This window comes from Zonotrichia leucophrys, chromosome 12, assembly GCF_028769735.1.
Source record: "Zonotrichia leucophrys gambelii isolate GWCS_2022_RI chromosome 12, RI_Zleu_2.0, whole genome shotgun sequence".
Lineage (NCBI taxonomy): Eukaryota > Metazoa > Chordata > Aves > Passeriformes > Passerellidae > Zonotrichia > Zonotrichia leucophrys.
The window spans coordinates 10,979,390-11,123,199 of NC_088182.1; the positions used below are offsets into that span (position 1 = coordinate 10,979,390).

General features: G+C 43.2%; 3 protein-coding genes across 5 annotated transcripts in view; 2 read left to right on the plus strand and 1 right to left on the minus strand.

The window, feature by feature from the left end:
• Positions 1–1,668: 1,668 nt before the first annotated feature.
• MGLL (monoglyceride lipase) lies at positions 1,669–63,780 on the minus strand. 2 transcript variants are annotated; one of them, XM_064723762.1, is made up of 8 exons: positions 63,324–63,780; positions 62,134–62,272; positions 42,664–42,770; positions 18,347–18,483; positions 16,767–16,877; positions 12,733–12,822; positions 6,752–6,967; positions 1,669–5,406 (listed from the first exon to the last, which is right to left on the minus strand). In XM_064723762.1, exons 2-8 carry the CDS (start codon positions 62,256–62,258, stop codon positions 5,281–5,283), a joined length of 912 nt encoding a protein of 303 aa, XP_064579832.1. In that variant the 5' UTR covers positions 62,259–62,272; positions 63,324–63,780; the 3' UTR covers positions 1,669–5,280. The 2 variants fall into 2 exon arrangements, with proteins under 2 accessions (XP_064579832.1, XP_064579833.1); XM_064723763.1 differs by lacking the exon at positions 63,324–63,780 and adding an exon at positions 62,859–63,309.
• A 24,041-nt stretch (positions 63,781–87,821) lies between these two features.
• KBTBD12 (kelch repeat and BTB domain containing 12) lies at positions 87,822–117,608 on the plus strand. Of its 2 annotated transcripts, XM_064724408.1 has the most exons (5): positions 87,822–88,891; positions 89,797–90,067; positions 93,282–93,432; positions 103,887–104,084; positions 116,384–117,608. In XM_064724408.1, exons 1-5 carry the CDS (start codon positions 87,822–87,824, stop codon positions 116,551–116,553), a joined length of 1,860 nt encoding a protein of 619 aa, XP_064580478.1. In that variant the 3' UTR covers positions 116,554–117,608. The 2 variants fall into 2 exon arrangements, 1 of the variants encoding a protein (XP_064580478.1); XR_010441854.1 differs by lacking the exons at positions 87,822–88,891; positions 89,797–90,067; positions 93,282–93,432; positions 116,384–117,608 and adding exons at positions 97,349–97,432; positions 97,764–97,900; positions 110,990–112,648 and having other exon boundaries at positions 103,887–104,150.
• Positions 117,609–132,750: 15,142 nt separating this feature from the next.
• SEC61A1 (SEC61 translocon subunit alpha 1) overlaps positions 132,751–143,810 on the plus strand; it is a 12,031-nt gene continuing 971 nt past the window's right edge. Inside the window, exons 1-12 of the mRNA XM_064724066.1 lie at positions 132,751–132,885; positions 134,120–134,187; positions 134,847–134,912; positions 135,001–135,079; positions 136,018–136,149; positions 137,469–137,578; positions 137,781–137,934; positions 138,650–138,810; positions 139,326–139,523; positions 139,834–140,025; positions 141,605–141,681; positions 142,449–143,810. The exon at positions 142,449–143,810 is cut by the window's right edge and continues 971 nt beyond it. Of these exons, the coding sequence (XP_064580136.1) occupies positions 132,879–132,885; positions 134,120–134,187; positions 134,847–134,912; positions 135,001–135,079; positions 136,018–136,149; positions 137,469–137,578; positions 137,781–137,934; positions 138,650–138,810; positions 139,326–139,523; positions 139,834–140,025; positions 141,605–141,681; positions 142,449–142,635 (1,431 nt within the window). The 5' untranslated portion in view covers positions 132,751–132,878 and the 3' untranslated portion in view covers positions 142,636–143,810. The remainder of the gene's footprint in view (positions 132,886–134,119; positions 134,188–134,846; positions 134,913–135,000; positions 135,080–136,017; positions 136,150–137,468; positions 137,579–137,780; positions 137,935–138,649; positions 138,811–139,325; positions 139,524–139,833; positions 140,026–141,604; positions 141,682–142,448) is intronic.

Below are 143,810 nucleotides of genomic sequence, written 5' to 3' on the forward strand. Positions count from 1 at the left end.
TCTGTGTGCAAAGGAGTGTAGCAGGTGCCAGGCTGCAGCGTGTGTGTGGCACCCCTGGTCTCTGGTGGTGTGCTGGCACCTGCACAGCCCTTCAGCTCCATCTCCCTTTTCCTGTGCTGGAATTCTGCCTGAAGCCAGGCAGGGTGGAGAAGTCCCTGCTCACCCCCAGCAGCAGCTCTGCAGTGGGTGCAGCCTCACTGCTCCCTCCTGTGATGCTCAACCAGCAGCAAATGGAGGTGAAGCACTGTGGGTTGTGTGCTGAGCAGATCTGAATTGAAATTCTTCACCACTCCCTGGAGCTGCAGCCTTTGCCTGCTCAGTGCCTGAGCCTGGCCTGGGTGGTGCCAGAGGCATGGTCCCTGCTGCTCTGTGACAGAGTATGGCATCTCTTGTCTTATGTGCCAGTGGTGGTGCAGGCTGTCTGTCCTTGCTGGAAAGGACTCCTGAGGAGCTCTCCCCACACCCTGACCCTGCTCTGGCTCCTGCTTTACCATTCCCTGGCTGATCCCCAGCTGGGAGCTACCCCCAGAGCCAGCCCTGGGTAACACCAGGCTGAGGGAAGAGAAAAAGGCAAAAGCTTCAGGGTTCCTGCAGGATCACAGTAGAAGCACAGGCTAAAAACAGGAAGGCCACCTATGGCTGTGACAGCTCAGCAGCCATCAGCTGGTCACACTGGGAGAAGTGCACACTTCCAAAAGAGCTCCTTTGGGCTGCCGCTGCTCCCAGCCTTGTGCAGGACTGTCCCCTCCCTCCTGTGCTCAGTCCCTGTCCCAGCACCACGGTGAGCACCCTCCAGTGACCCTCAAAACTGTGCTGAGCTTAACAAACCACCAAAATATCAGAAGAAAGACCTGTGCAGTTGCCAGAATTGAAGCAAATGTTGTTACTAATGATGCTCCTTACTAGCATGGTGTGCCTGCTGGCTTGGTGAAAAGCCTCTGTTGTCTGTGTTGATGGGCATCAAAGCCCTTGGCCAGAGCTGGTGTGTGATCAGACACAGAGCCTGCACAGGACTGCAGAAGGCAAATACTCTTCTCTTGATTTAGGGACTGGAGGCATAAGGAAGATGAAATGAGTTGATGAAGGTTGCAGGTTGGGTCTGGTGCTGCTGATGGCTCTGGCCAGAGGGCTGGCATGGGAGCAGCCTGTCCTGTGCCCTGCTGCAGCAGCTGTCACAGGGTTTGGAGTGTGAGTGGCTGGGGAGCCTTACAAAGTGAATTGTCCTGAAATGTGAATAGAGGGGAGAGCAGGAGGGGACCTTGAGGCTGCTCTTTGGCCCAGCCTCACTCTCTGGGCAGGGGGGCACTCTGACAGCACCAACCCTGCCTCTGCATGGACCGGTAACTCTTACAGCATCTGGGCACTGCCTGGGAGCTGAGAGCATCAGAACCACTCCCCAGCCTGATCTGCAGCACAGCTGGGGTCAAAATGTAGGATTTAATCAGCAGTTACTCCTGGCCACAGTGCAGATGCTTCCTGTTGGAATTGGGTTTAGTTCAGGACCAACATCACATTTTAATGGGTTTCTAAAAGCATGGGAGCCAGCTGCTGAAGCAGGCGGAGTTTGCTGGATACTGCCTATCCTCCAACAGCTCCACACTGTTGTTTAGTCTGGGCTGTGGGAAACACTTTGGAGTGGTCACCAATGACACCCTCAGACACACTCTGTTCAGAAAACATAACTTTATTATTAGTTGCAATATACATTGTATTCCTTTAAGAATCCTAAACTTGTATATGGTTTTTCCACTGAAAATACATGTGTATGTATATATGTTTTTATATATGTATATATATATATATATATATAATGTATTTTATTGAACTGGAACACAACAGAACGAGAGAGACAACCTCAGGAATTACTTGTAAAAGGAAACGTGATCCCAAGGGGTTTGTGCTGGCAGTGTGCTAAGGTGAGTGGTATAAAAAGGACAGGCTAAATAGAAAACAGGGTGGGTTAGGCAGTGGGAAATGGCCTCTCAGTGCTACAGGTGGTGAGATAGACAGTAGTTACACGTTGCTATTGCTCAGTCACGGGTGCCACCTGTTCTCCAAGGCAGAGCAGTCTCTGGTGCAGCTCTGCACAGCAACTTTCTTAAGGCTGGCTGTGCTCCCTGCAAGTGGTACCTGCCAGCTGGAAACAGAGTGTAATTACATTTCCCTCAGCAGCTGCTCTGCTCATTGCTAATCTGGTCAGCCAAGGAAGAATTCCTCCGGGGCTTGGTGAAACCTAACTAGGTCAGTATAAAGGAGCTTACAGGCAGGGAAAGGGATCAGCAACAGCAGAGAGAGCTGGAATGTGCAGATCGCTGTCTCACCTGGCCCAGGCTGGTTTGTTCCTGGCTCCTTCCCTCTGCACTCATTTCCCCACCTGCCAAGGGGCTGTGGCCCCTCTGCTCAGCAGCCAGCCCGGGGTCTGTGGGGTCAGCGCAGGCAGTGTCAGCTTCTTTTGGATAGGTTTCCCTGTGTTAATTGCTCAGAAGGTAACTCTTCAGAAAACTGGCTGAGGGTGGCAATACCTGCTGCTGTGCCATGGCTTTAGGGTCATTTGGCTTTTTTTTGTTGTTGTTCTTTGTAGGTTTTGTGTGTAAACCTTTTTTTCAAACAGCCTCCCCAGGCTGTGTGCCACTGCTGAGTTGAGCTATAGACTGAAAGACAAGTCTTCCCCAGACCAATGTAATTGGTTTCCTTTTATTTTTGTTCAGCTGCAGATGTTTCTTGGGTGAAAGGACACGTTTTAGCAAAGGCACTGACAATGAAAGTTCCTCTGCCTGAAGCCAGGTTGGAGGGAGCAGAGGGGCTCTGACCCTTCTGCTGAAGGGTCACTTCCCTCTCCCCTCCTGCAAAGTGCTTGTCACTTTGGAAGGGATGTAAAAATTGTGGGCATTGATTTACTCCTCCTGACTTCCTCAAGAAAAGTGCTTTCAAAAATCCTATCCTTAAATCATCATCTTGCTACTACCCCCGCAACGTCTGTCACCTCTGGATCACACCCACTTGTTTCCCCTTCCAGCTGAAGGAGCAGGTGAGATTTATCACTGCTGGAGTGTTTCTCTTCTTGCAGTCTTTCTCCAGCAGCATCTGGCCAGGAGGGAGCTTGCCCAGGCAGCAGAAGTTGCCTCAAGCCAGGCTGCTGGAAGAGGGAAAGCAGGTGCCCTGCTCATTGCTCTTTCCCAGAGTAAGTGTCACCAGAGGTTTTGCAGGGGCTGCTGGGAACAGCCGATTGCACTGGAATAATATTTCAATTAAAAGCTAACCTTGCTGGGAGAACTACAGCTCTTTCCTCTCTTTAGAGGCAAGAAAATACAAATGCCAAAGTGCCTGGATCAACCTGTATAAAAGAGCTTCCCTGACTTGGGCCCCTTAGGGCAACTACAAGGATACAACCTGCATCCACACGTCTTTCATCCATCCGTGCTGCTGGGACTGAATGGGACTGAGCCCTGATTCTGACTGTTATTGCACCGAGGTCCTTTCCTGAACCTTGCTAGAACTGCTTCCAAAGGGAGAAGAGGTGGGTGCCCCCCTGACTGTCAAAGGAGGGATCCAGCCCTGGGGCAGCAGCTCAAGGCACAGTGCTTGGTGCTTCTTGCTGCTGCCAGGGAAGGCAGTAAGGGCTGGTGTGTCCCTGGGGGAGATGCCCCACTCTCTCATAGTGCAACATTTGCATTCTCTTCTGCAAAAGCAGAGGGAGAGGTGCAGGTTAAACCCCTTCCCTTTGGATAGTGCCAAGAAGTATATTCATGCTGCGGCCATCACACTGGATAAATCGGCCTGCACAGCCACTCTGCCATCACTGTGCAGCTTTCACTGTGCCGCTACAATGGCTCTGCTCTCATCCAGGGTCTAAACTCTCTCCTCTCACCCTGCTGCTAGCAGAGACTCAGGCACCTCAAGAATTTGCCTTACCTGTCCACAGGCTCCTCCAGAGCAGCTCGTTCAGCAGGGTCTGTGGATGCCCAGTGCACAAGGTACAGGTGGGATGGATGGATGGATGATCACAGTCCTCATTCTGCCTTCAGTCCCCACATGTCCTGAGGGGCTGAGCTCAGTGATCCACCCCAGTGCTGACTGGCAGGAGGCTGGGATGGCCTTGGACAGGATCTCTGCTCATGCTGTGGGGGCTCCTGCTAAACCAGTGGACCATGAGGACACCCACTGCTACTCCCCAGCCACCAGATGCTCTGCACTTCTCTCTAGCATTATTTTCAGGACATTTTCCAACTGATGAAGGAAAACAACAGATTATGACTGTAAAGTTATGGTGAAAGGACCGGATCCTGGTAGGACAACATTGTTCCTTGCCAAGAGAAGGAATGATTAACTCCTCCTTTGCTCTCCTCCCATTTCTTTCCCAGCTTCCAGCCACCTCTATATCATATATTATATTACTATATTCTCTTATAACTTTGACTTTGCTTTTTCATTTTCAGTAGCACAAGTGGTTAATTCCAAAAGGAAAAAAGAAAGGAGAGTTAAAAAAAAAAAAAAAGAAGAGAGAAGGAAAAAACCCCTGACCCTAGGGATATTTACAGAATAGTTAATCTTGCAGAGGAGATGGGGTTTGACATGGGGAAAAGCAGGGGAATTGAATGTGCTAAGTGGGTTTGATTCCACATTCCTGCTCTTCCCTCTGGGATCCTGCCTGGATGATGAAAATCAAAGCACTGTTCAACATGCTTTCCCCAAGTGCAAACTCGCAGAGGATGTGCAGGGTGGTGGGGGAGGCATTTCCATCCCCTGGCCTGGTCTGATTAAAAAGGTAGTATCCAAAGGGGTCTGATCTTGAAAATCAGCCTTTCACCTTCAGGGAGCTGTCAGCTCCATCTTCAGCCTCTCCTCATCACCCAGCACCTTTGTTAGTGCTCTCCTCTCAAGGACCAGGGTTTTTAAGGTGCTGGATGGTGGGGACAAGGGACGCACCTGGCATCAAAACCATGAAGTGGAAGATACTGATTTCTTTTACATACCAATAATTATTGCAGTATAAACACACCCCAGTCACCACAGCGAAAGCAGAGAAGGGGAAGCTGTGGAGAAAGTTTGATGGGTGAGGGGCATCTCACAGCTATCAACTCTTCTCCAAGTTAGGGCAGTGGCCATTTACATCAGCAAATAATGCCCCACCCAGTGCCTCTCCCCCCCACCCTCCCTTAAGCTGTGTGTGATAAAATATTCCAAGAATCCCTCCATGTTAGATCTTTTCCCAAGAGATTTCTAGTAAGAAAAACATCTATTCCTAGAAAACTCCAGTAAGAGCTGCAAATGCGATTGCTCTTAGGTATGGCTGGTTTCCCCAGCTGCTGAGACCTTCTGGCCAATCCATGTCAGTATTTCTGTGAAGACAGAGGTAGAGACCTCAGGCAGCTCTTTGTGGAGGGCATGATAGGCTTCCTCATACACCTGCAACCAGGGAGAAGTACAGATCAGCACAGAAAAAAATAAATCTGCATGAACAAAACAGCCTTCAGTCCCCTCTCATCAACACCCACAGGTCCAACACCTCCTGCCCACAACTTGTCAGTTTTTTTCCAAGATGTAGCAGGTTATGAAATCAAGGAGATGCCACTGGTAGTGCTGGCCCTCTACAAGCAGGAAGGTGTTGACATTGCTGCCTGCCTGACATCTGTGGGTACCAGAGCACCCTGCTGCCCTTTAGGAACATAATGCATGTCCCAGCCCCATTCCACTAAGGAGGAGGAAATACTTATCATGCCCTTGGAATGTAAAGGACAATGGGGGATGTTCCCATCATGCCTTGTGCAATTTTACTCCTTTTATGCTCAGACTATCCAGTTATTTTTCCTATGACAAAAGCTTTCCCTTGGTCTCCCTCCCTTTTCTTTCAGGTTTATTCATGTGCTAACAATTGGTTAATCAGCTGTGGTTCTCTTGAAATGAGCAGATGTGAAGTGGCTTTTGTTGTCCAGCATTTTGGAAAGACCTTCCTGCACCTTTACACGCTGGGACATGAGGTAAGGCTGGTGCTCACACAGTTGGCATTGTTCAGAAGAGCTTTTTGGGTCAACGCTTTACCTGCTCAGACACTTGCTCTACTTCTACACCAAGAGGGAAGGCTAGAGCCAGGTTTGTAGATAGTTGGGTGGTTGGGGTGAATGTGTAGGGTAGCAGCCCTAGAAGGTTAATGAGTAGGAGGAAGATTATGAGGGATGTTAAAATTAGGGCTCATTTGTGTCCTTTTTTGTCCAGGGGCATTATTAGTTGTTTTGTAACTAGATTAATAAATCATAGTTGAAGGGTTGAGAGTCGATTAGCAATTCATTGATTGTCTAGGGATGGTAGTAGGAGAGCTGGGAATGTTATTGAGATCAGGATTAGTAGGATTCCTAGGAAGGATGGGCTGAAAATTGGTCAAAGAAGCTTAAGTTCATGGTCAGGTTCAGGGGGTAGTGCTTGGAGTGACGGGTGGCTTGCTAGCGGGGGGATTTATTGATACGAATGACAGAAGTTTGGGTTGGATAATTAAATGCTTCATGTCCAAGACACCCTTTAGTCATGCAGCCACCATCCTCTACCCCCAGGCAGGCTGTAGCTGGTGAAAGGCCACCACACTGAGCCCAGGGAGGGCTGAGCTTGGGCTGGTGAAAGGGGCTGTCACCTGCCCAGCCTCCCCCATGCACCAGCTCTGTTTGCCTCCATCTCTCTGGAGGCCAGCAGCTCCCACCCCTCACAGCCACTCATGCTCACTGACAGCACAATCTCCCAACCACCAAGAAAGCAGGATGACCTTGAGTGTTTTGTCCTGGCTCTGCACGGTGTCCATGAGCAGGTAGGAGCCCCTGATGTCGCAGAGCTTGTCGGAGGAGCCGTGTAGCACCAGGATGGGCAGGGTCAGCTTGGGCAGTGCGCGCTCGATTCTGGCGATGGCGTTCATCAGCTGGATGACAAAGGACACCTTCATGCCGCCGTGGTGCACCAGGGGATCAGATGTGTATGACTCCATCTGGCAGGGAGAAAGAGGTGGTTTGAGATTAGCAGTATTTCATGCATAAGAGAAAAAGCAGGTCAGGCTGGCAGTGACGAGTCTTCCCTTGGCTTGCCAGTCATTCCCCACTCTCTCAGGACATCCGGCCATCAGAGTCAAGGCTGAGGTACTGTGGTTTACCAGCATCACTCACACTACCTGACATGATCTTTGCTGCATGTTTCCCTCTTACATCACTAGAAAATATTCAAGCCAGAGCTCTTTGACAGGAGCTCCTGCAGGGAAACAACCAGTGTTGGACAAAGACCATTCCCACAGGGGCTCCTGCCTGCATTCTTCTCTTCTGCTGTGCCCTTCTGTCATTCCAATGTGATATCTCTTCTACAGAGATATCTCTTCTTCAAAGTGTTTTATTTGAAAGCTAATGTTCTCCAGGCCAATTGAGTCTGCTGAGGGCTCAAATGTTCTATTTCCCTGTCTGGGGGTGGTGACCACGACCTACACCTCCAGACAGCTGACAGAGGTGACTGCAAAGCCAAAGGCTCATCTCTGGCTGCAAAGCGTGACAGACAAGGCAGCAAATGATGGCATTAGGTGGTAGGCAAAAAAAAGTAGTCAACAACTTGCTCAGCCAGATTGTGAGGGGATAAAAATGCTCAAGAGCTGGTACAGAAAGTTGCTAGGATGGAGTAGTTACTGCAGCAGGCAAATCTACAGTAAATATTTGTATACTGTATGTAGAGACGGCCCACACAGACCCCACTATTGCAATATTTGCCAGAATGCTTTGATTATGGGCTGGTCTCTGGCACAGCCTCCACTTTCTCCCAACCCTGGCAGATGTTTATAGAAATGATGGTTATTTATAGGTTAGCTGAAAACAGTCTCCTCCTCTCCTCACAGGCACTGGGGTCTGTTCAAATTCTACCTTGAAGGCTTTAACTTGAGGTGCTTTTGCTTCTGCCTGTGCCTGCCCTGAGGGGACCATGGGTGGGAGGTGACCCAAGAGGCCACCCAAGGACACTTAGCCATTTGTAGGGGCTAAGGTAGGGGTAGCACAGGCAGGCACTGTAGGACAGAAAGGTTTTGGGGTGGATTCTGTCTTCAGTTCCCTGTGAGATGAGATTCTCAGGGTGGCAGAACATGGTGGGGATGGTGGGAATGCATGGTGGGAATGCATCCACCTGGATGCATTCATTTGCCAGAGGGTTTGAAGCCACTTTCTCCTGTTGTCATCTCAAATGTGCTGGAGCACAAAACGCTGGAAATGGAGGTGGCAGTGAGGCACCCTGATGCTCACAAGTCTTTCCCCATAATTTTCTTCCTTCCAGTCCCCCCACCTCCAACTGCTTGAATCCATGGTTCCTATCCCAACATGCAGCAAGAGAAAGATGTGGGGGGAAATTTGGGACTATCAGTGGCTGACACCACTCAAAGCCAGCCCACAGTACTGAGGATGGTCCAGGGAAGGTCAGCTGTACAGCCACTCCACTTTGTGTTGGACTGAAAAATTCAAGTCAGAGAACTCACTTAGGGATCCTTGGAAGTGGTGGATGCTTCTAGGATTTGATTAAGGCTATTGTTGTATTTTGGTCTCTGCAAGATTATGTCTGCTCTGAAGTGAGGGGTAATTTTTGGCAGGGAGACAAAGATAATCATCACAGCTCATCATATTAGGATATTACACACAGCATCTCCCTTTCAAAAAAGTATGTGCTTGCTGAAGGTCTGGAAAACTGCTTGTAAGAGGCAACTGCAAAGATGAGACTGTGGTTAAGACACGGGGACATGGTAAGCATCCTCTGCTCTTGCTAATGGCCCTGGGAAGCAGAGACTGAGCAGCTCACAGCCCTTTTGGCTCTGCATGGACCATCCCAGTGCCCAACCAGCTTGTTGGTACAGAAATCTCCATCTGCATCTTTTATCCCCTGCACTCTTCAGCTGCACCTTCCCTGCTCTCCAAAGTCTTCAAAACAGGGCAAGAAGCTGCCTGTGTTTAGAAGAAATTGTTCCCTTGTGAATGTGCTCATGGAAGAAGTTCAGCTTTGACTTTCAGAACACCAAGGGCCTGGTGGGGTGCAGCTCACTCTCCTGTTGGCAGCTGGGTCCACCCTGGTATGCTCAGGCAAACATGGGGACCCTCATCAGCTTTTTGAGCAAAAAAAGTGTGCATTGGCTACTTAGCAACTGGCTTCAACCTAATCTGGACCTATGTCATAGTGCTGTGCTAAAGCAACAGAGTTTTGAAATGGTTTTAGTATTTTTTAGTTTGGTGGGTTTGTTTGGTTGGGTTTTTTTAATTGAGTGTAATAAATAAGAGATTTTGCAGCAGGGATTCAGGAGGGATAGGTGGATGGACTGACAGAAGGTCCCTTCCCATGGAGTAAAAGAGTGTTGATGAATTCATGTGAGCTGACCTCGTCCCCAGCCCCATAAATGCTACAAGAATGACCTGAAGGGTTTCTTTCTCTTGTTGTCTGAAAGAATGGGGATTTTTTAGCTACTGAGCAGCCAACAAATATTTTTGTGTAGTGGATGGCAGGAGAAAAAAAAAAAAGACCAAATCCAGTCCCAGCCCAAAATGATCAGGAGTGCAGGGGCAGTATCCTGTTCATAGTCAGTGAACAGGAATCCTTGTCAGACTAATGCTCAGTGATGGGGTGAGTGCCAAGCAGCAGCTCTCTGGGGAAGGAGGAAAGAAGGGAATGGGCTTCATGTTTTGCAGGCTACAATCTGCAAACCCTGCAAGCCCAGAACTGTTGTTGCTGCACCAAGCTCTGAGATAGGGGCAAGAACAGAAGGTGATCCCAGGAGAGCCTGAGACTGCTCCAGACACCGCCAGGCAAAGGCTCTCCAGGGTCCCTCACAACAGCTGTTTTTATCTTTATGTAATTCCAATACAGAAGCAACCATCAGGTTGCTGCATTGCATTGACCTGTTTTGAGGTCTGCATCTCCTCTTGCAGCCCCATCCCATGTGGGCTTGGCAGGAACAAGGCTTGAATCAGAGGGACCATTCCACTAAATCAACAGCAGCTAACAAAGATTACAGGGGTAAAGAGGCTCCTGTCACTGTGATGTCATTCCTCTTTGGAATATCAGGACTGGTTTTTAAGGTTGCTTCTTGCTCTCTTTTTTCTCTCTTGTGTTTGGTACAGCAAACATCAAACAAACATCTCTGCATCATTCCATATTTCAGTCCCCATAGCCTGAAGACAGCTTTCTGGGAACACAAACTCATTAGGAAATTCTTGGATGTTGTCCCAAAAATATTTCTAGTGAATAGAAAGCTGGTCTGGCAGGAGAGTATGTGTAAGATATAAATAATGGATGTTTCCAGCACATTGTGTGCTTTAAATTTGAATGTCTTGAATCCAAAAGGAGGGTGGGGTGTGCTTAGAGGCAGGCACAGGACCAAAATGCTGTCTTGTCTTCAGTAAGTGCCTGGGCCCTCAAATCCTGGTGTCTGAAGGGGGTCAGGAAAGTGCTTTACATCACTACCCCCAGCTGCTATGTCAGCTGTGTGCTCAGGTGCAGGTGAGAAGGCAGCACAGCACACAGGGTGTCTCATTTGGAAAACATCTCCATTATGGGCAGGCTCTGATGAAGCAGAGCTACACCTTTATCCACTGCAAAAGGCTCTCCCTTGCTCCATGGAGAGGGAGAGGGCAGAGCAAAACAACGCTCCAAGGAACCTTTAGAGACTTGAAGCATCACAGAACAGACCAAGCAGCAGCAAATACATGGTTAGAAAGACAACACAATTGCAATTATGATAAACTATGTCCAGTGGTTGCTGTGGTGACTCCTACCATCACCACAGCACGGAAGTGCTCAGTCAATACTGTGTGCCAATTTCAGGAGCTCTCTGACACTTCCCTAAATGCATTATTATTATTCAGGATGTCCCTACATCATCACTTTTCTCCTACAAAGCTATCGAGTGCAGCAGTTGCATCTTCTGGCTCTTGGAGGTGTATTTAAAATATCTTTAAATGTTTTAAATTGAAAACATCCTTTAAATGCAGCTGCAGCAGAGTTCTGGAGTCACATAACAAATCAGAGCAGAGGCAGGTAAAGACCCACAAGTCACAGACATGCTCACTCTTCAGGTAGGGAATAAAGCTCTCCAATCCCTCTCCCCTCCAAAGCACTGATTGCTTTTATCCTCTAAATACAAATGTAGATGTGAAAACTTTGCTCTGTGCCATTTTAGGGAATCGATTGTCTAGTTTAAACCTTTTCTCTGAATTATATGCAACGAGTTATGGCAGCTGAATGCAATTAGGAACAGGTTTCTACAGCTAGATTGGAGTTCAGCCTTCTTCCCAGGCATAGATTTTGTGCAGCCTCATCTGGTGCTTTGGAGCATATGTCACATGGTGCATCAGCGGATGCACATGATCTCACTCCACACTGGTCCTGTCTTCTTTTCCTCAGCTCCTTGGATCTTTCCACCTCCAACACAGTGAAATCTTATGCTCTATTCAAGGATAAGTGAACTGAAAGTCATTGGAACAAAAACCCCTCTGGCAGTGCCAAGAAACAACCCTGAGCCTTGAGGCTATTCTGGGAAACTCTTTGCTTTCCAGTTTTCTGAATAGGTGAGCCAAAGATGTGGGAGGTGCTGAGGCCAAATGCACTCACACAGGTGCTGGCACTGTCTTTGCCCCTGATCCTTTCAGCTTCAATTCTAATGCTAGTCAAGCTGCCCTCCCAGAGAAAGGCAATTTATTAATTCCTAGTTAAAGTATGAACCATTGCATGAACAGCAGGGAAAATTACAGCATCTGCCAGTGAGATGTGAGCATGGGAGCACAGGAACAAGTGACCACTTTGCACCAGCAAAACTCTTGAGACACCCTTGAGTGCCATTTTCTATGATTCAAGAAAAAATGGTGCTTTCTGAAATGCACCAAGTACCCTAAGCACCTTCATTCACTTTTAATAATGACATGGTTTGTGATTATCTCCTTTCTCTCCTCCCACAGTGGTGAGAAGGAAAAACCCTCATTTGCAGCTACACCTGTTTGTGCAGGGATGGCACGGACAGGCTGGCACAGTTATCACCAGCAGTGGGTGGGAGTGAGACAGTCCCAGGCTGTTGTGACACTGTAAAAACTCAACCCAGGACAGTTCCATGCACATTCACAGTGGTGAGGCTGGAGCTGTGTTGTTACAACAGTTGCTTCAGTTCCCTAAAGTATCATTCTTGGGTGCAGCATGGAGATATAATTTGTTTGGAAAGGCTGTAGCAGAGTCAGAGTATGATCCAGGAGACCTTGGAACAAGTTCTTTGGTTCAAGCATGCTCTTGTCCTCTGCTTGAATGCATCTGGCATGATATGATCCTGGTTTGGAAGCAGGAAAACGAATCCCCAGGACTGTGGGGTTTTGCATGATTTCACTGCAAGGACCAGGGGTGGAAAAGTTGACTTTAGCAGTGTGTTTGCTACCTGAGCTGGGGTTTGCTGCTGTCATGAGTGGTGGTGGTGCAGCAGAGACAAAGATGTGGCTCCCACATGCTTCCCCTGCAGCTGTAGCTCTCTGCCATGTCTGGTACCCAGAGCTGTGGGTGCAAGGCAGGGGGGAGCAGCTGGTTCCCCACAGCCTTCTGTGAGCAGCCAGTTCCACTGGCTTCAGAGATATGTCACCTTTCTGCACCAGCACAGATTCTGCCCTCCTGATTTAGCTAAACACTTGTGGGTTTTTCTGAAAGAAAAATGGCAAGACTGGCACAAGATACCAACTATGCAGTGAGTTAAAATGGCATTAAGGTTCTCACCTCTTTCTTGTTCCGGGAAATTGCACTTGGATCTATGGACCCCAGTGAGAGGTTTGGGAGCACAAAGTTGAGCACTTTTGCTGCAAAAACCTGTGGGAGAGAAAAGGAAGCAAAGAGCCAGTTAGAGGAAGAGAGGGAACATAGAATCTCAAATCCTGAGATGATGAAAATCAGCACAGGAGTTAAACAGTTGAGAATTGTCAACTAACTCTGGAGAAAGATCTGTCCTATATTTAAACCATTTCTCTTAACGAGGAAAGTGTTTAAACTGCTCCTGGGAGCAGGGAGTGGGTGTGCTAGACTGAAATGCCGTCAGCTGTCCGTCCACATGCAGCAGCACAACTTCATTGTGCTGGGGCTTTTCCTCATTCTTCAGTTAATTTCTGAAAGGCCTCAGTTAAGTACTTTGATAGGAAGAGGTTGTTTCCAGCTCTTAGAGGGCTGGGTTTTGGTGTTTTCCTGCCCTTTCCTTGCTGCCACAGCTCTGCTCTCAGGCTGCAGTGCATAAGTGATGCTGGGTGCCATTTGCAACAGTTGCCTAGGCTGCACTCATTTTGATAAGCATATTCTCCAGGGAACCTGTAAATAAACAACAGCCAAGCGTGCATGCATTGGCTAAGGGAATCCATTGCTCACACGTCTCCTGGGAACCACACACAAAAGCACTGAGCAGCCTGGGCTGGAAACTGCTGCTAGAAGAAAGGGTAACATCTTTTATTTCAATAGCACTACAAGCACATTGATATCAGAGTTCTCTGATCTTTGATAGCTGCCTTTAATTAAGTGATCACTGCTTAAGTGAGAAAATACACAGTGAGTGTTCATTGGTCTGGTTTGTGGAGCTGTGGTGTTCACAGCTAACACTTGGAGGTAGGCTGTCCCCTATGCCCTCTGTTTCTGCAGATACCTAACAATTTCTGAAGCACTCCCTGGCACTTCAGATCACAGATGACACATGACAGATTAATTATGGTATTAGGGGAATAACACAAGGTTGAAGTCAAAGTCATTGAGGAGGGAAAAGCAGTAAAGACTACAGCAGGTTTGGGAACACGTGTGTACCTTGGGGTAGACACGAGCAGGAGCCAGTGTCACTGCCAGTACCCTGAGCTCCTCACTGGCTATGACATTGTTCCAGCAAAGTTAAGTTTTACTACACAACAATGCAGGTATGAGCTTATGATTATCCAAGAAGGAATGGGGTTTTCCTCATTTCATGTTAACTCCAGGCAGTGGTGATTTAAGCTATGCACCTTCAGATATCCTAGGCAGGATTATGACTCTGAACCTGATGATTATCATCTCTGCTAAACTGAACAGAATAAAGGAATAAAGCAACAACAACAACAATAAAAATCAATATAGCATTTTCTTTCCGTTTGGTTACACCTTAGGAAAAGTCCTTTGCAGTATTACTGGGTGCAGATTCAGACTGGAAGACTGAGCAACGTGATGTCCAGTCAGGTTAGAAAGCAAAAGATCAGCAAGAGGTGAAAACACAAAAGCTAAAGAGACAATATTGTGTAGTGAGTCCTTAAACAATGGGCTGAGGGTCAGTACAGGATTAAACACCAGGGAATATTTCCTAAGGGGATGTCCTGCCCACCTGATTTCAAAGCATTCAATAGCAGAAATGTAGAGGGAGATGCTCTTTCACCCCTGCTCTGCCCTTTGCCAGCATATGTGACTCCTGTCTCTGCAGCCTTTGAAACGGCAAAGACTCAGAGCTGAATTTTGTCCAGGTCAGTTGAGAAGAAAAGGGGGAAGGCAGCAAGATCCCTCTCACAAAACTGGATTTGCAACTGGATGCTTCCATCAGGACACAGGATTTATAGGGCACTGATGAAATAGTTTCTGCAAAGAGCAGCATTTGATCTTCCTGCACAGAGCCTGCACAGTGCTGTGCCTCTGCTGCTGCCAGGGCTGGCTCAGCAGCCAGGGAAGGTATTTCTGAGAGGGTCTGAAGGACCCAGTGTGTCATCTGGCTCGCTGTTATTGTTGTCTTGAGCCCTCATTTGTTCAGGCCAAGGTAAATTCTTGCTCAGCTGGAAACTTCCCCAGCAAAGGGATGAATGCAGTGGTCCTTGGGAAATGGCCCAGGGCTCAGAAGTCGTACCAGTTCCAAGGGAAAAATAAGCCTTTGTTCCTCAGAGGCACAATCACCATGAAATGTTTTTTGACTCTCAGAGGAAAAAAAACCCACACAGCTTTATGGGAAAATGTGGTTTATGCAGGAATACTCAGCTTGTTTTCAATCCTTCCTCTTGCAAATACCTTTTCAACTCCCAAAATGATTTCAACTGAGTGTGACAGAACAGAGCTATTTCAGGCATAATTAATTTTTTATCAGTGTTGAGATGCAATAGATTTGAAAGAGAATGAAACTGACTGTGCTTTTGTAATACTGCATGTGAGAGACTTTCTAGGAAAGAGACAAAATAAAAACCTCCAAAATGCACCAGTTAGAGAACAGGATTTCCTACCTAAGTAATGCATCATTGCATTTTTTTCTTACACAGAAATAAAGCAACACCTGGTATAGATCTGCAACAAAGCAGACTACAGTAATGCTAGTTCCCACAGACCTGGTGAGTCCTTGTTTCAGAAAGGGTTAAGCATCCAGCAAAAGGTAAAGCTACAGCAATTGTTCTCTATTTCTCTTGATTAGAAAGTAAAGGATAACAGTCTCTCTCATATTCAGACTGTTTATTATTTTTTCTTAATAGTTATTCTTTTTTGCTTTCCCAGATAAGAAAAAGCAAGGCCACTGGTGCTCACAGGCCACTTATGCCAGATGTAGCCTCATTTGAAGAATCAGTAACCAGCCTCCTAAAATCAGACTTTGGTATTCTGCCTCCTATTTAAATAAATTTACTTGGGCTGGATTACTTCAGGATTCACTTCTACTCTTAAAATTAGGTAGGACTATGGGAAAGCACTCAGAAGGAAAATATTGACTGGCATCCAGGTGGTGCAGATCTCAGCAGGGTTCTGATTCTTAAGGCTAGAGGTCTTAATGCATTTTTTTCAGTGGAAAAGAGGTAATTAGAAAGCACCCTTTGGTGCTTGTAATGATTTGTGAGGTCTATAGATGGCTTTGGCTACAGCAGAAAGTGGGACAGGATTATACTGAAAGTTGAGGCAATCTGTCTGCTTCCTCACAGAGGAAAAAAAAAAAAGGAGAAATAGCTTAGAAGTAAATTAAAACAAGAAGCTAGCCCTAGGAGAAGTGTCTAAGGAGAGAGGATAAAAGAAGGAGTCCTGTGGGAATGAGAGGCTCTGTCCTTCGTGCTGGTTTAGCTGCTCCTTCCCTTTGCTTGCAGCTTCTTTTAGGATTGCTGTTTATTCTTTTTAGAATGCAAAAAGGAGGAGAGAACTGAGGCTCAGTTGCTTTGCAGAGCTTCCCTGGGGAAGGGCAAACTGGGCAATGCAACTGTGGATCAGAAACAGCTCTGGAGGGCAGATGGAGATGGGAGGGGGATAAAGCCTAAATGCAAACCAAAAGAGATGGTCTGGACAAGAACCAGTCATGGTACCAGGCCAAATGGGATGCAGCTGGGGCACTGATGCTTCAGCTGGGAGCCTCTTTTGAGGCTCATAAAGGATTTCTGGGACTGAGGAGCTCTAGTTCTGTTCAGAAATTGGTCATCCCCCAAATGCCAAAAATAACCCTGGCCTGACTTAGCCAGCAGCCTGTGTTGCAACCATACCAGACTCTGCATGAGTCAGGAAGAAAGCTGTAGGAGAGGAAGGGAAAGGACAGCATTGTGTGGGCTGCCACGGGGTGAGGTGAAGAAAGCACAGTCTGCTACCACCAGTACCCAACTCTTGCTTAAACAGGTTTTTCTGGACAGGTTCAGGATTCACTTCCCCTATGAAAAGTAGATGGAAATATGGGGGAGGCACTTAAAAGTATTGACTGGCATCAAGATGGCACAGATCTCAAGAGGTTTTGCATTTCAAGGCCAGAGGTGTTAACTCTTTTCCTGGTGCAGAAGAGCAAGGTGACCATGTGCAAAGGGGTTTGCTCTTACCTTGATGGGAGTGGCGACTTCTGGGCTGGCTACCACTAAAGGAGAGATCAACAGCATGCCTGAAAACTCACTGGGCCGCTCACTGGCTGTCAGAATGGAGATGGCTCCCCCCTGCAATGCAAAATAACAGCCCACAGCTTAATACAGGTGCCAACATCTTGTTTGCATTGTAATCCTGTTACTGGAAGGGGTTTAGTCCAAGCAAGCCATTACTTCTGCCCCACTGAGAGTGCAGTGGGGTCAGCAAGGGAGGCTGCAAGAGTGGAAGTACTGGAAGTGTCTGGCTTTGTGGGGGAGAAGAGATCTGGTTTCTGTTCTCAGGCTACAAACCCTCTCGTCACGCAACTCAACTCTCCATGCAACGTCCATCAGCTCCCCAGGATGACTTGTGTCCTTCTTACTTTAAAGGACTGAGAAGAAGAAAATATCTGAAGTGGTAGTTCAGGAGGGACTTGAAAAATAAGTTGAGTTTTATCAGCCTGACAGACTGGTGCTGCATGGGGAAGGTGCCCTGAAGCCGGGCTTGCTCCGTGCTGTGCCACTGGTAACCTGGGCAACAGCAGTGCTGCCACTGGCATGTGAAAATCTTCACTAATTAATGGGAATTCAATATTCTCCTCTTCAGTGTCCCCCAGCCCCACAAGGGCCTGGCAGCAAACACCCAGCCATGGTCTGGAGCTAAATGAGAGCCAGGCTGAGCCGTCCCGCACGAGGACGGGCTGATGGCGAGGGGTGCTGCTGGAAGGGATCCTTTGGGCTTGCTTGGGAAAGGATTAGTTGCCAAGGGAAATATTTGGTGAACTTCCACACTTCTGGAGAACCAGGGGCTTGTTAAATGGAGCAGCAGCAAGAAGCATCTCAAAGGCTTCAGTGGGAAATTGCTCCTTGTTACACGGTGGCTTTGGAGCACGAGAGCCCTTCAGAGCATGCCATGCCTTCTTATGCCAGAACACTTCTTTATCTGAGCATGGGCTGAATCCCAAAGTACTCATTCATTTTCCTCTCCTCTGGGAAGGCAGAGAGGGCAGATCAATGACATCAGTGGGAATACTGTTAGCTTGAATAAAGGGATTTGGCCCGTGCTGTCAGAATCAGGCTTCAGATCTGTTCACCAAATCAGTGCCTTTGTTTTTGCAGCCTTAATCCTTGGTACATTTTCCTGTTAGGTTGTTCAACAGAATAAGGCTACAGGGTATTTTTATGCTTCATCCCCATGCTCCTCACAAAGCCTTGGAGGGCTTAACCTCCTGGTTACTGGTTAAAATGAAAGGGGAAACCCGATGCTGCAGGGAGCTGGTGAGCCTTACCACACAGCCACGGGAGTGAATGGTCATGTTAAAAAGCAGGCTCCTCCTTGCAAATGGCTAATTAGGGCCATGGTGGGGGTGGAAAGTTAAGGACTGTCTTTACTCAAGGCAGATCTCAGGGCTGTAGCTTGCTGGCAAATCAATCAGTGAATGAAGTGGAATGGAAGGTTCTTTGCAGTTTTGTTTTCCTGCTGTGGAGTTATTTCCTGCCATCTCCATGAGTGCCACCAGGCTGTGACACATGTCCTGGGAGGGGTAGGGGGTGGTGCTTACCATGGAGTGCCCCAGGATGAGAATAGGCAGTTTGGGGTGCTCCTTCTTCATGAGATCAATGTGCTGCAAGCTGTCCCTGATGAAGACGTGGAAATCTGAGACAACCATCCGATCACCCTCGCTCTGCCCGTGGCCAACTGCAGGGGAGAAGCAGAGCACACAGAGCACACAGATAAGTCACTGGAAGCACTGGGTACAGTCAAGAAAGGACCTGGCAGAAATAAACCTGTTGGACTGTTCCTGTCCTAACTTGACCTTCTCCTGCAGTCATCTCTCAACAGAAAAAGTGCTGCAGAAATGCAAAGGAAACTGCACAGAGCTGTCAAGGGCCATATTGTCCATGACCTGACTTAAAAAAATAATCATAGAATGTTAAAGGATTGCAAGGGGCCTCTAAATTGGGACTTCTGTTCCCTCATGTTTCTATCTGCTCTTCAAGACTAAGACTACCAATTTACTTCTGGTAACCTCCACCATCAGGGTGGGGAAGGGCTGTCTTGCCTTGCTGATCCCAGGGTCACTGCATCCTGTGAAACAGGGATTTGCCTCAGGGATCATGGGTCTGGTGGCTCATTGTACAGCTGTAACTGCTGTGTTGCATCTTGGCCAACAACAGAAAGATTCTGGACTAGACAGAGTTGCTATAAATTAAATAGACCATGGACACTGGCTTTTCAGGGCTTGAGTGTGCATAAACTTCACAGTCCTGCTTTTTCTCATGATACTCTGCAGTGCTGGGTGGGCTGGAAACCTTCTCTGTGTAAGGTAAGGGGTCAAGTGATGGAGGTTGCAGCAGCCTGCAGTGGGCAAGTATCCAGTGGCATCCTCCTCCTAAACAAGTGTTAATGCCAGCTGTACCACACCTGGACACTGTTTCCTCGCTCTGTGTCTGGGAATTATCTTGCCTCACGGAAGGGAAGGGGAAGATTAAAATGGGAGCTGGTGAGTTGCCATGGGAACAGTGGCATCCCTGGCAGAGGTGGAGCCAGCATCACCACCAACACAGCCCCAGGCAATTTTGAGCTTGCAAAGGCTTGAAATTAATGCCACCTTGGGGAAGCAGTTTGCGTGCTTACCTGACCACACATGCATGTTACTGCCTATCACAAATAGGGTTTGTCCTTAGAAACAGCCCTTTGCTTGTTTCTGTTCCATGCAGGTTGTTAAGGAAAATTGTGAAGGGGAAAACACATCCCACTCATGTAGGTCAGGGCATAGGGGGTGTTAAACATCTCCCTCCTGCTGGGTGTCTCCTTAGGCCTTCTCCAGTGGGCGCTGAGGCACATTTATAGACACAAAGGGACAATGGCTTGTTAAAGGAGGTGAAGCTGATAATTGTTGACATGCTGGATGGTTCCCCTTGCAGTGATCAGCAAAGAAAAGCACCACTGACACAGCCACAAAGGTAGTCAGTCACATCTGCTGGCAGTGGTCATACCAGTGGGAATCAGTAGGTCTCAACTTTCTTGTAAGCCACCCAAAAAAATCACCTTGCAAATTAGGAAGAACTTCTAATAAAAATCTGGACTAAATTCACTCCATCTAGGAGAAACTGAGCCCCAAACTTGTTTTTTTGTCAGGTGGTCTCCATGGCTGGGTCTTTTGGAAGTGCAGGCTGCAATCAGCCACCCTGGCTGCCATAAAAACACATACACACCATGCTGATCAATTATAAGTAACATTTTACCAGTTCTGCTTTCCATGCACACACTCCAATTCCTGCCAAAATATGGTGCAGCAAGCATCCTCCATGGATCAGTGACCAGAAACAAATCGAAGAGCAAATTAAAATACAAGTCATGATAATCTCCAGAAGTGAAACCATGTGTGTGGCTAGAGGAACTATTGACTTTAAACTGGTTATTATTACAGATGGAAAATGAGGTTATTACAATTTTTATACACATTCAGTCCACTCACTTTATGGTCCACAAATGTGTTATCTGCCTACTATTTAACTCCAAATGTAGCAGCTTAATGTGAGTTGAACAGTCCAGAGAGAGGAACATTTTCCCTAACAGAGCTCTGCACTTCAGTTTTTTATTTTCTCTGGTGCTGCCTCACTTGATTCTAGTTTCTCCTTCTCTGCAGTCTCAGGCAGCTGTGCAAGCAGAGACAGCAAACCCCTGAGGCCAAGGCCTGTCAGTGGGCCATGACTCCTTGCTCTGGAACTGGGAGCCCTTGGCCTATTTTTGGATGAGACTGAGGGAGGTCTGGAAAGCCTCCTTGGCTCTAGTGTGAAGAATTTCCCCACATAACAGTGACACTGCTTGTAGCAGTCAGAGCAATGATTGTGCAATCCAAGGAATACCTGTGCAATGCTGTGACAAATTCCTCTTCAAATTTTTCCTTTTTTTTTTGTTAATAACATAATGAACCCCCCTTTTTAACCCTGGTTTTAAATACCAAACTCCTGTTCCCCACTCAGATGGCACAAAGCCTGAGCAGCAGTTTGTCTGCACATGTGGGACAGGAAAGCCATGCAAGCCTTTGCTTTGATACTCTCCCTGCCCCTTGCACAAGGTTAGCCAGGGGGCATTGCTAGCTCATGGTCTTTTATTTTACTATTTTCTGTTCTTCCCCTCCAAGAAACCAAACTCATCCTCCAGTGAATGAGTATATTGCAAGTTTGAATTCCCCAGCTGACCAACTTCAGGGTGAGGAACCAAGACCCCTTCCATTAGAGGAAAGATATTTGCACAACCAAACATCAATACAATCAAGAGTATTGACGTGTTTTTCTCTGATCTTTTGCCTTTAGAGCTATTAAGAGTGAAAGGTCATGTTCATCCTTGATGTAAAGTTATTATCTTTGGGTTTTGCTGGGAATGAAGCTGCTGTGGTGATTCCACAGTGCCAGTGGGTGCAAAAGGAGTGAATCCACCTTCCCCTAGCAACTGGAACTAATCAGAGACTGCTCCACACCCAAGTGACACAACACCAAGGGTGACAACAGAGAATTGTCCAAGAATCCCAGCTCCTTGAGCTCCTCATCTCAGCATTCCCACAGGTTTCAGCAAGGCAGTGTGAGGTGCAGTGCACAGCGCTGTGACTGCTGGTGCACGTCCCCACAGCACCCAAAACTTTTAAATTATTTCTCATCTATCTATCTTCACACCCAGCTGTGTGGTTCCCTGCTAGTGCTGTGTGTGTGCAGTGGCTCAGTGATCATTTCAGGTTGTGTGTACTGACCTAACTGCAGGCACCCTTTCCACAGGCCTTTAAAAGTGAGAATCCAAACCACATATTTTCAAGTTGCAAATCTAGAGTCAGGAGGTTTAAGCACCCATTTCCAACCAAACACACCTCTGCAAATTAACGTACTTTGCCCAAACAAAATCCAAATAAAGGCTTGATCATCTGGCCCAATATATCACACAGTTTTTTAATTCTTCCCTCTATTTTTCAGCATGAGCATGCTCAGACTGTGGCTCTGGCCCTGGAGTCAAGAACAAGAAACAACTCAGTCAGTCCTGTCAGAGAGCATGACTTCAGAGTGTGGTTCTACCTATGATTATAGATCCTCCAGAACTGCACATCTCTCTGGATAAAATAACACTGACTGCCTGCACAGGGAGACAAAGCTGAGAGTTCAGGGATGGAGTACTTGAGGGTGTGAAGTCTCAGGGTAGTCACTTATAACCATGTAAATATGACTCTGCCAGCAAAACAGATCCTGTGACCTCTACATCTACAAGTCCCTTCATTCCTCAAATCCCACATTCTCTCATGCTGTGGGGCTTGCTTTTGAAAACCACTCCAAAGCAGCCAGGCTCTTCAGCTGACATTGGCTCACACGCCTCAAAGAAAGGTTACGTCCTGTTCAGATTGGAGATATCCTGAAAAACATGTAAATAAAATCCAGTCCAACTTGACACTCCTTTCCCTTCATTGAAAGCCAGATGGGAACTGCCTGAAAGAATGAGCTCTGGGCTTGTTGGGCAGACTCAGTCTGATGAGGGTAACTAGGCTGGATCTCCACCAGCAGGATGCTTTTTTGCTGGGGCCGTGGGACAAGCTGAATAAATCCATCAGAGCTGAAGAAATCCATCCTTAAATGCAGTAAAGCAGAATATTAGGCAGAGAGGAGGGCTTGGCAGTACCAGTCCCTGCTCAGTGTGGGGTGCCTCAGCCCTCAGAGGCACCCTGGGCATGGTGAGTGTCCCCACACCCTGCTCACCCTCAGATACCTGCTCTGGTTTTGTTCTAAACACTGACTTTTACAGAAGCCACACACCATGCATATTTATTTCTCTTTCCAAGTGCTCAACCCTCCTGACAACACTGGAGCCTGGCCCTGGGTGCTCAGCTAAGGACTGAATTGACCCTCTGACCTTCAGCAGGAACATTTTGCTATGGAAAATGAGGTGATGGGAATGCAGGTCAAATGTTGAGCTCGGCTATGGTGCTGTAAATTCACCAATTTCAGGGCTGTGCCTTAAAGCTTACAGTCATGGGAAAGCAGAAATTATGCACCATGTTGTTTTTTCAGCCTTTGCCCCCTATCTATTATGGAAAAGCCATAAAACAAAGAGGACAGGAGAAATCTGCCTAGGGAACAGTAATTTTTCAGGAAGAATTTGTATCTTGGCCTTTCACATATTTTGGTGTTTCCAGCTTTGGGGGAAGGGCATGGTTTGGATCCATTTTTATTGCAGTGAGAACAACATCACTGTAGGATGAGATGTTCTCCTCTGCCAGCTGATGGTAGAAACAATCAGGAGGAATGCAGGGCTCGACTCCTGCCTCAGGATTCATCAATACTGTCTGTTTTCCTCTCTAGAGGTGTAACTCCAAGATTTTATAGTGGGAGAGTCAGGAACAGGCAGAGCCAGGGGTTAGGTCAGGAATTCAGGGCTAACCATTCTCTCAGCACAGACACATTTTGAATTGCAGTGGTATTAACAGAGGAGTGTCAGGAGTTTTCAGTGAGAATTACTACCACTGTGAATTCAGTGATTCCCAGAAACAGCTGAGGAGCAGCTCTGGTACCTCAGAGTCCCACACTGGAAAGAAATGTCTTAGTGATGGCTGAAGGACCATTGTTGGCAAGGCTTGGTGCTGGAGTGTTTGATTTAATAAGCTGGAGCATGATGTGAGTCAGTTCCCAAAGGGCTGTTGAAGGCCAGAAAAGGTGAATTTGCTGCTTTGGCACTGGCACTGCCACAGCAGTGGGCAGCAGTTCATTACAATACAGACATGGTGTGCAGAAAAGGATTTGTGTTAGAGCCCACAGCCAAGCTCAGGCTGAAGATACTCTTCTTTCACTGCCTTGTTCATCAATAAGCTTGTTGGAATCTGATAGGTACATTTGAAGCAAATGCCCAAATGGCTTTTGGAAAATAAGCTATTATGTGTTTATTAGCTTTCTGAAACATTTGTTTTATTCCTGAAGTCCTCTGCTTCTATTTTCTGCCCAAATTTGAGATGGAATGGACCTCTCACTGGTGTTGGACACTGTCACATGTGGGAAGGGGAGCCTACCTCACCCTTTTTTGTTCTCACCCCACCAAAGGTCATGCTGCTGGTAGGAGCACATATTAGCACATTTGCGTCCTGCTTGCTGTCTGGTCTAGGGAATAAAACACATAATTAAAAATGCTCATGGATGCTTTCCCTCTGCAGGTGACCCACACAGAGGAATGATGCTGGGTCTGGAGCCCACAGCAGGGAGATGCCATTGACAGAAATGTGGATGTTTCCTCTGGAGCACAAGGTGCGATGTGCCAGCCTAAACCCTCACCCAGGATCTCCCTGAGCCTGCGGCTGCTTGCTCAGGTGGGCACCTCACTGTGATGGCCCCAACCTATCCTGAGACCCCAGTCCATGGGAAAGCACCACTTCAGCAGCTCATTTTGTATCCAAACCCCACAGACTGGGAGACAGCCCTTGCCTGCCTCTGCTTTCCTCTCTGCCCTTTACAAAATGCATTCAGACTTGGAGATAAAACTTAAGAGCACAAGATGCAGCAGATACAATAGCAGATACAATTTTCCAGTGTTTCAGCTTTAGCAGCCAGTGCAGCAGTTAATGAAGTGTGTCACAAGGCATTGCAGCTGATGCCTGTATTTATAATCTCTACTGAAACTCTTCTGCTTCTTTTTATTTCTTTTTATTTTTTTTTTTCAGCACTTGTACAGCACCAGCACCACAGGGCATCACCACAGACCTTGGTCCAAGGTACGGCAAGATTTAAAAGTAATAATTAACTCTAATCCCAGGCTATAAGGCAGCATGGTTTTGCAGAGGAGGAGTTTGGAGAAAGCACATAGATGGAGAATTTGGGGGACACAATACACAAGGCACCACAGCAAATGTTCTGTGAAGCCTTGATTTTCTGCTTGGTGACTTTTTAAGGTTTAATGAAAAAATTATCAATGAAATAGTAAACACTTCAAATTGTCATAACAGTTCACTACTTAAAAAACTATACTTGTTTTGTTATGATTTAAGTACACATCTTTTTCATCAAGTGAGCAAAGCTCATTAATTAAACATACTGGATTTCAAAGCTCTGAATGTTTAATTATTTGTTTAACAAGCAGTACATCTAATCCACCATTCAGACACATAAACAACTAAAACAACAGGAAGGATCTTCAAAGCAGGACAATCAACATCTGGAAAAGTCAACAGACTGTGCCTGCATTGTCAGTAACACATAAAGCAAATGTTCCGCTGGCAGAACAAATACACAGAGGAAGCACCTCAGAGATCATCCTGCTGATTCCTGCTCAACAAAGCATCTTTCTTGCCCTCAGAACAGACTTATCACAGTAAGGGAGCTTGTTCCTGTTTGATTTCCCCAATCTTCAACCAAACCAAGCCTAATGCACCGAGGGCACGATGAAATTTCTGCCCTCCATCTGTACCTACTCTTCATTTCGCTGCACGTGGAGAGCTTTGGCACCAGGACAGAGCCACATGAGCCAGGAGAGAGCAGGGTAAGCTGTCCTGGGATTTAGAACACAGGTCATGCTCCCTTGACTCTGATCAAGCTGCTGTGCTTATTTTACCTTGGAGCTGAGTCTCAGTGTGCACCTGACTGAGCCTCAGCTGCGCCCTCATCCCCTCCCACAGCTCTGGTTTCCACTCAACAAAGACCAGTTTGACACAAGCCTGTGACCTTTCCCAGCAAGATTTCTTTCACATCAGATGGGAACCATTAGGAGCTAAAAGGAGAAGATTCTCTCTCACCATTGCTTCCACTTTCATGTTCTTTGAGAACCTGAAATACAGCTCATTTAATGCTTATCCTCACCAACATCTGGGCAACCCCTTCTTGAGCACCTCCAGCAGAGATGCAGTGAAAACACTGGGTTTTCCCACATTACACAACCACTTAATATGGCACCCAACAGAATTACCTCTTCCCCTGGGTGTTTTATGCATGAAGCATGTAACTTAGAACTACAGGTGGATTCTGCCTCACTCTGACCAAAAAAGAGCCTTGTCCTGAAGGCACAAGTCCATCTGCTTCCCTCTTCCCTTCCAAGGTTAGCAAAATAATTTTCCTTTCAGCATTTGCTGGGTAGTTTTTATTCACTTGCCTCACACAAAGAGTGCAGCAAACTGAAAGCATTCTCCTCCCACATCAGAGACACATTTGCAGAGATGAGATATTTTTAGAATAGTGCACACAGAGATATATTGTTTGTTGTCTTGGTTAGGGAAAAAAAAAGTAACAGTCAATTTTCTATACTAAAATTATTTGTGCCTTATTGCTAGGGGGCAGACAACCAGTCATCTTGCTAAAGCCATTTGAGATCTTTTCAGTACTCCAGAGATGACAAACAAAATGACCTGGTATGTATCAGAGCAGTCGTTAATTCTGGCTAACAAGGCAAACTGTTTCTGTCAATGTTGAGAGCCAATTCTGCTCTAATGGATACAAACATGGTTCTTTTGGCCTTACAAGACTTGCCCATTTCTAATGCAGTTGCTGAATTTGGCTCTGAACTGCAGTTCCTTAAAAGTCTTCCTGGAACATTATGTTGCTCATGCAAACATGCTGAAAAAACCCATCTGAGTGCTTGTGTTGCAAAATAAGGAGCTGCATTTACAAAGAGCAGTCACTGTGGCCAGCCTAGGAACCTGAGTGTCTCCTGCATCATGAGACGAAGGGGCCAAGGCAGTGTGAGACCCTGCACATGCCATGGCCACCTCCCACACTGCCTGCAGAGGGGCAGCTTTGTCAGCCCTGTCACAAAATCAGGAAGCTGCTGTGGCGTGCCTGGGGAAGCCAAGGTCCATGAAAGAGGAATATGGAGCCCACTTCCTCCTCCACAAAGCACACAACAGTGTTCCACTTTCTTCCTCAGGCCCTTCTGCAGTGCCACCTCCCAAGCCAGCCCTTAAGAACATAAAAGCAGAGGACAGCTGACAGAAAAATCCTTTTCCACCAGGCTGCTGGGATCAATGGTTTGAAAACATTGCACAAAGCCAGTGTGGATGGCTGAGTAGCTGTTGAGCTCCTCTGCAAAAGAGTTTATTTTGCTGATGAATGAAATTATTCCTGTCGAATCTCTTCTCCTATGGGATGAAGATCACAACACAATATAAGATACATAATCAGCAAAGCACAACTTACAGTGGCTCTAAGGAGTCAGAGACACCAACTAATCAAGCACTAAGGGATTTTATTTAGGGCCTATAATAACTTTTGTAAGGCACTATATTTTTTAACAGTTATTCTTGCAGTTTTGCACTGAGATTTGCTCTCTTTCATGAGGAGCACATAATTTCCTGAAGAATCAGTGAGGTGACTTTATTTAGTATTGGAATTGGTCTTCAAAGACTTATTCTGGCATGACACAGAACCAGTATCAATGCCCAGATACTGCAGGAAAAATGCTTGGACTTTGCTGGAGCTAATCCAGGGTCTCACAAGCTCATTTGATCTATTTGCTACTGATCTAAGAGCAGAGAAGAGCTTTTATTCTGCTCTCCACATATGACTTGAGATATCACTAATGGTAGCTAGAGTTTCACCTTCAGTGGAAGAGGAAAGCAGCCAAGGGATATCTCCCTTGGCATTTTATTTTAGCTTTAAAAACATATATAATTTTCTTCTCTTGTTTCAATCCCAAAAATTAAAAAAAGAAGTGCAAGTTGTACTTTTTCCTAGCTGAAAACAAGGATGAAAATCTAATTGCACTAACTTTCTGTTATGCAATTTTAAAACAGCTGGGACACCAATTCAAAATGTCAGGATTTTCAATGAAAACAAATATTTTTGGAGTGCTGGAGTGGAGCTGCACACTCCCCTTCCCCTTCCCTTTCCCTGCCCATTTATTCCAGAGCACGTGTGCTGCCTCTCCAACACACACACGCTGTTAACTCCTAAATGACAGCTTGATCAACTAGAAAACATTTCCATTTCTTCCCTTAACAAACTGCACAATCCAGATGTGAGGCTTGGGTATCTCTGTGCTCGAGCAAACAATCAAATCAATTAATTTTGGGAAAGACAGACCCAATTCTTCCCTGCCTACAGTAGCTTGGGCATCACAAAGAAAAGAAGATGAAAGCTGGATCATGTAAGAACTCCCTTCATGCTGCTGAGGAATGTCTTGGGAGATGGACACAGCTTCCTTTCAAGCTCTCTTCAAAAGGTTCCTCTCCATGCAGACCACCCATTGGGGACCCACATCAATAACAACAACAAAAAAATGAATTTGAAAGACTCATTTTTCATCCAATTTATTTACATGTTAAAATAAACACGAGTTCCCATCTAGAGCAAGGGCTCCCAGTGGGTTCTGTTTAGTCTGTGAGATTCTTGGCACCAGAGTACAGCATTTCTCTATTCCAAAGCAATCTTGGCACAGAATTGCTGGTTATATAATTTTTTTAAGCAACTGGCAAATGAATAATGATGTTTCTAAAAAGAGTGACTCGTGTTCTAGGATACCAGTAAGGTGTTTTACCAATTAATCTGCCAAAAGGTCATTAACAAACCTGAGATCTCAAGACCCTTCATTCAGGGTCAGCTCTCTCCATGGGTTGCACTTCCAGTTCTCAATCACCCTGTCCAAAGGGAGCTTTCTCACAGAGTTAAAAAGATTTTCCCTTTTTGCTTCGCTCCTTCCTATTTCCACATGGCAGTGCCACCCTCATTAGATGGGATTTGTCCCTGCTCCTGACAAGGCACGAAGGAAATACCACTCTCCCAGAACCAATAGCTTTTTATACCCACTTTGCACAAGCTCAATGGGTGAGCAGCAGGTGCATTATTTGAAATAAGGGCAGGCTTTTTAAATTATTTTTTTAAGCAGGGTATATCCGCCCAGAAATGTAGCTCACTCATACCCTAACAGATCTGGGAGCAGCACAATTAAGGAAAAAAGCTCCTGATGAAGCTGGCCTGGCAGGGAGCATTCCTGGGTGGGTCAGGCCTGCCCAGTGTGCACAAATGGTGCCAGTTGGCTCATGGCTGGGTGGCATTTAGATGGTGCACAGAAAAGTCACGGGGAGGTGGCAGGGCAGAAAATAGCTACCCTAAATCTGTCCTGCAGCAAAGCTGTTGTCCTTTCCTGGTAGAGGTTGATTTCAAAGTTAGTGTTGTGGTCGTTTTTTTACCACTTCATACCCTTTTCTCTGTATGTTTCCTCACTGCAACTCTGAAATTCTCCTCACTATATATATATATTTCCCAAAAAACCAGGATCAAACAGGCAGGTTATTGCTTTCTGTGCTCTATTACTCATTTCAAGCCATGCCTGGGTGACAGTAGGCAATGAATCCTGGCTGGCAGGTCTACAGTTCAGTAAACAATGCACAGATGCAAGTGTTGAGCTATTGAAGGTTACAGACCCAAATGCTGTTTTTGGGCTGTGAGAGCTCCTTCACCACCAGCCAGCAAGGGCGTATTTTCAGCTCAGGGAGAGATCTCTACAAAATCTGGTCAGGAGAGTGCAAGGTGCATGAGAAGGCACAGGGCTGCAGCCAAAAGTGCAGGTGGCACCAGGCAGGGTCAGCTCACCAGTGTCCCCTGCCTCCTCTCCCTCCCCCAGCCCTCTGCTGAGCTGAGCATGGACTTGGCACCACCGTGGGTCAGGCAGCCTGCTCTGAGCGTTAGAAAAACTGCCAGGATCTGTCAGCAGCCTTTGTCTTGGATAAATTCAGAACCAGAAAATAAATGTAGCATGGAGAATGTCAATTTTAAGAGATCTGGGTTGAGAGCATTAGTCTTTGTGCCATCTACAATTCAGCACTTTTTTTTTTAAAACTTTATTTTGGTAGCTAAGCAAGAATTCTCAGATTAGAGAGTACTGCCAAGCCCTGAATAAATCCCAGCATTAGAGATGCTGTGGGTATAACAGCTCTCCCCATGAACTGAATCTGCAGACAGCATCCTCAGAGAAATTAACCCTCGAGTGCCACAGGACAGGCTCTGCAGCATCAGTTCTGATGCTCTGGGAAATCTCACCCTGTGGTTAGAACAGGTTTCTCCCATTCATGGAGCAACACTGATGAAGGGTGGAGTAAAGCACAGGCTTAGAATAACTTAGAATGGCTGACACAGTAACTTTCCTGCATTGCTGGTGTAGTGGTCAAGTTTCCAGGTGGAATCCTGAATTCAACCAAAGTATGTGTAATTACCAAACTAGTCAAGCAGCTTGTAATTACCTGACATCTGATTGTTTATTTTCCATCCACAGCCCATTCCTTAGCAGCTCTGAAAGCACCTGCTTAGAATTTGGATAAAAGGAAAAGCTATACAGGTGCAATTTAACCTTTCTTATTTTTCTGCCTCATCCCTTTCAGTCTTGGTGAGATGTTTTATTATAACTGCTCTATTCACTGGCTGAATCTTCCTCTCAGCCTGTGAAGAACCATTCACAGTGATGGTTTTGCATTCTTGGAGCTCAGGGCTCCTCAGCTGCAAGCTCCCTGGAACTGGGTCAGCATCACATTTAGGTGTTTCCATGCATAACCTGAGATACACTGAGGTGAAGTGTCACTCCTGAGAGCCAAGCCAAACCTGTGGCACAGCCAAGGGACAGTTTCCAAATCCCTTCTTGCACAGCCTCCTACTGTGCTACAGAATGAGCCCCATCCTGATCTGAGTCACACAGGACTGATCAATGGGAAGGGAACCTGCAAGAGACACCCACAGCCGAAACTGCAGCATTGCTGGAACATAACACAGGCCAGATTGAAGTGATGTGAAACCCAGGGGAGTCTTCAGAAATATATAAAAAAAAGAGCTTTTCTAGTGTAGGTCACTAAAATTTGGCCACAGCTGGCACAGACAGGACATGCTCCCATCTGAGGACTGGCTGTTAGAGAAATGGGCTGATGAGTCCTTATTTGATGTCTTAGTACATTATGGAACCAAAATCCCCCCATGGCACTTGGCTCCCTCACTGCCTGAATGCACAGAAGACTTCCAAGTGAGCTCCACACACATCTTCAGGTAAGACTTCCAGATGGCCTTAGGTTCTGTAAGAGCTTTTGCAATCCTCATTTTGTTATTCTGGAGAAGGCTCAAGGCCAAAAGGAGTGTCCCTGGGATGCTGGAGAATCTCAGCTGGGTTGGAGAAGGAACCAGAGGTTAACCAGATGTTTTGCTTTGCTTTACCAATGGCCTCAGAAGTGAAGAGGATTACACTGCCAGAGGCTTTCAATTATCAAGGTTAACTTCCTAAAATTCTGAAATAATTTTCCCAAAGCACCAACTATGATTGTATAGCTCCCTGTACACTTTAAATGCTAAAATGATATTTTATTCTCTAAAATAATAGTTCAAGATATGCAAGTTTTTTGCTAAAATAGGAAAAAAAGCCTTAAAACCTATGAGTCAAATCCTAGTCCTACTGAAGTTAGTGGCATTTAGCTACTGCCTTCAGAGGATGCAAGCATGTATTCTGTGTGCAGCAGCACAGAAGCAATTAAGGCTCAAGCAACTAAGAAATAAATCCCCAAACTACACAAGAATCACATGATAAACTTGGCTGTAAGTTAGAGGCACTCTGGAAGAAAAGAGAGGCTGCAGGGCAGAGCTGGGCACACAGGGACTGGCACACCCCTGAAGGAGAAGGGGGCAAAGCTGATGGAATCTGATCCCTCAGCTGATGTCTCAAAGAGGAAAGGAGAGGTAGAACCAGGAGGGGGCCATGGGATGTGTGGCACAGAAGTGACAGACATCAGCAAATGACAGCAGTTTATGTTATTAATGTTCTGCCAGGCTCCCCAGACAACCAAAGGAGAAATGCTCTGAACTAACATGTTGTGGGTAACTATAGAAGGAGAAGAGAAAAACATTGGCATCCAGCCCTAATGTGGGCAGGAATACACTGGGACAAAAAATGAGGATCTTCAAAGAGTCAGAGGGGCAACAGCCTGGAACCGCCTGCTCAGCAGCCACAGTGTGTGCTGGCAACCAAACTTGGCTAAAAACTGATCTTTGACCACTTGTGAAGAAGACAGAGGGTGCTGTTTGCAGGAACAAATGCCTAGATAATGCAGGGAGTGTCTTTCTGCCCCTGCTGCTAACAGGAGTATGTTTTAATAATAAAATAAATGCCCTCTTTTAACATTCAAAATGAAAGTGCAATAGGAGAAGCACTATTAAATTAAATCCACCAGACTCTGCAGAACCAAATCTGTTTCTCTGCAACACTTGGACTTATTCAAGAGGGAAGAACCTGAATATGTTAATCAACAAAGGATTAATTTTCCTATTGTTCACTAATTACTTTTCTTCTGGGGCTTGTTGCTGCAATATGCACTCATTTGGAGGCACTGACAGAGAACATTCTGTTTTTTAAAAAAACCTCTACATATTTTGTTATTTAAAAAATTACTATTAGTTTTAGGACTTCTGAGAGTCCCTTAAAAGTTCTGCACACAGTCTGTAACAAATAGAGCTACTACAAGGGAAATCAGCAGGGAGAAAATCCACCAGCTGGAATCAGAAATTCCAGCTCTGGAAAAATATGCTACACTTTATGAATGAACAAATAAACAAACAATGCACACTAGAACTACAAATTATGAAAAGCAGTGTATGGGCTGCTTCTGCATCTTTATTTTGACGAGCGGAGCTCTGGAACTTGGGCCATGAAGGAGCAGGAAGCTGATGCCTAGAAGGACCCTGGAGATGGTTTAGACCCTGCCCCAGCTCCTGGCATTTCACATTGTGCCAACACACACTGTGGGGTAGGTTTGCCTGGAGTAGGCAAGGGAGTCTGTTAATAGCAAGTTTTGGTGAAAAATAGGCTGAGTGCCACAGTTTTGATCAAAACACACAAATGCATGCAACTTAAGTGAGCCTTCCCATGACTTCAGAAGGAGGTTATAAGGAAAAACCATTCTCTTATTGGAAGTTTTGGAAAGTTTTGCTGCTTTAGTGAATTATTTCCCCTGATACTGTGACTGTTCAGTTCTGCAAGAAGGATTTTATTCTCAGTTTCCAATGTAGGCAGGGCACAAAAAGCATTAAAAAAGAAGACAAAATTAATATTGCAGGTTCAGGCTGTTTATTGACTGGATATGTGGTTTACTTCTCTTTGTAAATCTGCCTGTCCTTTGCCTTTGTTTGTGCAAGTAAGAGCTCTCTTTGCACACCACACCCCTTAACAGGGCTCTTCTCCAGGTTATTGCTGAAACAGGCACTAATCTGAGCTGGACTAATCTGAGCTGGACTAATCTGAACTGGACTAATCTGATCTGGACTAATCTGAGCTGGGCTGGGCTCCTGTGACTCCTGTTATCTATCTAAAAAGGTACTGAAGGAATCCAAATAATGTTTTAATCCAACTGGAGTTATATAAACAAAGTATGTTTTTTCCCTTTAATTTTCAAAGGGTGTTCAGTAACTTGGAACAGTCATTTGTAACTCAATTGGATGACAAAGTCCACACCTGTATAAAGATACTCTTGTAGGTGAGGAATCATCAGTAATTAGCTTCTGAAACTTCATCCAAATATCACATCTGAAAAACAATAGGCAAGCTAAGCACATTAATGAAATGCTGTTGCTATGGGAAAATTGTTCCTGTAAAGGTGGAAATAAACACACTTTCTTTTTCTCACAGTGCAAAAATGTCAAAAAGCCTCTCCTTGAGGATGAGGCTGGTATTAACCATAGGTACTATTAAAGTCTGCTTTTAAGAAGGTAGTTTCTTTCACCCATTTCAAAACCCTCTATGTTTTATTTTTAGAAGCAAAACATCCCAAATACTAGCAGCTAGAATGCTCTTTAATTCATAAAAAGTAATTGATGTTGGGACATACGGGGATTATCTAGTTCAAAGTGTTTCCCATTTAACCAGGTTACCCAGGGCCTTATTGAGCTGGGTTTATAATATCTCCCTGGGTCCTGCTCCAACATTTGAGTGCCCTCAGGGTGAAGAAATTTTTCCTTGTACATAATTGGGATTTCTTCTGCTGTAACTTGTGTCACCTCCCTCTCATTCCATCACTGGGCACCTCCAAGAGTCTGGCCCTGCTGTCACCTCATGCTCCCACTTGTAGACTTGTAGACAGCAACAAGACCCCCTCTTCTAAGCCTAAATAAGGCTTCTTAAAGCTTCCTTCTCTTCTAAGGCTAAACAAGCCCAGTTTTATCAGCCTCTCCTCGCACATCTTGTCCTCCAGTACCCTAATTGTTTTGACAGCCCTCCTCTGGCCTTGGTCCAGCATGTCAATGTTTTCATTTTACTGGGGAGCAAATTGGACCCAGTGTGTCAGATGTAGTCCCAAAAACGCTGAATGGAAGAGAACAATCACTTCTCTTTAGTTGCTGGCTATAATCTTTCAATACAGCTCAGTATGGGGTGGCCTTCTCCACCACAAGGTCACACTGCTGACCTATGTCCAGCTTGTCTGTGAGGATCCCCAGGTCCTTTTCTGCAAAGCTGCTTTCCATTCATTCAGTGCCCAGCCTTTAGTGCTGAACGGGGTTACTCCAACACAGATGCAGAACCCCCCAAGCGCCTTTGTTGAAACTTCACAAGGTCCCTGCCAGTCCCTTTCTTCTGCACGTTAGCCTTCCATGCTCAATTTCCACCCTGAAAACTGGCTGAAAGTGCTCTCCATCCCATCATCCACACCACTAATGGAAAAGGTCCACTGATATTATAAGCAACACTGATTTGTTATTCTTTCTCTTGAAGAAGACAGTTTCCTCTGATGCTTCTTGAGGTCAAAGTCCCTGATGATATGAACTAATGTCCTACCACAGAAGTCAGTCAAGAAGCAAAGTTTGAAGCAAGTTTGACATCTGCCCAGTAGCCCCAGATAACAGACACAGCTGGGAACATGAAAGGATCTGTTCTCTCAGCCTTAGCTCTAATAACCATCTGGTCCTTGTCCTTCCACCCTGGAGCATCTTGCATGCAGACAGACATACACCCACAGCCTGCAGGGCTGGTTATGGAGAGCAGGGAAGCTGTTGAAAACATTACAGGAGGTTGCCAGCCCTTCTGCACTAACACAAAATGCAATTACAAGTTGCAGCTTGAACCTGCTTTCTGACATTGTGACAGGGTTATGGTGGATTTATATGAGCAGCTGTGAAAGCAGAATTTGACCCTTGATTTGGGGATTGATTTATACAGGTAAACACTGAGTACAGATGACAACAGCACAGAATCTTGAAACAGCAAGAGTGAAACAACAGATGAAATTAGGATGATTGTAAGATGAAATGAGCTGAGTTCAGTCAGGGCTATTTCCCCTTTAGTTTCTCAAATTCACCAAAGTGAAACCTTTGTCCAAAAAGGACAAATTTTTTTATTCCTAATTATTGGAATAACTCATTCAAAATATCTGTTGCTTAGGCCTAACATTTTCAGCACCACATGAAAAGCAAATTCAATGTTCCACTCCCCTCACAGAGTGTATCTCTCACCTGAGAGGCAGAACTGTGGAAGAGAAGCCAGAAGGACCCAACCCTCATGGTAAGGAAAAGCCTTTTTAAGTTTCTCCAATGAATGACCCATCTTTCTCCTGTCATGCTGTCTGTCTGTCTGTCAACAGTTAACAGCCAGCAGTGACAGCTGAGGAGCATGGCCTGGGCAGTGGGCAGAGCTGACACTGTGGCAGAGGGAGCTCAGCCATTGTGTCAAAGGGAGCTCTCTGTTCCTGCTGCTGCTGTGTCCACGCTCACTGGGACTGTTGTTCCAGCCTCACGCCAACAGCGTGTGTGAGGGCCAACAGCGAGGCTTTGTTCGAGAAGCAGCTGCTGAGAAGATGTCCTGTCTCATGGAATGACCAACTGATGTTTCTCCCCCTGCTCTTCAGTAAGCAGGGAATTATCAGGAGAGCTGGGGTGGGCTGCCTGGCCCATTTAGTTCAGAGTAAAAAGCCAGGCCGTCAGACCCCAGTGTGCCCCAAAAGGGATTCCCTCATAAAGTGGGCCTGAAACAAAGCCAGGGGAGCTGGCTCCCCCAGCACCTTCTTCTCATCACCTGGTGGAGTGAGGAAAGAGACTGGCTCATGCCAGAGGGCGGATGGGGCATGCCTGGATTGAGATGTGACCCAGGTCTGCTTCCCTCAGAGCTCACAGCACATCTCTGCTGGCTGACGAGTGAGCTCAGTTCAGCCAGGGCCTGAGCCAAAGATCCTGTTCAGCTGGATGACATCTTGTTTATTCAATAACCTTTTGTTACGGGGTGGATACAAAGCAGTGAGGAAATGGTTGAGCAGTTGGGAGGAGCAGAGTAACTGAGGAAACCACAACCATTCTCTTGCAATCTTTGCTGCAGCCCACCATGGTCATCCAGTGATGTCCACATAGAGGGGCAGTGATGAAGGAACATCTGCATTGCCTTTCCCCCTATCCCCACAGTGCCTGCATCCAGCTCTGGGTTATAGCATGGTGCTAACCTGTCTTACCTCACTGACTGTACCACAATTAAATCTGACTTAAAAAATAATAATTGGTCAGGGTCAGATAAACAAATAGATTGCTTTGAGCAGCCTGGGTGTGGTTGGCAAGTTTTCATAGCTCACAGTAGATGACACTACGTGCCTGATTTCAGGCGTCCTTTCTTCTATGCATCTGTGCTAAAGGTGTAGCCAGTCCTCACAATTTCCAAACTCCCTTGCCTAAAAGACTGGTGCAAGACTATGTTTTCCCCACTTTTACATCAGCAGGGAAGTTCATGAAACAAATAAAGTCTCATACCCCTGAGTGGAGTAGAGAGGAAACACCTCTGAGTATTCCCTGCACCTTTCCTAACCCAAATATTTAAAACAAAATACTACACTGCTGCATATGTGTGCTCCATCAGACACATCAGCTCTATGGAGCCTTACTGTTTATTTATTTTTAGTTTGCTGTGGTCTAGCTGCTTCCTGGCCCCACAGTGCTGTTTCATCTGCCTTCACATGACAAAAAAAACCCCAAAGGCTGCATTTGCCTTTCTAAGTCCTGGCTTCCTCCAGAGCAAGAGACACTGCAAGGATGTGCTTTCATGATTCACCCAGAGTTTTCTTTCTGTTGTGTAGTTGTTCCTCTCAAATGGAAACAACTCTGACTGCCCTGAAAGATGCCATGTGGTGCATGCAGAGATTTGGGAGCGTGTGATCCCAGTGTGAATGAAAGGTGAGGGCTAAAGCAGCAGAGATCACTTCACCAGGGCAAGATGGGCTGCAGAAACCTGTAATGATCTTCTCAAAAATAACAAGAATAATGTGGAAACCACCATTTAATAAAGCCCATCTCAAAGTGCTTACAACTGCCTGTTGTGCCACAGGATACTCCCCTAGGGCTACACTGTGTTATGATACAATTATGGGCACATTTCAGCACCATTATGTTATAGGAGTTGTATCAGAGGACTTTTTCCTGCATGAGCTGTGGTCCCTCTGGGATCTACCATCTCACAACCACCAAAAGAACCCAGGCTCATGCAGCAACTTGGGAAAAAGCAGAGAAATAGACTGCCCAGTTGAAAGATTGTGTTCAAGAGCTTGTTCAGTGCATGGGAAAAGTTGCATCTTAGCCATAGCATTAATTTTATAATTTCTATAATTTCAAAGAGGTTAAACAGCATGACCCAGTTACCTCAGCAAGCTGTGACTGCTATTCTGAAATCCAGAGTTACAAGATCAGTGATTCTGGAAGAGTTGAAGGTTAGAAACAACTGATTTCACTTTGCCTGGAGCTCCTTGGTGGCTGCAGGGTGGGATCTCAGCTCATCTCCTTCCTTGAGAATTCCCACAACCAAAACAGAGAGAAGGAAGGCAGAACTAATTTTACTCACTAGCCATTTGTTTATACGATGACTTTTCTCCAGGTTCTCAGAGTTGTCTCACTGCCTAAGGAATTCCATGGTGTGGTGCAGTATCTGAACCCTCACCCTGCATTTGCAATCTGTGGTTTCAGCTCCTGTGTGCCCCACACAGGGGTAGCATTCCTCACCACTGCCTGGAAGGCAGATAAACCTGTCTGCTACCTTCATTCAATATCTGGAGAAGGAAAGGCAGGGAAAGGTTTGGGATTATACTGAGCAGGGAGTCAAAACAGGGATAAAACAGCACTGGCAGTGCTGTACCAGCAGAGCAAAGAGCCTTCTCCTCTGGGGTCCCCTGTCAGAGGAACCCAGAGCTCTCAGCTGGAGAAAAGTGACAATGCCCACAACCCACTGTAAGCCTCCTGTCAAAGGAAAGGAAACAGTGAGTGCCATTCTTCCCCACAGCTCTGCAGAAAAGTCTTCAAACCTTCCCTGCCCTGGTGCAATGGGTTCATCCAGAACATTCCTGCGTGCTAATGTACATGAGCTGTTACTTCACACTTACAGTGCCACCCTAACTCTTGTTCTTATGAATTCTGACATCCTTCCTGGTCATTTCCCCCTCCCATTTTGACCATGTTTAGTTCTTTTTAATCTTTCTGTGTAGACCAATCCTTCCCAGTGCTATGAATAAATAAAAGCCTTCTGTTCTCATCAACAAAATGGTCTTTTAACAATTGCAAGAACAACATAGCAATCACTTAGAAAAAAAAAACAAAACAAAAGCAGCTAATATTTGGTGCATTTAAAAATATCTGCTTAAGCTATTTTCTACATTTTAGAAATAAATCTTTCATTAAACAGAGAAAGCAGTGAAAAAATTAATGGAGAGAAGAAGCACCAGTGGGTGTCTGAGAGGGACCTGCTAACCCATCAGAAATGCTCCCCACACACAAAGCAGCAGCAGCAGGGCTGCCAGAGCAAGCTGAACTTCAGTTAGAAACATCTAAGGAATGTGAATAAGCTGTTAGAGCTGCAACCTTCCCCTCTGCTTTGATCTGACATTAAACATAACTCGAGAGTGGGAAACTCAACAGCTTCAAAAAGGGTGAAAGGTTCAAAGGTCCTCATGTACCAGGACAGGTAGAGGGTTTATTCCTCCTGAAGAAAGTAGAATGAAAGTGAATCTGGTGGCTAGGAACTGCCACCAGGTTAGGGCTGAGAATTTCATCCTCCTCATCCTTATGTAAAACAGACACAAAACCCATAAGTAGCATGAGCAAGTACAAGTGAAAAAGAGGCTTAAGTTCAACTATGATTAAAAAGTGTAAGAAAAAAGTAAACACATTTTTGTGGTCCCTGTATCTTGCAAATGTGTTTCTGACTGCTATTAGTTGACATGTACTTTTGAAGGTGAAATTGTGGTTTTTCTGGGCTCTGGCCACGTAATGCAACCATAGAGCATTAGATCTCAGCAAATGAGATGTTACAGGAAGAGAGACAAGGATAGCTGGAACATCATGTGCTTTACCAGCTCAAAATGCTTGGTATGAGGAAACAAAGCCACATTCTCCAGCCTTTATTCTTGTTTTCCTTGGCTCTCAGCTTTACAGATCCCTAAAATTACTGTGTTAAAACTAAAGGAGCTGGAATCTGCAGCTGACTGAAGAACTGCAATATCACTCCACTTTGATGAATCCCCCACAGTTATTCATTCTGAGAGCTTTCCTAAATTGGTTGCCAATAACCTGTTTGTATCTTTCTTCTCTCATCAGAATCTTGCCATAATAAAACAATATTAGCACAGAAATTAAGTTGAAAAGGTGATATTTTGTTTCAAAATAGCTAAATTTGAAGAAATAGCAAGGTCATCCCAGCAGCCTTAATTCTGCCATCATGAAGCTGCATGCCAAGCAAATCCAGAAAACATGGGAAGCAGTTACCTGCCTGTTAAAAACTCCTTGTAAGAGACCACAGGAAAAAAAAATTGCTGTATTACACAGAAATTCCATTTTCCTCTTTCACAGGGCTGATATAAACCAAAGCCATTTAATAATATTAGATGTAAGCTAAGGTTAAGAGGTCTTCTGGAATTCAATTTCCACCGTCACCATGGAAAATTTCTAATACATATCTATGAGGTCCAGCAGTCTTGTGATTACAATGAAATATCCCAAAGAGTGAATGCTCAAATCTTCACATACTGAGAAAAGTGAGCCAGAGGTACCTTACACTAAGGGGCAATGCTAAGACCCAAATTGGAGTGCACAGTGTTTGTTACTGTGTGAAGCACCTTTTTGGTCAAGCCTTGCATAAGAGGAAACACTGATTCAGAGCAGCCTTTGGCAAGATTTAGGGCCCATGTGTGAGCTCCTACAGAGTCAGCAATAAAAATGGAAATTATTTTTCCTTCTTTTGACTGAAGGATAGACACAACATAAATCAATCAATTCACACATACTCCGACCATGGTAACTTCCCGAGTCATTTGGGAAATCTCGCTTGCCACGCTGTGGAACTGCATTAATGATCTCATGGATAATGCACCTGTATTGGGAATTTTATCCATGAGAATACCAGAACCTGAACAAATATCCAGGTCAGGAAGTCTACACTGAGCTCACACGACCAAGAGCCATGGTATGAGGTAGGGAGCAGACAGCTATTATGGTGCTAACACAATTGAATAATTGATATTACCCAAAGGTATCCAAAGGAAAGGACACAAAAGGGAACACACTGCTGAAGTGATTTGGAATAGATAAAATATTGGAGGAAAATTTTAAACCTCCCAGTCTGACCAGAGCAGTTTTAGCAATGGAGGCATTTATGTCCTTCAGCTTTCACTGGCATTTAGCTCAAGATGTAACTTGTATTTCATCAAAGTTCATCCTTCGTGGTTGTCTCTTTAAGTGCAAAGATTATTATACAGAGCCTAAAAGATGTTAATTGTCTTACAGTGAATCAAGGCTCAGTTACATCAGCTCTTTGTGTAACACAACTGTGTTTCCATTGTTCTGCTTTCAGGTTCCTTTTCACCCTCTCCTCTTTACTGATCAGGAAAACAGAACTTACAAACAAAACTCTAAGTCTGACAGGGAGAACAAAGTTGCTAACTGACCTGAGAAATCAGATTTGTACTAATTGCACTGTTTAATCCAGCAATATTAGGTATAAAAAAAAAAAAAAAGCCAAAACCTAAAACACCAAGAAATATTTATGTTTATCTAGTGAAAAAGATATTCAAAGAAAAAGAGAGCAAATAGTCACACAGCACCAAACATGTCTGACAGGAACACACACCTCAAAGACCCTTCTCCATCAACAGAGGAGGCATTCTCTGTATCAAATCCATGCAATAAATAAATGTTTTATAATTTCTTCTTGATTTGCTGCTCCAATTAATGCTATTTTAACTCTGCTTCTTAGAACCTTTATCAAGTTCTATGGGAATGAGGAGCTAAGGCATGGTGTTAAACATGCACAGAGAGCAACTGCAATCCTGGAGCTCAGTGCCTTTTTGTATGGACTGGCTGTGGTCTGCTAGCAGCAGCTGCAGGGGGAGCAGCATGTGGCCTCTTCCATCCCCCTTCCCATGAACTTTATGCCATGCAGACAAACAGAGGGGGATGGAGACACTTCCTACTGGGATTGCTTGCCTGCCTCCTGCTCAGAAGGAAGTGCATCAAAATGAATGAATCAACACTCAGAAACACTCTGCCTACACAGGGAGAGAGAGACCTAGGTGCTGAGTTAGGATGTTTCTCCACAGGTCAACTCTCTGTGCAAAGCCAGCCTCAAAAATGGCATGTGATCAATTGTTCCAAAATAAAATGTCACATGGGTTTTATTTATTTTCCTTGCAAGCTGTCTTGAGGGCTAGATATTCTCTTTTTCAGAGAAAATATAGAGATCATTTCTGCATATCAAGTGCAGGGCTGTGATCAAAAGTGAGTCACAAACAAGAGCAAGGGAAAGCCTTGGTACCAAGATTAAGTAAGGTTTTGCCTTTCCTCTCATGGGTAAATGTTGCAATGACTAATGTAGATTCAGGATCTTCAAACTCAAGTTAAACAGTCCTGTCTTTGAGGAGACCTTGGGGGCAGGTTTGAGTCTTGGCTTCAGCCAAGTCAATTGCAGTATACTTCCTAATGTCAGTGGATAATCTGCCCAAAGGACATCATATTTACACCAAGATCCATCTCATTTCAACCTGTCAGCTCAGAATCTGGCCTTGCATTTTGCCCGCTGCCATCATCAACCCCATTGATTCATTTTGCTGATTCTAATGGAGTGGCTGTCACAGGGAGCAGTAGTCTGCAATGATAAAATCAAAGCAAAGATCTCCAAGCATAAGTTATGAAGTTGCAAGGGTTTATGTGTGACAGGAGGCTACCAGAGAGCCAGGATGGGTGGCTCAAATATGTTGCTGGGATGTCCCCATCCATGCACTGCAAGAGACCTGGTGACACCCAGCACATCTCCATCACAGCGTGGGGCACAGAGCACAGCCCTTCAAGCAAGAAGAGGCAGGAACACCTGCCCAGCACTGTGTACCTGGCCCAGCAGTGCCCCACCGTGCTGGCTGAGGGCCAAAGGGATGCTGCTGTGCTGTCACAGCCTTGCACTCTCCTCAGAGGGTTTCTCTCAGAGCTGAGGCGCGCACAGCCAGCTCCAGTCTCTCTGCTGGAGTTGAGCTCAAAGGTGTCAGTGATGCCTCCTTGCCTCTCCATGTCTCAAGGGTGCAGCTGTCTCATTGTATCAGTATATGAAAGCTGTGGTGACGTTTCAGTCTCCCCTCTGGGATCACTTAGGACATTGACCATGAATTCAGCACAAATGACTCCTGGTCCCACTTCCACAGTGGGCATTACCACTTCACCCCCAAGAGACAGGTGGAAAAGAAATAATCCCTTACAGTGAGGTCAAAAGGCTGAGGAAAACTTCAAGCAAACAGGGATAGCTTTTACAGATTCAATATGCAGATCTCGACAAAGCAATCCTTTTTTCATTTATGTCTGGTTGTAAATATTTTATTGGCTCTTCTCTCACTGCTGAGTAGCTGTAATGGCATTTACTTCAACAAAGGCCTGAGCTGCTGTTAATTAAGCAGAGTTTTTTACTCACCATGGTCATGGGCAAACACAAACAAGTTGAGTCCTGTCAGCTTCTGGGCCAGGTCATCGTAGCGGCCGCAGTGCTCCCCAGCACCGTGCGCGATGAACACCAGGGCCCTGAAAGGAGCATCAATGTACAATCAGTAACGTGGCAACCACCCTGCAATCACTGCAGAGCGGCAAGGGAAACCATCCAATTCAGCAACAGCATTTCAGACATCAGCAAACACCAGGCAGGTATAGAATTTGCAGAGTTTGAGTACAAATTGTCACCCTGGCCTGCCATCGACCTGGCCTTCAACAGGTTGTTGTAGGATGGGTTCCAGGGAAGGCACCTGCTCATGGGCCAGAGCCACCACGGTCTGCTGCAAGTTCTAGATGCAGGTGGGCATCAGCATCAGTCCCTGAGCTGGATATCTCCATGGGCTTGAGGCTCTACATGGCTCCTCCAGTGAAAGTGATGCCATCTGTTTCTTTTGGGACTGGTATCTCTCTGTGAATATACCAACAATGGTATATTCAAATACCAACACTTGTCCTTAACTTTAGAACTTCAAACATTGCCTGATGCCCCAGAACAATCTAAGGTGGGATTTCAGCCAAAGAATGGGTTTCCAGCACTTTGCTTGGAGTTTGGAATTTTATCTTTTGACCCAATTATGGTGATTTTACCATTCCAGTTTCTCCCCCAAAACAGTTGCTTCACTTCTATGATTAAAGTGAATCCTACATAGCCACTGTGCAGACCAAGATAATAAAAACTACTCTAATAGACACTTATCTTTGCAAATACTTATATTTGAATACTCCAGTTTTATGAATAACACCTTACTTTTACTGGAATGTCATCAAATCAAAGTGACAGAACTTGAAACTCCCCAGTGTTTCTGCTAGATAAAATTAGTATAGACTTGGGCTAGAACTATAGCAGAAGTAACTATGAGATTACAGAAGTTCTGCTGGATTTGACAGGTGACTATTTAAAATCCAGTTTTAGCAACATAAGCATAACTTGTTTGTTTAAAAGGACCATTTGTCCTTGCAACATCAGCAACAACCAAACCATTTGAAGGCTACAAGTTTGACATTTTCAGTACATGAACAGTGAAATATTACAAGAACTGACAACATAAAACAATGACAGCAGTTAACAGCTAGGAAATTCTCCAACTTTATCTTAATTGAGGTTTTGAATACCTTTTTAGACAGTGTATTCACAGCAATGAACTGCTTAGGTCTTAAATATATTTAAACTTAAAAACCATGTTGGATGATGTAGAAACTCCTGTCCTAGCTCTTTAATTAGCACTTGCTTTAAAGCATTTGCCCAGCTGGGCAATTTAAAAGAGCATCTATCCAGACCAGAAGGACTGCACAGAGTCCACTGCAAACACAAAAGCAACAAGGCAAAGATGCTCTGGTATCTGTCTAACACCAATTAGCAAGGGTGACATTAGGTCATGTACCATATTTAACTTGCTGTGCCTTACAAATCCTCTTTAGTGTCACTGAAGGTTGCAAAACAATCCATGTGGAGCAGCCATTCCTTCCTTTGTCATTGTCCCTGATCAATTGATTTGTCAAGTCATCAATGCACCTGGCACACAGACTGATTTTTGGAGTGCAGGATCTATTATTGTACCTCCAAATACTGAAGAAAGTGAGACATTGCTTACTCAGTGGAGAATATTAACTTTCTTCCTGAGGGCCCACTGGCCTGATATTCAACAGACTCAGCCAGGCTAGGTCTCTCTGCCACACCTCCTACTCCCACACCTCCCACTACCTTCAAGCTTGACAGCTTCCTTGCTCAATGTCTTACTTAAGCTCTTTAGGAGGCCTATATTTGTTTCTGCTGACTAGGCACAGAGATAAAGGTGCACCTTGGCTGACTGAATAAAGCCCTTCATTTCTCAGAGAAATATTATTTGAATTAATGCACTAAATGGCACTAAGTGAATGAAACCTAATGGGAAGCTGGCAAAGAGATCCCTTCCAGGAAATTCTACGTTCTTCATCCCTGTGACAGCAAAGCCCTTGTTTTGCTTTTATTCACACTGATACAGCATCCTTCAAGATGCTGAGAGCCCTCATTTTATGTGAAACCAAGTGAGAAAAGATAAAAACCCAAAGCTTGAGAGGGGCAAGGTGTTCCTGTGACCTTTCCTTCCACCTGGAACACAATTTCCAGGTGTCACAGAACTGAGCCTTTGCACACCACAGGGAACAGACCTGGTTATTATTTGTCTGCAAAATGCTGAACAAAACCCCTGAGCCTGTTTTGTGCCTTAAGAGCTCTAATGACAGTAGCTGCTGAAAGGACTTAGATACTTTTGAAAATTTTGTCCTAGCAAGTATCATAAACAAAGCTTAAAATTTCCAATTTGTTACACTGAAACAAAGTCAGCCTGTCCTGTTGTTCAATAAAAAGTGAGAGTGGCTTTACTGACTAAAAACTAGGTCACATCTACACAGCTCTTTAGCTCCAGCTTTCAGGTCTAAGCACAAGGGCCACATATTCAACACAACCTTCAAAAATTGAAATTAGTATAAGTATCATCTGAACAAGGATTGAAGGATTTGGCTCTTTCACTTAATCTCCAATTTTCCATGACAAAGTAAGTTTAGATTTGGCAAATAATACCTGAAGGCAGTGTAACAAATACGATTTAACATATTTTCACTAGCAAGCTGCCAGGAAAATACAACAAACTATTAGATTGACTGACAGCAATTCTTTCCTGTATGTAAACATTTTTTGCAGATATCCCTGCTCTTAAGTCACAGTCTTCTTTTTCCTTACCACAATGGCTGGAATAAGAGATTATCAGAGATTGCTTCCAACAGAGTCATTTAAAATTAATATGGATCCTGCAGTGTTTGTGGTTTTGCAGGGCTGCAGTGCCTCTCTGGGCAGTCTCAATGAGAATTTTGTTCAAAAGAGGTTGAGAACGAGAATTTTGTTTAAAAAAGGGGAGAAATGTCTTCACCTCTAGCTCTTGCAGTTGTGCTGCTGAAATCCTTGCAAGTTTGCAGGTAGAAAACATTGTGCACAGCTGCAAAGCTCTCTGCAAAGTGCCCTGTGCCTGGATCCCTGCTGGTTCTAATGTCTCTGAGCACAGCACAGACAGCTCCTGTACCTCTGGTGCTTCAGCTGGTTTTGGCTGGTGGAACCGTGGTTGCTGAACAGCCCGGATCAGCAGGGCTTTGGCACCTGCTCAGGGCAGCAGCTCCTCCCAGGGCAGCCCCGAGCTGGGCTGGCTCTGAGCACAAGGCCAAGGTGTGAGCAGGGTGGGACTGGGTCCCACGCTCCTGCTCTCACCCGGCTCTGCAACAGCAATTACGGGCTTTTAGAGGAAACCACTTTATTGACTGCTGCTTGCAAAAGCAACAGATGGTTTTTGCAGATTCCTGCCCTTGCCGTGGCCTTTATCACCTCCTCCTCCTGCCCCCTCCCCACTGCAGGTTTCTGCCTCCTGGTACTGCACAGCTTGGCAAACAGATGAACTTGCTTATTGCAACAAGAAGGAAGAAAAATATTTGTCTTTAATATTCAAATCAGCTACTGGCTGTGTTTAGTTCTCTTCCTTGATGAGGTTACATGCACCCATGACCTGTCCCTGCTCCCTCATCTCACCTGACTGCTATCAGTCCCTCCTATATTGCAGCTGCAGCCTGTCAAGCTTTATAAAACACAGGAATGCCACACCTGCAGTTAATACAAAGCACCTGCAAACACACCCTGTCCTTTATTAGGGAGTGTGGAAACTCTGGAGGCCAGGCTGCAACACAGTCAGTGTGCACAAATCCATGTGAACATGTTGTTCTCTTCTGTCCTGCCTCTTGGAGAGGTCACCACCTGATCCAAGCTTTAGCTGTGTCCTAGCCATCCCTATTTCTCACTGTAGCTTCACAGCCACCAATATTTCTCTTCTTGTGTAGGCAGCAGGTTTGCAGGGCAGGGTCATGCTTTAGGCTGCAGCTCTAGGTAGAATGGCAATTCCAGGTTTAAAGGTTCTCACTTTTTGTTTTCCTGTCTTTTTGACAATTGCTCAGAGAGGCAATTCCACAGTCAACTGGAGGAGAACAATTCTAGGCAAAATAAATTGCAGCACTGGACTTACACACATGAGCAAAAGCCCTCTCAAACCAAGCCTGTTAGAAGAAAAACACACTGAAAGCACAGCCAGAAAGCTGCTGTGCTGTGGCACTTGGCAGGCCTGAAACACCACTCAGGGCTTGGGTCCTGCTGGGCATAGGACCCACGGTTCCTGCTTTGCTTTGAACAAAATTCATGTTGAAACGGAGCTAGACAGAGATGGTTGCAAGCAGGATAGTGTGACTTTAACATCTTGTGTCCTCTGGGGACAAAGCCACTTCTCTGGGACTCCAGGCTTGTTCTTTTATTGCCAGAAAATAACACAAAACATTAGGGCTGAACCAAAGAAGGGAAGACAAGCTTCCTATGACTGCATGTATGAAAAATGCAATCTTTTCCACCCCATTCTAAAGCATTCCTCTTCAGAATAATATTTAAGTACTTGCCTTAACCTCAGGAAACTTTCTTCAACACATGAAAGTCAACAGGACTCTCCAAGTACTGGATGAAAGCTAAAAACGGATTTATAAATGCTGTCTGGAACAAGGACTGATTTAATCACACACACAAGTGATTTCCTGAATCAAGCCCTCACAACCTAAGCTAATACCATGTTATTCTATGGTAGGCAACTGTGCTTTTCATTTGGTCTTATGGATGTTGTTACCAGAACCAGATCAACTTTAACAAAGAACATCTGACGTGCACAGTTTTGAATTGCAGACACTAAATTCCTAAAGTAATTTTTAAAAACAAACTGACAGGAAAGCTCTGAGCCAGCTGAGCTGCCAGAAAAATGACTGGCTTAAGTACTACATTTTGTTGTGTTGTTTGAGCTGATTTATCAGTTCCTTTGTAGCTGAACAATTAACTTTTATTTACCAAAAACTGGTGACATTTTTAGACAAGCAAGTGGATAGTCACTCACAGATCTTTCAGTGTGTTAAAAATGGTATGTGTGTATTTTGCTTACAAAATATATTGTAATGGAAAGTCACTGGAAGGTGTTCATTCTTGTGTTAGCTGGGTGAATGGGCCTCACTGTGAGGAATAGTTATCTATAATATTATAAGATTTGTTGAGGTTTAAGTGTCAATCTAATTTTCTAGCCTTGGTATTTGCTTAAAGGTTACAAAAAAAAAATCCAGCTAATAATTTACAAGAACATGTAATGAAGAATAAAATTTTTGTTCACTATTGGTGATATTTTCCTTTTCTGGAGGGTTCTTCAGGCCCTTGCTTTGGGTGTAAGACCTGAAGTTTGGAAAGGGGGTTGTCTCTGTCTCTGCTCTTTGAGTCAGTTTTTGCATTCTTTTTTCTGGAGTTATTTGGGCCCCAAGACAACACTGAAAAAACTTGGGCCATGTGTAGGGGTTACAAAAAGCTATAGCAATCCCACTCATGTTATGAATGCTTGTGACCTACACACTTAGCCATGAGTTCAGCCTGGTGTCTCCAGATGGACAGGAATATTTATGGAGTCAGGTGTTCCCTCCATGGCATCCTTCTGCCTCTAGGAGACATCTGAGCTATGTCCCCCAAAGGGGCAAGAGGGAGTGACTTTTCTCCCAGTTCCAATCCATGTTTCAAGGAGGCATCACACCCCAGGGCGTTTCTGGCTCTCTTGCTCAGGTTTTTGCATTCTCAGCCTCTGCCCTCCTGCCCCACAGCTTTGCCATGTGGGCCCATGTTGTACTGCACAGGCTGTGGGGAGCCACCTCTCTCCAGCAGCTCTATCACTGCTTTTCCCACTTCAGGGAATAAAGCAAATCAGAATGTCAATAGCCTGGAGCTGAGTCTCTATCAACCCTCTCTCCAAATCAGAGACCATCCAGCATTAGCATGGATACCTCACAGAGCTCTGAATCTGGAGGAGTTTATCTATCTCTGGGGTTTAACTTTGGAAAACCTTTATGCATGAAAGAGCCTGTCAGAGGAACCTGCATTGTGCTCACAATACACAATTTCTGTGTGACTATACAGAGCTTGTGGGGCTCGAGGGTTCTGTACATTTGTGTTTGATGTGGTTTGATCTAGACTAGTAGAATCAGTAGCTTTATTCCTGTCCAGATCTTAAATTGGCATTCAAAAAACAAGCCTCTTCAGCAAGCTCTGTGTCCTGCTTTCTTTCCTCATTTCCTCAGGCTTGGAAATTCCCATGCAAGCCCTTCCAAAGGGGCTGCTGTTAGTTTAAGCCCCATCTTGCTGTCTTACACCATAGAGATTTAGGGCTCAGTCTTAAAACCTGTGCCTGCTCCTGTAAGCAACCCTCTTGCAACAAGCCTGGTCTCATCAGACATCTCAAAATCACAACTCCTCACAAAAACACAGTTAGGAGGACATTTAAGAACTAGCCATGTTCTGAAACTGTGCAGAAGGAGTAACATGGCTAAGTTTTCCAACCCCCTCACAAAGCACAGACATCATAAATCAGCAGAGCAGAGACAGATCCGGTTAGTACAAATATATTTCATAACAAAAGGTTCAACAGGATCCAGCTAGAGCCAGCACAAAACAATGTGCAGAAATAGTTTAAGCTGATTTATTGTGGGTTTTCAAAAAGCAAGCCCTCACTGAGAATAACTCATGAGAGGTCTAATACCAGGAGAAGAGAGGAAGGAAATTTCAGGTGGGGGTGGGAGAGAAAGAATTATTGGGTCCTTGCAACTGCATAGCTCTGGCTAAATCTCTGCAAAGTTAGCACTTAAGATCAGCTGTATTTAGTTTCAAGGAGGCTTTGCAGCAATATTTTAGGGGACATGAAGCTGAGATCAGAGGTGAAATGCCTAGTGTGTAGCTTAACATTCATGGGTTGGATCTTCCCATCCTGTTCTTGAATAAAACTGAGGATGAGGAGGGATTCCATGGACTGCTCTGAGGGGACACTCCTCCACTTTGATATCAGAGATGGGATTTGCCTTGGCAGAACTGCCTGCCAGACCTGCTGCTCTGAACCTGCAAGATCCCTGGAGACCTGGGCAACCCAGGGCTGGATCTGAGCTTTCCTGTGGCTGCTGCCCTTGTACAGCACACAGGAAGCCTGGAAAGGAGGATTATGACTTCTGCTTCCAACAAGAAAAGGGGTAGGCATTGTCACACACACAGGGCCAAGGAAGGGATGATGTGGGGGGACAGAACTGCCCCAGGACCTGACTGGGAGGAATTCTGGAACTGGACATCCCAGCACTGTGCTTTGTCTGCTTCAGCCCTTGCTCAGTACAAGGGAGATAAAATGGAGGTCATATCTCCCAAGGGGAGCTACAGGGAGAGATGCACAAAATAGTCAGTGTCTGTCTGAAAAAACTGTGCAAAACATTGCTTAAATAGAAGACATCAGCTGCAAAATTCAAGTCAGCCTGAAACCACCCCCAAATTTTTTAGATTAGCTTTAGGGTGTGGAGGGAGAATATGACAAGAAACGAAAGAGTTTCTGGCACAGATCCCTTTGGAAATCAGGAAAAATAAAGTACTTCTGGTTAGTTTGATTAAAAATTCATTTTGACTTGGAAGCACAGCCACTGCAGGGCCACCACTCTCAATGGAGCCCCAACAGACAGGGAGTAAGAGCAAGAACAGTTTTCACAGACTCTCCCTCCTCTTCACTTGCACTGAATGTTTAATGATTTCCAAAGGGACAAAAATGACTGTTTAGCCAGTCGTGTAGCAGTTTCTTCTTGAAATCAAAATGCAGACACTGCCTAGTGAGCTAAAGCCTTGGAAATAGGAAGGCCTGTGTGGTGAGATGGACTGTCCTTTCCAAGCACGAGAAAGCTGCAGTTGAAGGGCAAGAAGCTTCTGCACTGTCACTATCACTGAAACTCAGCATTACTCACTAGTTCAGTACTACACCTGCTCTCTGAACAAAAAAGGGTTTTTTTATATATAAAAGTATGTCTCTGTTTCAAAGTAGCTGTGCCAAACCAGTTCCTTTTTACTGAACTCCCTTGAAGTCTTGGCATATTCAGAGCACTAGAACCTGTTCCAGTGACAAGTCATTATTGCTGCTGTTTGTTCATAGCCTGAAATCCAACTCAACCCTAATAGAGGGGAAGCTTCCTAGAAAGGAACAAGGTGTGATTCATTAAGGGATGAGCTCAAGCCATGCAAGAATGCTCCTTACATGGCATCCTAGCCACATTTTTACAATTTAATCTCACTTTTTGGCATAGCACAGAAGATGGAAATAGACAGCAGTATTCAGTTATTGAGGTGAGGAGTTTTAGATATGCCTCTGTATCTTCCAAATGATGGAAATTATTTTATTGAGTAAAGCCATCCCCCTGGTTAGATCCACACAAGTACATGGTAATCTTTAAGTCCTTAGGAACATGCTGCTTGCTTGGTTATTTTCAAATATTTGTTAAGAAGGGTTTGTGGTGTGAGACAAATAATCAAGTGGTCCAGAGAATATCACATCTAAGTGGTGCCACTTATGGCACCTGCTGGAGTCCTGTAAGACAAGTCTGCAGCCTTCTTCTGACCTCAATTCTTTTGCAAGGAATTTTTATGCAGGACATCACTCATACTCTGAACCCAGGTGCACCAGAGGTTCTTCAGAGTCAATCCTCCCCCAAGACCAATGGGTCTCAAAAATGGGCTTTTCCATGGTTCAGACTCTAGCATGGCTCTGATCAGCTCCAGTCTCAAGCTGCTGTTTCAGGGAGTAGTGGTACAGACAGCTCATGACCAGCAGTACTGAAAACATTGTTTCAAGGAGAATTCAGCTCAGCACCCCAGCACCTGTGCAGGGAAGGGGCTTTTCAAAGCACGCACCTGGCACGAGAGGGTCAGAACATTTCTGAGCTATTCCTGCATATTCCTGAAAGTACTTTGATCAGGCATTTGAGGCTTATGTGGGCAAACCTTCGCTAGCTTGGAATCACAGAATGGTTTGGGTTGAAAGGGACCTTAAAGATCACCTGGTTCTAACCCCCCTGTCATGGTCAGGGACCCCGAGCTGTGAATAAAGAAGGAGCAAGAAAGGAGATGGCACTTTACCCATTCTGTGAAGTCAAGATACTATGTTATTATAACTTTTTAATTCCTAGTTGTATGGCAATGGTTTAAAGAAAGACTTCAATTCCCTGAAATACTTAGACCCAATAATACTGTTTGTGGTCAGGCAATTCCACTCCTAATATGGAAGTCCTGATTACTTCCTGCACTGAGTCAATTGCCCATCCTCACTTTTACCTTCCTGACCCAATTTTGTCAGCAGTTCTCTGTGTTGGCAGAGATCTTAATTGGTTTTCCTTAACTAACTGACAAACTCGTTATAAGTTCAGATGTCAGAGGTAGCATGGGTCTCTAAATTGCCAAGTTTTTCCACATGATTTTCCAAAATCTAGGGTGGAATTATCCCACAAACTTAGAAGCTCAAGGATTTATTTCTTAATCATAAAGGGCTTATGTATATTTTAACATATTTTGAGATTAAACACATTAATTTCCAATGAAATCTTGGCACATCCCAGTGCTGTACTTCAGCCTTGCCCAGCTATGAGAGGAATCTTTGCAGCAAGAGGCTTTACAGGCTCTGTCAAAATCAATATCAGCAGCTACTCCTCTGGGAAATTAGGAATGTCACAGGCAAAGCGTTTGCCAAGGCTTTCAGCATGTTCCAATTAATTTACTATTCCATGTTTGCTGTAGACCAGAGGTAGGAAGGAAAGTTGAATGTAAGCAGTTCTACATGAGACATGGAATGCTGCTAAGACAATGATCACTGCAACAGGAGCTTTACAGGCCGAAATGTTTATTCATGTTTTGGAACAAAGTGAATTTTGGCCACAGATGAGGTGCCATGGTTTACCCTACAGATGACTTAAGAGTGGGATACAGACTTCAGCCTATGGCTACCAAATCAATATGTGTTGTTTCTTGGCTGCACTGACCTAATCTGGGTGTCCAAAGGCTTTAGCTGCTGCAGGCTTGGTTCCTAAAATGTTATTTTATTTCTAACACCCAGGCAGCTTCACCTCTCTCAGTGAGGGCTGCCATGCTAACACAAATAAGGAACCTACCTGCCTTGAGTTTTAATCACTGCCTTGTTGATTTGCTCTCAAAAAGGGCTGGATGTAATAGCTTTAAGTTCCAAAATGTGAATGGGGACCTGTCCAACTGGTGGTGCAACTACTAGAATAAAGATGGGTGGTAACAACAACAAAAAAAGAGTATCTAGTTAGATGAGTCCTTGGCTGCAATCATTTTAGATACAGGCAAAGAAAGCCAAAGGCATGTGGGATGTCTTTTCTGCAGAAAAGCTTAAAATAGAAAAGGAAATCAATACTCATTTACAGTATCTGGCAGTCACTGAACCAAAACATACATGTACACCTACAGCTGAGCAGAAATAACAACATTTATTTAAACCACAAGCTGTTATTCTGCTGCAGGAATGCTGTGTTTCATGTGGAACACTTCACCAGAGACTGTACCACATATTTCTGACCATTTTAAAAAAGCCTCAACAATATCCAGAGCAAATGCTTTCAATACCACAGTTATTAACCCCACAGCTTCCACTCCTTCCGTTCCTGGCAAAGAAAGAGTGAGAGCTGGTGTGGAGGAGAATGTGACCAGCAGGAAGCAAACCTCTGATGGGCAGGACCCTCAAATAATGCTTCAGAACAGAAATGTAAACCTGTGTGTAAAAATGAGGCAATGTTTCCACTATGCAAAATTACAGGCTTCAAAGGAAGGAATAGAGTTTAACAAATCAGCATTCCCCAACCACCGAAAGTGAAATGAAATGTAAACAAAGTGAATCTGCTGATTGCTTGTTTTTTTCCCATTCCCCAGCTCTGAGAAATGTGACCAGTAAATAAACAGGATAAATAATAACAGCAGCTGGCTTTTGTACAACACTCCTCATACAGAAAACCCAAAATGCTTTACAAATGGTGCAACCAGGGCACTTGCACAAGGCAGGGATGAGTGGCACCTCAAGAGATTCTCTGATCCATTGCCCCACCCAAGCAAGGATCAACCCTCCTTCCCACTGCCACATAGACTGAGCACAGAGGTAAAAACCCTTTCCTGTGGCAGCACAGCATGCCAGGGGCAAGGATGGACACACAGTGTGAGTAAAAACCTGACTCTAAAGCAGCCAGCAGGAGCCCAACAGCAGAGTTCAGACATCACCATGGGCTCCCTGTGCTACAGAGAAGGGGGTCACAGTGAACCTGGAAGGAATAAAGTCAATTAAAAAAAACCTTTCTGTCCTAATGACTTTGTGGGCATCTAAAAATGTCAGAAAGATGCTCTGTGCATTTTCAGGACAAGCTGGGTTGAGATGTTCCACATCTCTTTTTTGGGGACAGACAGAGGCTGACAATGCTGGTTGCTTGATGTCTTTTTAATAACATGAGGTTATGAATGCTGCTCAGAATACAGATTTTAATGCTCCAGATATTGTAGACTAGCTCTCACATAAAATTGAAAAAATGAAGAAAAAGCTTAACCATTAAGTCAGCTGGATGTTATCTCACAGAAATTTAATTACTTACTGCTTCCTTGTCACTCCTAATGCCTTTCACCCAGCAAATTAAACCGTTGCAGATTTCTGGAATTGACAATTGAATTTGAAAGCCCACTGAGATAGTTTTGAAAATAGAAGTTAAAACTATGTTGAAAAATTATAAAAATAAGCTCATCTTGTCTGTTGGTGAACCAACAGACCTGCTGATCTACTGCAAATTAAACCAAATTCTGTTTTAAAGAAAGGCCAATGATTTAGGTCTTATTCCCTCACTCTGCAACCTTCAAGCTTGAGCAAGGAAGAAAGAAAACATACAGAGCAAGACGTTTATCACAGGTCAGAGAGACATCTGAAAAAGATCAGCAATCTTTCTTGTACACCAAATCTATAGTAGTTTGTACATTTTCTCCTTACCTATCTGTACACAACACCAGAGCAAATGATAACCACCCTGTTACTGCTGAATGTTTGACTTAAGCCCAGTTGTCAATATTTTGTCTCCCTTTTTATCCCCTGTTCTTTCTTTTCAATGACTGCCACTGAGACAATTTACTTGCAGCAGAAGTAAACTAATTTAGCAGAGAACAACTAATTCATCACTTAGAAGATTTTATTTAAAATCTCTCTTCAAACATCAAGCATTCTTCAACCACCAGCTGCTCAAGAAATAACTTACTTTCTCTGGCAACTTTCATCTGGAGACTCCAGCCCCAGTTTGCATCACTTGGCTGGATGACTACACACAGTTGTAGACAAGGAAATAAAAGTATGGATAAATTGTAAGTCTGATTCTGTAAATCACTGGTCATTGTGTGTAATGACTGTCTTGACCATCTTCTGCCTGTTCTCTGTTCCTCATTGCCTCCTTTTTTCTGTTTTTTGACACTAAATTCTCCAGGTCTAGCAAGTTGCCTTTGCCACCACTCAGTATGGGAGGATTCAGAGGCTTCCATCATCAAGTGAGTGCCTGCCAAGCAGAAACAAAGATAGTTCCTGGCTGCAGAGCCAGTGTCTGACACAGAAGGAGGGACTCTTTCATGCCAGTAGAAGTCTGGTGTTACTCAAACTTCGTGCCTCATGAAGTTTGGTGTTACTCAAGGCTCCCTTCAGACACAAACATACTGCATGTGCCTGAGAGGAACAAGCACATTCCCAGGCAGAAAAAGACCAAGAACAAGACCTATCCCCTCTCCTACTGATGGGGATATCCCATAGGAGAACAAGCTTGGAGGCAGGTAGATCTGACTGCAGTGATCACCAGGACAGCTGCCACCAGCTGTTCCCCTCCTGGCTCCAAGGCCACACCTTGGTACCACTGTGTGGGCAGTGACTCTGGTCAGCTTGGGGATGCCTTCCTGCCACCACCACCCAGTGACTCACCCAAGCCTGGCTGCTTCAGAAGACTGTGGTTGGGACTAGCCCAAGGTTGGTATTTGGGATTGCTGCACCAGTATTTTTCTTTCAGTTAACATAAGTGGAAGAGGAAACCCTAGAGGAGATATAATTTTAATGATGTCTAAAAACTTTACTTACCCTGATGTTTGCTGATTTCCTTCTTTCCTGTTATGGACAATAAGTCATACTGACACAGGGTCAGAATGTCTGTGCTGTGGAGGACAGGACAGGGATGGCTGGGTGCAGTTAAGGATGTGACTGGTGTGGGATGAGGTAAAGGACCTACCTAAACACATCTTTAGGGATCTCATGGGCCAGATGCAACACTATCTCCTTGGCTACCTGGAATAATCAGCCATTTGCTATCAGGGTTGGGTCACATCTCTTGCATAAGGGACAATAGGAGGGTTCAAACTCTGGTGGCTTCCATTCAAGTGGGAACACATTAGGACAATGACACGCCTGAACCTAGGGAAGGCAGCTCAGCCAAATCTGTCTGCAGGGACAGCTCTTAGAACAATGCAATTTCCCTAGAAGAACACAGAGGTCAGATGTTCCCCCTGACTTTAAAAAGGACAAAGTCACAGCAGTCTGAAGGGAACTTCCAAGGCCAACTCCTCTGCTATAGACATCTAGAAAAAATAGCCTCTTCCAGCCAGAACAGCTGTACAGCCAGTTCTTATAGATGTATTCACAGTGATCTAAAAGAGCTGCTGTGTGTTCCCAAGGGATGTTCCAGGAGTGCTAGAGAAATTGAAGGAAGGAACTGTGTGCAGCTCTTTTATTATTTTCACTAAATCTATATATTCCTTGTAGCAGTGAAGTAAAGTGCTCTTGCATCTGGAGCCCTGCTATGATCACTGAGTTGTCTGCTTCAGCTATTGTGTCACCACCAACAAATATCTGGTTCAGAGCATTCCCAGTTTGATGAGATGAAGAAGAGATCAGTGGAGGGTCTGCCCAGGTTAAAGATCTCTAAATGCTGAGTGACCAACTTGGGCATCCATTGGAGTCATGGCACAAAGCCAGTACTGATCATCACACTTGTATTCCAATTAAAAGCAAATGAACTGTTTGTTTCACAGATGCCAGGTTTGCTTATCCTTCAGTCTCTGGCAGAATAATGAGCAGAAAAATTATCTTTATAACACTATCTTTAGACCATTTTTCTTCTTTTCTCCTGTTTCTACCTCTGCTTCTTATATTCACCATGCTGAACAGCATTGTTTCCAATTCATCAGGTGGCACACAGAGCCAACACTGATTTTGCTTCTTCTTGCTGCTCTCAGGATCAGGATGAAATATTGCTGCTTTGAGACTCACAACAGGGAACTCCAAAAGTCACCTTATTCCCAGATACTGATGCCACAAAATTGTACACCTGTGCTCTGAAGCAGATCCTAACAGGGCAATGAGCAAAAGGGACAGTTTAATTACAATTGTTATTCCATTTGCTATTAACCTTTTCCCTTGGTTTCTGGGGAATACAAGGCAGATTTGCTCGTGGTGGGCATTCCTGTGGGGACTGAAAAAAAATTATGATACTGAAGAAGCCTGTTGGAAGTATCTGCAGTGAGAAGCAAAGCAGCTCCCCTGTCTGTCAGAGTCCCTCTCACACAAAGCTGGTTTGCTAATTTGCCCATCCTCTGGAACCACATAAGGAATCATAAAAGGATGCCCCCATTCACAGTGAACAAGACAGTCACATGGAGCAGAGATAACAGAGGCATTAAAGGAACACACACAGCTGATGAGAAGAAGGGATGCTTTAGAAACTCAGGCAGTAGCAGTACAGCAAGCAAAGCCTGGAATGTTGATTTGACAATGATCATTGTCATTTCCCTTTGCAGTGTGATCAGAAAAACAGAGGGAGCTGAATTCATCCTACAGCAAACTGTGCTGACATAAGTCACTCTGCATCCTACAGATTTGGCTTTAATTTTGAGTTGACCTCATTGGTACAAACAAAGTGTCCTTCAAGAATGATGCTGAATTAGAAACTGCTTGAAATATTTCTAGAGACTAACACAATACACTATAATTAAAGACATTATAATCAGTGACTTGATTTCTTTTGCTCTGACTTCACTTTGCCTTACTTATTTATTTATTCATTCACTTTGGAAAGGTCTGAAAGTCAAATTCAATTTTGTCATTTGCTCATGCTGGGAGCTGCGCTGTTCTTCTGGAAATGGCATGGAAGTGCTGGTAATGAGATGCCAAAACCATCAAGCAATATTTACAATTTAAGGGCCAGTTCAAATACAAAAGCAATTTGTATTTCTGCACCACAGGCACATCTGCAAAATCTTTGGGGAACAGAGAAATCTGTTTTCTCCTTATTGGCTTGGCCTTGCATTACCAACAAGTCAGAAAGAATGGCAGGCGTTCTTCAAAGAGTAAAAGAAATGTAAAAAGTAAATAGAGAAGTGGGTGCCTTTTGTTTGTTTAATTTTGTATTTTTAAACACATCTCAGGTGTAGAACTGAAAGACCTCTTAGAAAGGCACTGTTTACCCAGACAATTGCAGCTCTGTTTACTTAAACTGTGCTCACCGTGTCTGAAGTTGAGCCAACCCGTTCCAGTGTAAGTTAACAATGGCCCAGGAATGCCTCTGTGACCCATGGACAGAGAGCCACAGGGGATCCAGGCAACCCTCTAAGCCCGCCTAGAGACCACTGAGAGATACTCAAGCACCATGCTAACTATCCAGGTAATGGTTTCTCTTTGGTGACTGAGGAAGCTCACATTCATATATGTCTGGAAATCACATTTTCAAGTGCATCCTCTAACTTCAAGGGTCTCAGCTTAAAGTGACTGATCTGCCAGGAGAGACTTGGGCATCATTCTGTCTGAAGTTAGTGGCAGGTACAGCTATGAGCACCTTTGAAAAAATTACTCTGAGTCAATAAATCTCACAGGATTTACTTGAGGTCAAGAAGAGGGGCTAAAAGCACCCCACAAAAAGCTATTTGTGCTTATCTAGGTAATGACAAGAATGGAGGAAGCATCTAGAAAAGGCTACAGGAAAAGACCACAGAGGAAGAAGGTCACCTCTGAAGTTCCCCAGGCCCTTTAGGAGCCTCAAAGGAAATGTCTTGACTTCTCCTCCCAACTTTCCTTCCCCTTCCTCACCAGCATCTATTCTTAGCAGCTTTGTCTGAGAGCTGGGAATAAGAGGTTTCTTAATTCCTCACCTCCTGTTACCTCATATTTTGTCTCAGAGTGCTCAGGGTGGTGACAGAGGTTTAAGCCTTGCTTATGTTTACACAGTGACTGCTTTCCCATTAAATAGGGTTTCTTTGGCTACTGGGACATGCTATAGGCATGAGATCAGCCCTGTTTGGTTCTAATGATTTAATTCCTTCAAACAACATTACAGAGACCTGAAAGTGCCATGCTTTGCCCAGATCCTAAGCATTGCATTCAGCAGTGAGCACTTGGTGCCAAAGAGTTACCCATTTTCATGGTCCACAAGTTCTGCTGTTGGCACAAAACATGAAAACAACACCAGAACACACTGCTTTTTCTTCCCTGCTACATTCAGCAAGGGGAGACCACTTAATTACACTTTAAGATGGAACTGGCACAACAAGTTGGGCAGCCTGCAGGGCTGCTGGCCAGGGAAGCTGCACCTGCACTGCTGCCAGCAGGCAGCAAGAGAAGACGACACCCAGGGCCCAGCTCTGCTGTTGGGAGTGACTTCCCACGCCAAAAACAAGTGGAAAACACTGTCTTTCTTCTTCCTTAGCCCCATTACTCCTTACTCCATCTACCCCATCTAATCATTATGACATCTGAGTGCCTTTGTGTGTCAGCTTCCTGTGAAGTAATCACCTAAATCCCTCTCTGAAACAAAGCAGACCCTGCTGAGGAACTCACAATAGGTGCCTTTCACTGGCAGGACAACCTTGGCCTCAGTGGCACTTATAACAAAGCTTCCATATGTGCACCAGTATGGGCTGATCAGTCAGATCAACACCACACAGGATCAGAGCCTGAGTATTTGTGAGCATGAAGCAGTAATGCCTCTCAAAATTTCTCCATCTTCCTGAAAAAAATAGTTTTTTGGTGGTTGTTCTTTTGGTTTGTTTAAAATATGCCATAACACATTAATCTGCTACAGAATTTTATCCACATTTATGAGTCTGTTCGAGGAGATAAAAAAGAAGCACCAGCTCCAAGGGGTGGTGTCTGTCAGTCATCCCCACTTTCAGAGACTGCCTGGCCATTGTTTGCTCTTCAAGCCCAGGCTAGGGCTACTTTTTAATATTTCCTTTGGCAGACATCCTGGGTTTTCCCCCTCCCTGGGGGAGGGATCAAGGGCGATAAGTTCTATTCTAATAGAAGACAAGTCAATGATAATCTTTGGGCATCTGCAGTGAAGAGGTATTTCCACAGCTCTAGCTGGGATTAGGCACATAATGGATCAATGAAAGATCTCACCATTTGACGGTTATAGCATCATTCATTAGCGTTAAGATTTGAACCTGAATCAACAATTGAGCTAGAAGATTGAAAGAATTGCTTTCAGTATTTGAAATAAATTGTAACAGGCCTGTAAAAGTCCCCTGAGGTGTCTCTCTTTCTCTCCCTATACATATATATAGAGAGATCGGTTCTGCTGAATGCTTAAAATTAGATGAAAGTTGCTGAGCTTCTACACAGGAAGAAGAAAAAGCAGAGCTTCTTATGTAAAGTGAAAGGGGGCAAAATAATGTATTTTTGGTTTGCCTATCAAAGCACTTCAAGAGCAGTCTTGATCACAGGATCCAGGCACTGACTTGTTATTCAGTCACTTACCATGTCTCATATATAACAATTCACGAAGAGCTAATAATAAACAATACGCCCCCTCCTTATACACAAACATGCAAACACACACACAGGAGCTCCTTGTAAATGAGCAACACTGATCCCATCCACTTTTCTTGTCACAAAACTAGGACAAGTTCACTCTTAATTAACTGCTTGGTGCACAGACCACTAAAAAATTAACTACCCAGAGGACTTAGACACCAAGTTTTCACTCTCAGCTACTTATCATTTCTGGAACAAAGATCCATCCACCCACCACTAATTTGGTAAAAAATTAAAAGTGATAAAAAAGCAGTTCCACAACTGGGTGACAAATGTTATGGGTAGTTAATGATTAATTACCTCTATAACACAAAACAGCCTGGTTTTACTGTAGTACCTTAATTTCATAGCATTATTTTTTATATAAAGGCAATTTTCAGGTTGGTGCAAAGACTATGTAATGCATCAGTACCAAAAACCTTCCTCCTGGTTTCTGAAAGTCAGTGAGTAGAGACAACTATGAAATGCTCTGTAGACCAGGAGATCTTGACCCAGACCCCTGTCCTACAGCCCAGCCTGGGCCATGGAGCTGTGGTGGGGTGGCTGCACTGTCCTCCCCTCTGGGGCCAGTATATTTTGGTGCTTGCCCACCCTCTGTACTACCTGAGTGCTAACCCAGCCCTATGTTATTCCCACTGTCCCTTAGTTTTGTAGGCATAAACCCCAAGGCCAGCTAACTTGGACCTGTATCCCTCTCTCAGAGCAGTTGCCAGGCTGGTTTGGGCAGAGGATGGTGTCTAACCTGTTGGGTCACCAATAAATAAGGATAAAGTTTAACTCCCTACTACAGATTGAACAACTTGTTCCTGTGACTGTTCTCTAGCTATATAAAATCAACACAGCTCTTCCTGTTGGCTTGCAGAAAAAGTAAACAATTAAGCAATATCCAGATTTTTATGAAGTAGATACCTACATAACTAGTGGCAGCACAAATACATGCCAAGCCAGCAGATACTGGAAGAAGAAAGATCGTAACTACGGGAGCCACATCAGATCATAATTAGTACAGAAAACTATTAAAGAGATTATTTAAATTATGACAAAATGTTAGAAAAAAATTCTCTATCTGATTCTTTGTCTGCATTTATTACACAGGTCAGTTTTGAAATTGCAATTGCCAGTGAGAGAGCTCCCTGAATCCTTTACTAAGTATAAATAATTTAACACCAGTCCAAAAGCAATGCAGTCAAACCTTCTGCCTGTTGCCCTGCTACTACTATTGAAACTGAACTCAGATGCTGCTGTTAAGTTTGTTGACAGTGAGAAAATCAGCAAGAGTGAACATTCCAAAGCCTGTATCCGTGCCCTCCCTGACTGCCTGTGCTATTAGTTTGGGGATAGCTGTTTACTGCTGATAGGCATCAGCCACCTGCCAGAGCAGAATATTGAACTGCCAACCAAGCCAGCTGTGCATGGAATGACAGCAGCTCCACGTTTATACCTGCAAGGCTGACTCGAGCAAGTTAGGGTTTGGAGAATGCAATTTTTACAGAAGAGACTTTCTCAGCTGAGAGAAAACTCTCTTAGGGGCTCTATAAAGCTCCATGTACTCAGCCCAGTAATGCCAGTCAAGCTATAAACAATATTCGCATTACCAGAGTTGTATCTAATGATAGTAGAAAGGACATTTGCTTGAAACTGCTCACCTGGGAGATGCTTCTGGCTTCCAATACCTGCAGAAGAGGTACTGCCCATCAGCATTGATGATATGGGGCAGATCCTTGTATGGGATGTTCTGAGGACTCCGCTTTGGCGAACTTTCCTCTGGCATTCTGGAAGAATGACCTGCAAGGTGTTAGAAGAAAAAAGACACACTTTAAAACAGGTGGAAACAAGATAAAAGCTGATGGGCTTGGCAGCCACAGACACTCAAGAAAGTCAATCAGTAAGGCAAGTACCACTGATGGGAGGCTGCTCCCAAAACAACAGCCAAAGAGCCCCCAAAATCACTGCTTTAAACAGAAATGTAGCAAATGTTTTTGTTCAGAAAAGCCTCACATTTAGAGGTAGAGCATTAAGCGGAAGAGGGAACAAGAAGAGGGGAAGAGCAATCCACCATCAGTACTTCATTTACGGCTTTCTATTCCACACTTCTCCCATCTGAGTTTATTTTGCATCATTTTGTGAAGCGGATCCTAAAGAGAATATTTTAACTGCAATCAAGAGCAAATTATGCAGCAATCGCTACAGATATGAAAAGACAGCTGCATAAAAGATTTATCTCTGACGGAACATCTCCAAAGAACAGTGGTGGGTACACAGCAGAGGTATCTGCCACCGTGTCATCATTAAGATCTTCTCTGACATCTCAGACAGGAAGGTGGCGGCGGCGGCGGGGAGCGAAACATCTCCAAGAGAATTCGCCACGAACCTGTTTTCATCCTGTGCAAGGGTTTGCATTCTAGAGAGGAGCCGGCATCGCAAGTCAAACGCAAGCAGAGGAGGCTTTTTGCATCTCGCTGCGGAGCCGCGCTCGCAGCCCGGCAGCCCCGCGGGTCCCTCCCGGCGCTGCGGGCGCGGGGCTCGCCCCGGCTCCTCTCCCGGCTCGCTCGCTCTCGGAGGAAAGTCGCTTGGGTAATTCACCACTTCTCGTTCATCACTTTTGTTTTTTTTCTTCTCAAACAAATTGCGTGTGCGGGCTGAAGTGGCGGTGGTGGGAGGGGAGGCTGGGAAGGGTTGGGGAGAGGGAGGGCCGGCGGGTGGGAAAGCTGCAGTCCACTTTCCAGAAGCTGCTGCACGCACATCAAAGGCACCTTGAGCACATGCAGCTGGAGCAGCTCACAAAGTTCCTGCCGCGGCAGGTTGTTTGCAACTTTACTTCCTTCCTGCCACTTACAGTTCGGAGGCCGCGGCGCCGGGGGGAGGCGAGGGAGGGGGAGACCTTTCCTCAAAGCGATCCCCGCTGCGAAGCCATCTCTCGTGTCAGCGCAACTTCCCCAGCCCCGCGCTGCCAGGCGGCGAGCGGGAGGGAGGGGAGCAGCAGGAGGAGGAGGAGGAGGAGAGGGAGGAGGGAGGATCCAAGCACCGACGCGATGCCAGGTCGCCAGCCCCGCACACGCATCCTCCAGCCGCGGCCGGGCGCGGCGGCCCCGCGGAGCCGAAGCGCGGTGGCTCCACCGCACGGTGCGCACGGGCTGCTCCCCGAGAGAGGGAGCGCGGCGGAAGGGCGGTGGGCGGGTGGATACAGGGATGGATGGAGGATGCGTGGATGGATGGATGAAAGGAAGGATGGATGGATGCACAGATGCGTGGATGGATGAAAGGATGGATGGAGGGGCGGGCGGTGCTGCCGCACCCTCGGCTGTACTGGGCCGGGCTGGGCGGGCAGCGGGGCAGCCCCGCGGTGCCCCCGGGCGGAGGCTCGGCCGCTCCTTGCCCGGTGCCCTCCCGCGGGGGCTCCGCTCCGGCTCCGGCTCCGGCACCCAGCTGGGCTGGAGCGGCCACAGCGCTCCCGCAGCCCCGGCACCGGGATCGGGCACAGGAGCGGCCGCTCAGCTGCTGCGGGCTGGGGGACAGCGGAGACAGCCCGGGGCCGGGGGCGGCTGCTCGCGCAGATTTTCAGAGACAGGAAACCGTGGAGCCGTGCTGTCTCCTGGGCATCCCGGTACGGACAGCTCCTTGGCATCCCAACACCAAACTTCGCTGTTTAATGTGCACCTCTTCAGGCTTTGAAGCCATACTGGGGAGATCACTCCGATACCATCAGAGAAGTGCCCAAGCTTTGCAGCCTCATTCAGGGTAAAGGCCATTTATAAACACAGCATATGATTTAAACTCACATAAATCATTATGTCACTATAGACTATATGCAATACATGTGCTGCTACTCTGTAATGTGAGATCTATTTGGTGGTATGTGATACTTGCTTATAAAAATTGCCACAGCAAGGTTCCCTGAAGCCAAAATAGCTCCCCAGCTTTAAGGGGAGCTATCCCAATAGAGAATTTTGTCATTTAATACTGCTAAGTGGTTAGCATTGATTGAGCACAGATTCATGCTTTTTACATTTCATCAGCTCCTTTCATTTTTACATGCCTACATATGCTTAGAGGTTTCAAGCCTTTCTAAGAAGAGGCAGCTATTAACCTTATTTTTGAAGTGAAGCAACATGCTCATCAAGTGTAAATCTGTGAACAAAGGTTGAAGAAAGGAAAGAAATGCATGCTAACACTAATAACAATAAATGCAAAACCTCAGAAATGGCCCATATAAAAATAAAAAGGAAATCAAAACCATATTTTATTTTACTCATCTTTCAGTGTCATTTATATTAAATGCCTAGGGGGGTGTTAGTTATAAATGGAAAAAGCAAAATTACATATTCCTGTAACTGCTGTTGTTTGGGGGAAAAAAGTGAACAAAACCAACATTTATGGTTGTTTATAATGAGTGAGATTTAGGTCAGATGGCTCTTAAGCACAGCCCTGGGAGCTGTACCTGGAGCTGTACCATTTGCTAGGCCAGTTACTGCCTAAGTATGAATGGGTGGAATTAAAGAGCTATCACAAGCCAGCTCCATAGTTGGTAGAAGCAAGAACATATATAATTATTTAAATGATACAGATCAGATAATAACTGGATTAAGAAGAAAAGAAAGAAGGAAAGAAGCCTCTTCCCCCGCTCAGGGTTTATCTGCCAGGAACACTTTACTGCTTCCCTACAGCCATCCATGAAATCTGATGCCAGGAACAGGCTCCTCTCCTGCTGTGGTGCTGGGAATATCAGAGTTCCCAAGGCCACAGAAGGGTGGAGGGAGTTGAGGAGAAAACCTCTTTTTAAACTTCTGGATAAAAATAGCATCTCAAGGAAAACGACCTTTGTTGGGACACAAGGGCGAGACCCTGACTTTGAGAGCCTGCCCTGGTCAGCCCAGATATATGATTCCCTCGGTGCCCTGTTAACCTCGGTGTAGCTAAAATTGGAGACAGCATCACTGTGGTGCAGCCTGCCCTCCCTGCAGGCCCAGGCCCTCACCACAGCACTGGAATGAAGAATCAACCAGCAGCTCCTTCCCTTCTCACCAGCTTCCCTAAGTCCCCAGGAGTTGGAGGACATTTCTTCCCATGGGTGATAAACACTTCCCCATCTCAGTGTCAGCAACATGAAAATGATTGAGGAGCAACTGCTGATTTGTTGTCCTACCATTTTGCAGAGTTTAAGCTGTGAATGAAAGGCCACTGGAGAAAACTGGATTGTGTGTGGGGAATTCATGTACCTGATACCCAGACTATGCACCAGGCTTCAGCAGAGCAATTGCTGCACACTGCCTCCCTGTGAGAAATCAAAGGGATGCCTGAGCATGCAGTATTTATGAGATTGTAACATCTTGTCTTGGTAGAGTGAAATACATTTCAGAAGCAGAGCTTAGGCTAAATCAACTTCTAATAAAAAATAAATTCACATTTGGTGAATCTTTACACTAACTCAGCAATTACTCAATCCTTGTAGGAAAGGGTGTTTAGTTTATTAAAGGCCAAGCCCTGATTAATTAAATGTCTCCATTGATCCCCAAGGTATGCACAGGAATATAGAGAAAAGGGGTATTTGCTTTCAGATGAATAAATTTTAGGGAAATGATCAATTGCTGGAATGACAGAATAAATACCTGTAATGAAATTTGATATCACAGCAAGTGGAGGAGAGAAGAGAGAAGAGAGAAGAGAGAAGAGAGAAGAGAAGAGAAGAGAAGAGAAGAGAAGAGAAGAGAAGAGAAGAGAAGAGAAGAGAAGAGAAGAGAAGAGAAGAGAAGAGAAGAGAAGAGAAGAGAAGAGAAGAGAAGAGAAGAGAAGAGAAGAGAAGAGAAGAGAAGAGAAGAGAAGAGAAGAGAAGAGAAGAGAAGAGAAGAGAAGAGAAGAGAGCAGGCTGGTGTGTAGCTCTGATAGCAGGGTAAGGGAACAAGGAACAAGGACTTTCTTTGCAGTTAGGCTTTTGTTCCCAAAATGAATTTTTAATGGATCCTGTCCTGTTGGCATGCAAAGGCAAATAGACTGTATGAGATCCTCCTGCTCTTGTTGACAGCACCATGTTCCTAAGTTTTAAAGCAGTGGTTTTGTTTGAGGAGTAGATTTGATCGGCTGTGTGTGCTAAACCACTTGGGATTCTGCTCACCAGGATCACAAAGTGAACTTTTGCTGACAAGAAGGAGAAAAAAATATCAGAGGAGGAGGACAGAATAATAAAATATATTAGTAGTATGTGGTTATGGAAGAATCTGCTGCAAAACCAGAAAAATGCTGGAAGTTACAGTAGTCAGGGAGCAGCTGGAGAGAGCAACAGACAGCACAAGCAATAGAACATCTGGGAAATGATGGGAAATGAAGCATGAAGAGGAAGAATTGAAATCAAGTGAAAATCAAAGAAGCCAATGCCACTAAAGTTGTCAGTTTAGAGTAACTAATTTGAATTTTCCCTTCTCTTGGCTGTTTTAAAAATTATTATTATTAATCCTTAGATGGAGTCCAGGCATTCACCTTTACTTATTTCTGTAATCTGCCTTTGCTTTTCTGTTGGTTTTCTTGAACAAGACATGTATGGGGATGAGGCAGAAGTGGGGGCTGGGATGAACTGTTCTCACTTGCCTGTGAAATATCTCTTTTAATGTCTTGCAGCCAAAAAAGAAGCTTGGTGTCAGGCAAACCAGACTAAGAAAATACTAGAGGAAAATATTGTATTGATCAGTTTAATCTTAACAATGCCAGGAGGAATTATAAGTAGCTCAAGATTGTTCGGCAAAATTCTACAGCCTCATGGACCACCTCACAAATTGGTGTGACAGGAGAAACGCTGAAGGCTAAGCACAGGGAATACATGAGTATCACAGAAATTGTTTGCAGGCTTCCACTCATTTGTGACCCCTCAGTAATCTCACCTTCCCTAATCAGTAGGAGTAAAACTATTAGATTAAGCTACAAGTGGGTTAATACTCCTAGATGTAAACTACAGTCAAATAATAAAGCAATTTTACCATGTAAATAAAAATAATTACTGGTAAAAATATTCCTAATTTTTTGTAGGTAATAAAAACTTGCAAATCATGCTGTAATGAAAAGTCATAAATCTGTGACTTGCAAACAGCAGCTGTATGAGTGGAGTGATTATTATCTTGCCTGTGCTGCTTATTTGACAGGGCAAAAAAAAATACACACTTAAAAATACAGTAATTGAATATCAGTTTCAGCCTTTTAAACTGATGTATAGAAGATTACCTATCCTACACAGATGCTAATTTGAGAACTGGTTGTTTTTCATTACAGAAGCAATGCATATTTTGTTGGGTGGTTCATTTGGTTTTTTGTTTGGCTTTTTTTTGTTTTACTAAAACCCCCACAAGATTATTAGTACCAGATTCTGAGACATTTTTAGTATTAAGAGGAAGGCATCTTCCAAAGGCAGGAAATTCAAAATGAGAGTGGAAATTCTGCCCTAGAGCTTTTTTCCATAGGAGGGAGGTTGATGGAGTTATTTTGGCAGCCTTTTGGTTTGAGAACAGCTCTGCCTTGGGAATGAAGAGGTTTTTCAGAGGTCTGGAAGAGCACAGGCTCAGCTGTGCCAGCACTAGAGGGCACAGCCTCAGCTCTGCTGGGCAAGGGCTGCACGTGGGCATTGCAGCCCTACCAAAAAACCCTCAGCTGGGTTGGTTTAGGTTCTTTTTATTCATTCTACCCCTTTATCTAGAGGATTTCTTTAGACATTTGTCCCTTTTTATCTTCGCAATGTCTAAATAAAAGTTTCCTGTCCTGGCGTATAATTAGTCCAATTTTCCCTCTGGATTTGTACTCATTTCTAGAATGAACTTCAGTGGTGTAAGGAGAAAGGGAAATCCTGCCCTTGTCAGTGTGAGCACAGACAGCTTAAAGGATGTTTTCACAGAATGGCATTTCCTTGCACATGACCATAGTAATGCTCATAAAATGCTGGTCACCTTGGCAGAAAAGGGTTTTGGGGGCAGAAAACATAATCAAAAGGAACCTGAAGGAGAAGGTCCAAACCTTGGAATTTTAATATGGATAAAAATCAGAGTAAGATGACACTATGAATTTTCTCTAACAGGAATAATGGTCTCAATTCTGAGGAGTACCTGACCATTTCTTTTTCTCATTTTTATTCCTAAGGTTGAGTGCATAATCCACTCTTGCAAACCCAGCATTGTTGCACCAGGGCTAAATGCTACAGCCAAAAGGCAGCCCTACCCTGCCATGCTGAGAGTGGTGCTTTATTTTGGTAGCTGAACTGGAAGCATTGACTGGAGAAGGGCTGTTATTGTGCTGCCTGCTTTTCTTGCTGCTTTGCAATTGACAAAGCATCATTTATCACGCTTTGCATTCCAATTTTTCTTTGCACGTTTTCCAGCTCATCATAATTATGTTTCTGTTTCCTTCAGCCAGGGGCTGATACTTTCTTTTACTAAGACAACAGCTGCACTGCACAACCTTGATGAATCCCCATAAGGGTGAAAAGAGTCTGTGGTGCTTGTTTCTGCCTTGGCAACCCAAATGTTCAAGCTCTTTTTTGTGACAAATGCTGCTCTAAAATGCACCCAACCCTGATGCTTTCATAGCATTTCTCAAAATTGGGTTTTATATTGTAAATTAGACTTTAAATATTAAACATTCTGCCTGGTTTGTAATTTTAAAGGCTTCCTTTGTTACATTTCTGTTTATGGTGTTTATAGGTTATAGACTCTGGATGGAATTTAGAAGGCTGTAGTCACTGATGTGAAATTTGTATTTTGAATAAAATTGACTTTATGTGTGACAATAAGCACAATCTGAAGGTCTGTTTTATGTCCCTAAAGAGCATCTTAAGGCAGCTTTCACAGTACAGGTGAATCATTTCCTTGATTACAGCCTCAGTTGCTCCAGCCTCATTGTGGCATAAAGGTAATTACAGAAACCCCATCTCTGAAGGGCATTAACTGCTAATGATGGGAAAAGACTCACAGTATTTTTATTATCAGCTGCTGAGATGTTTTATTTAACTCTAATGTAGTTCTGAACCTGAGATTTTAAAATACCTCAGAAAGAAAGAATGATTTCTGTATTTTACATAGGAGAAAACAGTGCAGAGAAAAACAGGGCTGAATACTGGAGGCAAGCTGAGGGCAGAATCCATTCTTAATGCTCCTGATTTTGCTTACCCAATTATATCATTACTAACTCCAATTTCATCTCAAAGTCTATCCATCAGAGCACTGGGTACAGTGGAAGCAGCAATGTTTTCAGCCACTGAATATTGCCCAGGTTTGTAAATATATGGGATATTGTGGCCTGGACAATACCACAGCCTGGACAATTGCATTATTCAGGGCAACATTTTCCCTACAGTTTTGCTTTCTATCATATTGTTCTGGTGCTATTACTCCTGACACTATCATTTGAAGATTGTTTGTATTTATACATAAAAATTACAATAAATCTGTAAGTGGAGACAAGAGTTTAGCAGATATGATCAGTCCTATCAGCCATATCCATGTGCTCCATGATCTAAGGATTCTTTGGGACACTTGAGAGTATTTTAGTTTTGTGAGGCTTGAGCTCTGTCCAGCACACTGGACACTGATGCAATTGCCTGGAAAGCAATTAGGTATTGGTGTTGATGGCAACTCTCCCTGCCCAGCCAGGGCCAATTTCTCTCAATGGTTGTGCTGCTGATAAAAAAGCAGTGGCTGCTTGTGTTGGAAAGACAATGAACACCTGGCTCACGAGAGGAGCCTGCCTGTGCTCCTTCCTCCTTATAATCCTGAGGCAAATTCAGGCATATTTCACTCAGATCTATTTTAGCTTTTTTTTTTCATCTATCATCAGTTTCTTTACTCAGTCCACTCATGTTCAATATAAGATGTGCATTCTCCTTCTGATTCATGTACAGTAATTACTTCCTAACATCTGCCTAACAGATTTTGAAAGAAAAGTAACTCTTCAAATATTAAGAAGAAAAATTAATGTATGAAATCTTTGAAATCTCCATTACTGGGGTTTGTGATCCACAGCTGACTGGATTCATTTCCCAGCCAGGAAGCTGGTTCAGCAAAACAGCTGCATTGGTTATTTAACTGGAGGCCTGATCCTGCTCCTGCTCACACTGATGCAAAGTGGAAATAGAACCAGAGAAAATAAAAAATATACCTAGTGTGAAATACACATGCAGAAAAAAAGAAAGCATTGTGCTATGGAACAACAAAAGAACTGTGGCAGATACTCTGCCACCCTGGTATAGGTGTTAGGCAGGATCTTATTGTCTTGCAGAAACCTTACCCCAAATGCACTGCTAGCTCCTGGGAGGGCTCTTTTACTGTGGTGGCACCAGGTGACCAACAGAACTAAGGCCCAGTTGTGCTCAGCGTTGTGCCCTAATACCGTGAAATCACAGGTGACCTGTTCTGTACTAAGTACTCATCACTGCTTGCCTCTGGTTCATAATTATTCCTTCTCACTTATTTAATGTTTATAGTGTCTGCTACAATTACTTTATACCTTCTAGCCCAGAAAAATGCACTCACTGGTTTTTCTCCTAGGCTGAATTAATGCATGTGGCAATTGACCCAGGGATGCACAGAAAGGAGAAGTCAAAGGAGAAGCATTGCAGTGATAAACGGGACAAATCATCCCAAAGCATCTCCTGTGTAAGATGGCAATGCTTCTTGGACAATCTCAGGACATGAAGAGATGGTCACCAGAGCTTTGTATGCTTCAATCCCCAAGGCCATCAACACCTGCCGTCTGATCTTATTGTAAAATTAGGAGCATGTACTGTTAATAACATCACAAGTTACAGTATCTGAGAGTTCAATCCCCAAACCTCATCCTGTTTCCTCCAACACAAGTTATCCATTTATCTTGGCTGCAGTCTGAATCTCCTGTAGCACAGGTATCTGTGGTTTTGTTTGTGCTGGGGAGGCAGTGGCATCTGCAGCTGCTGGGGACTCCTAACACCAATTCACATTCCTGCTGCAGACCTGTTGGAGGGGATTCCTGAACTCTTGCAGATGGGAACATTCCAGCCCACAGTACTATGCTCTGACACCAGCACGTGCTTATTTTCCCTTGTTGACTTTTTCAGGTACATTACTGAACCTTTTCTGGAGCTACAGTAAGTTTTTAAATGGAAATTGAGGTTTGGAGATGCTGCACTTTCAGACACAAGAGGAGAGTGAGCTCCTGGATGGAGATACCTACATGAAGCTTCATCAGTGCTAGTCCTTGGGAGGTTTGAGGAAGAGGACAGCAGATGGGAGGCTGCAACATTCAGCTCCTAAGCTGGAGAGTCTCTCTTTCCCTCCCGTGCTATGAAATGTGTACAGGAAGCACTGACCAACACACGCAGCCTCACCCCATCCCAGGATCTCTGCCGAGTACCCTAGGGATGGGATTACAGCAGCAGCTCTGCTGTGGTTCAAAACAAGGATAAAGTCCTCCTTTAGTTCTGTGGGGCTGTGTGAAATGAGGCAGGGCTGAGAGCAATGCAGGGATGTCTGCTGCAGCCCAAAGCTCCCCCTGCAGCCAGCCAGCCACGTTCCCCAGGCTGCACCCGGCACACAGAGCTCTGCTCTGCCTCATCTGCCTCCTCCTCTGTGCCCAGTTCCCAATCTCTTCAGCAATATGTTCTGTAACAATTAAGGATTTCTGGGGCAACTCCATTAAGATCACAAAGATATCCTTCTGCTTTGAAATATGTGAGCATGAATGATCCATTCAGCACAGCACCCCTTGGCCACTCATATCTCTCTGATGATCAAATATATTTTTAATTATCAATCTATCTGAGGGGATTTTTTTTCTCTAGACAATATCCAACTGTATTGTAAGAGCCATTTGGATTGATGCAGAGAATTTGGCAGCAAGATAGGGAACATTTGGGCTTTCAACACTTAGGAACATATGGAAAGAGGTTTGGAAGATTGCCACATGGGATGTAGCTTGGAAGATGCTACATTTCTTCATCCTTTTTTTTTTTTTCTGAACAGAAATAGAAGAAATTTTAATTTTTTTTTGAAGGATCCCAATTCCTGTTTATTTTCTATGCTTCTGTAGGATAAACCACTATGGTCAGCTGCAAGGTTTGAGCAAAATCAGCTGCACGCTAATGGGCAAATGTAGGTGGGCAACTAAAAGGATGGTGATATTGCAGATCTTTTCAAGTTTTTACCTCCTAATTCATGAGAACCTGCAGAGGAGAACTCACAAAGCTGCAGCCTGTGACTCAGTCATGGGGTGAAGGAGGGATCTGGTGCCAGCCTGCCAGGATGTGCACCGTTCACTGAGGGCTCCGAGGGTAAACTCTGCTGGTGGTTCTTCCTTCACACTCCTGCTGGGACCATCTGTCTCCCAGTCACCCTGACACCCAGAGACAGACAGTCCAGGCTGTCTGTGTGTCTCTGGTACAGAGTTTCACCACGTGGCATCCCAGACACCTTTGGGACATCATGGGAATGGGAGAGAGGAACCTCCTCCAGCTCACCTCTCAGGACTGGATGTGTGTGAACCAACATCACCTTCATACCACTTCAGGGACAAATGCCTCAAGCCCATGATGGGAGTACTCTGTGTCTCTCAGAGTTATTGCCTCTGCTTGTCAGAAGAACAATGCTTTTTTTCTAATTTTTTAATTTTTTTTGTGGTTCCTTTGTGTCCCAGGTTGGGGGGCTGCAGCAAATGCAGAATTTATTGGAATACACAAACATGTATTTGCACAATTAGCCAGTGGTCTCTGCAGCTTAGTAAATGCTAATTAATCTCTCAGACTGCTAGGAAATCATCACTATCCTGGTTCAGCAATGAGAGACAAAGACCAAAGAGAGTGGCAAGGGCTTATGCTGAATGACAGAGTCAGAGCAGAGAGAATTGCAGTCTTCTTTGGTGTTCTGAACAGTAAACCACTCAAGTTTGGCAAGCTGCACCTGAAGAGCAGAATGGAGGTGCCTGGGGATTCTCCCTCAATCCCTGCCTCCAAGAGCTCAGCTCAGGGCAGGCTGCAGCTCCCATCCCACCTGGCTGCTCAGATTTCCTTTCCTTGAGAAGTGAGAGCAATGGGCAGCTCTGACTGCAGCAGGGAGCTGCAAACCAGCCTGGCTATGCAATCACTTCTGGGAATGGGAATCACTCTCAGACCCCCCTGGTTTGGTCATAGCCTGAGTGTTTGTTGTCCACAAATTCATTGCAGCTTTTATCTCGCATTTTCCTGTGAGAGTTTGTTTCAACACTTGCAGCCAAATAATGACTAGACAGGGCAAGTTCCTGTTATTTCTTTGCTAATGGGATGCCAGGAGTCATTAAGACATCTCTAGCTGAGGTGAAGGCTAAGATGACATCCAGGATCAGGAAGAGAGCATGGAGGGGCTGGTGACGAAAGCAGAGGAAGGAGAATCTTCTCCAAAGGTATTCAAAAACCTCTAGCAACAGCTTTTGAGAACTGAAGTTCACATAAGTCAGAAGAGCAAAAAAGATAGACAAATCCCTAAATCATGGGGATGGGATTTGTTTTAGAATGAAATCTCTGCCTTTCTGAATAAAACCTGAAAAAGATCGTGTGAGCTTCAAGTATATTGTTAGCCATATATACAGCAACTGCACATTTCTGAGCCAGCTAAAATTTGATTCAGAATGCTTAATATTTTGCTCCTTCTCACAGAGTACACCTTGATGGACATTAGTCTTTTCCAAGTTCTGCTGTTCTGAGGATGCACTTCTGGTGTCAATTTGGAAATCTTTTGACTCTAACACAGTTACATAATTTACTTAGAAAGATTAAGGAGCATTAAAACGATAGGAACCAACCTTTCCTAGAACTCCATCCAGTTACGTGCTTCTATGCATATCCATTCCCATCACTACTGATATAAAAGGAGAAAAAGGACTCTCCTATCAGCCTGCTCCTGCTGTCTGATTAGCTGGCAGCTATCACAGCTCTTCTTTTGCTTTGTTACAGTTTCATTTCCAGAGGAAAAAGCCCTGATGGATATTGAGCCTCAGGATTGTGGCACCACTGCAAATTAAATGAGGTTTCTGTTTATACCAAAGGGACGGCAGTGCCTCCTTAATCAGGCTGTCTGTTCTTTGGAAATCAGCAGATATTTTGCCCAAAAGCACCCAGCAGTGCAGTGTAACTCAGTAATAACTGTTTATTGGGGCTCAGGAGGAAACTCCAGAAGAAAAACTGTAGTTAGAATCTGTAAAAAATTCCAAAATCTGTAGTTAGAAGCACTGGTGAGTGGTTGACTTAGGGGAGTTTCTTTTGCTTTTTGTTTTAAGATTGCCTGAACTTGATGGAGGCTCTTTCATTTAAAAGACAGAGAGACCTACAAATTAGGCAACATCTAGCTCCTAATGTGTGAAACTGCAATTTGCATACATCATGGCAGCTGCTGCGTTGGTCCTTATTACCTCTGCTGGAGTGTTAATTTAACCACAACTTTATCATTAATTTAAATGGAAAAGCAGCGGGTTGCTGGCATGCCACATTATCTGTCAGGCAACCTGGGAATCAGCTGACAGAGCCAGAAAGAGATTTCAACTCAGAGGGGCTGCAGGCTGCTGCCTCCCAGACTTGTGGTCACAGACAAGCTCCAGATTGCCCTTGGCCTGCTCTAAAGGTCAACACCAACCCCAAGGAAAAAAAAAAAACCAATCAGTATCATATCTGGACTGTCATAAGAGAATAAATAATACAATCAAACTTGAAATCTCTGTATTTCTGGGGTTTTTTGTCCCTATGCACCCAAACTGGCACTGTTTGTACAGATATGATAACCAAAACATCATTGCTGGTTCTCACAACAAAAGGTTTGTAGAGCAATCTTTGCAATGGGGTCCAAACCCACCCTGAGGGCTGAAGGACCAAGCAGGAGGTGCCAAAGCTGCCCAAGCAGGAGGTGCCAAAGCTGCCCAAGCAGGAGGTGCAGGGAGCAGCTATGCCATGAATGGTGCCAGGGCCATCAGCCGGTGCCTGGAGGCTCCTCCACACTCAGTTGATGCCACATGGAGGAACAAAAACATGAGAACCACTCGTGTGGGAAGTAAAGCAAACATGAGGTACCAGTTGCCAAACCAGAGGCTGCCTCACTCTCCAGGAAAAGAGGCTGAGGAGCCCTGAGACACTGCTGGGATGGGAGATGAGAGGAGCAGTGTCCATGCTGGAGAGCCACCCATGGGCATGGAGTCACCAAGCATGAGGGTCTCCTCTCCCAAGCCATGATGATGTGCCACCATTTAGTGGCACAATTGTGTATTTTTCAATGGAGAATGAGGTTCAGCTCTGAACCATGGCAAGAGTGACAGAGGAGATGAGCTCAGCTCAGAGCCTCGGTTGTGATGTTTCAGTGGCAGAAAAGAGAAACCATGTCCTGATGCCTGCCAGAGATTAACTGAGCTGATGTAGGTCTCCTCTGAACTGACTGTGACTCATGGTCCTGCTTGTGGCAAACCAGAGCAAAGCTTCATCTGTGGACACTTTGTGTGCACTCACCCACCAGAACAGGTGTCCTGCTTTCAGGTGAAGTGTGAACCTTGTGTAGCTGTTCCCAAACTCTGGACTGGGATAAAGACATGCTTGGAAACTGATCAGACTTTCTCCTAAAAAAAAAAAAGGGCTATTTTCCCAATAAGTGAATCACTAAGAGTTGAGATTTAGAAAGGAATGTCTCTGCTCGTGCAGCACCAGCATATAGTGTATGACTGATGTTATGCAGGCACTGTTCTAAAACATTAAATTCAACACATATTTCCTAAACACAGATAAATTTGCATTAAATGTGCCTTTTCTGTCTCTAATGCCTAGTCCTGCTCGTTGTTTTAAAATACACTGTGCTAAAAGATCACACATTTATTGAATTATCACAGATACTCTTCCCTTGGTATTAGCTTAACAAAGTTCAGGAAAAACTTGTCTTCGCCCACATCTCAGCCATTCATTTTTATGACAAAAATCACCATGACAACAGATAATGATATCAGAGTGAAAAGATTATTACTTAATTGCATGAAGAAGGTGAAAACAGGCTTGGCTTAGAGCAGAAAAAGCTTTTAATTTCAGCAAAAATATGGGGGCACACACTCAATTTGTGACATCATGAAGTGCTGCTGAGATCTGCCCAGGGGCTGCTCTACTGCATGATGGGGTGTCCCAGTTAATTCAGTGAAGTGCAAGAGAAATACTTGAATTTCATGAGCAATAAAGAGAAATTTTCCTTAAAAGTGTTAGTGTTTTTGTGAAACAGGCTCATTATAGAAATTATCAGAAGAAATGCATCCATAAAGAAGCATGATTATTATTTAGGTAGTGGACTGCCTTCATATAAATAAAATTAACTACATAAATGCTCCATTGTTAACCAGCACCATACTACAAATTGTTCCAAGTTAGAGGAGAACAGGGCACAGGATATGGTCCATTTTTATCACAGCTGTGGCATTTCATCAGCACACTGCTCTATCTTGGCTTCTGTGAGAACTGTGGTATCAGACTGGGTATTTTTATTTCTAAGATAAATCTGACCTTTTAATAAGAACAATCTGGGAGTTTAGACAATATATATCTTTGTAATCTGGTCATTCAAATTCTCTGACAAGAATAAACTTTAATCACTGGGATTTTTCTTCCCTAGTTTTGTTCACAAATGCTATGAAATATGCTTTTAAAATACTGTACTTTAATTTTCCCTCTAAACCCAATGAACTGCTCTCAGCAGTTAAATGTTTCTGCAAACTTCCTCTATGGCTTTTAGAAAAACTGTGTAATAAAATCATCAGAATAAAAATCTAGATAAGGAATCTACATTTCATTTTCCATTTTCTTAGAAGTTATTACAATCAGTCCACCAATTAGCATGGTGAAGAAATAAATTCATGCTATTTAAAAAAGAACATTCTGAAAACCCCTTAATGTCTTTCTCAACTAAAAACATTGGCTCAACATTAATCAGTTTTATAACCCTAAATTCTGCTTAATCTTTTTTCCATCTTTGCTTAAACATATGGAAATAAAAAATAGTGTATTATGGCCGTCTCTGCTCCTCTTTAATTTTCAGAGTATGAGATGTACATCAGCGCAACCCCACTATTCTGGACCAATTTAGTTGATCTGTTTCTGATCTACACCAGCACAAACAAGAAGATAGCCATAAAATATACAGATAACAACTCAATTTGGTTAGCAGTCCTTCTTTGGTGTACGGCTTCTCGCAGAAGGGCAGGAGGATCAGTTTGTGAACATTTCTGTCAGCTATGGAGACAGTGGCCTTGGTTTTGGGGATGACTTGGATAGGGTCAGCAAGCAACAGCATCTATCTGTGTGCTTGGGTACCCACATCTCAGTGGTCTCCTGTCACAGACATGTTTTATGAAAAATCCTTTCCTTAGGATTTTTCCTCCTGAGAAGCTGAGAGGCCTCAGGAACAAAATGTAAACAATGGTTATCTGCTGCTGTGGAATGCAACAGGTGGATCTGTGATTGGTCTCATGTGCTTGTTTGTAATTAATGGCCAATCACAGTCAGTTGGCTTGGACTCTGTCTGTGACACAAGCCTTTGTTAGTCATTCTTTCTTTTTCTACTCTTAGCTAGCCTTCTGATTAAATCCTTTCTTCTATTCTTTTAGTATAGTTTTAATATAATATATATCATAAAATAATATATCAAGCCTTCTGAAACATGGAGTCAGATCCTCATCTCTTCCCTCATCCTTAGACCCCTGTGAACACAGTGTCACATGCTCCTGTGCTGGAACTGCTCCAGCCACCCAGGAACAGCTGCCATCCAGAGATATGGATATGCCTGGTTCTGTGCAAGGTCTGTGGGGGACATGATTCCTGCAGTGGTCACCAACACCAGCTGAGCTGTCCCACCCCAGGAAGAGTCTGCTGCTCCCCAGACCGGTGCCTGGCAGGCAGCACAGGGACAGGGGTGAGGAGAATGGTGCCTGTTGGCTGTGTCCTAATGTGCCCCTGAGCCTGACATTAGAGCAGCTCCTATCCCAGCCAGGAGCCCAGTGCAAGGTTATTTATAGCCCTGGCACCTTGCTGTCACCAGGAGCTCTGTGTGCTGTGTCACAGCTCTGCTCCCCTCTCCATGCCCTCTCACAGGCCCCTGCCGCTCCCAGCGTGGAACAGGTACATTTAAACCCCATCCCCACTGGAACAGGAAAGGGAAGGGTGTTTGCTGCTGGGACAGATGGACAATGTGGAATCAGCAGGGCCAAGCTTGCTTTGGGCTGCTGGGTGCATGGGAAACTAGTGGGCAGGGATACCTGAATGTCTTTCTTAGGGAATCCTTAAAGGTGCTTTGGAGGGGCACAAACACAGGGCCAGCTGCAAGGCAGCAACAGGGGGAGGAGGCTGTAGGACCCACTGCTGGTGCCAAAACTGAGCCCTCTCACTTCCTTACAGTGCCTGCTGCCTAGATCATACAGGAATTGTAAGAGATTCATTACAAAGTTAGGACAGGAACCACTGATCAACATCTGGGGGTTCTGTTTGCAGCTATGTGGAGTTTGTCAGCAGTGTGGGAACAGGATCAGCCAGTGGATGCAGGAATTTCAGTGCCTGAGGTCTGTGCATGGTGGGGAGATTTGAATACTCCACAATCCTGCAAACATCCGGACATGCTTCCACATAGGAAGCTCAGAGAGACTCTTGCCTCTTCAGTCAGGGTATCTATACGTGCCTGGGACTGATCCCTGTCAAAGGGATGAATATTTTCAATATGAGGTTCAGTGGGGATTGCAGATTTAGGAGATATTGAATGTGTGTGTCTGTGAAGGGGCTGTTTTGGAGATGGTGGTGTGTTGCTGCCATGGGTTGCTCCAAATTTTCCCTTCTGTGGATATGGACATACCCACATATTTGCTTGGTAGTGATTGAAATTGAAACTGGAGAAATTCAGTGGTAAGTTTGGATTCAACTAATGGAGTAACTAATGGAATCCTCACATTGAGTTATAAGGGTTTACAATTTGCACTTTATTATAATCTCACTGCCAAATGACAACGTTATTAAAGTTTTTACATACTAGCATTTGCTCACCAGAGGGATGCATGCTCCTGAGTTATGTAAGTATTAGCAATTAGAGTTCACAATCTTTTGTGAAAATGCAAAGAGGGCCTAGTTTGCACAGTTATTAAATTATGTTTATTTTAATGTGACACAGTCCTGTTTATATTATATAACTGTTCTGGAAAGTGAGCCTTTCCTACACTAGCCAGTATATTTAGAGAAATGCAAAAAGAGAAACTCCTAAGGCCCTTGTCAGGCTGCCTAAAGAGCTACTGAAATGCATTTTAGAAATACATTTTCCTTCTGCTGGCATCTGTCATTGTAAAAGACTTGTGCATCCTCCTTCTGTGAATGAGCACTTTGCCATTTCAGTTTTTATATGCAAGAGAAATGATCTGCATATGTGAACTGTAAAAGAAATGGGCTTGGTATGTCTATCTTTAGGTTCTATTCTTCTCATACAATTAATGCACATAATTGACTCAAACTGGGGTATGTCCATAGGCATTTGTTTGTTAACATAACCACATCAATTTTCTACTTAAATTGTGGGATTCTTTTCACTGACTTCACTGAGCTTTGAACCAGATTAAGTCAGGTGAAGGCACATTGGAAAAGATGGCCCATAGGGTCTTTCATTTCCAGCTGCTTTGATTTTTTTCATGAATCTGTAACAGTTTAAAGAAAAAAAAAGCCTGGTATTTGCTGAGATAGGATCAATATTAATCCAATCCCACATCTAGGCCTCTGAGTTGGCAGTACACAGAGCTCAAACTGTCAAATCTTCCCAGAATCATAAACTACCCAAAGGCTTTGAAAACTGATCAAAGCATCTTCAGGTCTCCAATGGTCAATCATGCTCCCAAACACAGTTTTTGAAGCTTTGCAGACTGCTTAAAAAATCTCCCTGGTAGGTACCAAGTTTCTCCTAGTTCATAGCACCTTGTTGAGGTCCATTTTATTTTTGTTTTAAATTAAGAGCAATGCAATGAGAAGGAAAATGAAGCTCCTGCAGAAAGGCCAAGCTGTATTTGTTACAGTCTGAGTGGAGATGACTGCAGGTTGTGCTGGAGTGGGATTTTTGGAGCAGCAGGGATGCAGGGATGCACACAGGGGAGCACAACAGTGCCACAGCTGCCTGCAACTACAGAAGCAGCTTGTAGGTCAGCAGCCTGTGTCTTTCACTCCTTCTGCACCACTTGCAGACTGTAACAAGCTAAGAAAACTCCCACCAGCCTGCCTAGCAGCACATCCCAGCAAGAATCAGCCTATGCTTGGATCTAGTGAGACCTCAGAGTGCCCTGACCCAGCCTTCTCAGTAACAGAAACAAGGTGCCACAGGGATGGAGGGAGAAAAATAGTTGAAATCTCTCTCAGAAGGACTGTTAGACTTTATCTCATATGGGCCAATCATTGGACTTGTAGCGTTAGGAGCTTCAAAACCTCAAAATTCCTCCTTCTCTGCCAAGAATAAATCAGTTCAGATCACCTGAACTGTACCTGCTATGCGGGTGTGTAGGATATGGGGTTACAGTTGGTACAGTTGTAAGGCTCATGCTCACCACAAGTCCCCATGGGAAAGGCAGAGCTGCAGGCTGGATGGGCAGGAGCCAACGGAGGAGATTCAGCGGAGTGACAGTTGGAAGGGAGATTGTGATTGGCTGAAGGAAAGCGCGGACAGTGTAGGAGCAGGAAGCTGATTGGCTGAAGGAACACACAGACAGCATATGAGCGGAAGCTGATTGGATGGTAGGACATGGAGAGCAGCACGGCATCTGAGCCAGCCAATGGGTGCCTTCTTTCTGTTAATTTCTGTTAGGTCTTGGTTTGGTTTCAGTTACATCCGTTAAAATTAAAGGTATAAAAAGGGGCTGATTTTTACAATAAAGTGATCTCCTTCAGATGCAGTAGGGGGTCCGTGTCGCTTTGTTCCCCACTGCTACAAATGGTGCCCGAACAGGGACCTATAAAGGCAGTGCAGGATGTGCTGTCTGCTCTGGTAGCAGCTCTCACTAGGTCATGGAACTGGCTAGGAAGGATTGAGGAAAAGGATCCGGGAAGAGTTTGGGAAGGAACTCAAGAGTTTGGGAAGGAACTGGGGAATTTAAAGTGCATGCACCTCAGAGGGAGATTGAGTAGACCAGTCAAAGAAAGTATGGGAGGCGGAACAAAGCAGGAGCTTGGGCCAGGTCAGGCAGCTCCTACATCAGCAATCTATTAACATGGCTGATAAGAAACTAAGCACCCTGCTGGACTGTGTGTCGAATCAAATTAAAGGTTTTCTCTGTAGTGGGCCACTTTGATTAGAAGCGTGGCAAGCAGCAGGCCAGAGACTTTTTGATATCTCCAGTTTATGCCAAAGTTTATGGACACCTTGCTACATGGAGGACAATCATGGTGGCCATTAAAGGAAGTCACTCGTCTGTCAGCCACTTTGTGGCTTTGTAAGTTGATTCTGCCAAACCCTCAGCACCACCAGAACGCATATACAGCCCCGAGATTGACCCAAACCCCACAGAATTGCCTTACCCTGAGATCAGCCCAGGCCCTGAGGGAGTGCCTTGCCCAGATAAAAATCCCTACACGGTGGGACCCCTCAGTGTGGAATTCCCACATCGTGAGCGGGCAGAGGACTCACTTCTTGCCCAAATGGCAATGCACTCATCCAACATTGGCACAAATGCTGGAAAGCCACCATGAAGGAGGGTGGCTTGGCGGTCATTACAGCCTGCCCAGTAATATATGCACCAAACCAAAGAGAGCTGAGCAAGGGGGGTTCTTTCAATGACTTTAATAGAAGGTGACCCCATCGTCTGGCAAATCTTTTAGAACTCCCTAAGCTATTTAAGGCTGAATTTCCACCTTTAAAAGTGATGCAGACACTTCAGTTCCTACATTGCACAGTAAGCTGAAGTAGGAGCTGGGCTTTTAACTTAATTAGATGCCTTTGAAAGCCTGAAAATCCTATTCTCTAAGTAACTGGCAACTGACTGAATATGGAAAACTTCCAGAAAGGTACCCTGGCTGCTGGTAGCTACAGTGATACTTGAAACACATCTATGCACTAAATGTATAATTGTTACAGAGAGCCATCTTTTAGTGACACTTACCTGTATGCCTATACAAACATAAATTTCCTAAAAGAATTGGTTGTTCTCCATTTCTAATTGGAGATTCTTAATGTGCTGCCATAAGTCTGTATATTTTACCTGGACAGAATGGATGTAATTAATTCAAGAAATCATATCTCAATCAAAGCAAGAAAGTATTCCCTGAAACTGTGAGTGACCTTTTCAGCACAGCTCTCCAGCCACAGACTAGAGATGCTTCCCAGTCTGACCACCAATAACTATTATTTGAATTGGCTTTTTCAACCAGCTGGGCACCTAACTAATCTTGATTTAGTCTGTGGATTTCATCACAATTTGTCACATATGACCATATCAGTAGTCTTAAGACAAAGTATCTAATTTATCCCCTATTATCCCTGAAAAAAATGAAGAAAATTAGGTTGGATTGACACAATTTGTTCTTGATAAATAGGTGCCATAACTGCTTTTATCACCTTGTTACCCTCTAAATCCTTATAATTCAATCACATAATAATTTCTTCTGGCATCTTTCCAGGTGTCAGAATTAAGAGAATGATTCCTATTATCCTATAGATACAGGAACATCTATAATTCATTGGAAGCTTCCTTTATATATCTTATTATACCTGTTCCTTGTATCAAGATTAGCATTATTATTTGCCCTTTTTGAGCACCGTGGGATCTTTTGCACAGTTTAAAATCTTGATTTTAAATGCCAGCACAGCCTTCATAATTGAACTCTGAGATTATAACATTATTATCATCTGGGTGCTGATTTCTGCCTCACTGTGGCTGTCAGCCAAATGTCATAATGCATACAATTAACAGATTTGCTTCTCAGCTTACTGATAACAAAGGAAGCACAAATAATTCATGGGCAGAGGCACTGGTTCTTTGATGTGATTGAACTCTGATCCTTTCAGCACCTGAAGGGAGGCTGGCTGAAGGCAGGGCAGCCTCATTAAGGCAAAGAAAAAGAAAAAAAAAATAGCAGAGGGGGAAGAGGAGGATGCAGGAGGTGCCCCCCACGCTGGGTGCTGTGACCTCTGCTAGGCCAGGTCCTGCAGCTCCCACCCTCCCACCATGACATGGAAACAGGAGATTCCTCAGGAAAAGACAAAAAAATATATGTCCCAGACAAAAAAAAAAATACAGACAAAATAATGTCTCTTATTACAGGGTAGCTTTTTTTCCCCCCCAGAGGTTGGGGGAAATTCTTGATGAGCTACTTCCATCTGGTGTACAGTCCCTTTGCACTGGGGCAGTTCAAAGAGCCTGCAGTGTAACAGAGAATTGAGGACAGCATTTATTTATAGTTTGATAGCCTCATAAAAGCTGGAGAGCTGAGCTCACAGCAGTGTGCTTATTTATGTTTTAAACTGCTCATGCAGCACGCTACTGCCTTGCAAATTGTATGCTGGAGCTCCTGCATACCATTATATATGGCTCTTTGTAAGGTTCATGGCACAGAGGGGAAAAAAAGGGTGAAATAAGACTAACTAAATGGTTGATGTAAAAATTAAAGTAGCAGAGAAAACTGAAGAAAAATTAATAGCCCAGCTCTCAAATAAAGTAATATCCAATGGAGGTTTGCACCTGAATCCATTTTTCACAGTAGAAGAAAAAGGTATCCCAAAATTCTGAGTGAGGCATTAACTCTGATTTCAGCTCCTGGTGACATTATAAAGGATTTGAACCTTGCACTGGAAGTTTTATAGTGACAACTCAGCCCCTGAAAAATCACAGAGAAGTATCTTACTGCAAATTATATTTGCATCACACTTATCCTCTCTTTTACTATCAATGTACCATCTTTTTCCCTCTGTAACCCAGAGGGAAATCAAAGCAGCACTGTTCCATTATTACCCTTTAATAGTCTTTCCAGTGATATAAAGGAGAATATTAATATCTTTCCAATGACCTCACCTAAACACTGCTAAAAGCCAGGAGGGAAGTGACAAGTTTGCACCTAAAGCACAGGGATGAATTTCTGAAGTTAATGAAAGGATTTCACCCCTGGGTTTTAATCCTGTTTTCTTTTTAACCTTTTAGCTTCAGTTTTCTCAGCTGTAGTGTGGAGAAGGTAGGCTCACATACAAGTCAACAGCACGATTTTGTTGAGTGCAGTTCAGCCAGGAGCTGGCTGTGCTGTCAAAGCACAGGGATAAAGGAGGTGTGTTCTGGCAGGAAAAAGTGAATATTGTCCTCTTGCATGAGTGAGGACTTCCTGCAGCTCTGCCTGGGGATCAGTGTGGCTCTGCAGAGCTCAGTGAGGTGGGTGGAGGCAGCTTGGAGGGCTGCAGGGACCCTTCTGGAAGGGTCAGACTCTGCACAGGGTGAGGGGATGGTGGGTATGGTGCAGGTCTGTGGTGGTGTTCACAGGGGTCCCAGAAAGAGGGAAGAGATGAGGATTCTGACTCCATGTATCAGAATGCTGGTTTATTATTCTGTGATATGTATTATATTAAAATAAAATGATATATTAAAACTATACTAAAATAATAGAAGAAAGGATTTCATCAGAAGGCTTGAAAGGAAAGAAGGAAGAATGATAACAAAAGCTTCTGACTCTCAGAGATTCTGAGTCAGCTGACTGTGATTGGCCAATAGTTAGAAACAACCACATGAGACCAATCACAGATGCACCTGTTGCATTCCACAGCAGCAGATAACCATTGTTTACATTTTGTTCCTGAGGCCTCTCAGCTTCTCAGGAGAAAAATTCATAAGGAAAGGATTTTTCATAGAAGATGGCTGTGACACAGGTCCAGGAGAAGGGGCCCAGCCAATCCCGGTATGAACACTTTAAAATTCACAAATCTAATGAACAGTGTAATCACCGATGAATGGTTGCTCTTAAGAAAGCTAAATTAACAGCGAAAGAAAACATAAAGGTGACCAGCAAAGGAAATGAAATCATAACTCAGTTCTAAGACAGCTTCTTCCTGATCTGTACAAAAGTCTGGGGGAAATGATGGTGATTAATTATCTCACTTGTTCTTTACATTAAATATACACATTTTGACCATTATGGAAAAGCTGGGGAATACATAAAAGTTTTGACATCAGAAAAGAGAAAGGAGAGAAGTTGATAATTTTGGAGGAAAAGTCATGATTAGTCAGAATGTGAAAGAGGATTGGGGCTTGTTGGTGTTTGCTAACACTTTCATACAGCTGGGGATGAACAACCTGGTTCAGGGCACTACAGCTCATCTTCTTTAAGAGATCTGTGCTTATGGTCTTTGAGGTGGGAAGCACAGTTTCTGAGATATAGGGAGGTTCCTTTATCAAAATGCAGTGAAGATCAAATATTACAAAATTATGAAATAGCACAAGGAGTAAACAATAAATGTTCTAATTATCATGTAGGATAAAAAAAGAGAACATTTCTTATCTCATGAAAGGCTTTTACTGACTGTAATAGTGCTCCAGAGGTAGTCAATACAGGACTAAGACCCATGTTTTCTCAAATGCAGTATTTAATTTCAAAGGAGACAGAAAAAAAAAAATCTAGATTTTGAAATACTATCTTTGTCTTTTTTTACTAAACTTGCCCTTTGGTTGAATTTTAGAGGTATCATAAGAAGAGCTCAGAGTCTGGCCCACATCCAGAGGTTAATGCTTAGTCTTCCAAATTCATTTTTTAAATCTGGTAATAACCCAGTTTCATTTCTTAGATTTGTTGCTTCTGGTTCCATATTTGGAATATGGACAGACTCAATCAAATCAAAGAAATGCCAATCTTCAAGCATGCTTGGCTTTTAAATTAGCACTCAAAGTGAGGAATCTACCTAACTGTAGAATGAGGACTAGTTCCAAAAACAACTGAACAGCTAAAAGAGTAGGTTTGAGTTTGGTGATATAGCTGTAGGTTTCCTTTCCACCTGGGAAATAACTGTAATATTTTTAAAGATCTATCTATCTAAATCTGTAGAAAAATCTGGACTGTTTGTAAAAATAGAGGAATTTCAAAGAATTTCATATACTCATTTTTACACGTTTCTTTAATGAAACTAAGACTTCTCTTTGTGCTGCCAGGATTTGAGAAAACTAATTCAATCTGTGATACAAGCCCTTGATCCTGCAAGTATTTAAGCTGCTGAGGAATGTTACTCATTTGAACAGTCTCATTAAGCACTTTGTACCATGTTTACAATGTGTTTCAAACATGGTTATACCACAGCTTTATGACTTGTTCGTGTACTGGTGACTCATGACACGAGTCCTTAATGCATTTCTAAAACAGAACTGTCTCATTACCATATTACAGCCAAAAACTGTGATAAGGACTGGTATCCCTCAAGTGATGGTAAATGTCATTCTCCCACTGAAATTCTACACCTGTACCTCACATTCTGCAGAAGACAGAGATTCACTAAAGGATCTGCCTTCAAAAAAAACCCAAAAAACCAAAAGAAAAAAACCCAAAAAACCAAACTAAACCAAACCCCAAAACAACAACAACAAAAAAGCCCCAAAACCAAACAGAAATGAGACCACAAATTTCCCTTTTCTCCCTCTGAAAATAAAACTGGAGGGAGCATGTTAGTAATTACAATTTAATTTAAAATGTCCCTTGAGCTTACAATGAGTGGAACAAAAACTGTGACTCCGCAGCACATAAACATCCTGCTGAGGAGAAGGAGGACAGCTTGAAGGCTGGCCTCTATTTACCGAATTTATATACTCTGTTTACTTTACTTATTCCAAAGGAATCCAGTAGCAACTCTGTAGAAACCAGTGACCCATGCTTTGGTGTGACAGAGAAAAGAATGTGGCCAGTTGGACCAAGTTGCTTCCACTTCACTACCAGTCTTTGGGGGTAAAAGCTGCCTCTACCCACAACGCTGCATTGACACTCTCTGCTCAATTTTTATAGGCTCTATATCATAATCAGGAAAAAGAGAGAGAAGGCAGGTGAAAAAGGCTGCTTTGAAGGGAAGTCTGTAATAGTCTTTAAATAATCACAGAATTTGGGGGGAGGTATTGAATAGTGAAGGTCATTTGAAGTGTTGATTTTTCTTACATTTTGTCTTGGAGGCCTTGAACATGAGACCTCACCATAATTTTGCACAATTTTTATATCTTATTAATTCATATCACACCATACAGGTTATCAACTTTAGGCAATTACAGCAATATTCATTTGCCCAATACTTTGTTCTTATTGGACAATATTATGCTTCTATCTCTAGAGACTTTCCCAATGAAGACCTTTAGCTCTGAGGATATTTAAAGAGAGGAACTTTGGGGATCCACTATGGACCGCAAGGCTGAGGAGAAGAGAAAGCAGCGCCACAGCTTGGCTTTACTGGAGCAGGTGAAGAGCATGAAGGAATGCACACAGATAATCGATGTGGTGCTGGTGGCAGAGGGCCAGAAGTTCCCGTGCCATAAGGTGGTGCTGGCTGCCTTCAGTGCCTATTTCAGGGCCATGTTCACGTGTGGCCTGGCAGAGTGCACGCAGAGGGAGGTGGTGCTGCACGATGTCTCAGCTGAGAGCGTGTCGGTGATCCTGCACTACGTGTACAGCGCCGAGCTGCGCCTCACCGGCCTCAACGTGCAGACTGTCGCCCTCGCCGCCTACTTCATGCAGATGGAAGAGGTCTGCAACATGTGTCAGAAGTACATGATGGACCACATGGATGCTTCCAACTGCGTGGGCATCTATTACTTTGCAAACCACATCGGGGCGGATGATTTATGTGACCAAGCGAGGAAATACACGTATCAGCATTTTGCTGAGGTGAGCTTGCAGGAAGAGATACTCGAGATTGAATTCCAGCAGCTGCTGACTCTCATCAAATCAGATGATCTGAATATTTCCAGGGAGGAGAGCATTCTGGACCTCGTCATTAGATGGGTCAAGCACTGCAGAGAGTCCCGTTCACAGCACCTTGTTGAGCTCCTCAAGCAAGTGAGACTGGTGCTGGTCAGCCCCTCTTTTCTTGTGGAAGCCCGGAAGAGGAACACAATGATTCTGTGCAACTCAGAATGCAATGAGATGTTCGAGGAAGCACTGAAAACCATCCAGCTGTCCAGGCACCCTTCCCTCAGCCTGCGGTACGGCATGGAGACCACGGATCTCCTGCTCTGCATTGGCAACAACTCCCTCGGCATCAGGTCCAGGCACGGCAGCTATGCAGATGCCAGCTTCTGTTATGCTCCTGTGACCGGAAAGACCTACTTCATTTCCTCCCCAAAGTATGGAGAGGGCTTGGGATGTGTTTGCACTGGTGTTGTCACTGAGAAAAATGAAATCATTGTGGCAGGCGAGGCAAGCGCCGTCAAAATGTCTAGACAAAGGACCAGGAACATTGAAATTTATAGGTGTGTACCCTCTGTCAGAAATCCTCTAATTATTGAAAAATTTTAAATAATGTCTCTGGGGGGGGGGGGAAAGACCATTACACAAAGCATTCTTTTTCTTAGAGATTTTGACTACTTGGATCAATTTGTCACAACTTATTTTCACAGCTCTGAGGTATACAAACAACCAAATTCTTCTGAAAGAATGAGGAGTTACTCTTGTGGTATCTCTGAGTAAATGAGCTCAATTTGATAAATGCATGTAGATTTTATATTCTCTTTACCAAAATCTCAGTATTCTCCTTGGATATTTCTTTTCTAGGTCATTAGCAGAGGGAAATGAGCCAAGTGATGATCAAATGAGCCCAGCAAAACAGAGAAAACATGCTTCTCTGTTGATGTTGATGATAATGCTTCATAGATTAAATATGATGATTGATAGCTCAAAAAACTCATTCTGTTTTTACTCATATCCTTTCAGATGCACACATTTTAAAGAAAACCAGACATTTCCAGGATTAAAGATCAATTTTTAAAATGGTGACAGCATTTTCAAATGCAAATGCCTAAATTTGAGGAAATTAATTCATAGTGAGGCAGGTGAAGTGGCTTTCTTTTCAGCAGTGTTGAGTTCTCACTGCTCCCACTAATTTCAGCAGAAACTGTGATGGAGCAGCACATGCAGAAATGTGACTTCTTATCTTAATTAGGATAAAACATCTTTGAAAGGACACCTAGGATTCCTCATACTAAACATGCTTGATCCTGCAAACATTGGGCTCAATTTTATAGCTTCTCTGTGAAGGAGAGAGCTCCTCTTGTCTTTGTACTGAGTAAACACTGACAATTAAAGGGGGCAACATTTCCAAACAGGCTGATGGGACCTGGGTGAAGCAGGGCATTCACAGCTGTGGGCTCTCCTACAGGTACCACCAGCGAGGAAACCACTTTTGGCACAGCCTGTGCAGCACTCAGCTCCGCGAGCTCTATGCGCTGGGCACTGCCCACAACGACCTCTATGTGATAGGAGGGCAAATGAAAGTGAAAAATCAGTATCTGGTCACAAACTGCGTGGAGAAGTACTCCATGGAGCAAGGCACCTGGAGAAGCACAGCGCCCCTGCCAGTGCCCCTGGCCTGCCACGTGGTGGTGACAGTGAAGGACAAGCTGTACGTGCTGGGTGGATGGACACCACAGGTTGAGAACTGTGCCCATTTACTTGGTTTGCTTTGTGCACTAACAGGAACTGTTGTGTAGTTTTACAGTGCTTCTTGCATGGGAAATCACATCAGTGATAGCAGAAGAATAAGTTGCTCACATTTCTCTGATGAAACATATTCTATAGGAAAATCAAACAGGGTGAAGAAGAATAATATTCATCTATGCCATCCTCACTGTAAATACCAACTTCAGGAAGGGCAGTTTTTATTCACAAAGATGTTGACTGTGAGCAAGAGTTTAAAATACATCTCCTTTGTCATTATAGGTTCTGTCCTTTCTATTCCCTATTTACCATCCTCTTAATTTTTCTAGGTATAATAAATAATGGCATTTAATCATACAAGGACACTTAACTGTGCCCTGTCTTCAAAAAGCATGTACACAAGTACACTTCAGGGACAGATTTCTATATGACATTTAAAGTTCACCTTGCTTTCTCAGGAAGCTTTCTTGGTTAACTAAAGTTAATTTATTTGATTTTTATTACATTACATTTTAAATGAAAAGTCAAAGCATTCTCTGGGAAACAGAGTCCTTTAAACAATCCATTTATTTATTTCTGCTGCCTTGCTTGGCTATGTAAAGTTTTTAAAGGGATTTTCAGCAGGGCCACAGACACATGTTCAGTAGTACAGAGATTATACAGAGCTATGCTACAAGGAAGATGGATGTCAAGGGCAGTGCTCACTCTCTCCAGTTCTCCCAGTGCAAAATATGTTTTTTTCAGCATCTTGCCCATTTTTATTTATTGCTTGGTGAATTTCAGATTTCAGTGCTCAGGAAAAAGCCCTGCATTCACTTGACAATGAAGTGGAGCATCTGTAATGCTCGTTGCAATATGTTCAGACTGTCACCACAACTCAATGGTTTCTGTCCTCTTGAAATAAATTACTGCTTAAAGTATTTAAAAGTGAGATGCAGTCAGCTAACAAGACTTCCACCTCTTTGAATATTTTGAGTGCGGGAGTCCCCAAGGAGGCAACAGAAAGATCAGAGAGTATTTCTGATAGAGAAACAACTGTGCAGGGGTATCTCATATGTAAAGAACTAAAATACGAAAACACTTAATGTAGAAACAATCTGTCTGTAAAAAAAACCTGAATATGTCATATAACTAAGATAGATGTTGAAGTCAGACAACCAGCTTTGTTAAGCTTTTTTCCAGAACAGATTGTGAGAGGGAAAGGTGGCTTAGAAGCACGAGTCAGGAATATTGAGCCAAGAATAATTTTTTTAAAACCCACCTAAAGTAGATACCTGCCTACCAGTACTATCAGTAACAATGCATGGGTGTCTGAGTTTATATAGAAATAGGTTTGAGATGAGCAGATTAACAGCAATTGATCAAAACCCACAGCTTTGTAAGATTCTGCTGTACCTGTGCAGACCAGGATAAATTAGCTAAAGTACTCAAAAAAGTGCTTTGAGACCAGCACTAAGAGTGCTGAATTCTTCTGGAACCATCTATCTTCCCCCTGTCAGATGCAGTGATTGCTTATGTGGGGTTACCACAGCTGCACGGGGAAAGCAAATGAGCTGGCCAAGCCAGGGCTGTCCCTGTGCTGGATGGAGCAGCACTGAATGTTCTGTCAATCCTGAACAAACACTAACAACAGCATTGACAGAGTGCCCTAAATGCACGTGTCCATTACAGGACAGAGAAAAATACCCTTCCCACTCAGGCTTTGTAATTGAAATAAGACAATTCAAAGTCAAGCCAGGACATAAAATAACAGCTTAGGAGGGCAAGGACTCGCTCATCCCAGCGCTGCTCTGCTCAGCATTGGGCTGGCCCCTGGTGCCAGCACAGTTAAAACACAAAGTGACTCCAGCCTTGCTAACTGGGGGCTGTTAAAATGGAAGAAAGTGTTTGGTGAGGCTGAGAGGAAGATTTCATACCCCTGAGACACAGGGAAGGGCTGCTGGAAGTCGTGTTTTCTGTACACAGGGAGAACAGGGTGCACTCCAAGGAGAACGTTACCACAAAAATGAGGTTGGATGTGAATTTACAGCATGTCAAGTGGTGTCTTCTCCTAAGTACATGTTTAGTCTGTGCTGAAAATACTCAGCTTCCAAATATCCCTCTTTCAGTGAATAAATTAGCGTTTCACACTTATCACGGAGAAAGAACATGCCCCGGGCACTTACAGGGAGTAACCAAGGGGCTTTATATTTACTCTCTAGTTTGCCTCCTACTATCTTGTCCATGACATTAGTGTTGGAAAGGTTTTTTGGGAAAGAAAAATAACAAGAAAACAAGGACACATGTAACGCCATCACAAGTAAGCAAAGTATTTCTCTCCTTCTCACTCTCTCTATGTGAAAACTTTCATCCCAAAATATTTCAGAATCCTCCCTCCACATCCCACTGCTAACATTCAAGGGTGTCATACCCAGAAAACAGCGTCTGAATTCCCTGCATTGTATAAGACAGGCAGAGAAGGAGGAAGATTAGAGAGAACAAGAGGAGTAGGAGTGAGTATAAAAAGTGTTATGGCAGCAAAGATATAGCGAGGGGGTTAGGAGCTTATTATGAAAACTATTGAAGTTACAGCTGTTGAACAACAACATTACAGTGGTTAGGCTGACTAAATAAATATGCAAATGTATTTTAGGATAAGATATATAATCATATATAAATAAATACACATATATATGTATGTATGTATATACATATATATAGGTATACACATTCACATATACATATACATATACATATACATATACATATACATATACATATGACTGAGAAAGGCCAGCAAGGTACCTGACTGAGACTCATGGTATAGTCTGAGTAATAGTGGAAAGAGATTTCAACATTTATCAGGAAAAAAAAGACAGACTGGTTTTCCTTCATTATTATTAGGACTGCACAGCAGCCTTGTGGAAGGGGGTATGTTCTTCCAGAGCTGGGAACCTTAGCCCTAACCCTAAATGTATTGTTAGGATCCAAATCTTTGGCTCTCTTGCTGCAGGATAGAGACATCCACTTATTCCTTTGCCTTCTACAGCAGACTCCCAGCCACCAGCCATGGGTGCTGCTAAACCCTGGGGAGAACAATCCCCCCCAGCTGTAATTGATGTGTTTGTGCTATTTATCTGCCGAGCTGTCTGCTGTGATTAACTGCCTGCAGGCATGTGTGGAGGCTCCAAATGTTGTGTTATTACATGGCTGTCATATTTCATGCAGATGGATCTGCCTGACGAGGAGCCGGATCGATTGAGTAACAGAACGTTTTGCTACGACCCGCGCCAAGACAAATGGGTGGAGAGAGCCCCAATGAAGTTCTCCAAGTACCGCTTCAGCACTGCCGTAGTCAATGGGGAGATTTATGTCTTGGGTAAGAGGAAACAGATCTTTAACAGATAGGACCATTACTTTTTCTCCTTTCCAGCAATTTGCCTTAGTGAAGTGAAATATCTCACCCTTTGTTACGTACCGTAGGGCAAAGTACCTCGTACTGAATGGGGAGTAATGTCCAGAATAACTCCTGCTTGTCTAGAATAACTCCCTGTGCTGCAGAAAAGTATATCTAGTGAGATATTAGGAAGTTCTAAGCTTAAAAATGGAGCTCTGTGCATTGTGTTTTCAGGCTTACAAGCAGGTATTGCATACAAAATAAGCAAGCATTATTTTAATCAAAAGTACTTGTGCTTATAGTGGTTGGATAGAACTACTGTCAGTATGCTTTGCCTTGTGTGATTGGTCAAAAACCTTATAAAGTAAGTTGTAACATTACTGCTGCCTGGGATGTGAGCTGCTGGCATCTTCCCATTGTCATAACCATGTAATGAGACTGATGATGGAAAATCAAACAGCTCAAGGCACGTTCCCAGCAGTCCCAACCTGTTTGTGATTTGTACATAGACCACAGCTGGTGATAAATGGGGAGTATTTTTATAAAGTTATTTGTTCCCCACATTATTTTTTCCTTCTGTTATTTATGTGGGTTAAAGTATGTGAATGCGTAGTGTTCTAGATTTGTGCAACAAAGGTATTTTTCTTTGGGGTGTCAGTGTGTGACATAAATAATAAGGAATTTTAAAAGGTGAGTAGAGAAGCCTTGAAGCATCATTTCACAGGTGAGCAGTGAAATGCTAAGGAATATATGCAGCATCCTGAAGGAAAGGCATAAGGATAAAGAAAATTTTGATTTCCCAAAACTAATATCATCATCTCCTGACAAAACTCAGTGAATAATTCTCTTCCACCTATCTCAACACAGTGCATTAAAAAAAAAATAAATTCTTTTTGTCAAGTTTTGATTGAATCCTTTCAGGTTTTTTGTTTCAAAACAGTACTTTGACCAAATGTTTTACAATTTGTGCAAATGAGTTCAATAATCTCCTACCTGCCCCAAGATCTTTTGCCCCAAAATCTTATTGTAGATAGCTATATGACTGGAAAGTTCTTGAGGAAGCAAGGAAAAAAGTCCATCCAGTCAATCTACAGGTGGGCTGTGAGTGATTCATGCCCTTCCATGCTCCCATGGTCTCATGGGCAGCTTTAGGTATGAAGAAAGCAGCAATTCTATCAGCACCTCAGGACATTTCAATCCCCTCTGCTTCAAATACTCCTGCTTACAAGCTGATCAAAGTGAACACAAGAATACAGTGTTATCAGCTTAATATACCTCCTATATTAGGGTGTTCTGGCTTTGTCTGGGTTGTTACATACCAGGGATAAAGCAGTTTGTTCCTGGCTCATAATACAGAAAGGGAGGTGTGCAGGAAAGGTGTCTTTGAAGCAGAAGAGGAAAGTGGCTTTAATGCTGCATTTGTCTTCTTTTAGAGAAACTTCTTTCTCTTAAGGGACTTGAGAGAGGCCCATAGGCACAACCAGGAGAAAGGGTGAAAGAAGCTCATATGAAAAAGTGAGTTTGAAAACAGAAAGTTGGGTCATTATTGTCAAAGGTTAGTGATAGAGAATGTCAGCGTGCTCTTAAATAATGAGAGTGTTGGCTGCCCTGGTTCAAAGGTGCTTTGAAAACATGGAGGCTTCATGCTTTGTAAAAGGTTAAATACATGTAATTATTTATACTGACACTGATGCTCTAATGGGGCAGCAGCTGGAATAGCTGAAAGAGAACAGCACATTCATGTGTCTCACTAAGAACTGCTCCCAGACCAAGACCTTGAAGGCTGTGATGACACAGGGAGTCAGGGAGCAAAAATAAGCAGCTGCCTTGGGATGCATGTGATAAAACAAATTGAGAATCTTCTTCCCAGAAAGCCTGACACTGACTCAGGGAAAAGGAGTGGCTAATGGGGAAAACTGCATCCATTTTCTTCCCTCAAAATCTCACAAAGCAAGAAGCATATGTGAAAGCTTACAGTAATGAAATGTACAGATTGAACACAAAATAGAGCTTTAAATCCAAAAAATGCCTGTTTAAATGGCATTGAGGGAAATATTAGTCTTGTGGACCTTCAGAAGCACTTTGCTAATTAAAAAATAAAAAAGCCTTGGTTCGGTACATGTAGCAGGCAGTGCTGCAGGGAGGTGAACAATGAATAGCTTGAATTCTTTCTTACCTGCTGGCCAGTACAAATAATTCTCTGTGTGTGGGAGAGAGAAAATCTCTCCTACAATCTGATCTGAACATAGCTGGTAGCAGGGTTTTGCTCTGTCTCCATCACTTTGCTGGTTCATACACCTTCCCATGGCAGTCTTTATCTGAGCCCATTCCTAAGTGAACCAATGCACTTAATGCTTAGGTTACAGTTTGCTGCATTGGACCCTTCACTCTTGCCACTAAGTCTAACTAAACATTCATAAAGGCACTGTTTGTTCTCAGTTTTAACAGTGTAAACCTGGGCTAATTTCACTGCAATGGACAAACTTGCTTGTGATTTATACCAAGGGTAGCTAAGCTCACACACTGCTCCCAACAGCAGATTTTTGAGAGAGATTGGGTTATTTTTATCATTGCATTTCTGAGCCTGCCTCCCTTCTGATGCTCTGCCCACTCAAGGTGTAACTGCAGCAAGTGCAGACACAGATCATTTACCATCAGGTAGCAGGAATATCAATTGCAGAAAAGACATTTTGATCTAGGTCTGGGCTGCTTTCACAACCTCCTCATTGCCAGTTTTCACAAACCTTGTAAAAACTTTAACATTCATAAATCTGCAAAATTTAGTTGAAACTGGCCAACAGGCACAAAAGCTATGTAAGGTAGAGAAAATAATGTAATTGCAGATAGAGACCACATATAATTGCAAGAGTCTTGTTTTCTTGGGAAGAAATTTTACAATATTACAATATTGCAACTAATTTTTAAATTGAAAGACAAGTCTGAGCCAAAAATGACTGGTCAACAAATTCTGCCTTTGAATATGCTGGTTTAAATCCACCTGCAAGAGTATGGGTGGAAACAGATTTATATGTTAAAATTAAGAAGACAATGTGGTTGCTAAATATTAACCACCACAGTCTGAAAACTCTGTGGAGAGATTAAAGCATTTTCCAAGACCTCTCAAAGTGATGAAGCAATTTCCAAATGAACTCTGGCTGGAAACAGTGATACAGACATGATACTGGCATCTTACTCTGCAGACACCGCACACGGCCCCATCTCCAGCTGTAAACCCACACTCACCAACTGTAATTAAACCTCACACAGAAAGAAAAAAATCATTCCATGGTTTATCTATGGTGACAGGCTCATGTTACCTTGTGAGTTCTCAGGCTGCTGGCCTGTGAGGTGGGTCCAGCTCCCCTCTGGACACAATTGTGATGGAAACTCCAGCTGGGGGAACAGGCAGCTCATGGCATTGAGAGGAAGTGAAAATGCTCCTAATCTGGTTGATGTGGCACTTGATCATGGAGATGATGTTCAGGAGATAATGGCGATGGAAAGAATAGAGGTTGATAGTGACAGAGCAAAGAATAGCAACTCTCGTGAGGGTGGCAGAACCACTTCAGGCTCCCCAAAGCTGTGGATCCCTTGGACATCGCCCTGCTTCATAAGGAGCGTCAGGCACTCTGGGAGTCTGGATGCTGTCAAGTGTGATTTGTGCAAAAAGACACATTCTGAAGAGGATCATTGTAGGTATTTGTGGTAATTGGGGTGGGGTTGGCCCAGCCTCATCATCCCCAGTGGGCACAGCTGTGAGCAGCAGGTGAGCAGCACTGACAGCAACGAGCCAGGGAGTGCCCAGGGGCACTGACCAACCACCAAAGAGAGCAGAGGGCACACAGGGGCAGGGCATCAACAGGGGCAGGGCATCAACATGATAAAAGGCTGGGCTGAGGAACAAGAGAGAACAGACCCTTGCAGCCTTCTGAAGTGCCCTGCTGTTGCTCTGTATGGGCAGACACCTGATCTTCCTGATGAGGTATGGTGTTACTGTGTGTGGGTTGAAACCTTCTCAATTTGTGTGGGGATACTCTGTGTATGGTGGCTGTCGCAGCTGTGATAGATCATAGGTTGTTCTCATGTAGTGGCCTCAGAGATAGCTCAGGGATAATGTCTAAGCTTTTGTGCTGTAGGTGTGAGAGAGGCTTTGGTTGGGTCTCTGCTCTCTAATCCTAATGGGAGTTTCTCATGGTGAAGTGTGTGTGCACAGAACTTGCACATCTGACAGGCTCCTGCACAGCCCCGGCCAGGGGACACTCTGTGAAGGGGCTGTTCAGAAGCATGGAATGGCACTGCTTGGATTCCCACAGGGATCCCCCGCTTCTCCTACCATTCTTGTTCCTTTTGGGATGCAACATCTCCATGGGCATGCTGCAGTCAGCTAAGGAGATCACCTGGGGCTGCTGGAGGCAGAAGAAGGAAAGGAAAGGAGGCAAGGTGGAAACAGGTAAATGCAAGATCTGTATGCCTGGAGGACCACACCCTGCTTCCCAGGAATAAAACCATGAAATAAAGAGGTAGCTCTAGCTGGGCACATAGTGATGCAGAGAGAGATTTCTTTCAAGCAAGTCTTGAAAACAAAGTCTTTAAATGGAGTAAGGTTGTCAGCTCTTTCCAGCAGGATCTCTTGCACAGGTGTCAGTGCATTGAGGGACTCCAGAGCACAGATGAAAAATCATTGCAGAGAAAGTTGATCCTCTCTAATGTCTGTGATGTATGAATGCACTTTCTATCATAAATATAAAGTAGAAAGAATTGATGGAATATTAGCTTTGAATAAGGTAAAGTAGCAGACTCTTTGATAGACAAGTTTAATTTTTGCTGTCATCCATGTAGGTGGAAATCTGTAGTAAGTAGTCTGCTGATGGCAGTTGTGTTAAGATCACTTTATTCTCACCCAGATCAGAATCTGATGCTTAGCCTTTGAAGTGTTAATTTCGGAAAAGTCCTATTGGCACAGCACAGAGTATGCAGTCACTGTCCAAAAACCCTTCCCAGACTAATTGCCAGCTCCAGCATGTAAAACCCTAATGACTTAAATGGAATTATTGTAGAGTCAAGCTGATGGAAGGAAAATGAGAAGTAGATCAGAGTTTTTGGTCTGAGTAATAGCATTGTTCAAGAACCTGTACCGTGTGTTTTAATCAGCAGTCCTGCACCATAATTGTCTGTTTGTTGTGCAACGTTCCTAGAGACTCTCATCTATTTATACACCATACATAATCCTCATAAGTAAATGAACAGCATTTCCTAAGGCTCAAAATCCTTTCTCCTATTCATCTCTTTTCACTGGTCTCAGCTCTTTCTCTCCATATTTTCCCAGGAGCATAACTATATTTGTTGGAAAGCCCAAGAAAGAGCAGTATTGTGTTCTTAATGACAGAGGCAATTGAGACACTTTTGGAAGAAAACCAGATGGGAGGGCTCTATTTAAGGTCATGCATTTTAATGTCTCACTTTAAAAAAATATCCTTTCCAGCTACTTCTCTGAAAACTTATCACAGCCAACATACAAATCAGGAAAATTTATCCAAATGAATCCATTTGAATGCCATATTCATTGCTTCTGTTAAAACACACTCAGTAGAACTAATGTCTCTGAAATACAGGTCAGTGGTAAAAAAAAGAGCTGTATCACTATGGCAGCTTCAACCATGTGTTGCTTTTATGCTGTATAATTCCTACGTTATAAATAATAATGTATTGAAGGACTTAGATGAGAAATCCTATTAGGGAAGATTAAGGAACCAAAGAATTTTTGTTTATCCTCCTCAGACTGGCATCCTACCTCTTACAACTTGGGTATTTTCCCCTGGGCTCTTGCTGAAAGCTTCTTTTAGAAGTTTTAAACAGTTAAATGAGGTTCAATTAAATACTGAACGTCTTGATCAAAAAATACTTATTTGAATATGTACTTTGGGGTCTCTCTGGAAAAGAAAGTGTGTGTAGGAGGAGCTGGAAGGAAACATTTTAGCTTTCATGCTTGAATATTAACTGTGCATTTCAAAAACACTTTCTTTTAAAATAAACATGTCTATTTATAAATATGCTTTGGACTTCTGACAAGTAGCAGCTTATGGGTCTGATGCTGAGCTTTTGTACCTGTGCAACAGCCTCCAAAGTGTCCATGTGCAGGAAGGAACAAAAATAGGCAGAGAAATTGGTCGGATAGATGAGATTGAAACTGCTTTCTACACACTTAAGTATTTTCAAAGGAAGTCAGAAAAGGCATTTTATGAGAAAAGGAGCTGAAACTGAAACATTGACCATGCTTAGGAAGACAATCTGATTTTTCAGCCCTGCTTCTAATCAATCTTATGCCCTTGTGTCTTCCACAAGCTGCATTACCTCATCTGCTGTGCTCTGGGTTAGCAAAGGATGACATTGCTTCTTGGTTTCACCTTTGGAAGTGCCTGCCAGGGCTGCTTTATGGCTCCCTCATTTCTCTGCCATCCCGCCCTGCCTAGCAGAGGATGAGAGAGAAATAGAATTGCTGGGACTCAGCTTGAGTGCTGGTAATGAAGGGAAATGTTACATAAGAGATTAGCACTATTAAATTCATTGTGCGTTCCAGAGATCAATTTAATAATGAATTACTTTACAGGAGACAAATCTTGGATTTCATTTGCTTGTTGAAGAGTTCCTTTTTTTTTTTTTCTCTTTTTTTTTTACCCATTTCCCAGGTTCCTTTGATAAAAATTCAAAGAGGCACTACTAAGAGCACATATTGCTCACTATTGTGATCTGAGGACTCAGTTACAGGATAAAAAATGACACTGTCAGTACCCTGAGGGCACCAACAACTCTTGATCACCCTGAGCAGCATCACAGGTCCGGGAGTATCAGTTAAACACAAACTTAATGTCCTAAACCCCTGTGCCCTCTTCTGCACCCTGCCTTTGCTCCCTACGTGTCAGCCCCATTTTGTGTAGAGGCTCCTGTAGGAGCAGAGCACAAACTCAGTTTTTCAGCTGCTCTATCCAGAGAACCTGAGAACAAGACAACCTTTGTGCTGTTAACCATAGTTCCCTGTGTCTCCACTTGCATTTGTGATGGTTCCATAAAAATGAATGAAGAAGCCAGTGGCTTCTGGGTGATGTGAATTGTTGAATGATGGAGCACAAAGTGGTCAGAGCTGTCTGACATAGCAAGGGGGCTTTTTCTGCCAATTTGAAATCTCACATTGTTTATATATAAATACCTTGTAGATTATGAATAGCCTGGTTAATGTGAGATTCTTCCGCTCAATTGTAGATGTGAATTGTTTTAAATTTGAGACTCTTTTTTTGTTGGTTTTTGTATTCAGTTCTTTGGAAAGAGTCCTGAGACATCCATTTCCATAGAGGAAAAATATACTTATTCACAGGAGTAATTCTCAGCTACTGCATCTGGTAACACAGAAAAACAGGGCTTAGAGAGTCTGATATCCTCAGTTCCTTTGTTAGCAACCTGGCAGTGTTAACATTGCTTTAAGAGAGAAGGTTGAAGTTCATGATGTCTTGTTTTCCATAATGCTCTTCTTCTAAGCATGAAAATTAAATTTTACTCCCCTCTGGTTTTTCCTTCTTCCTTTCTATTTGCTGAGAACTTAGTTTTGCCATTATAAATTGAATATGAAATTGGATTTAGCTGAAATAGCTGTGCAGGGTTTAAATAAAATGGAAATGTTTTGTACCTTCAGGACTGTCCCTGATAAAGACAGGATTAAAAGAGGTTAAATATACGTTGCTTAAACCACCCCATGAAGGTTTCATAAATGCTTGAAAATGTAGTAGCTCTGAAATTTTTGAAAAGATGCATCAATAGGTCCTGGAAAACTGCTTTCTAATAACTCTACAGGAAAAATATTTGGTGGGAGATCCCCTGGACTGGCTGCTGAATGCCTTCATTAAAATGTAATGGTTGTGAGGTTTTTTTTACAAAAAGTCACTGACTGCTTTGTCAGTTTTGTACCTGATTATTTGTGTTCTTTCTGAAGTTACCTTGCCCCACAGTTACTCTATTTAGAAAATGGCAATAAAAACACAGTAAGAAATAAACAGCTATTATGCTTCTAAAGAAGTTCAGGGCCATTTTGTTCACCTCCCCCTCCCTGCCTGAAATAATAAGGCAATCAGCTGAGTTATTGGTTTCTGATATGCTGCATGCATTCCCTAACTGGTGCCATTTATTCCTCTGATTGAACAAGAACCTCTTTCATTTTTCACATGAAGACTTTTCTTTTGGGTGAGTGCATATTCTTCAGTGGGGTACAGTAACAACTGGGCTAATTTAAAAATATCTAGCTTGACAACCAGCAGCCATCTGTCTTTGGCACCACAAAGATGTATTTTGAAAGGGTCAATTTAGTCTGTGGGGAGTTCTAATATTGGTTCCCAGTTAAAACTGCCTTGAGAATCTCTCTGCATTACACTGCCGTCTGTGGACTGTACATAAACTGGTGGCAAATTGTTTTCATGCTGTATTCTATGAATCTGCCAATGGATCTGTACAATCCAAAAATCCAGAAACAATATGAGATAAGCAGTCAATTAAATAGCCTTATCAGTTAAAAAATTTGATTAGCTCTTAAATTTTTTCTTGATAAATTTAGGAGAATATTGTCCTGTTGTAAGAGTGTCACCTCTCTAATGAGGCATTAATGAGTAGAGGAAAAGGCTGCACAGGAGAGAATAATGCTTCTGGTGTAAAGAGCAATACAGTAAATGTCTGAATTCTGAAATACCCCAAGGAATAGCTCAGTGAGCCTCCATCATGAGAAAGGCTCAGCAGGGTGATGCTTCCCTTTTTGACAAGGAAATGATTAGCAAAATCCCATGACCACAGTTAATCTCCACCTCAGCTCTCAGGTGAATCAAGCCTCAGAGGAGGAGCCCATCAGAGCAAATGCTGCTTTAATTGAGGGTGTTAACACTCAGCATATTTCAGTGCCAGCCCTGTGTTGGCACACACTAAGGGGTATCTAGTACCAACTGCAAGGACCTTGCTGGTGGGTATTGGGACAAGTAAAGGTTCCCTGGGCTGGAAAAGGAGATGAAAACCAAACTTGATGAAGGTTTTCAATTTCAAATATTGAACAAAATAAAATACTGTTAATTTTAGCCAGAGGAAAACTTCCTGCTGCTAATGGACAGTGAATTTTATTCTAATTTTTCTGCTCTGATACAGGTTTAACTGATTTTTATATTTGCCTGACTCTAAAATGCAAATCAGGAACACAGTGCTAGCAAATTTGGAGCATTGCAGTCCCCATTTATAGGGAGCTTCCTCTTCCAAACACTTTTGGAGAATGCACAAGATATTTAAAAAATAACACAGTCCATTTTAAGAGGTAGATGGAAAATCATATACAAGTAAAACTTGGAGCAATAGGGGCTCATTTCTCTGACAGACCAGCTAAGCAGCACTAGGGACAATGTATTTTAAAAGCAGCTGAACCAGCACAGGTTGCACTTGCAGTCCTTTCCTTTTGCATATGCATAATTACATGCTTACAATGCATTTTGGATTTGCACAATTGAGCAGCCCCACACGTGTATCTGGAATGCCAGCCTCCATGTGGAAATGGCTTGCCTATTGCAGCCATTTCATGTTTAAAAGTAGCCACAAACACACACATGCACAAAAGAACTCCATCAGTGCTCATTACAGGCTATTGTGTCCATTGGCACAGATGGAAAACCTGCATGGGGAGGATGTCAGCATATTAATTCCTGAGAACCAAAGGCTGCAAATTCAAAATGTGGATTTGGTCGCTGGAAGGGATTTGGAAAGGCGGAGTTTGCAAAGTACTGCCAGTGTTTCCAGTGTGCATAGGGATCTCAGGTACACCTGCAGGCTGTCCCAGCAAAAGGAAACTGGGATCTGTTTCAATCCTGCATACTGACTTCAAGCACCCTAATTAGCCACTCAACAGTAGGGCTTGTTGCTAACAACTCAGCTGGCTCTCCTGTGTGTTGAATGGGTTTGTTACTGGAATTGTATGTGCTTTAAGAAATAAGTGTAATTTAGCATAAGAGATAGGTATAACATTGAAGAGAACTAACCAAAAATGCAAATAATTGCTAGTAATGTGTGAGGGTCAAATCCAACAACAGTATTTGAAAAATAGGTTTTCATCCATTGCAATTTGTCCAGCAAATAGAACAAATAATTATGACAATTTCTACCGTATGGGAAGAAAATAGAACAAAATACCTTTGTGCTTCGAAGGCATTCTGCTTGTCCTTCCTTTGATATGAGACTTCAGAAGGGATCTTGCTTTGGTGTCTGTGGATAACGTGCTGTAGCTTCTGATTTGTGTTCTCTCACAAACTTCTGAAGCTGCAAAGAGGAAAGAGTGGGAAATGAGAGGATGCAAACAGAATGCAGCCAGCAATGTATTTCACAGCAGAACGTGGGACTGTTACATTTCACCTTTGTGTCTGTTGCAGGAGGAATTGGGTGCCTTGGTTATGACAGAGGACAGACACGGAAATGCCTTGATGCAGTGGAGATTTACAACCCTGATGGAGACTTTTGGAGGGATGGAGCCCCTCTGCCTTCTCCCCTCCTCTCCTTACGAACCAACTCCACCAGTGCAGGCTGTGTGGAGGGGAAGCTGTACCTCTGTGGAGGATTTCATGGAGCAGGTACTAAAATGAGTCCAGCGTGCTCTGTGTAGTTACAATCTGTTCCACTGGGCACAGACTGACCTGGTGAGTGATCAGCCCTATCAGGTGGCACTGGCATGCCCTGGAGTCACAGACCTGGTTCTGCCCTTTGGACTGCCAGCTCCTAATGTCAATATGAATTGGGTTCTGTTTGACTTTTGCTTTTTTTCCTTAACAAAGCACAAAAATTTAAGGATGTTTCTGATCAGTTTCTAAACCTGCCCAAATCTAAAACCTCATCAGAATTATTCTGGATTTACATTTAAAGTTACAGAAATTAGGAGCTTAGTGTTTTATGGACGTTAGAGAACTTGGGCATATTTGTTGAAGATTAAGGCCCTGTCCATCAGTCCTTACCATGTTATCTCACTCTGCCTGCGTACTTACATGCTTTCTGTAATCAATTTTGAAAAAGCTTGTGTACTTAATGAGAGCCCTGGGTAGGGAACCGAGATACAAAAAGACTGAAGTTCCAGATCTGGTGATTTTAAATAATCTTAGCCCCAGGGACACCTTTCTTCTTTTAAGTCTTCTTCCTTCCAACTTTGCTTAGCTTTATCTAGATTTCCAGTGCATATAACCTATTTTTATTCATTATAAATGCAAAGGACTGCAAAACAAGCACACTGAAACGATTCTGCTACATACAGCTGCCACCCCAAATGCCTTTCTAGGAGAAAGCAATAGCACAGATAGCAATAGCAGTTATCCAGTGCTAATAAATATCATGTCAGCCTCACTGTTGATCAGGAATGGTGGTATCACTGGGAAGACCTGTCCTTCTCATTACAGTTTTATTTGTATAACAATGTCTAAATTTAAAGATGCTGTTATTTTAGAATGATGATTTTCATCAGCTAGTTCACAACTTGCCTTCTGCTTTCATTTGCTGCTGTTTGAGGAAGCTGCTTCCTGAAAAGAATTGTTTGGCGTGTTCCATGTCATCTCTGATGGAAGTTCTGTGACGTCAGAGAAATTTTGCTTATCACAAATCACTGTGTTTCCATAGCAAACCTCGTGCCATTCTAGTTGTGTTTTTTTTTTCTCAGCAACATTATGAAAGAGCCTAAAGTTAGTGGGTAAAAATTTCAAAAGGCTAATCATGGGAAGTGGTTGAGTCACCATCCCTGGAGGGAGATAAAAGATGTGTAGATGAGGAGCTTGGGTACGTGGTTTAGTGGTGGGCTTGGCAGTGCTGGGTTAATGGTTGGACTGGATGATCTTAAAGGTCTTTTTCACCCAAAACAATTTGATGACTCTGACTCTATTAACAGTGAAAAATGAAGCAATTTTTTTCCAGATGACTAACAGATAAATATGAGATTTTCTGACTAGTGTAACTTCAGAGCCATAAAAAACACTTTCTGTACAATGCCACCACGTTCTGTCACTGAGTCATGTATAAAGAGTGGTTGTTCTAGGAGAGGCTGAAAGTCCTCCTGTGGATTTCAAGAAGGCTGTCTTTTGTATATTTGTACAATGCCAGCTCAATGGGGTCCTGATTCCTCCTCTACAATTGCAATCTGTATCATTATGTATAGAACTCCTTTGTACTAATAGTGTTATTTAGATTAGAAAACAAGAAGTCAAAGTTACAAAATGCCAGTTTTGCAGTTACCTGTGCAACCTGAATTCTGACCCCCTACGTGTGCATTCTGTGCACCAGTAAAGAAGTGGTGTGTAGTTGTGCTGTTAGGCAGTCATTAACAAGGCAGCCAAAATAAGAGTCTCACTGTCAAATCAAGAGTAACCACATAGTTTAGGAGCCGAGAGGAACCTGTGCCTTAAATACAGGCTGGTTAATGTGACTTGCAAGTTAGTACTGGAAAAGGGCTTTTTAAGTGGTCACAACAATGACAGCTTCTGGCTCCATTATCAAGACAAGGATGGGCAGAGGCCGTGAGCTGAGGGTGGAGATGTCACCTGGCTGGCCTCTCTCCCTGGCCACATGCTCTCTGCATGCTGGAAAGGGTTCTTGCCTGATGAAGAGAGGGTTATTACTCTTTGGAGTGAGGGAGGGTTATTACTGCCACATGGGAGCTTGGAGAGGGTGCCTTGACCCTGCACTTTCACAATTACAGCTGCTCAGCAGCCTCAAGGTACAGAACAGCATGTGCTTCTGCTGCTTTAGTAGAAGATAGTATTATTTTAGGATGTGTTTGTTTGGTTTTGGTCTTTGGGCTTCTTGGCATGTCACTTTGGTTTTTGTGAGGGATGTGACTGAAAGAGGATATTGCAATTTTACAAAACATTGTAATTTATTTTCATCCAATTGGAGTTCTTGGAACAAGCTGGAAGCACAGCTGTAGTCTTTGGGTTTTCTGCCTGCTGAATGCCAAAAGACTGCTGTGATCATTCAAGAATAAGCACAGCAAAGGGAAAAAAAAAAGGAAAATAAGCCAAAATCACTGCTGCAATTGAAGTCTTAGCCTATAGGGCTGAAACTAACCCCCTGTATAGTATAGATCTGTCCTAATCTCTTCAGCCTTCACTTGCCTTTGCATTTGCTTAAACCCACTCTTGATCCAGCAGGAAGTTGACCTGGTAAAGACATTGTTTCATGTTAATTTTTGACTGGTATGTGTCATGCTCTCTATGCCTTCCTGCATGTGTAGAGACCTAAGTGGATCATTAGAGCCCAGAGATGCTGTAGCCAAAGCTGAAAAGCAGTTGTTAACTGCTTAAAGGGCCCTAAATTTGGAAGAAAGGATAAGTACTTCTCACCTACCATCTTCTCTGAGTCCCATGTGACAACTGAAGTTTTGTGATGGCAGGATTCCCATTTCATATGTATTGCCTGTCACAAGTCCTTGTCTGCCTGAAGGGAAGAAAAATGGTGCAGCCCTAACATCATCCCCAGGAGAAAAGGAAGGAAAACTGCAGCTACTCAAGAGGGAAGTCAGCTTGGCCAGATGACAGGAGCAATGGGAGTCCTTCTAGGAGATGAGTGAACTCCAAAGTGGGTTCAAGCTCCCTCTGAACTGCAAGGAATATTTTTCAATGTTGAGATATGTTGGTAATGCTTGTAAGGCTTCTCCTGCTGAGGCTTGCTCAGGTTAGAAGCTTGTTCAAAGCTGGCCATGGAAGAGGAGAGGGGGTTAATGCAGCTGAAGCTCAGACACTTCTCTGCAGTGCCTACACTAAGACCTTGGTAACCCTGGGCTCCCTGCAGCAGATGGAGAACCACAGACACTTCAGAGGGAGATTGAGATCCTTGGTGCTTTATATCTGCTCTGAAGGAGCAGAAAATCCAGAATTCAGAGGAGCTCTCCTTCTTTTAAAGCTTCATGTTTAAATCAGGATGTGAGGGATCCTAATTTGGGTTACCTAGGGCAAAGGCATCAAGAACTTGGTGTCTGGTTTGATGGTGCAAACATCTGAGACCTCTGTATTGTTATCACTAGCTGATTAATTTGTACGTTCTTACAGTCATAAGTACCCAAAAAACACACTTCTTGTTTTGAATCTGTCTCCTCCTTAGTGAGACTGTTAAAACTTCATCTGTTGCCCAGTTGTTTATACAAATTAGCTCATTTTCTACTAAAACTTCCATGGTAAACAGGAGCCATTAACCTGCTTGTCTCAGCTCCAGCTCATGAAGCCTTGTGTCACAAATGTCATTTTCTAGCACTGTTGTAGCATTCATCAAGATAATCACACATGCTTAATTTTTTTTCCATTAGCTTATAGTTCAGCACAGAGTGAAAGCACTACCCCAAGTATGAATACTCAGCAGGGCTCAGTGTGCAACAGTGAGCCAGATTTCTGCTAAAATACTGCCACATTTCCTGCTGTAACTGTGGATTTTAAACCAGCCTTTGCAGCCTGACTGTACAGTGCTCTTGTTGATGTGTTTTATTTTCTTTTCATTGAACAAAAACCTGTCAAGCTGCACAGGTTGACAGCTACTGACATCAGCCTGTGCCCAGCAGAAGCAGCCTCATTAGTGTGGCTCCCTGATGGAGGGGGAGCAGCTCTTCAGGTATGCAGGATTACACCCTTATAAAATGCCTGCCAGATCAGGTTCCCTTTCTTTTTGAGTGCTTCTGAGCATTATAAATGTTTTTCTGGTTAAAGAAATGAAACAAAAGGTGTGTGCCTGCTTACTGGGACCATGTCATCTGCTGTCATTGTCACTTGTAGGCTGTATCTGGTGGCTGGGGATTGCAGGTTTAGTTTCAGGCTATAGGTGTTGGTCCAGCTGTCTGGAAACTGAAATCCAGAGCTGAGTTATTGGTTTGTTTTTTGGGTTTTTTTTAACTCAAAGCATCCTGGCAGTATCAGTGACAGTGTGGCCAGCAGGACCAGGGCAGTGATTGTCCCCCTGTACTGGGCACTGCTGAGGCCACAGCTCAAATCCTGGGTTCAGTTTTGGGCCTCTCACTACACAAAGACATCGAGGGGCTGGAGTGTGTCCAGAGAAGGGCAAGGGAGCTGGGGAAGGGGCTGGAGCACAAACCTCCTTGGGACTGGCTGGGGTGTTTGGCCTGGAGAAAAGGAGACTCAGGGGGAGCTTATGGCTCTACAGCACCTGAAAGAAGATTGTAGCCAGGTGGGGTCAGTCTCTTCTCCCAGGTGTAACAAGTGACAGGACAAGAGAGGAAGCAGCCTCAAGTTACACCTGGGCAGGTTTAGATTGGATGTTAAGGAAAATTTCTTCATCTAAAGCACTGTCAAGCACCGGAATGGGCTGCCTAGGTCAGTGGTGGAATCACCATCCCTGGGAGTGTTTAAAAGCCATGTAGTTGTGGCACTGAGGGATGTGAGTTAGGGGTAGCCTGGCAGTGCTGAGTTAATGGTTGGACTTGGTATCTTAGAGGGATTTTTCAACCTAAATGATTCTATGATGTTAATTAAAATGCCACCTGTACTGTGATACTGTCATCCATGTGACATCAGCTGATGTGCAAAGTACAGGTACAAGCACCCCAATGCAAATTATGAAATGTTAAATAGATCTGCTCTTAGCAGCACATATCCCCTAAAAGGTCTCATAATTTCATCAGGTAATGGGGCTTTTTGTGGAGCTGTCTCTGAACTGGCAGTTTTGCCATCTCCCTCCTGTGTAGCTTGGAGCAGAGGAGGTGAATGTACTTCCCTAACATGTATGTTGAAATTTTCTGTAATGTGGGTAGTTTCATGTGGTACAGATCTGCTTAATCCAGTTTAATTTACTTACTCATATCAAGTAGAAGTGAATTTTTATCTTGAATAGTGTTCCAGCCAGAAAAAGGGAGAAGGGAAGAAATATCTATGAAATGGACATGCAAGAACCTAAATTATTTTGTGCTTGCAACTGTTACCCAGGATAGGTGACAGTGATACAGAGTCCTGCTGCTTGTGTTAATTTTGATTCTTATAAACAAAACAAAAATTTACAGTGGATTAATTTTCTAGTCTATTCTTCCTCATTTACATAATCTGCAATCCATGCATTGGAATAGAAGCAGCCCTGCTTGCAGCAGTGCAGAACTGTGTAGTAATTACTATATTCCAGCTGAGCTAATGAGTTTTTATCTCCACACTGCCCACTCCTAATAGCAGACTAACTTAATAGTTATTTATTTTGACTAATCTCCCATGGAAGCTGTTCCCCTTAGTCTCCTCCATTATGTGATTTAGATGGAGAATCATTCTAGTGCTTGTTTTTTATTATAGTGGTTATGGAACATTACTGGAATTAAATATAGACATATTAAGGAGTCTGGCACAGTAAATACTGCACTTGTGAAGCTTGGGGGTTGAGAGATTGGAACAAAACCTGGCTCTCCAGCACCTTCCCATGTTCCCAGCTAAATAAAGCAGAGGTTCAAACCCTGGGCTGCTTATCTGCAGCACTGTTTGTTTCCCTCTGTTAAAATTTAGTGTGCACAGATGAATAATTAAAGTTCTCCTGCCCACAGTTGTTGCCATTAGAATAAATATTCCCACCAATGGAAGGGATTCAGAGCCCTTGCATTTTGCTCTGCTCAGGGCTGCAGGCACTGCCACGGCTCTGCGGCTCACAAGCTTCATCCACCCCAAAAAGTGCAGCTTGACCTTTCACCAAATTCCCCCTTTCACCAAATTCTCCCCCAGCACGAGCTGCTGGCACTGGAAGAGACCCCTGCAAATGCTGCCTGCCCAGGGAGGGCTGCTCATCTACCCTGCTCATTAGCTGGAAATGTGCTGCCATAAATGAGGCCAAATCAGGTCAGGGGAATTGCTGGGCAGCAGCACCTGCTCATTTCACATCTAAATTTGACCTTCTCCCTCTCTGGAAGTGGTATTAGCTATTCAGTCCTGCTTCTTACTGAGACTCATTTATTGTTTATAAAGGGTTAATGAATGATTAATAGATATTTTAATGCATTTTAATTAATTGCTGAAAAGGTCAATAGGTTGTTTAGAAACATGGCTTGTAGCCATGTATGACATCAACTGTGTTCAAAACTGTTGTGCACAGTCTAAACATGTTTTATATCTTCTATAAATTATATATGAACCTATTGTAAGGCATTTAGAAACAGTATTTCAGGATGGACTGAGCCAAACAGCTCTTACTCTGATTTGCTGTTTTTACCCATATGAATTCTTATTGCATTGATTTGCTGCCTCTGTAGCCTGGGATCCTGCTATCACCTGCTTGTGAGACTGTGCCTGAAAGAGGCCTTGGCCATGAAGAGCAAGCAAAATCTGGAAAGATTTTAAAAGCTTAAGCAGCTGGGTCAGTCCCAAGGATAACAGTTAGAGCAACTGAATTGGAGCTCCCTTCTCTAGACCAGCCCATTCTTTATATATTTAATTTTTGTATCCACTGATTTGTGAGTGAATGGGTGGCTCATCAGATCAGGATGAGAGAGGACCTGTCTATGAGAATGAATAGCTTACCTTACTCCATGCAGGTGCTGGGGAAACTGCAAGGTGCCACAGTGGTGAATTGAAGCCCCCACCTTCCTGCCAGCTTTGGGTGTGTCTGATGGGACACACTGCCTGAGCACCTCACCTGGCCAGCCTCAAACAGCCCAACCAGGCTCCTCTCCTGTGGATTCTCTGCCTGCTCCTGCCCACAGGCACAGATGATGGATGGCCCTGACCTCCTGAGGGTGCTGCCTGTGTCTCACTGGTGGAGACAGGGAGCAGCTCACACACACAAATGGGATTGAAGGCCACAGACTCAATGAACTTATTATTTTTCCTACTGCAAATGAGGAGCCAGGACATCTGCTAGTAATGATCTAAATGCACTTCTATCCCATTGCAACGCAAATATGAATTCCCAGGTCACCTAACTCCTACCTCATGTAATTATGGAAGCAGCTATTAGTGGTGAGGAAGATAAGTAGCAGAGGCTAGTCCCATGTGTTTGAAATCATTCTCTGGTGCAGATAATGGCATGAAAAAACAGGTACAAACCAGCAGTGGAGGCTGAACTGCTCCAAGGCAGCTCTGGGTGGCTGTTTGGTGACAGGAACTGGGCAGACAAGTGAAAGAAACACCTGAGTAAATATTTCAAGGACTGTTGAATTGGCAAGCACCTTGTGATATTCAGGTGCTTTTTTTCCATGATGAGACCAGACAGCAGTCCAACTGCCACAGGTTGGATGTCTTTTTTTATAAAATTTATATAAATTGATCTATGGCAAAAGAATACAGCACATATTAGAAGCCTTCAAACTGGGAAGGACAAAAGGTTGTGTCAGCCTGAGAACCAGCATCAGGAGGAGCTCAGACAGGACAAGTGGCCTGTGAGGATGTCCTAGGGCACAGGGCTCAAGGACAGATGTGACACTGAGGCTTTTCCCAGCACACGAGGTGGCCCTGCTCTGGATAAATTGCTGAGGTGCTGCTGGCCACCTAACAGTGTGTCAGTGTGGCTCTGTCACTGCTAGAAGGCAGGTGAACTTGTCCCAGAATACTTTATTTTCTTTTTTTTTTTTATTTCTCTGCCCTGCACTGATGCAGAGGCACCATGACTTGTGGCTTTGCACCTGCTCTCGCTGTCCCCAGCCCTCTGCTTCCTCATTCCTGTGCTGGAGCAAACCTCCCAGCTGATGTCAATGGGCTTCTGCAAGAAACAATGAAATATCAACCACATTTCAGCAAACTTGCCATAGATTTCCCCCCAGTGAATGGAAATTCAGAATGATTTTTTTTTTAAAGTTCAATCCTCTGGACAATGAGCAGCCTACAGCAGAAAGGATTTATTTATCTTGGCTTACAAGTGTAATACCTGTGTGGTTAGTAGTCCTGGATGGAGTATGGATTTTCTACCTGCTAAGCATATTGCTTAATTTTTCTACATCTGCCTCCCTTTATCCCTCTTAACTCAAAACCTAACAATTGTACCTGAATTTTCAGTTACAAATGAGAAAGAAAGGTCCAAAAAGGTGGTAATAAATACTAATGTAATACGGGAAGTTTTTCTTTCATTCCCAGCCTCCAAATCAGAATTGGAATGTGGTAAAAAAAAAAAAAATCCATCAAAACACCCACAAAGACACAAAACCCAACAAAGCAAAAAAACCCAAAAAACAAAACAAAAAACCAACAACAACAAAACAGATGAAAAAGCAGATGAAATATTTATGTTGCCTGCAGCCATACTGTGTGTCTTTCCAAGAATTGTTCATCCTGATCTATGTTCAATCCTGATTCAAATGGCATGAGAAAACTTATGGCATAAAATGAAGTCTGGCCATATTTGGGGAGTGAGTCACAAACCTTTCCAAGAAAAAACACGATTGTGTATATGGAAGGCAGGCAATCACTTACTGAAAATTAATATTTTTGTTCTTTCTCTTTCTGCACATTCAAAGAAAAATATGATGTGAAAATGTGTTTTGTTTGCAGACCAGAATATAAAAGTTAATCTTAAAACTAATTTTGCTTTGACTACTGTGTTTGCATATATAAAATACAGTTTTAACTCTCATAAATAGAATGTTTTCAAGTGTAATTTAAGTCTTATCACTGGGAAGAGATGGATTTCTAGGGTCACTGTTAACCTTCAGTCTGCACTTGTACATCAAGAAGGCAAAACTGTACCAAAAGGGTTCTGACTCTTTTTAACACCCCACCATTTCTGGTGGGGATTAAGTTACACTGGGATTAATGATCCCTTTGCTGGTTTATCCTCTTTCTTTCCTGAGTATGAATAAATCATTGTTTTACTGCTAGAAAAGGATCTGCATCAGGGTTAGGTTTGTACAATTGGAATAATTCTAATCTAAAGTGGTTTAAATCCTGTGCAGAAAAACACAGTGTAAGAAAGTTTCTTAAAACTTCCCATGGTTAAACAAGAATATGCAGAAAAACAATGCCTCATTCTGTAGAAATAAAATGAGTGAAACCCTTTCATTAGGGGAGGTGATTGTCTGGCGAGGCAGAATAATGCTTTGAGGACAGAGAGTTGTGTGGGGTGGCTTTTTAAAAGGTAATGTCTGCAATACAGCCAATATCATTCTGTAGAGGTCATATGATTCTCCTGTGAGCAAAATAATCTGCTATGATATTGCCTTCTTAAAATTGCAATTAAATAAGGCAAATCAATGAAGAAGAATCAGGAATTATTTGTACCTTCAAGATGTTTATTGGAATTAAAGCCCAAATCCAGCATTATAGCCTGGAATCAAAGGTGCTATTCTCTTTGGAAAGCACCACTTTTTCTGTTGTTTTTACCAAGAAAAAATATGATTAAAAGAAGGCTTGAGAATTGAAGGTTTTCAACTCATTTCTCTTTTAAATAGAAAAGGTGTAATTTTTTTTTCTGAAGTATGACTATTTTGAGTTTTACCTCATATGAACTTTCTCATCTAAAGGGTGCTGCTTAATTTCCTTTAAACGAGATAAGACTAGAGAAGTTATCGCTTCCCTTGACTCTTTTTTATCTCCCAAAGGTTAACAGTTAACTAACGCTGCTTGTGCTGCGAAGCAGAATTTCTAATGTGGAACAAAACCAGTCAGAATATCCCACAGAAAAAGGGAAACCAGGGACATAAAGGTTGAGAGTCACCCAGGTCAGGAAAAACACAGCAAGGCTTGTAAGGAAGGGTCGCTGAACCTGCCTTTGATGTTTTAATTATGAATTCTTTTTCTGAAGTGTTGCAATCACTCACAGAATGTCTTGGTTCCAGCATTTGATTATTTTTCCTGTGTTTGTCTCATTTTTGCCATCATGCATGCCAAAGAAAATGCAGGCATAAAAATTTATTGCATAAAAGAGATGATCTAATAAAAAAACCACAGAGACAGGAGCCTCCTGTGCCACAGCTTTGGTCTGTTTGTGCTCCTGCATTTGCCTCAGGAAAAACCTCTTCACTCTTGCAGGGTCACACAGGAGTTCGCTGGTAGTGGCACATGTTATTTGTTTGATCTTTTTCAGTCGTGTCTTCTCTCTTCACGTGTAAATGGCTTTTTTAGCAGTTTGCTGTCTTCTGTCTTAAGTGGCTGCAGCCTTCCAATGTATTATTTTCCTCCTATAAAGCCCAGGTTCAATAAGCAGTCCATCATAACCTGTTTCACAAAAAGGAATGGAACAAAGACTGTTCAGATGAGACCGTGTCCTGCAATCTTGCTCAAAGCTCCTGGAGAGTAGGCTTGTGCTTGTGGAGATCTATGAGAGTCCCAGAGGTCTGGCTTTGGACCTACAAAAATTACACCACAATAAATTGTGACATAACGGGGGAAATGAGAACAGGTTGTGGAAGCTGGGGTAGAAAAGCTGTGCTGCCCTCCTGTTATCCAGATGAAAGAGGGTGATGGTGAATGGATTCCTTAGATAAGCATGACAAAAATGTGCAGAAATGTCCACAAAACTTGTGCAGCATCCACAGACCTTGTGCATGTTCAGGACCTGCTGAAAACAGAACTGTCCTGTACCCACTCAGGAAGGGAGCCTTTCCTGGGAGGAGAAGCCTTGTTTCCATCTGACCTCCCCACATCCCAAGGCTCCTCCCTGCAGGGGGGTATTTTAAATCCCACCACACTGCATCATTATAACATCAACACCAATTTTGTACTCAGGCCCCAGGGCTGCTGTCCTCTGGAGAAATATGTGGTCTGTTTCCAACATGAGGAACAATCTGTGTCTCTGGGTGTTCTTCTGCTTTCATTCTTTTGCCCTTCTTCAATCCTTTAGGGTCCGTTACACATAAGGGCAGTGCCCAAACCATGAGGTGCAATTGGTAGACGGGGGATAGAGCTGTTGCTGGGGGTTTGTATTTAAAAATTCCCATAAGGGATAGCTGAATGGGAATCTCATTTTGAAGCCTGTAAATTTTATCCTGTCACCAGTCTCTTAAGGCTCAATAAAACAGCATTGAGTATTCAATGTTTCTTGCTGTGGTGGTTCTTATCCTGGTACCTGTGAAGTGTCTGTCCTTGGAAGTCTGAGACCTGGCTTTTAAAACTCTTAACTCTGGCTTTAAATCTCTTCTGAGGCTCATCTGACAGCAAAGCACGTGCATGTCCTCAGCTTAAAGCAAGGAAAACTTAGGCTAAAGTTACTTGCTGTGAGAAAGCAACTTTAAGATGAAAAGAAAAAGTGAGCAGAAATGAAAGATGGTTTTATTTTTACATAAGATTGGCTTTGAGTAAAAATTGTTGCAGAGCTCAGGACTGTTGTTAGCAAAGGAAGGGTTTGTAGTCTTCTAAGAATTTTGATATAGCACTGCTGGTTCTCTGCCTCATGGTGATTGTTTTATGTTTTGTTTGTCTTTGTAAAAAGCTTCTTGTCTGGAGGTTGGCTGTGATTTAATGACATTCTTCTAACCTGCCTGTCCATGACAAATTCCTCAGCATTTCAGAACATCTAAAGTGCATCTAGAGCCTTGGGGGTTTTTTCTGTCTTTATTTCTCCCTAAATCACAGGATGCCCAGACTGTGCACCCAAAAAAAGCCATAGTATTGGTGTGCTTCCTGCAGCCTGAGAATTGCATCTTGGCTGGGGCAAAGAAAAGAACACACTGCATGCAGGCATGCTTGTGAACAAGAGGCAACTCTCAGTCTCTAAAAGATGAGCATCTGACAATTGACTGCAGGATAAAATGCCACCTGCATACTTGTACAAAGATGGAGCACTTGATGCTTTTGTCTCTGCACCTGGCACCCAGAGTGTGAGGACTGACTGCACTGTGGAGATTTCCATCTGCGCTGTTTAATTTGCTGTATGTTCACAGTATTGGTACCACAGAAATTACCTTTTTATTTCCCCTTTCAGAAGGGTCATAATAACAACTGCCCAAACCTCTTGGATCCTGTTTGACTTGCCTCCTGCTGCTGTTGCCTTTGTTTTTCAGCTCGTCATGAAGTGATCTCCAAGGAGATCCTGGAGCTGGACACGTGGGAGAACCAGTGGAACGTGGTGGCCACCAACGTCCTCATGCATGACAGCTACGACGTGTGCCTCGTGGCCCGGCTGAACCCACGGGACCTCATCCCTCCTCCTCCAGATTTAGTGGACCAATAGAAGTCCAGGGGCTCTCAGTGCTTCCAGATTCTGCAAAGATTGAAGAATTTGGGGAGAAAAACTCTGCATTGGCTCTGGATCACAGCTGGGTTCCACCCAGAGGGAAGGGCAATATGTGCTTAAGGACATAATTGCCTTTGAGCTGTGCTTCTCTGATGATGCTTAATTTGATAGTTCTGGTGCTCTGCACTTCTGTGCTTGAAAGGCAAGGCTGTCCAGCCCTTGTGTGTGGCTCTGCATCTTCAGTCTGGCTGTGCAAGCCCCAGTGCTGGGTGAACCTGGGCTGCTGGGGCTCTGCCTGACAGGCACAGGGGCAGCCAGGGCTCAGCTCACAGCAGGCACACAGAAAGCTCCAGCCAGGGAAATCCCTCCTTTGCTGTTCATCCCACTTGGATCTACTATCTCCCCAGGAAGCTAAGAAATAGAGTCAGTCAGCTGATGAGAAACAAGTGCCAGACTGTAATTGACTGATGCAAAGGTAAAACATAGAAAAGCCTTTGTTTGAAACAAAATCCCATTAGCCATGGTCCATTAGCCAAGAACACCAGCTCCTGCAAACACTATCTAAGGCACAGACACAACAGTCAAGACATCCTGTCTTTGCTAATAGACCTGAGCCTGTGCTGGTAGAAAATTAATCCTTTGGCAGCAAATCACAAATGAGTCTTTCAGTAGGGTTGGTAGGCAGTCTCTAGCAAAGACAAGAAGAATCTTAAATTTTCCCTTAAATCCTATTTATTACAAAGCCTGCTAGGACCAGGATCTTGGAGCTCAGTTAGGAAACTTCCCTTGAGAGATGGATAAAGGGATGCCAACTAAAAAGTAATAAATGAGACCAGCATTATCTGCACATCAGCATTGCAGCTACAGGGAAAGGAGAGATGTGCTAAACAATAAATGTTTCTGTAATAGCTTTAATGGAGGCTAATAAGGCTAATTCTCTACCAACAGAATTGGCTATAATCACAGGGAAGAGGAACAATTCAAACAGTGCTTCTGAAGGCAGTGCTAGCCTTTGTAGGGCTTGAAGACAGTAGGTTAGAGTGAAAATTGCTGTCCTATTTGAATTACCAGTAACTAGTCATCAGTTCTGTGGTGCCTGCCTTGCAGTGTATCTCTTGCAGACAAGAGAACTGGAAATCTCATGGTGCTCTTGGGCCACAGCTGTAAATGGAAGATGCTGCAATGCAGACTGCATGTCAGAGGCAAACATAAGACTAAACTATGATATTGTGTGAGAATAATCATTGCCAGCAAGGAGTGGCTTTTGATAACTACAAAAGCAGCACCAAAAGTGGAACAAAAAAAAAAACAAACAAAAAAAAAAAAGCAAAGAAATGAGGGAGTCCATCAGGTAGTTTACCCATACTTGCTTCCAGGATTTATATTTTAGAGCATCTCAATATTCTCATTCAATCATGTTTTAGGCTGCAAAAAGCAAAAATGCCAACTTTCTTTGTTGCTTTTTTGATTGCAGTGCTCTGCTTATGACAAAGAGAGATGGAAAGGATTATTTAAAAGCCCTTTCCCAATTTCAACTTTTGTTATTCATTAATTATTCTATAAATATCCAGTGGGAATTAAGCTGTCATGTGAAAACTTTAAGAAGGAAGGGAATAATTTTTCCTGGTAACTCTTGTAGGACACTGAGGAATGCTCAGACAAGAAGGGATTTAAGGGGAAGAAATTAAGGAAAACACATAGAAAAGGAGTAAATCCATGAGCCTTACATCTAATTGCCTGTCTCCCTTTGCATTTCCCATCAGAATGTGTGTCACAGCCTAAACATGTACTTTTGTGTTTGCATAATTTCTGTATTATTCTGCCATCCTTTTTTCTTTCCATTGCTCATATAGGTTATCATCTGCCTAGAACAGAGTTGTGACAATCATGAACTTGAGCAGTGCAAATCAGTGACCAGTTGCTAAAATCTCAACCCCTCTGGTCATCAAGTGCAGTTGTAGGTGTAAATCAAGAAGGCAAACTCTGCTGTAATAAGTTTTTAAATGAAATCAGTAAAAAGTTCTTCCAATCAATAACCATCCAATACTGGAAATTCTTTGAGTTTTTTTGTTACTGTGAAATAAAAGTAATTTTGTTTTCATTTCTTTACAAGGCTCTTAAGGCAGCTGGAAACAATGCTCTTGAGCATCCATTAAGGGTTTCCTTGTGAAACATCAAATTCCGCAACTGTACCTACTGATTTTGCTTTTTTCTTTCCTTTTTTTTTTTTTGCTTTAATGGATTTTTTTTTGATCTTTGGTCTCTGCTCTGTGGTCAATTCCTTACAGTCCTTGTGGTTTAAAGCCTGGGCTAATTACTGGATTTCACTCCCTAAAAGACAGTCTATTTGAAATATTTCAAGGGAAGAAGGGAGATATTTGCAACCTTTCATTAGTAATATTTGACCATGTGTGTGAAACTCAGCTGGCACACTCCAATTAAACTTTTATTTCAGTAGTGAGCTGGCTGTTTCTTTCTCACTTCATATGTTTTGCTTTTAGGACTGATATTTAATGAGCTGGATGGAAGGAAAATATATACTCTGAGAAGGTCTGTCTTGATAACTGAGTAGAGTAATGACACACATTTTACATATTGGCCTTGCAATCAGTAAGCTTGTGCTGCACTGGGCAGTTAACAGGGTTTTTCATGCAGCAGGTCCTCATATTCACTGAGCACGGCCTTTCCTGCTGCCCACGGGGTCTGGCTGCAGTGGGGACCCCCATGTGTCTGTCTCTGTTTCTGCCCAAGTCACAATGTCTAGCACTATTTATGAAGCAGGGGAATGTTTGGGGTTTTTTCTGGAATAAATATCTAGAATGGGGGCACTCACTTCTTAATTTTATGTGGGCCTTATGCAGTTCCTTGGGCTGCCCTTGGGATGACTAAAATTTCCAAACCAGTATTTGAAAGTGCAGCTTGTCTGAGGCAGGCAGAAGCAGAAAGCATGCTTATTGAGAGGTATAGATCTCAGCCAACATCCCTCTGAGAGTATAAGAATCTGCAGCTCTGCTGTGTCCATGGGTAACCTCACATTGCTGTCAGAGTCCTTAAGAGTCTTAACTTCTTCTATGACAAAACCTGATACAAGCAAAAAATAAATTACAGAGTATGCATTCTCCTACCTCCACCAAGTGTGGGTTTCACTGAAATAATATTTTACTGCAGCCCCTTTCCATCTGAGCAGCAGTTAGCTTAGTGTTTCATCAGACTGAATTTACATCATCCATAACTCTAAAATTCAAGCAGTGCTGGAAGCCACCAGCTGTTTAAATGGGTGGGGTTTATGAAGCAAAAGCATACACCACAGTTTCACTTGAGGCGCTGAAATACTTCACTGGTTCCCATACATGAAGAAAAATATTGGAATGGTAGGTGGTTACATGGTACGCAGGGAATAAAGCAAAAAAGTGAAATGCTACAAAAAGCTAATTGGAGCTCTCTATTTTTACCTCAGCTAATGTTTTATTTTGAAATTGTCCATAGATAAATTGTCCATAGATAACTGACTTCATAAAGATCCCTGCAGGATTTCTCATGTCTGTTTTCATACATGTGGTCAAGCAGGAAACCATCAGGTATCTGACTGCTCACCCTCACCCAGCACTGCTGGGGCTGCTTGCCTGGGTCTCAGTCCCTGCCCACAACAGGCAAACACACACACACTGCATTTTGCATGTGTGCAATATTGAAATTTGTGGGGCAGTGTCAGTATTGTGTTCCAGCAGACACACATTGCCACTCAGAAAGCCTTGATTTGCCAAAAAAATATTGCCTTGGTGCACACAGAGCCATCAGCTCTTCTACCAGCACTCCCAAATATGCTCCAGGTAAGAGGCTGAGGGAGCATCTATACAAGAGGGTGACAACAGAGGTGGGAAGTGCTCCCAGAGTGTTACAACATGTGGTGGATTTGGCCCTGGATCCTGATCCTGGTTTTTTTTCTCTCCTTGAGATATGCACTGAGATCCATCATCAGTGAAAAAATAAAAAAAGCTAGAATATATTTTTTAATATTACGATATATTCATAAAGATCTATGTTGCTTTTCTGCTGATTTGGAAGACAATGACGTTCTTTTAATAAGCTGTGTACCTGGTGATTGCTGTCTTAGCTACGGGGGTGGTCCCTTTCACTGCCTGCTCTCTTAATGGATTATGTAGCTCCTCTGAAAATAAGTTTCATGAATCACAATGCTTTGAATCACCTGGTCAGAAATTCAGTTTTCATTTGCAAATGTCTGTAGCTCTCCCTACAGCTTTTCAAGGGGACTCTAGCTCCAGCTTCAAAGAAAAGCTATTTCACCCCCAGTTGTGCTCAGCTGGAACTAGCACATTTGCAATTTGCTATCATTTGATGTGTAGAGGTTGAAAGCAAAGGAAATATTTGGAAATGGCAAAAAATATACATAGAAAGTAGGCAGAAATACACTTTCCTTCTCTCTCAGTGAATGTCTCAGTGTGTTTGGTGTTTCCTGGAGTGGTTCACCCATCACCTCTGGCTGTACCCATGGCCCAGGCCAGGCTGGGGCTGCATGCTGGCATTGCTGGAGGGATCCACAGTGGAGCTCTGGATCCTGACAGGCTGCCCTGCCCTGCCTAAGGAATTACCTTCAAACCTTAAGTGTTCCACAATGTCCCATGTAGTTTATATACATATGTATAACATTATTTTTAGAAGTTCTTTACTGACAGCAGTAAGATTCTTTTTATAAAACATACCTGGCAACCCTGTCTTCTACCTAACTCATCAAAGTACTTTTAAAAAAAAAGTGCTGGTCTTTAAATAATTTGAACTATTTTGGGCTTCAAGTCAAAAAGATCCTTAAATTCCTGATGAGCTAAGGAACAAATAGGGAAATCTTTTAGTACTTCCCTATGTCTTCTTCCTTCTCCAATTTTATGCTGGCTGTAGTGTTCTCCTCAGAAGTTTTCTCAAAGTTTTCTCCTCAGGGTTTTCCCAAAAGCTTTAAGCAAGTCTCTCCTTTTTCTCTTCCCTTAATCCCATTTCTTCCTCAGCCCACTTATCTGACCAGTCCTTAAACTCCTTTGTTTCTCCTCCAGTTCCCCAGAAGCTGGGAACAGCCACTGGGCTGCTCACCAGCTCCAGGCCCTACAGAAGCCTACAGCCCCAGCATCAAATCAGCTTTGAAGGACAAAAGGAAGATCACACCAGTTCCCTGGATTTGTGCACACTCATTTTCGGGCAGGTTCTAGCTCCAGCCCAAATTCTGCTGTTCTTTCCCATGCCAGATGAACCCTGCCTGCTCTGAAATGTCACACTCCTGTGGCCATGGCCAGGCTGGGAGGTGACCTGCATTCCAGCCAGCCCTGCCCTGCCCTCGCTGCTTGGTGCCCTGAGTTTGACGTTAATGCCTCCCATGCTGTGCGTGCCATGGCTGTAATGACTGCAGGCACAAGCCATTATCATTATCCCTGATTCCTGAGCACTGGATGCTGCAAAAACTGCCTGAAGCACAGAGGGAGGCGTCTTCATTATTGCTTTGTAGCTCATGTCTTAAAGCCACATTTCCTCCTGCATTTTCAGCCAGGCCAGTTCAACTAAAGAACTGGGTCTCTAATTCATCAGGTTTTAATATTGGTATTTTTTCTCCACTTTGTCCTTTTCTAGTTCATTCTTTATAATAATACAAGTGATTTCACCAGCTTTTCTGTGGAATGCATTGTCCAAACCAGCCTCCCAAGGCCGCTGGCTTTTCATTATCAGGGTCCAAGTACAGCCACTAAAGTGCCAGTCAGCTGCACTACTTTATTTTCCCATTCAGCAGCTTCATAGTAGAAGAAATGTATTTCATCCATACATGCAGTAATGTGAGAGGAAACCACTTCCCACATACACAAATTCCTGACTCATTCCTTTCAAATGTGGCTGAAACAACTGCTGAATCCAAACATAAAAAGCTATAATACCCATTCAATAGGCTTTTGCAGGCTTCCCAGTATGAGGAGGAGGATCACAGGGAGATGTCTTGTAGCTAGAGCACTGATCAGAAGTTTGAACCTCTCTGGGTGTGTTTTCAGTTCAATTACTCCATTTGCTAGTCTTGGGCATCTGGTCTCTCTGCCCAGGTTCACCCATGTGAAACAATTGTAATAACACATCCCTAAGCATTTTGTGGGGCTGCCTTATGTGTTTAGAGGGAGGGGCTCACATCTCTGTAACTTTATGTTTCACATATTAGAAAGTGTTGTACAGAGGTGGAACAATAACACTGTTCCACTGCTCTCACCTCCTTGACTTTTGGTGACACATTTGTCCCCAGCATTCAGAAACTGAGCTTTTCTGGGAAAGGAGAGATTGGGTGTTTGCAGCCAACAAGGACATTTTATTTACTCCTTTATAGAAAAGCAACAGCACATATCTAATTGTTGATGTGTTAGTAGAAGGAGGAATGTAAGGCTTATTACATGTACCTTCACAGCCAGTCTCACTTGGACACAGGCAGAGCTAATCTCAGCAAATTGAGTGGTCACTAACTGAGGCTAAATTTGAACAGTAGTAATTAGAAGGATGAATGAACTGTCTTTTTCTCAAAGCAGATCTGATTTCATAAAATACTCCACTTAGACACAGTTGCAGCAAAGCAAAGCAAAAAAAGAGAAGGTGCTTTGCAGAACTGTAGTAGATTTACTGGGTAACTGAGACCTGAATTTAGAGCATCTACCACAGGTTTTATAGGAAAAATTCAGCTCTCTGGGGAGCTCTGTAACAAATCTGTGACTGATTTAACTAGCCACTAAAAGGCCCTGCTGCACCCAAGGAATCACCTACAGAATATGCATAAAAGGGTTTTACAATATTGCTATTTTACAATAGCATCTACTTGGTTAGCTACTGAATAAAACTAAGTAAAACTTAAGGGGTTCTTAATTTGCTTATTTCTTGAGCATCCTTCAGTAATGACATGTTTTAAGGTTTTGTTGCCCACTTAACTAATTGAATAGTCCACAAGTACACTATAAAGTGTATAGGGAAAGGTAAGAAGATTAAAAAGTAAGAAGAAAAGTGACTTTTAAAGGTGTCTGATTCCATCCCCCTTCTTCTGTCAGAAAGAGCACACCTCCATTTAGGCAAAGCTATGGCCATCTTGCTGCTGTGAGATGTGATTTTTAGCTGAATAGATGTCTCCAAGCCAGATGTAATGATCAGCAATGAAGATTCAATAGTGCAGGTGCCAGCTGTCAGAGCAATTCAGTGTGATCTCTGGCTGGCTTGGACAGCCCATGCTGAAGCCCAAGCTGTTACATGCTCACTGCTCTCATTAATTATCAGCCTCAGCTGAAGCTAGCTAAGGTATTCACTCATGCTGCAGTCAGAATTCCTAAATGAGTATAAAAAAGACCAAATCTGTAGTTCATCTGCAGGACTTGAAAAAGCATTTTGCAGTCAGATCATTTTGTAGCCCATGCTGCCATGAGGCTACAAATTGCTTACAGCAGCACAGCACAGAGAGAGGCGCGGAGAACAAATGCTCACTGAGGGGTGTGTGGCACAGCAGCTGCTTGTGCCAGCACTGCCACTTGAAAATTCACTTCTCAAAGGCTGCCTGGATGCACCAGCATTCACCTCAGCTCTGGAGCCAGCCCACTGTAAAGCCAGCTTTTTGGAGTGCTCAGAGGGACAAACAGTCAGAGGCTATACAAAGACTGAAATTGCTCCAAAGCCTTGTCATAGCTGGTGCATTAATAGCTTACTGCTTGATGGCTTCTTGGGCTCTTACACAAAGATGCCAAATAGCAGATGAACAAAACCACAGGAACAGGAAATTTACCCTCTTTCCAGTATTCACAGATGATAAAACCTTCCTGACAGTTATTGTTCTGTGTTTTTCAGAAGGGATGAGGAATCCGCTGCCACCCAGCACTGCAGCATAAAGCAGCCATCTGATGCCCAAAATCACAGCTCTCTTGCCAGGAAATTTGCCATACTAATGCTGCTGCCCTAAGCAGCTCAGTCTTTAATCTGATTTCTTTGTTTCTTATTTCAGGCAAGCTGCTGTAACAGCAATGTTCACTGAAGGCTGCTAAGCCTCTTGGCATGTCTGTAAAACTCAGGCGTGTTAGCAGTTCTCTAACTGGCCAGAGTCCTGCCCACTTGCATTTAAGGAGGACTTTAATGTGTTTGTACTGCTCTGATATTGCACAGATCGGGTTTAGTTACTGTTTTATTTCCCTAGCTGAGCTAAGTAAATATTGATAAAGATTTATATGGCCTACTTTCACAAGGAAAGTAAATCTTTGTAAGTAAAAATTCAAAGTGAAGCTCTAACTTGCTTTTTTTGGAGCCATGTGTTCAGTGTGTATTTAATCATATTTCTGTTGTTATTTGATTTACTGGATGCATTTTATAAAGTGCATTAGGAGATCCACAGGGATGTCTATTCAGAGGATGTGACCCAGCAGGATTTTTTGGCCAATGATGGAAATAGAAGCCAGATCAAACCAAGCCTGTTAAAGGTTAGCATGTAAAAAACCCTTCTCTGAGATTGAGAGATAAACAGTAATCAAAAGTAAATAAAAAGAAGTGATATATTGTAATTTATATCTAGTCTGGATTTAAACTGCAATTTTTACAAAGAAAGAGATATCAAGAATACATTTTGTATGCCCATCCTGAATCCAAACCTGAAATTATCCATCTGCTGAAAGCCACCATCGTTACACTGAAAAATATGGGTGGATAAATTCTAAAGGGACTAACTACTAGGATCAACATAAAACTCACTGTTGAACCACCCATAAAGATCATCTGCTCAATTTAAGCCATAATGGTTTTTTGAGGGATCTCAAATCTACACCAAATTCCATGTCAGTAAATCAGCCGAGACAAAACTGGAGTCAGAGAACACTGGAAATATAGCTGCCTGGGGACAACCCACAGGCTGACTGCAGAAGTGCTGGTCACTGGGTTAATGACACATTGAAACCCTTTTGTAGAATGGGGAAAAAAAATCCATTAAAAAAACCTACAGAGACATCTAGCTCTATGACCTAACAGCTGCAGTCGTCTGCCATACAGTGGATTATTATGGAGATGAGCAAGCATGGCAAAAATGTTACAATAATGGAGAGACTTTAAAAATGGGAGACTGGAAATACAATGCTGTTTTACTTGCAAAGTGTTTCTCATGCAAGTGTCCCTGGGAGATTTTTAAAATAAAGTTTGAATGAAATACAATAAAAATCAAATCAAAGCCCATTCACTACGTACCAAACAGAACAGCTTAGGTTTCAGATTTGGTTTTAAAGCCAGGAAGACAATTTACTTGATGAATTTCTGCTGCTGCTCAGAATTCCAGAAGAAAGAAAAAGACAGTTGCTCAAAAGGTAGTTTACAAAGAGTTTGGATTTAAAAGCTGATGTTGTCAAGAGATCAAAATTGAAAGAATCATAGAATTATTCAGCAAGAGCTTCAAATATCCATAAAATAAACAGAAATCAGTTCTATTCCAGGATCAAAAGCAGAATTTTACATGTACAGCATTTTCTTTTCAAGCATGCACATGATAATTACTGTATGCAGAAATGTCAGTGTATTACAGGTTGAATTTGCATGAAAAAGCCATGCAGAGCTCAGCCTCTGTGTGCACCCCACCAGTACAGCTTTGTGTGCAAGAGGGGAATGTAACTCCACAGCCCTGGGTGCATGAGGTTATTCAAATTCAATATCCAAACACTGATTTGAAGCACAACAGCTGATGCAGAAGTCCAATGTTCACGTTGTTATTTGACCACTGTCAGAATTTCCCAGCTGGACTCGAGGGACCCAGTGTCAGGTAACATTTGCTGACTTGAAAACCAAACACCTCTGTTGGTAGGTTTCCATTCCCAAATACAGGTCCAATGTGGTTGCAGCACAAAAGGTATTTCTGCTAATGATTCATAAAATTCTAGATGAAATTAAGGCTCCGTGCCAAAAGCTGTCTCTGCAAAGGTGTAAAGGCTCTCAGGTTAATAGTGGTGATTTCCAGCCCTGGCCAGTTTCCACGTGGGGAATGTTACAATCAAGCTGGCAGTGATTTTTATGTAAATTGGTCCATTATCAGAGCTATATGTATCTGGTTACTGGTCTATGGGCCCTTAAGGGAAATTGGCATCAGTATTTGCAAGACAAGCACTTTTTTTCCTTAATGTTCCAAACACTGTTGTTTGTTGGGGTTTGGGGTTTTTTTAAACAATGGTTCCAGGTCAATAGTTTGATGACTGAAAAACAGATCATATATGTAAAAGCTAGTTCTTAATACCCAGAAATATTAAAACCTTTGGTTTTGTTAGGTCTATTATCTGTATTTTTTACAGAATCTAGTCAGATAAGCCACAGAAAAACAAGTAGGGCATGAAAAATAAGCAATCTATGGGGGAGAGGAGGGGTTTAACATAAATAAAAGCATGCTGAAGGCTTCTGAAACCTTGAAGAAGCTGGGAGAGAACACATGGGAAGCATTTAGGTGGTACAGAGAGTTTAACCTTGTATTAGCTGTAGGCCTGTCAGTCTTGCTGCAATACTCACCTGTTGGTTCACCATGGGCAGGTACAGTTTGCACAGAACCAGCTGTCATCAATCTAATCTGGAGTTCTGTGGCCTGCACTCACCAACACTGCATCCCCCAGGGAAGGGTGTAGAACCAATTCATTCCTCTTGCCTATATTGCAAGTGCCCATATTGCATGAGCTGGTGGTGGTAAGTATCTCTCTGACCTTGTTGGCTGATCTGCATAATTTTACCATAATTTGTCCCCTCCATGGCATGGTTTAGCAAACAGAAGGTAGCTCGATTACAGAGCTTTTTCTGAATCAATAGTGCTGCTCTCATTGCAGAACTACACATTACCTTTTGTTTCTACTTGAAATATTGAGGTTTTGTGGAAAGATGCAGGATGAAACAGTACTCCTATTGCAGCTTTGTTGTTCTTTGTCAAGATCAGGGTTTAGCCACTGACTCCTTGTGCTGCACAAAGTGTGTATGTAGAAGGTCTCTTTTATCAGAAGCAGAAATCAGGATCCTCATTATTGAGCAAGCACTGCTGTAATGCTGCCAGCTGGGAGCACAGCTTGTTAAAGGTACAGTGTTGTACAGTATTTTAGACACCTTGTTAAGAATTGCCATAAATACATGGAATAAAATGATGTTCTAGGAACACCTGGGTGAACAAATTTGAGAAATAGGGGTGTGAGTCATAACACAGTTCAGGACCCAAAACACTTTGTGCAAAGCAGTAGCAAGATATTCAGTTAACCTCTCATGTCCTGATAATGATATTGGAAATGCTTTCGTGCACTGCAATTTTGGTCTTATGTCTGGCAAACTTATTTTGATGTATTCTATTTAGTCAATGGTTTGGATATCTCATTTTAGATATTGAAATTGAATTTTTTTTTCCAAACAGGCACAGGTATGAAACATCCAGGTGCAGGGCCCAGCACTTCACAATCATTGAACCTCATCCAATGGCCTTGGCCCATCAATCCAGCTTGCCCAGACCCCTCTGTGGTGTCTTCTCTGGCAAATCATCATTCCCACCAAGCTTGGTGTCATCTCTACAACTTCCTGAGGGTGCCCTCCACCCCCTGGAGCAGATGATGTCTTTGATGAAGATATTTAACAGAACTGGCCCCAGTATGGAGCTCTGGGGAGCACCACTTGTAATTGGCAGATGCTTGGGGCTCCCCAAACTGGGAGATTTTCTCCTGATTACAGACTACCAGGGAGATTCTAGCTCTGTGGAATCAATGGAGTCTGGCTATAGGCTTAAAGGAGCTACCAGCTAAGTCTCTTTTAGGTTAGTAGCAAACAATTTACTTCAGGAATGTTGTCTACTCAGAGTTTCCTGAAGGTCATCCTTATGTCTGTGCCCTGTTGTCACTCAGATCATGAACTTCCACTTAGTGACTTGTCTCACACATGCCACCACCCCTAGAGCCCATCTACCTGCAGAAATAAACCTTTAGGGACATCTAACAAGCACCTGTCAAACAACCTGAGAGACAGCACGGGGGAGGCAGGCAAAGGGGGTGTCAAGCATGTCACACTTGTGGTTGGTCCATGGAACGCTCTGTCAGAGCTGCAGCTGCTCCATCTGAGCAGGATCTCATGGAGCTCCCCACGTGATGATCTTTAAGGGACTCACAGTACAGCTGCACTCTCAGAGGGGTCACAGGGATCTCCTGCAGCACCCTGAGGGCCCAGGGATCTGCCTGCAGGAAGCTCTGTGCAGGACTATGGACTGGGTCACATTGCACTTAACACAAGGACTTCTGGTCCTGAAAGTGGCCCTTGGGCATTGATGTACTGTAGCAATTAAATAATGACACTAATAAAACTTGCCTACACAGTTGTGTGCATTTCATGCAAGCTGAGAAGGCACCATAAATAAAGCAGCTCTTCCACCTTGTGGTTACACAGACAACTGCTGGCAGGGAACTGGATACCAACACTGCAGTTAAACAGAGCCAGGCCATGTGGCTTTGCTGTCCTCTTGTAGACTGATGCTACAAATATGAGCTAGCCTTGATTTTTAAGGTGAATCCCCATGTGTGTGTGTGTGTGCACTCACACAGGTGTGTACAAACAACAGCTTTGCAGTGCCCTCTGGACATCCCAGCCCACAGGATCCCAACAGCTGGAAGGATTCCTTCATCCTCCCTGCTGAGGAAAGGTCTTCACTCAGCATAACAGGCAATCTGGGCACACTGATCAAATGTGCTGCTGTAGGAACAGAGTGTGAGCAAGTCACAGACGTGAAAAATCGAATTTCTTCAAGGAGGGATTGTAGCTGGTTTCTGCAAGCAATGGCTAGAGCAAAAAGGAACCATTTAAAGGCAGACACAAATTAATCTATGCTGGTCTCCCCATTTCTACACTCTGCCCCTATTTTCTGCTTTTTACCTCTGGCTATTGAAGCAATCATGTAGTCTTTGCTGTTTGCATCAGGGTACAACTCAGCACCTCTAGTCAGTCACCACAGAGCAAAGCTTGATTTGCAAAGCAGTAATTAAATGTCAGCTTTGCACTAATGCAATAGAGGTATACTGAGATACATAGTTTTGCAGCAGAGGCTGAAGATTTGCGCTGTGTGACACTGGCTAACAAACTCCAGTGCCAGTAAGTGAATACTACTGTGTTTAATGGTCCTAAAGTACATTATTTCTGGAGCAGGATCAGCTTGCTTATATGAAAGACTGATTTGGTTTGAAGAATAGCAAAACATGAAAAGAACAAGCTGTTGCAAGTCTACATCTGCTTCTCAGATGTTGCTGTTCTCTAAAGAGCAGTTTGTTAAATACATGCTATCCTCCTCCTCTTCATCATCAGCATCATCATCATTCCAGTTGTACCAACTGGCACCACTCCACACTGAATCTTCTTGCAGTAGTAGGTGCTTCCAAAACAGTGTAAAAATCAGCCCTAGAGTATAAAATTCCATTTTTGTCACACTGTCTGCAATTGGCTGCCAAAACAGTTCCCCAGGATAAACTGTCAAGGTCAGGGAGTCATACCAGGCCAAAATTTGATTCAGTGTCTCACATGGCTTTACTGAAATAGTGCACCAAGAACTGTATCTTCAGTTTCTTTTGCTTTTCACTTCTGCAGAGTGACACTTTAGTATACAAAGGAGCTGAACTTGTTTCCTCTTTGTATATTTTTTACCTCAGTTGGCAAAGCAGTTTCCTTTTCTCTCTGTAAGATCTAAGGAAAGCTTGCTTTCAGCAACCATTATTTCCACCTAGAACTGAACTTCAACGGCAAATTTCACTTCAAGGACTGTACCCTCTTCACCCAAAATGTGAAGCTGTTTAGGCCCAGGATGGACAAAATACAGAGGTAGGCAAAATTTAATGAGTTTTCATCCTCCCTAAGCAGACAATTCTGTGTCATTATACATTTTTTTACAGTAGAGAACCAAACTTACTTACTGTCTAAAATTATTAAAAAAAATTAAACCAGAAAAACAAGAAGTCTGACAGGTGACGCATGCATGCAAATAACAGCCTATTAAATATTTTTTGCCTATTTTTATGGCACAGACAAAGTTTACTTGTAAAAAAAGCATGTGTGACTGCAAATTCTGGCACCTCACTGCATGCTTCTACCATCAATCACTGATTACTGCTGTCTTTCCCTATCCAGACTTCCACAGAACCACTACTGGTTTCCCCTTTCCACTTACCAGCTCTAATAAACCAGCACAGTGTCCACATTACTAAATCAAAACCATCTTATCAAATCAATTCTGCAACACAGCATGTCACTTGGAAGGCAGTTGCTTTATCTCTAATTAGAAATGGGTGGATTGAAACAAGTTTTAATACACTGGATGTTTTGAAATTAGCAACCCTGGACAAGAACTAAAACCTTCTCACAGCCATTGGCAATGTCTTCAGTAACTCACAGATGAGATGCATGCTTTCAGAAGCCTGGAGAAGGGCAAATATACAGTCCAACAATAAAGAAACATTAAAAGAAAAAAAATTACATGGAAATTAGGGCTGGTCTTTTAAGGGATGAGATAATCGAAGAAAGCATACCTAAGTGCTCAGAAAATATCAGGGAGATTTTGTGGAAGCAATTACACATTTTATAGAGTGTATACGCTGACTTTAACTGCTTTGTATCAGCACCTCTATTTACTTTAATCTTTCCCTTGACTTGTGTTTACCTTCGCTTTCAGACCACTGATAACTGCCCCTGCAGAGGCCTGGAAAGCACACAGAACATTGAGTGCTTCTGGCAAGAAACACCTCAGACAATCAGCCCTGGCAGCACGTGTCCCTTGCTGGTGCTGCCGGGTGACAGTGACGTGTGGCTGGCCCGTCACTTCCTTGAGACACAGCCCAAAACTTCACATTTTCACCAATGTTTCACATTTCCACCAGTGTTTCACATTTTATTAAAGCCCAGCTGGATCTAGGCGTGTTACACACAACCTTGGGCAGGCAGGGACTGTGGGACACTGACACCTGGAGCTGTCTGACATCGTGTGAAAAATGAGTATTTTATGATTGGCTTTTTGCAAATATTAAAATGAATATTATATGTGTTGTGTTAGAAGGAGATGCTGTATTAATTCTCTTAAGTAGTGTGCTAAATACGGTTTTAGGTTATAACAAAATGTTAAAATAGAAACTATGCTATGTAGGATACTTTTTTTGTAAAGAAAGGACTCACACTGAGATAGCAGTCACAGGACACCTAAATCTTTCAGAGAAAGAGAATTCATTGTTCCATTATCAGGAGAAACCAACTTCTTCCCTCCTCGCTCAGGCAGGACAACGCTGTTAGGATTATGAAGAAGAAGTTGACGATGACCAGAAAGAATTCTGTATTTGAATGGAATTTATGCATAATATATGAGATGTATGAATATGCAACAAGTTATTGGTTTTAAGGGTTAATCCTCTGTTAACATGTGTCCATTTCCAGGCTTATGCTGCCCAGAAAAAGGTACCCAGATGTCCATAGCCCTTTGCTTCTATTGTCTCATATTATCCTAATTCAAATTATCCAAATTATTATTACTCTAATTCTATTGCTATTTCTTAAATCATTTTATTACTTTTAAAATTTTAAAAACAAGTGATTGGCATTTTTCAGAATGGGACACCCAAAACACGCGGTGAAGTTGTCACCTGAGCTCCCTCTGTGACACAAATACCTCTGGAGGATGACTCATTTGAAAATGTATGTGAGATAAGCAGAGTGATTTCTCCAGAGATTAAAGGTAAGCAGAGCGTTTCTCTATTTGTGTCTCCATTGATCAGAGTCCAGAGAACTGTCTATACAGATCACTTCTACGTGGCCAGAGGAGCTGAGGCATTTACACACAGCTGCTCTTTCTGCCACCTGACGCACTTGTTGTGTGGCGGGTGCAAGGAGGTTCTTACTGCACAGCAAGGCCTACAACGTCCTGCTACAAAAACACACAACCAGGAAACTAATTTAAGAGTTTATTTATGTGTTGAAACCTCTTAAACCAGCGCTAGGCTTTGTGGTAGCCAAAACACGCCTCCCTAACACAGGAGCCAGTCCCATACATCAAGATGGCGGCAGGCGCAGGACTACAACTCCCGGCAAGCCGCGCGCCGATATGGGCGTCATCCGCGCCATGGGGGTTATTGTGCTCCATTACCGCAGAGCACGATGGGATTTGTAGGCCGGTGGCGGAGTGGCCGAGGCCGGGCGCATGCGCGGCGGCGGCGGCGGACGCGGCGCGTGGCAGGAAGCGGAAGGGGGCGGCCGCGCTCGGAGCCTGACGTGTCCCTCCCGCCGCGGCCGCCGCTCGCTGCTGCTCGGCCGGCGCCGCCATGGGCAGTGAGTACCGGGGATCCCCGTCCCGCCGCTCCCCTTGCGCTCCTGCTTCTCCCCTCTGGCTGGGAGAGAGCCGCTCCCGGGGGTGGCAGTTCATGGCGGGGAGCGAACCGGCGCCGTATGCCCCGTGCCGGGCGCTGCGGCGGGCCCCGCCAGGCTGAGGGTGCCGGGCGCGGTGCCGGTGGGGGGGGGTCGATGTCACCTCGGGTGTGACCCCTCAGGGACAGTGGCACAGGGGTTACAGACTGTGCCTGCATCCCGCGGTGATCGATCCGTGCGAGCCTGCAGGAAAAGCTGCTTGGGAGGCGTCTTAGTCGATTGCTATGTTACTGTAGAGAGACCTTGATTTGAATTAAATTGAATATCGCAGTCCAATGTAGCTTTTCAGACATAATCGTTTGAAATTAAGAAAATATCTTCTGTGGGCTGGGCTTAGGTTGCCGCTGAAGTTGCAGCCTTCCATGGAAAGGTGGAAAGGCAGCAGTAGTTTCAGTTCTGCACTGTTGTACTCTTCTTAGTTCAAATCAGTCCAAATTACGGATGCAGACCTGGATTTGTCCTTGCAGTTTTAGAATTAACTCTCCCAATTCAGAGTTCTCTGCTTATGGGAGACCTTGTGACTTTGCAAATCACCTTTTCATTTAATGCTTATTTTAAGACAGACTTCTGACCTAATGATGTGTCTTTTTGGCTAGGAGGGGATCATGGCATGAGATGTTCTGTAGACTAACTTCAGTTGATGTTTCTGAATTGCTTGGGTAGGAACTGTTAAGCTGTGTGGCCCAAAAGTGTGTAGGACTTCTTAAACTGCGTGGCGCAAAAGTTATATATATATATATATAATACCCAAGGCACTTTTTTCTCTAATATCTGGTTGAGGAGAAGCTGCCATGAAGTAAAAGTTCAAGGGTGTTGATGAACTCATGTAAAGCAATGACAGAGGTTTTTCGGTGCTGTCAGCCTACTTGGTGGAATGGGAAAATGCTTGACTTTCTTTAATTCTGTTCCTAGTCCATACTGTATTTAAAGCATGTTAGCTGAATCTCTGTGTAATTAGAACAGATAGGAATTTAATAATATAAAAAATACACCCTGCCCCAAACTAACCAACCAAAATTTCCCCAGAATTGGGACTTTTATTATATAGAGTACATGTTCAAATTCAATTCAGCTTGAGCTTTTTTAGTGTTCATTGTGTCTGTGTGCTCACTTTGTCTTTTAACTTATTTCTGTACAGTAAAATTCCTTGAAGTGATCAAGCCCTTCTGTGTTATCTTGCCTGAAATTCAAAAGCCAGAACGGAAGGTAAGTTAATAAAACTTACTCCCTAGATTTGTATTTGTGTGCTATAAAATCAGAGTTTGCATTTGTGGGATTTGGGGTTTCTTCCTTGAGGGGAGAATGGCAGATTTAGGTACAGCTGTTTTTGGTGGAGTGCATGTGTGGTGCATCTCATGTGGATGTGGTTGTGCAAGAATAAATGCACTTAGGCAGATTTGTTTATGTCACAGCAATGCATGGTGAGATGTTGAAGGCAGCACAGATTGAAGTGTAAACTAGAGTAAGTTAAAGCAACAACTTTAAATTAAAATCTCTGCTTCATAAGCTCTAATCTAAGATTATTTGCTGAGATAAGCTGCTCCCTATTACTGCTTTTTCTCATCGTAAGCTCTTACTCATGAAAATGTAAGATTCATTTCTGTGGAAGTACTAGAATTACCTTGCATTGACATAAGCTTGTTTATTTGTGTTAAATTTTGAATAAAGCTTTGTAGCTTTCCTTGGTCTTATGTGGGATGAAAGGGATGAACAGTATGTTGTTTTCTTTTGGGTATTCTGTACTTTGTACCTCCACAAGAAAATCAAGTGTGCTGCTATGAAAGTTTGCTTGATGGACTAGGTCTTATTATCTTGACAGCTTTATCATCTGTTGTTGACTTTTGGTTTTGTGTTTTTCCCTTTAGATTCAGTTTAAGGAAAAGGTACTATGGACAGCTATCACACTCTTCATCTTCTTAGTATGCTGCCAGGTATGTTTCCTTCCCTTTTTAAGGAAGAGCTGAAATGTTTCAAGCATGCTATGAAGTCTCTAATTTAATCTCTTGGTTGGAAATGCAGATTCCCTTGTTTGGCATTATGTCATCAGACTCTGCAGATCCTTTCTACTGGATGAGAGTGATTTTGGCATCCAATAGAGGTATGGTCAGACTTCCAGGAGAGCATGTTTTTATCTTGAATCAAAATGGTTTTGGACTTGCATTCTGCTCCATTGTAATGAATATAAAAACTGGAGAGTGAAAAGTAATTTTTCTGTATTATTTAAAGTGATAAATCAGTGTGGCATTGGGAAAGGCACATTTTGGACAAAATGAGTTTATGGTTGACTGTGTGCATCTATTAAATGTAAAAAAATTGAGCTTTTTTTTTTTTGGAGGGAAATGGTTAGGAAAGAGATAGTTCCTAATTACCTTCATTGCTGCTGTTGCAATCTTCAAGATTTGTGATTTGTGTTTCAAAATCATTTGTGTTTCCTTGAGTGCTGTGGTTTCCTGGATGTCTTCTTTGAGTCTGTCACAATCTTCTGTCACACAGAAGATTGAATTGCACAGTAGTTTATGTAAATTTCAGTTTCTTGTAGAGGCTTTCTAATGCAGGTGTGAAGGTTAAAATTCATGATAGCTTCCCCAAGAAACAAAAATTTATATAAACTTTCTAATGCAGCTATAAATTAAGAATGGTGACAGTTTCCTGAATGCTCTTTATCATTCTATATCATTTGGTCTATCAGTTTACATCATACTTTGTTTTATGTAGAGTAAAGCTATTCTTGACAGCAAAAAGCCTTTTTCAGTGACCACAGTATTTTTGAGGTACTGAGGAGTACTACATGTCAAACTGACTTGTAACAAACTTTTGTTATCATTGATAACAAAATCCAAACCACAGCACTCTACCAGCTACTACAAGAAAAGTAACTCTTATCTCAGCTGAAACGAAGATTCTGTACAAAAAAGTGATTTCTGTTTCTCTAATTTTTACATTTACGGAGATTTGGAGTTTTAGATCTTCTCTGTTGTGATGTAAAGGTTGATAAAAACTAACTTTGAACTTCACTGTTCTTCCTGTGTCTGGCAGGAACATTGATGGAGCTGGGCATTTCACCCATTGTCACCTCAGGGCTCATCATGCAGCTCTTGGCAGGTGCTAAGATAATTGAGGTTGGTGACACCCCAAAGGACAGAGCTCTCTTCAATGGAGCCCAGAAATGTGAGTAACAGCTCATGTTGAGCACTGGTGCTTTAGAGTATCTCACCCTGACAGTGGAAAGTGAATTTACCAAGGGGTGAGTGGTGCAGTTGGGCTTGTGGGTTTGTGTGGTGTTCTGCTGCAGATACCTGCATTTCATCAGTCTCTTACTGACAGCTCTCTGCCTTGTTGGCTGTTAAACTTCAGAAAGGTGTGAAAAGGAAAAGAGCCAGTGCCATTGGCATTGCTGCTGTAATCTTCCCAGATAAGTGAAGCAGTGTAGAGACTGTGGAGACTCGACTTTTGAATTGTGATGGTCAGTGTAAATCTGAGTGTTTCATGGTGATTAAGATGTTGGTTGTAGCTGTTTATACCTTGCAGCTCCAGGCATGGATCTTTCTCATCAATAAGGGTCAGTTCATAATGACCTCCAGAAAAAATTGGGTGTTTTGAAGATATTTGATGCTGTACACTATTTACTGATATGTGTACTGGGAAAAATCATAAATTGCTGCAGTAATATCTTAACACCCTCCGAGTTCTCAGTATCTAAAGCAGCCTTTGGTAACCAACCCCACTTGCTTCTAAGTGCATTTGAACTATCTGTGTGTATTTCTATTTTCAGTGCGAGATTTGAGACAACAAGATTAACTTGCTCTTGAATTTAAACACCCTTTATTTATGTATTCCTTCCCAAATGTTGTGGTTTAACTTTATCTGGCAACTAAGTATCACATGGGACACTTGCTCACTCTCCTGTGGAAAGGAGAATAACAAAAAAAAATAATAAACCTCGTGGGTTGAGATAAGAACAGTTCCATAATTGATACAAAGTATAATATAATAACAATAACAACAACTGTAACAAAAAGGAGAAAGAGAAGTAAAACCTTAGAGAAACAAGTGATGCACAATGCAATGCTCACCACCTGCTGGATGCCCAGGCAGTTCCTGAGCAGAGATCAGCCCCTCCTGGCCAATCCTCCCTGCTGAGCCTGACATTCCAGGGTGTGGAATATCCCTGTGGCCACTTAGGGTCAGCTGTCCTGGTCATGCTCCCTGCCAGCTTCTTGTGCACCTGCTGGCTGGCAGAGCAGGGGACACTGAGAAGTCCTTGACTTGGGGCAAGCACTGCTGAGCAGCAACTAAAACAGCAGCACATCAGCCTGTCATGGATTATTCTCATGGAAAATCCAAACCACAGCTCCAGCTACTCCAAGAAAATTAACTCTATCTCAGCTGAAACGAAGATTCTGTACAAAAAGTGATTTCTGTTTCTTTATTTACCCACTGACATAAGGATCCAGGACAAATACATACTTGTTCTTTTTATTCTGTAGTGTTTGGAATGATCATTACCATTGGACAGTCCATTGTGTATGTAATGACTGGAATGTATGGAGACCCATCTGAGATGGGTGCTGGTATCTGCTTGCTTATCACAATCCAGGTAATTTCTAATCTTCTCTACTTACTCTTTCCTTGAAAGGGTCAAAAAATCAGCCTTATGTACAGGCTATCCCTCATGCAGAGCAAAAAGGCCCAAGTGTACTTGCTTCTTCACATATAGCCTAATCTTTTAATACACATTATTTTTCTAACAAAATGAAAAAGACATGGAACTAATGTTGTATTTTTGTTTTTTACTGTAGCTTTTTGTTGCTGGTTTGATAGTTCTGCTCTTGGATGAGCTGCTCCAGAAAGGATATGGTCTTGGTTCTGGCATCTCTCTCTTCATTGCCACCAATATCTGTGAGACCATTGTGTGGAAAGCATTCAGCCCCACCACAGTGAACACTGGGCGAGGTAATATGGCACAGTCTGTTTTCTTTACCAATAGTTGTACAAAAAGGGCACATCTTTTTTCTTTTTTTTTTAATGTTAACTTAATGCCAAATGCTGTTGCTGCCATTTTGACTATGTAGTGAATCTTGCTAATGCAGCAAGTGCTGCTGTGCAAAGTGCAAGCACAAAGATATTTTTTCTCAATTTGTAGTATTTCGCACTTTACTGAACTTGAGTTTCTTACAGTGCGTTCATTAAAGTTAGCAGTAGTGGACTGCCATTGTATTGTGGCTGCTGTCCAACATACTGACCAAATATTAGCTGTTTCTTTCTGCTCCTTGCTTTTTGTATACTTTGCCCTAAAGACCTTATTCTCCAAACTCCATCTGGAGATGATCCTGTTTGCTGCTGTATAGTAGAAAACAGAAGTGAGGTTATGCCATTTGCTGTAATCCAAACAATAACTTGTGTCTTACCACAACTGACACTAGAAAGCCTGATAGTGGGTTATGATTTAGATTCTAGACCACTACAAGGGGATTAAAAAAAAAATCTTGGAAATAACATAGCTGATATGAAGGGTGTAAATATAAAGGTCTGATAACATGCTCAAGATGCAAAAGACTCAGAGCAATCCCATTCTGAATCCTGTAGTTCAGAGCTATGCTTAATGGGACAAAACACTGAAACTTGGAGATAATCACAGCTCACCTAAGTTTTTCTTTTCCTTTCCAAGGCATGGAATTTGAAGGAGCCATCATTGCTCTGTTCCACCTTCTGGCTACTCGCACAGACAAAGTCCGAGCTCTTCGTGAGGCCTTTTACCGTCAGAACCTCCCCAACCTCATGAATCTGATTGCCACCATCTTTGTCTTTGCAATTGTCATTTACTTCCAGGTCAGTTGGAATAATGGGGGTTGTAAAACTGTATGAAAGTCTGTCTGAAACTTGCTTCCTTCTGCAAGAAATTATATATTTACAAGGCTCATTTCTGTACATGCAGCATCTGGATGTTCATTATACACTGTCTTCTTTTAATCTGTTTCTACACTTACCATAGTCACACAGAAGGTTTGAGACTTAGTTTGGTCTCTGAAAAAAGAGACAAAGAACCAAATAAAAATACCCCAGATGCACATGTGCATGTGATACTGTCTAACCCAAATGCTATTGCTTTTTACTGGGAAACACTTTGAAGGTTTTAGGCCTGTTTGTTGCTGAAGAATATAGGAAGTTGTAATGTTTCTTTTCCTGGATGCTTTGTTCAGTCTTCTTGAAACTTCAGATTTTTTCTGGTCTGAATCTTTCATGCCTTCTTGTATGTGGCTGTGTGTTTAGACAACCATGCAGTTTTGCAGTTTTTGGGTTCACATCCAGATGTAATTGGGGACTTTCTTTTGAAAACTTTTCAGGGCTTCAGAGTGGATCTTCCTATCAAATCTGCTCGCTATCGAGGCCAGTACAACACCTACCCCATCAAGTTGTTCTACACTTCCAACATTCCCATTATTCTCCAGTCTGCCCTGGTGTCCAACCTGTATGTCATCTCCCAGATGCTTTCTGCCCGCTTCAGTGGCAACTTGCTGGTCAGCCTGCTGGGCACCTGGTCTGTGAGTATTCCTTCTCATCCTGCATACATCTTTACAAGGGCACCATTGAAATGGGGGGCTGAAGAGATGGTCTCTCAAAATGAAGACACACTTTGATAGGTGATCATAAACACTGAAACTTCTGAATTAGTAATTAGTTTGACTTAATGGTAGCATATGAGGCTTGCTGTGATGAATGTAAATTAGTCTGCTGCTGCAGTAGTAATGATTCAAAGTGACACAAAGGTGATACAAACTTTTCTAATACTTGGCTTAATGGCTAAGAAATAATGAGAAGATTGGTGACTGACTGCTTGTTTTCTTCTTCCAGGACACATCTTCTGGAGGCCCTGCTCGTGCTTACCCAGTTGGTGGACTCTGTTACTACCTGTCACCTCCAGAGTCCTTTTCTTCAGTGTTGGAAGACCCTGTACATGCAGTTGTTTATATTGTATTTATGCTGGGCTCCTGTGCTTTCTTCTCTAAGACATGGATTGAAGTCTCTGGCTCCTCTGCCAAAGATGTAAGTTAAAATGACAAATTATGTGAGCTTACATGATGAAAACAGATGGGCAATTGTAAGAATAAGACTGACTTCTGAAAAAGCTTTTCTGCTGGCAATATTGTTGGTAATATTCATTATTTATTTAAACAGGGACTGTATCTTTTTTTAATTGAGAAAAATTAAGACAGAATGGAGGTCTTTTTTTCCTGTTTACTGCTTTTTCAAAACAGCATCAGAACATGAATTGCTTTAATTGGAATTAGGCAATTTAGAACATAAAAACATGATCAGTGGGAGAGCAGGAAAGGTAAAAGGAGAGGTGGAAACCTCTTTCAGTGCCACATGACAGGTGCACTGTGTGCAAGGCAGTTGCCACTTAAAAACTTGCAGGTAAAACTCAGCCATTCCTGACACAGAGTTCTGAGCTTCCTTTATGGAAAAGTTAATTAGAGGTTGTTATTTTTAACTAGAGAGCACTGACAATGGAGAATATAATGCAGTGCATTGGTGTACCTGAAGCTAGCTTCTCAAAATTTCCATTTGCTACAGGATATTTAACATTCAGGAGCTACATCACCCTGAAATTGGAGTTGGAAAACGAAATGGAAAATTGCTGTCATTGTGGTATATTTGTATTGTGTGGTTCTGGGTAGGAGGTGAAGTTTGGCAGCCATGTGGAATGGTTTAATCCATTCTTTAACAAATAAGTAATTGCACAGTTACTGTAACAGTGTGAGCACTCTCTTGTTTTGCATCTTGCTGATTCTCAGGCATGCAGGGAGGCACTCACAGCCATGTACAGTCAGGTTTTTATTTCAGAGTAAACCATTCCAGTATTCAGAATAGACAGTTTTTAACACTTTAATACTTTTTCCTGATACTAAATAAAATAATTTAAGATTCATGCAAAAAAGTCAGAAATAAAAGTTGATAAATCATTGCTTAAGTTTCCACTGTGTAGTGGAAAACTGGCTGCTTACTCATCTCAAAGTGTGTTTTCTCAGTGCATGGAGTCAGTGATGAGCACCTTCATGTTCCCCTGCTAGAGTTTGTTACCCACAGTTGTTACTAAAGTGTTTGCAGGGCTCTGCTGTAACCCTGTGCAACTGCAGAAATCCAGTTTAAGAATAGTGTTCCAAGAAAGGATTCTAAGTCTAGTTTCTAGTGTGGCTCCACAAATAGATAGTTGACTCGACTGAGTGCAGGAAACTGAAATGGAATAAACACTTCAAGGAATGATTTTGCAACATCTGCAAAACCCTCATCAGGGGAAAGGTAGATGGAAAAACATGGATTGAATTATGTGTATGAGAGCCTACCAGTATCCAAATTTTTCTTTTCTCAGTAGGACTAGAATCATCCAGAAAGCTTTGTATAATTGACAGGTAGAAAGTGCCTGTGACTGTAATTTATCTGAAGTTAAAATAATGGATATTTTGGACTCTGATGAATAATGTAAAACACAATCCAAAACACAAAACAATACAAAAAACACCCAACCCCACCACCATTTATTTCTGTTTTCCCACAGTACTACATTGCATGGCCTTGGGAAATCACAGTAAATTTACTTACTCTATTCCTTGATTCAATACAGGTTGCCAAGCAATTGAAAGAACAGCAAATGGTAATGCGAGGGCACAGAGAAACTTCAATGGTACATGAACTCAACAGGTGAGCTGCATATTCACTGGCTGTTCATGCAAGGTGTTATGGGAAAACAAAGGGAAAGTTTGCCTTGACTTGCATTTTCTAGATCCAAGAACACAGATATTATTTCAGCTTCGATGTCACATGCATATGACATAGAACTTTATCTCATTAAGGGAAGACTTGTACAGTACAATTTATTTTTGCCTTGCATTTAAAGAATTTAAAGGTTCAAATTCTGAACCTTTTATTTTCCTGTTTGTTTATTTTTTCATTTATGTACTCTTCTCAGGCGAGCTAATAATGAGCATTTCAGTGTACTTTACTACTTCAAGCTGACCCAGAAATATTTTCTTACTGTAATTTTTCTTGTGTTATTAGTCTTGAGAGCTGTTTTCATGCAGACCTTGCTTCTAAAACAAGTAGTTTCTTAAATCTCCTAGGTGCAGAGGTGGGCAGGGGTTGATGTCTTTAGGTTTTCAGATTTCAGGGCAGGACCTATGTACCCTTTGTGTTATGGTAATGTTATTGTAACTTTGGATTTCAGTCACCTACAGATGATTTGAAGAGTCAGTAGCCGTGAGTTTAATATTTGTGCATAATTGCATGGTGGACTGTAATACCTTCTCCTCTTAGTGTAGCATTTTTTTCTTCTGCAGTCAGGTTGAGCATTTTATATTCTTATCCAGATTGCAGACCCACAAGGGAACAGAGTATTCTGCCATTGACTTTTTTGTTACTATCTAAGCAAACTCTAATGCCCCTTTCCTATTCTCATTCATGTTTTCCAGGTACATCCCTACAGCTGCTGCCTTTGGTGGGCTCTGCATTGGTGCCCTCTCTGTGCTGGCAGACTTCCTGGGGGCAATTGGCTCTGGAACTGGAATTCTGCTGGCTGTCACCATCATTTATCAGTACTTTGAAATTTTTGTAAAGGAACAGAGTGAAGTTGGCAGTATGGGAGCTCTTCTTTTCTAAACCTAGTTTCTCATGGACCCAGGAAAGAGAGGAGGGACATTCTCAAAGTGTAGCCAGTCAGGAGAAAAGAAGTACCATAAACTTGATAGTGTCATTCTATAGAAATGCATATTTTAATAATGTTTCCAAAGCACATTCCCTTATGTTCAAACTTTTCTAGCATACTCTTTGCATTTTATAAATTGATGAGGAAGATGTGCAAAAAAATTTTTTAAGAAAATTGTTTTTTAATTATGTGTTAGGAGAGTCAGTTTTCTGACTTGGATTTAGTTCAATGACTCCTAAAAATTTTTTGAGCCCCTTTCACATTTAGTAACCTGAAGCCTTTACAGGTTTTAATTAATGTTTGTTAAATGAATTTTTGGAAGGGATTTTTTTTCCATTTAACTTGTTTTTGCAGCTCCTTTGCAGTAATGGTGAAAAAAAATCTCTCCATCTGACACTCAAGTTCCATAATTACGGTTGTAAGCACAAATGGTGTTTCATGTGTTAGGGGTTTCTTCTTTCAGTATGGCAGATTTGAAAGGCAGTTGTTTCTTTTTACTATGATACAATATCTATAATTCCACATGTTGTCTCATGTAATTGCTACACTAGACTTTGACAGCTGTTGAGTATTGGCTTGAGACTGTTTTCAAGTTTCTGTGTAAGAAAGGAATGTGTCCTTTCCCACCACCTCTCCTCCACAAGCAGAAAACTCAGGTAAATCTAGATTCTGCCAGAACCTGTGCCTAAGAGTTGCTACTTTGAAACTTGGTTAAACCAACTTTGTAAAGCCTTCTAATTAGTCTTTATTGCCATTAGTGGCTGTGCTTCTAGTTCTCATGTCAGCTGAAAGGAATGAGTGTTATGGCTGCTTAGATGCAAATCTGCTTGTGCTCTTTGCTAGAGTGAAGTTTCTCTCTCTGATAATGAATTCTGGTCTCGTAGCAATCAGGATGTTATCTGATTACTCATATCTAGTGAATTTTGAGTCTCATTACCACAAAAGAGTGGAAAGAATGGATGCTACTTGTCTGTTTTTGTAGATCTAGATAGGAAACCCTTGTCAGATAACTCCACTAAGGGGCTTATGTAGAAGGCTTTTCCATCCTATAATCTCTTGGATTTGAGTGGTACATAGGAAAATACTCTTTCAGAAGGTATTGGGATTCCTTTTTTGAAGATCACACCTT

What these genes read in the sequence shown, in the direction of transcription:
- MGLL (XM_064723763.1), bottom strand. An exon ending in TCATCCTGGGGCACTCCATG is followed by an intron (nt 16,878 to 18,346) that starts GTAAGCACCACC and finishes TTTGCATTGCAG; the next exon opens with GGGGGAGCCATCTCCATTCT. An exon ending in TTTCCCGGAACAAGAAAGAG is followed by an intron (nt 6,968 to 12,732) that starts GTGAGAACCTTA and finishes TCTCCCTGCCAG; the next exon opens with ATGGAGTCATACACATCTGA.
- KBTBD12 (XM_064724408.1), top strand. Translation starts at nt 87,822, where the DNA reads ATGGACCGCAAGGCTGAGGAGAAGAGAAAGCAGCGCCACAGCTTGGCT. An exon ending in AGGAACATTGAAATTTATAG is followed by an intron (nt 88,892 to 89,796) that starts GTGTGTACCCTC and finishes GCTCTCCTACAG; the next exon opens with GTACCACCAGCGAGGAAACC. An exon ending in TGGAGGATTTCATGGAGCAG is followed by an intron (nt 104,085 to 116,383) that starts GTACTAAAATGA and finishes TTTGTTTTTCAG; the next exon opens with CTCGTCATGAAGTGATCTCC.